Source organism: Mesoplodon bidens (assembly GCF_964165515.1).
Source record: "Mesoplodon bidens genome assembly, chromosome: 18".
NCBI lineage: Eukaryota > Metazoa > Chordata > Mammalia > Artiodactyla > Ziphiidae > Mesoplodon > Mesoplodon bidens.
The window spans coordinates 52737849-52878071 of NC_138175.1; the positions used below are offsets into that span (position 1 = coordinate 52737849).

The 140223-nt window shown below is 52.5% G+C and overlaps 4 protein-coding genes across 16 annotated transcripts in view; all 4 read left to right on the forward strand.

The window, feature by feature from the left end:
• The first annotated feature begins 8081 nt into the window (after nt 1–8081).
• BICRA (BRD4 interacting chromatin remodeling complex associated protein) lies at nt 8082–85348 on the forward strand. Of its 13 annotated transcripts, XM_081215414.1 has the most exons (17): nt 8082–8524; nt 9341–9393; nt 12299–12428; nt 60992–61092; nt 63157–63202; nt 63304–63346; nt 65335–65400; nt 67992–69956; nt 70517–70693; nt 78625–79242; nt 79412–79592; nt 79906–80015; nt 80985–81046; nt 82004–82152; nt 82368–82462; nt 82651–82753; nt 83321–85348. In XM_081215414.1, the coding sequence occupies exons 5-17, from the start codon at nt 63162–63164 to the stop codon at nt 84427–84429; spliced, it is 4719 nt and encodes a 1572-aa protein (XP_081071540.1). In that variant the 5' UTR covers nt 8082–8524; nt 9341–9393; nt 12299–12428; nt 60992–61092; nt 63157–63161; the 3' UTR covers nt 84430–85348. The 13 variants fall into 13 exon arrangements, with proteins under 13 accessions (XP_081071540.1, XP_081071537.1, XP_081071541.1 ...); XM_081215415.1 differs by lacking the exon at nt 9341–9393 and having other exon boundaries at nt 8447–8524; XM_081215411.1 differs by lacking the exons at nt 12299–12428; nt 60992–61092 and having other exon boundaries at nt 8347–8524.
• Nucleotides 85349–90061: 4713 nt separating this feature from the next.
• EHD2 (EH domain containing 2) lies at nt 90062–109130 on the forward strand. The gene is made up of 6 exons (XM_081217904.1): nt 90062–90182; nt 92170–92630; nt 93161–93258; nt 97515–97927; nt 104714–104878; nt 107324–109130. The coding sequence occupies exons 2-6, from the start codon at nt 92227–92229 to the stop codon at nt 107873–107875; spliced, it is 1632 nt and encodes a 543-aa protein (XP_081074030.1). The 5' UTR covers nt 90062–90182; nt 92170–92226; the 3' UTR covers nt 107876–109130.
• Nucleotides 109131–110617: 1487 nt separating this feature from the next.
• NOP53 (NOP53 ribosome biogenesis factor) lies at nt 110618–119712 on the forward strand (the record flags this gene model as incomplete). The annotated part of the gene is given in 13 exon segments (XM_081217905.1): nt 110618–110651; nt 110654–110960; nt 111411–111475; nt 113301–113409; nt 114005–114204; nt 114555–114625; nt 115777–115872; nt 117140–117244; nt 117318–117521; nt 118228–118403; nt 118641–118707; nt 119468–119544; nt 119652–119712. Coding segments are annotated over 13 exon segments (1557 nt in total). The 5' UTR covers nt 110618–110632.
• Nucleotides 119713–137517: 17805 nt separating this feature from the next.
• The window catches only part of SELENOW (selenoprotein W), a 3733-nt gene continuing 1027 nt past the window's right edge, over nt 137518–140223 (forward strand). The window contains exons 1-5 of the mRNA XM_081216528.1: nt 137518–137646; nt 139099–139123; nt 139227–139280; nt 139481–139555; nt 139662–139760. Coding sequence (XP_081072654.1) covers nt 137600–137646; nt 139099–139123; nt 139227–139280; nt 139481–139555; nt 139662–139742 — 282 coding nt within the window. The 5' untranslated portion in view covers nt 137518–137599 and the 3' untranslated portion in view covers nt 139743–139760. The remainder of the gene's footprint in view (nt 137647–139098; nt 139124–139226; nt 139281–139480; nt 139556–139661; nt 139761–140223) is intronic.

A 140223-nucleotide genomic window follows, 5' to 3' on the forward strand; every position in this document is an offset into this window, starting at 1 on the left:
GACCTCCCATAGCAGCCGTCAGGCTAATATCTGTCACACTGCAAAATGATTTGTTTTATGTCTGTCTCTCGCACTGGGGTGTGAGTCCCATGAAGGCAGGGCTGGGCCTGACTCTTCCCCGCTGTTTCCCTAGCACTGCCCGCGCAGGGCGGGGCACGGAGCAGGTGCTCAGAGAGGGTGTGCTGAATAAACTGAGGCCAAGCTATTCCGGACTGTGGACTACCCCCAAGGGCACTAGGGAGCCTTAGGAGGGTTTCAATCAGGAGAGTGTCAAGGTGTGCTTTAGAAATTCCAGGCCCCCTTTCTACTTTGGATCCGGAAAATCCACATTCCTCCCCCTCTGACCTTTCCTATCAGACTCCTCTTTACCCTTCTCCTCCTCCAGGAAGACTTCCTGAACTGCAGGCTGGGTCAGGTGCCTGCTCTGGGCTTCCACAATACCCCACCTTCCCCCATCCCAGCCCTGTCTACCCTGGGGGTGGGTCTGTAACCTCCAGAGACTTGTGAGATCTCCACAAGTTCTGCCCTAGGCTCTCAGGAACCACTCCAGAGCAGGTGCATTGACTGGACCCCTCTCCACTGCCATGTCCCCAGATCTCCCTCCATTATTTTCCTCCACCAGCCCCTCCCTAGCTGTTTTTGGATCCTCTCCTCATATACACTGCCATGTGTATTATTTTTAAAATCATGTGCTTAACACCACTGCTTTCTCACCATTTAAAATTTAAAAACAATTTTTGTGTCAAGAAATTGACTGTTGTCACCATTTAAAATGTACAATTCAGTGGCATTAAGCACATTCACAGTGTTGTACCACCATTACCACTATCTAATTCTCGAAATTTCCCATCACCCCCAAAGGAAACCCTATGCCCATGTAGCAGTTAATAGCCACTCCCCCCTCCCACCAGGCCCTGGCCACCTCTGCTTTCTGTCTCTATGGATTAGCCTCTTCTGGACAGTTCATATAATGGACTCACCCAATATGTGGCCTTTTGGATCTAACTTCTTACACTTAGCATCATGTTTTCAAGGTTCCATGTCATAGCATGGATCCGTTCCTTTTTGTGGCTGAATAATATTCCATTGTGTGGATAGACCACACTTTATTGATTCATTCATCTGCTGGTGAACATCTGGGTTGTTTCCACCTTCTGGCTATTGTGCATAATGCTGCTGGGAACATTCATGTACAAGTTATTGTTTGAACACCTGTTTTCAACTATTCTGGGTATACACATAGGTGTGGCCATGTAGTAATTCCAGGTGCAACTTATGGAGGAAACAGCAAACTGTTGTCCATATTGGTGGCCCCTTTACCCACCAGCAGTGTGTGAGGATTCTGATTTCCCCACATCCTTCCTAACACTTGGTATTGTCCCTTTTTTGGATTATGGCCATTCTAGCAAGGGCGAAGTGGCCTCTCATGGTTTTGACTTGGCGTTTCCCTAACGACTAATAATCTTGAACATCTTTTTATGTGCTTTTTGATCATTTTCTCACTACCTTTTGCAAACTGACCTCAGCTCCCACCACCTTGCTAAAGCCATTTTCTCCATATTCACCAGCCCACTGGCTTCCCTTTAAAAAATTTTTTTTAAATTTATTTTATTGAAGAATAGTTGATTTACAATGTTGTATTAATTTCTGCTGTACAGCAAAGTGATAAAGTGATATATATATATATATATATATATATATATATATATATACTCTTTTTCATATTTGTTTCCATTATGGTTTATTACAGAATATTGAATATAGTTCCTTCGGCTATACAGTAGGACCTTGTTGTTTATCCACTGGCTTATCTTAATTCCCATTTTTTCCTGTCTCTCAGCAACTCTGGATGCCTTCCTCTCTCTCCCACCATGACCTACCCATTCTTGGTCTTCCTCTTCTTTTTCTGGAGAAAGATGTGGGACCTTGGGCCAGTTATTTAACTTCTCTGTGCCTCGGTTTTTTCATCTGTGAAATGAGACCGCTAACTATTTCGACTTCTTGGTTGTTGTAACAATTCAATGAGCTTAGAAGTGTGCCTGATGATTACATAGTAATGATCAGGGAATTATTTAATGGTGAGAGGAGTAGGAGGGCTGAGGGCAGAACATTTCCTCGTGAAAGGTACTTAAAAAAATTAAAAAGCTGGAGGGTGAAAAAAATAAAATAAAATTTAAAAGCTTGCCCTGATACAGAATTTTAGGAAAAACCATCAGAAATTCTTTTATTAAAAAAAGCCCACAAGAACATTACTCAGCTATAAAAAAGAATGAAATAATGCCATTTGCAGCAACATGGATGGACCTGGAGATTATCATACTAAGTGAAGTAAGTCAGACAAAGACAAATATCATATGATATCGCTTATATGTGGAATCTAAAAAGAAAAAAAGAAATACAAATGAACTTATTTACAAAACAGAAAGAGATTCACGGACATAGAAAACAAACTTATGGTTACCAAAGGAGAAAGGGGAGGTGGGTAGGGATAAATTAGTAGTCTGGGATTAACATATACACACTACTATATATAAAATAGATAACCAACAAGGACCTACTGTATAGCACAGGGAACTATACTCAATATTTTGTAATAACCTACAAGGGAAAAAAATCTGAAAAAGAATATATATATATATATATATATATATATATATATATATATATATATATGGATTGAATCACTTTGCTGTACACCTGAAACTAACATGACATTGCAAATCAACTATACTTCAATTTAAAAAAGTAAAAAAAAAGAAAAACCCACAAAACTCCTCTACGACAGAAAGCATACAAAATAGTTCACCTTCATTAAGAATCTGCGTTAAGAAATAGAGACACAGATGTAGAGCACAAACGTATGGACACCAAGGGGGGAAAGAGGCACGGGGCGGGGGCGGTGATGAATTGGGAGACTGGGATTGACATATATACACTAATATGTATAAAATAGATAACTAATAAGAACCTGCTGTATAAAAAAATAAATAAGATTCAAAAAAATTTGCATTAAGCTTCTTATAGCTTTTAAAACAATGCATCAAAAGACAAAAAAGTTTTTAGGGGCAAGTGTAATATGGTGGTTAAAAGTATGAACTTTGGGGCTTCCCTGGTGGCGCAGTGGTTGAGAGTCCGCCTGCCGATGCAGGGGATGCGGGTTCGTGCCCCGGTCTGGGAGGATCCCACATGCCGCGGAGCGGCTGGGCCCGTGAGCCATGGCCGCTGAGCCTGCGCGTCCGGAGCCTGTGCTCCGCGGCGGGAGAGGCCACAACAGTGAGAGGCCCGCGTACCGAAAAAAAAAAAAAAAAGTATGAACTTTGGAGAAGGGCTGCCTGGGTCCGAATCCCTGTGACGCCTGATGTGGGCAATTCTATAACTCTCTGTGCCTCAGTTTCCACGGGCGTAAAACGGGATGCTGTTAGAACCTGCTAGGATCTTTCTGGGCATTCACCGAGTTTATCTATGTACCTGGGCCGGCAGCGCCAGCTCTGGTAGGCGTTAACTTAGAACATCTCGTAGCCGGTCAAGTTTTCACTCCAGGCCTGGGTGACTTTCCCAGCCATCTAAAAACAACGTTTCACAAACCCTGTAGCGAACTTATACAGAGGAAGTCTTGACAAGTAAGATCCATAACAGGTCAAATCTCAGCTGCAGGAAGTCGGTCTCATTCTCTGCTCCAGATCTCCTGGAACAGAGAGTAATAATAAAAGTCAAAACCCGGACAACTCTCCCTTCTGCAGGTCAATTCCGCCAGCGTCGTTTTCCGGAGGAGGCAGGCTTCCCTTCTTAAAGGGGCCTCTCCTAGTTTTGACTTTCTCTTCTCCTAAGAGGGCCTGGCTGGTTTCTCCTCCTCATCCCCCACTTAGCATCTCTCAGGAAGCGGCCCCTCCCTCTCCGTTGGGATGTTAAATCCTGCAGTGATTACTAAATAAAGCCACTCTTCATTGAATCTGGATTTCTGTTGGTCCTGAGTACGTGAAGCAGCTCAATTCCCCAAATACCATTGTGGGTTGTAGGGGGCGCAGGCCGGGGTCCATGGCCTCTATAGCCAAGTCAAGAATTTTCCTAGGGGCTGTTGCTTCGAGATATGTGGATGAAAAGGGAGAGTTCTCAGAACTTAATATTTGTTTACAAGTTTCTAACTTTACAGAGGTCCAAATAGATCTACCCTCCACGCACCCCGGTCTCCCTCCCCACAGACGCTGCAGTTACCAGTTTGTTTCTGCTTTCGAAGATATTCTGTGCATTTAACAAGCAGAAGCTTATATTTTCTCACCTCCCCCTTAAATTATTATACACTCTTCTTCCTTCATTGCCTTTTCCCCTTAACTGAATTCATAGCTTATTCCGCGTCGGTTCATGTATTACTTCCTCATTTTACGGTTATTTCATGTCCCCCTGTGGGCCAGACCACAGCTTATTTAATGAGTCCCCTATCCATGGACAGCTAGGTTGTTTTCGGGTTTGTTTATCCTTACTACTTTTTTATGAAAACAAAAACAATGTCCCCTACCCCCTTGGTTAGCATTTATCAAGAAACCTGCGGAAGCCTCAACCTGCCCGCCCCCGCTGCCAGCCTCCACTTAGGGTATACCCATCTCCAGGGTTCCAGTGCTTTGGCGGCGCGTTTTATGTGGTTTGCCTAGCTGAAGCTGTCAGGCGCAGGCCGGGGCCCTCTGGCGCCCCGCCCCGCGGCCGGCCTGCAGTCGGGCCGATTCAAATCCAGCCAATGGTAGCGTGTAAACAAACCCAGGCCCCGCCCCACGATGAATAATTCCCCGGGCCGGCGCGAAGCCTATTTAACTAGGCGGGGGAATGGGGGCGGGACGGAGATGTGGCCCCGCCCCCCAGCGTGGGCCAATGGGCGGCTAGACCCCGCCCCCCGCACTTGCCGCTCTGAGGACCCAAGGTCGGGGTGGGCTTGTAGCTGCCTGATTTGCCGCCGCTCGCGGTCTTGGCGCTTCAGGCGAGCCAGCGTAGCTGCGTGCTGGAGTAGCAGTGGCCCGCTGTACGAGCCATATTTAAAGGGCGCGGTCAGAGGGCGCAGGTCGCTCCGGAGTCAGTGCTCTCCCAGTTCTCCTATTTTTCCCCTCCTGGCGGCTAGAATTCGGATCCTGGAGAGGTCTTTGATGAAAACTTTCCCCTGAAGTCGGATTGAACGAGAAGTGGAGGGATCGCAGGGGTGTTTTGGGCAAGGTTTTTTCTTGCTTTGTTCCTTCTTGTTATTGAAGTGTTACATGCCTCCAGAAAAGTGCACGGATCCTAAGCGTGCTGCTCAACTGAAAACGAAAAACACCCGTGGAAACATCTTGCCAGATCAAGAAACAGAACTTGGGTTGGCCAAGTTTTAGACTTTGCAGTTGCGGGTGCGAGGGAGGAGCCGCGATGGCCGTTCTTTTGACTTTCAGAGGCACAAACAACTTGTTAAAAAAAAAAGAAAGAAAGAAAGAAAAAGGAAAACCACGCCTCTGTAGAGAAACGGGAATCAGGCCAGGCTCTGGTCAGGCTCCCTCAGGGTAGGAACTGGGCTGTTGGACGGGTAGGAGGTGTAGGAGTCAGAGATAAAGGGTATCAGGATCTGGTTGGGAGAGCTGAGGGTGGGGTGGGGAAGGACTAGAAATTTGAGGGGACTAGACATTTGAGGGGTTAGAAAATGCGCTGGTACTGGGGGTGGGAGAGGGGAGGTTTCTGGGCTGGAGTATTGGGAGGACCAGGGGCACTTGGAGCCGGTGGGCTAAAAGTGAAACAAGGCATCACAGCCCCTGGGAGAGGGCAGGTTAATTCTTCAGTGTCCTGGACTTTCCACAGCAAATGGGTTTCCTACTGTTCCTTTTCAGCTGCACGGTTATGATTAAAACAGTCCATTAAACGTTGAGATGAGGGGCCCAGAAATCCAAGCTCATTCAGCAAATATTTGTGAGGTGTCTGTCTCCTGCCCAGACCTATGTTAGGAGAGAGAAAATATCATGACCTATATGGGATTAAGTTCCATATTGGCAGGCAAGGACCCTGTGTCCAGAGCCCAGCTGAGCACAGAGGTGAGGCGTATTTGGTAGATGGGAAAAGGTGGGTGCATCTTCTCCCGTCCTAATTTCTCACATCTGGATGCTGCTCTGTCCCTGTCCCATAAGAGCTTCTATGTGCCTCGTCCCATTTCATCCTTTCCATAGCCTTCATAACGTCTGGACTCGGGACAAACAGAGCTGGGTTTGACTCCCCGGCTGTGTGACATTGATCCGGTTTCTTACCCTCTCTGTACTGGTTTCTCCACACAAAAAAGTTAGAATTGAGGTTTAAGTGAGAGTCAGCGGCTGGCCCAGGGGGTTGGTATTAACAGTTGTCAGAGTGTTTATCAAAGCGAAGAGTAGTTAGGATTACCAGCTTAATGATGTGTTCGGGGGAGATAAACAGATGTCTGCAATGCATCAAAAACTGAGATGGATTTGATGGATGGATAGATGCACAGATGTGTGATTAAGCTAGTAGAGTAGGATGCTGATGGTTGAATCTAGGTGGTGGGTATTTATCGTATTTCTTCCACTTTTCCATATTTGAAAATGTTCAGAATAAAATGTTGGGGGGCGATGGATTTTGGTGTCTGATTATACGGTCCCATTTTACAGATGAGAAAATGGAGGAGCTGGAGAAGTGACTTGCCCCAGGTTCACCTGGTGACTCGTAACAGAACATCTGGGATTAGTCCCTCCCCTGGCTGGGTATCCCTGGGGCAAGTTGCTGAACCTATCTGGGTCTCACTGCCAACCCGATTCTGAACCTGGAACTTACAACTTACATCCGATTTTCAAAGGCAGGGGTGTGTCACCCCCTAAAGAATAGCAGGTCTCTTCCCATTTGGGCCCATATAGACCCCTCCTCTGGCCTTGGACATTTGACCTCCCAGGGCTTTGCCAGCCATGGCTAGATTGGGGGCTTCTTTCACACCCATGCCCATTCCAGGCCGCCTGGCCTTAAGACCATCTCCTAAGAGGTCAGGTATGCCTGTGGAAGGGTGGGTATTGTCTCATTGCTCAGCAGATCTTTCTTGAGCCCTTATTAAGTGCCAAGCACTGTTCTGGGGTGTGTGTTGGGGGGGTTGATACCATAATGCACCTAAGAAGCCTGGAACCTGCTACAGAGGGCAGGGGAAACTGATTTGCTTACTTGCTCATTGTCTGTGTCCCCTAATAGACTGTGAGCTGCGGAATGGGGGGTGGGGGGTAGCGATGGGGCAGGAACCAGGGTGTTCTTGGTCACTGCTATATTCCTGGCACACACTAGATACCCATAAACAATACTTCCTGTATGAATGAATAAACTTGGACAGTTACCCCCCGCAATGCCTCAGGTCTGCTACCTTTGAACCCCAGTCAGTTCCCTAGTTCCGAGTCCCCCAGGGTTGGCAGCTATAACAAAGGGACATCAGTGCCACCCAGCTCAGATCAGGTCCCACTTCCCGGTTGTGTGACCTTGGGCAAAACGCTTCTCCTCTCTGAGCCAATTTAGTTTTCTACACTGCAAGGTGGGAATAACTAAAGGTCTCTAGATGGGAGTTCCTGGAGGTCTCTTCTTGGTGAAGACTGGAAAAATGGCGTCCAGGTAAATGAATACCCAAGGTGTAGCCCAGTGGCTCAATCTTAGCAAATGGAAGGACAAGCTGCACAGAAATAATGTCCTTGTATGTTGCTGTTCCTGGAAGGGTCACATACCTCAGTGGGCCATGGATGACTACTATATGAGTTATAGATTGACCACTGTCTTATGTTTGGGGCAACACGTGTTCACTTCTGGAATTGATAGTTTCCTTTTTCTATAATAGTTAATAATAACAGCACTTATCTGGCACTTCCTGTAGATGCTGCTCTCCATGAGAACATTTTCTCCTAATGACCTTATGAAATGAGGCCTATTAATTATTTCCTCTTGGAAATGGAGGCACGGAGAGGTGAAGTAATTTGTCCAAGGTCACACAGCAAAGAAAGTGGCAGGATGTGAAGCACAGGCTCACTGGTTTGAGTCAGCACGCTTAACCTCCGTGGTCTCTTAAATAACATGCGTAGTGCCACCAAGATGCCAGGATCAATTCTAAAGCTTAAAACACATAGATCTCAATCACTCATTTATTCAACACACATTTATTGAGCTGCTTCGGTATACACATGGCTTTTCCAGAGCACCGGGGAAACAGAAGGTAAGAAAAGACCAGAATGTAAGTCCCCTTGGCCTGTGCGCCCCGGCAGGGTAGCTCCGAGCTGTCTGGGTGCTCGATGGGCCCCGAGCAAGGCGCAGGGCACACAGCAGGCGCTTAGCAAGCGTTCCCTGAACGAACGCGCTAATCGAAGTGTCACGCCCGCAAGGCGTACACGGCCCCGCGGGGCGGAAACAGACCCAACACCACCGAGGCGTCCCGGGGCTTCTGGGAGTCCCATCTGCGCGGCCCGAGAGGCCTCGAGGAGGCTCTAAGACAGGTCGGACCCACGTCCCCGGCGCCCTCCCCGGGGCGTAGCAGCTCAAAAGACCGATTGAGGTGAGTGAGCGAGCCGCGTTCGGAGTCCCGGCCAGTAGCCCCAAAGCACCCCCCGCCCCCGTGCCTTCCACCCTTTTGGCTCCGACTCCCGGCTCCTTCGCGATTCCACCTGCGGGGCCTCCCCTCTCCTCCAGCCGTGACTCTCGCTACCTTTTCGAACCTTCGGCGCTCCCCCTGGTCGCGTCCTCCCGCCCGGCGACCATCCCCCGCGTCGGGGCGCGCCCAGGGCGCACCGCGCCCGCTCCCCAGACGGGCTGGGCGCCCGGGGTACGGGAGGGCGAATCCCTTTAGCCTTTCCCCCTAATCCGGAGCATCGCTCGAAGCAGTCGGCAGACTCCACCGTAGCCTGGGAAGGCGCGCCCCTGAACCCCCGGGACTAGGGCTGGGGAGGGGGCGGCGCCGGTGCGGAGGTCACCCTCCCGGGGCGTTCGCAGCCTCCCATTCGTTCGAAGGCCCGCAGCTCGGCGCCCAGAGCCGAAGCTGGTTTGCTGAGTCGCGGGGCGGGGCCTCCCCCAAGCCCGTCCCTCGGCGAGGGCGGAGGGAGGAGGAGGAGGAGGAGGAGGAGGAGGAAAGGGGGGGGCGGAACACAAAACCTGCAAGGTTTTTTTTTTCTTTTGCATGTAATTAAAAAATAATTTTTTTTTTTTTTGCAAACCCGAGGGGTCCCGCCCGGAGCGGGCGCGGGTCCGGGGCGCCCGGGCCGCGGCGCGGGGCGGCGGCAGGGGCCTGGCGGAGGCTGCCGGGCGGCCGCCATGCGATCAGGCAGTGCGCTGACCGGCCCGGCCGGTCGGCCCCTTCTGGGTCCTCCCTTTGCAGCCCGTGCGGGGCCGTCTCGGAGACCCCGCGCCGACGGCTGCTCAAACATCAGGGTGAGTTTCTCACAATGTAGCAATTTCTCTTTAAATCTCTTAACTCTCTCTACCTGCGAGTCGGGGCTGTGACAGGGCGCAAAAGCGAGGGGGGAGTGGGGGTTGGCGGCGAGGGTGTGTGTGGGGGGAGCCGGAGCCGGGGCCGAACCCACCCCCCCGACACTCACACACTTAGCCCCCCAACCGGGGCGCATCGCCCGCTGCCTCTTTTTCTGTTCGGCGCCCACCACCCCCGGCAGCCCCCCCTCACCCCCCGCGTCTCTCCATCACCACCGCCCCGATTCTGCGAGGACCCCCCCCCACCCACCCACCTCGGGCTCCCCTGCCCAAACCCGGCGCCCGGTGCCTCCCCGGCCCTCCCGCCGGCTGCCGGTGATACAATGGAGCGGCGGAAAAACGAGACCTAACGTTCCACGGGGGGAGGGGTGGGGAGACCCCGTCCCCCGGCCCGGGGGGCCCCCCTCCCCTCGCCCTGCTCCCTGCCTTTTGGGGAAGAAGAGGGCAATGGGGCATCGGATGGTGGTTTCCCGGCCGGAGCTGGCGAGCCTTCATCTCCCCCTCTCGCCCGTCCCCTGCGCTCCCTTCTCAGATCCCTCCGGGGGTGCTGGAGAGAAACGGGGCCTCCGGCATGCTGGGGAGGGATGGATGCGGAAGGAAGCCACTGGGTCTCCTCCTCCCCACCGCCCCGAAACAATGAAAGGAGTTGACTTGGTCCCCCACCCCCCAGCAATGAAAGGAGTTGACCCCCGCCCCCGCTAGCTGGTTGTTCCCGGAGGGGGCCGCTACGGGGGATGGGGGGAGGAGGGAGGTGAGCCTTACCCCTGTCACCTCCGAGATTTGGGGCGGCCCCCCATCTCCACCCCCTCGGCCTAGCGATGGGAGGCACCAGGCCCAGCCCGGGCACCGCGCTCGGGTGGTGACCTTTAGACAAAGGCAGCCCTTTCCCTGTGGTGAGCCCGGACGAGCCGGGCCCGAGGCCTCCCCGGGCCCCTGCGGAGGGCGGCCGGGCCGCGGGCACCCGGAGGGAGGGATGGAGCAGGAGGGCGGAGGGATGGAGCCATCTGGTTTTCCCATCCCTCGCTGCCCCTCGGCTGCTTCTCTGGCTCCTGTCACGGGCGGCCGCGGGGAGACCAGGGACCGCGGGCTGCCCAGGCCTTGGTCCGCGGCCAGCGGCGAGCGGGGCGAGCAGCCGCGGGCGGGCTCGGGAGGCAGCGGTGATTGGAAGGCACGGCGGCTCCCTCCTTCCTCTCCGCACCCCTTTGTTTTGCTTTGTGGTTCTGAGCAGCTGAACTTCCCGGGAGGTGGGGTCAGAGGCCGCTGTGTCAGCTGTCCCCGGAGGCCGGGGTGACAGGTCCCAGCCCTCTGGTGTACCCGGACCGGGGCTCCTGCCCGTGCTCGGCCTTCTGCCCGGACAGGCAGCCCCTTTTGTCACACAGCCCTCCGATAGTCTAGATCTGGGGATGTATTGAGGGTTTGCTTTTCCCTCACACCTCCTTTCCCAGGGCGCTTGTCAGGGAAACAGTTTTTAGAAACACCCCAGACTTCACGGCCTGAGATTTCTGAGAAGTGCTCTGTGCTTTCACACCTCTCCCCTCGCCTGGGGTGGGGGTGGGGGCCTCAGTCAACGCCGACCTGCTAGGGTGGTGGGAGAAGAGGGGAGGAGGACAGCTGAGGAGTCACCCCCTTCCCATGTGCCAGCGTCCAGTGAGACTTAAGGGGTGTGCTTAGCTACACCCCCCTCCCCCAGAGCTCCCCCACTCCTGGAAGGTGGAAATAACATCTCCTACCCAGAGAGCATTAGGGATTGGCTACTGTTAGGTGCGCTACCCACTGGCCACCACCCGAGGAGGAAGTTGGGTCAGTTATGTGATTCCCATTTTGCAGACAAGCTAATGGAGGCTCAGAGAAGCTAAGTGACTTGCCCGGGGTCACACAGCCCCAATCTGTAACCGTCTCAAGTTTTTCCAACTCAGCTCAAAACTCTTAGGTTCTCCTGTACCCCTCTTTGGCAATTTGTCCCTTTGACTTCAGTTGAGTCTCAAATGTAGATAATACCAGGAAGGAACCGCCGAATCCCCCCCCCCCACCCCGAGTGATCGTTTGGGGAAGGAGTAAGGAGCATCTGGAAGCTGGGCTGAGGGCAGGATGCTTTCACCTGTGGCTGGAACAGAGCGTTTGCATGCAGGAGCTGAGGATTGGAGGTGTGGAGTCAGGAGAAGGGGGTCCCCAGGCCTCGCTGGCTGGGGTTTGGGGGGCACTTGGTCGGTGGCCCCTCTGTCATCCTCTTCCTCTTCCATCTGAGCTGGGACTCAGCCCCGCTGGGAGGGAATCTGAGCTGCCGGGGACCTTCGTCGTCGCTCTGCCCTGTGACCCTCCGTGGCGCCGTGATGTAGCTGGCAGAGAACTCCCCTGTCCGTTCTCCCCTCGGCCTGGGTGGCAGACTCCCTGTCCCACTCTGTAACCTCAGGCACTAGATTCAACTCACTAGTCCTCAGTTTCCTCATCTGCAGGTGGGGATCAGTAGAGCTTCCTTAACTGACCTTGCGGTGACTGAAAGTTTTATCCAAACGTGTTATTTTTATTTCTCCTTCAGCAGGCCTGTAGGGGTGGGGAGGAAAGTTGGGTGCTGGGTATTTTACGGTGAATGGCAAAAGGCATCTACCTTGGAGGAATTCCCTGTGGTGGTGGGTGAGGGCAGGCAGTAAGGAGTTCCACTTTGGTGACCCTCCGTCTCCAGCTCTCTGGGACCCCACCCCTTCAGCAGCCTCCAGCTCTCTGGGACCCCACCCCTTCAGCACTTACTGGTGCCGAACACACATTTGGTGGGGGGGGGAGGGGGAAGGGCTGGGGAGGGCCCAGCTTACCCACTGAGGGGGGCAATATGGGCGATCTTGCCATTTTACAGATGAGGAAACTGAGTCCAGCGGAAACCTGTTCGATGGCTGAGAGGGGACTCCAGCCCAGACTTCAGGGACGGGGGTGTGATTGGAGAGGGGCTAACACTTTGAGGGACACCCTGCAAATACCTTCCTGAGGTGACAGGCATCATAAGTAATCATAATTCCTGTGGGGTGGGGGCAGGAGGGGAGGGGCTGTAGGTCTCTCTAGGGTGAGTGCTTCCTGAAAGTTGGAACTGATTTTTGGGGGGCAGGGTGGCAGTGGAAAAGGGGGGAAGTGTGAGGCCCAAGAGTGACAGGCCTGTGCCCCGCCCCCCTTTTTTGCCCGCTTCCTTCCCAGAGGCCTCAGGGGCCTTCCCCAACCTTCCCTGGGGATGTGGGGTCTTCCCCCTCTCCCCTCTGAGAGGCTGTGAAAGGGTCCAGGGGTCAGCACCAAGCCCAGGGGGCCTGGCAGGAGGGTTCTGGGGTGTGGTGTGGGTACTCTGGGGTCCTGGGGGGTCACCTTTGAGCCCCAGGCCCAGCCACCATCAGAGTTCCTGCCCGCTCTCCCAGCTCTCCCCCCGTGGCTGTCTTGACTCCTGGTCTCAAGAATGCGGAGGGCTGCTGGTGGGGGGAAGTTAATTGGAAACAGGAAAACATGGCATTCCTTTCTAGCTGGCCTGGGCCTGGAAAGCAGTGAGGGGCTGCCTTTCTCCCTCTCCCGCCCTGCAGGGGAGAGGTCGGGGGGAGCATGGTTCTCTCACCTCTGTCTCTTCGGGGTCTTTCCCCCACCAGGCTCCCTGACTCTTAGTGGAAACAGCAAGTTGCCTGTTTTACGTCCATGATGTAAAATGCTCTCCCCCCAATCAGAATGACTTGCCCCCCTTTTTCACCGGGTCATATCCAAGTTTGTCCCTGCTCTCTGAGGGCGGAGGGCCTGTCTCAGTTGGCTCCCCAACGTAGGATGTGTCACACTAGAGACACATGGGAAATGTTTGGTTGACTGGTCCCCAAGGATTCCCTCCTCCTTCCTTCCCTAGACTTCTCCCCTGCCTGGGGTACCACCAATAGAGTTTTATCCCCATTGACTGAAGCCTTTGTGTCTCAGTGGCATGCAAGATCCCCCAACGGGAAAAGAGAAGGTTTTCTAAGACATTTCTCGTTTGGCGACAGTTTTGTGTCCTGAGTTTGCAGGTATCATGGTGGCGGGGGATCTGTTGGCAGGAGAAGCTGGAGAGAGGGCCTGTCTGTCTTAAATTGTTCCCGATTAAACTTCCTGGGGGCCTATTGTGTGCCACGGACCTGGGGCCCAGTTATGATACTGGGACCCGATCCGGGAGAAAGCTAGAGAGAAGTGTTGTCTTCAAGGCTGCTGGGGGACTTTGATGCCTTCTGTCTGGGTGGTTTGCAAAGGCTCCAAGGGGGAAGCAGCTTCTTTCTCTCTTTCTCTTTTTTTCTAAGTGATACATCCACATGGGACAAATTCAAAATCTCAAACATAGTAAGTCTCCCCCTTTACCCTCTGGGGCACCCCTGGGCCCCCAACTCGCCTCCCCAGAGCACCGCCTCAATCCTGATGTTCTGTGCGCACACGTTTATATACCTGTGTATGTCTTAAAAAATATTTATTTTGCACAGATGGTAGCCCCCTCTTCCCGTCGTTCTGCACGTTGCTTTTTTCACTTCATCTCCCTGGGAGATGTGCACAATACGTGGAGAGGTTTCTTTGGCTTTTTCTCAGCTGCATTGTATTCCTCAGTGTGGGCAAATCCTCCTTGACTCAACACGAATATGGAGGTGTTTGCTAAAGTTTCAGCGTGCAGAGCCAGAGGGCATGCATCCATTTGTCTTACTGGGAAGTGGGTATGCCAGTGGGGTAAACTCCTGGAGGCGGGATTGCTGGGTCAAGAGCCTGCGGTTTGTCATTTGGTCACTCTTGGGAGGCACCTGTGGAGCTGTATCTTGAAGGAAATCGTTTCCCCTCCTGTTCAAGTCATCCCACCCGTCCATCCATTGTCTTTGCCTCTTGTGACCTCCTTGCCCCTTCCTTCCTGCCTGTGGCCTGCACCCTGTGCTTGCCACTTGGTGTAGAGGTCAAGGGTGGGGGCGCTGTTGATTCGAATCCCGGCTCTGCCGCTTGCTGGCTGAATGGATGCAGGCAGGGGGCTTGCTGGCTCTGGGCCTCAGTTGTCCCCTCTGTTAAATGGGTTCACCTCAGTACCTACTTTTGGAAAGCTTGTCGTGAGGATTAAATAATACCCATCAAGGTGCATGGGTAGCCTAGCTGAGTCATTCAGTGGAGGTGTCATCTGTCATTCTATGGCAGTTCTGTCTCCTGGGGTCAGGAACCCCTTAATTCTGGGCTGTGAGCCCCCTTACTGGCAGGCAGGGGAGGGAATGCTGGCTTTTCCACTTACCTGCAGCGTGACCTTGGGCAAGCAATCCTTTTCTGGGTCTCAATTTCCTTGTCTGTAAAATGGGCCCATGATGGCTCCCTGGCAGGTGGGCTGTGAGGGCCGAAGGAGGCACTGCCCTCCCCAGCCGGGCGTGCAGTAGCCGTTCGGGAAGGAGCATCTGATGTTGCTGTTATTTTCACTATGATTACTGTTCTCCTGTGGGCCCCACGCTGACTTTGCCACTCTGAAAGCTCTCCATTGTCTTCCTGAAAGGCACATAGGGAACATTGTTGGCATTCTAAACCGCACAGCAGCGGAGGGCACAGGGCAGGCTGCGGTGGCGGCATGGCCCTGGGGACAGCCAGGGCTGTCCTGCTCTGGGTCTCGCTTTCCTCATCTGGAAGAACGGCTGTGATGGGAGACCTACCTGTGTGCTCACGGATGTTCAGTGCTTAACACAGTGCCTGACATATCACAAGTGCTCAGAAAATGTCAGTGGCTGTGATGGTGGTGGTGGTGGTGGTGATGGTGGTGGTGGTGATGATGGTCATGATGATGGTGATGATGATGATGATGATGGAGAGAAATCTCCCATGGAATTAGATACCTGCGTCCTTGCCTCCTTCCCCTAAAACCCCGGGCAGTCAATGTTGGCATTTTAATCAGAGGGAAGGTTCCAAGGCAATCAAATACCCTTTGGGCCTCAGATTCCTTATCTGTAACAGAACTCATGGGGTCTTTGTGAAGCTTAAATGAGTGAAGATGTAGAAAGCTTTTAAGACAGGCCCTGGCTTGCAGGAGTGTGGTGAAAATTCACTTGTTATTATTTTAATTTTTTATCATGGAAATTTTAAAGTACCCACCAAGAGTTGAGAGAATAAAATAATCAACCCCTGTGTACCCATCGCCAGCTTCACCAATTTTCCGCTGATCCCTCCTCCCGCCCCCCCCCACCACCCCCCATGCCACCCTGCACTTTCTTTTCCCTTTTCTGCTGGAGTACATTTAAGCAAATTCCAGATATCATATCAGTTCAATTGTATCATTATCGTTACTAATGGTGTTATTATTTTTGGTATCCAGAATCTGTTTCATCACCTCCGGATTCTATCCTGTTCTGTGCTGGAAGAGACGTTAGGCCCATTTCATAGATTGGGGAAATCGAGGCTGCAGGCAGTAAACTTTGGTCAGGTTGTCCTTGATCTGTGTTCCCATCCTGTCTTGGCCAGCCCAGGCTTTGCACCTTGGTGGCTGTTTCTGATCACACGGGCTTGGGGATTTATGCCTGGATGTGGGTTCCAATATTCTGTGCAGAAATCACAGTCAGAGAAGGTGGGCCAGTGGCGGGGGATGGACAGATGACCCCGGCAGTGAGGGGTTACTGGGTCAGCCGCCCGGGTTCGAGTCCTCTTTCTGCCCCTTCTAACCTTGTGATATGGGGGCAAGTTACTTCCTTTCTCTAATTCCAGATTAGAGAACCAGAAGTACAGGAATAATAAATCGATGCTTCTTTCAAGAGCTTTTGCATCAGTTAAATCAGGTCCTGAGTGGAAAAAATGTTTTGCAAGTGCCTGGCTCAGAGTAAGCGCTCTGCAGAAGGTAGCAGTCACCATTGTCACTGTAGTTAGTTATCACTTCCGTGGAGGCTGTAACCAAATGCTCCTTCCAGGGGTAAGAGGGTCAGAGGAAGGGTTATATCCCTGGAGCCCCTGACCAGGCCTGGCTGCCTTAATCCCCTCCTTTTGCTCACTCCATCCTCTATAATTCTCCTTCAAAGTGTTTCTTGTCCTTCGAGCGGCTGGAGGGGGCTGTTGACTTCTAGGTAACCACCCCCCCCAGCCTCCTGTGTCCCCTATGTCCCATCCTGGCAGCCTTGGGTGCGGAGTGAGGGAGGAACATCTCTATGGCTGTGGGACCCTCATTAATGACCCCTGGGGCCCTGGAGGGAGCCCCGGTGGCCTCCGCAGCTTGGAGGTAAAGGGCAGTCCATTCCTCCAGGACACCTGCAGATCGAAGGTGCCTGGAGCCCCCTTTCCAGAGGATGGATGCCGCCCTGCCTCTCGTCCACTATCTGGTACTGGGCAGGCTGTTGCTCACAGATGCTCACGGGATGATTGTGGCAGTTGGCTAGACTGTAACCTCCCTCCTGTCCTTCAAGGCACCTCACCCATCTTCGAACACCAAGCCTTCCAGGCTAGGTGACGGGGGGCTCCCGGAAGAGTTCTCAGCTCTTTACCCTCTCAGGCCAGGCTCCCCTCGGCCTAGCAGGCTCTGGCCACGGTGGCCTCACTTCTCTCCCCAGAACATGCCCAGTGCCCTCCTGCTTTTGTGGACATGCATCCCCCCCTTTTTTTTTGGCTGTACATGGGCCTCTCACTGCTGCGGCCTCTCCCGTTGCGGAGCACAGGCTCCGGCCGCGCAGGCTCAGCGGCCATGGCTCACAGGCCCAGCCGCTCCGTGGCACATGGGGTCCTCCCGGACCGGGGCACGAACCCTCATCCCCTGCATCGGCAGGCAGACTCTCAACCACTGCGCCACCAGGGATGCCCCCATGCATCCCCTTTCACAGAAAGTTTTGTGTGTGTGTGTATATGTATGTATGTATTTCTCCCCCATCCTCTCATTGAGTGTAATTGGCATACAATGAAATACACAGATTAAGGGTGCTTCTCCATGAGTCTTGCCAAACCATAGCAGCCTGTGTAATCCACACCCCATCGAGATCCAGAGCGTTCGCATCGCAGCCAAAAAGTTCCTTTGTGCCCCTTCACCGTCAACACCCCCTCCCAGAGCAGCGGGTCACTGGCCTGCTGCTCGTTTATCCTGTTGTGGATCTGCCTTGCCTCTTCTTGAATCTCGCAGACGTGTGCGGTCCTTTGGGTTGAGCACCTCAGCTCAGCATCACTGTTTTGAGATTTAGCCTTTTTATCACTGAGCAGGAGTCCTTGGGAAGGCTTTACCTCCTTTCTCTCGGGAGAGAGAAATCTGTCCCCCCGGCCCCCCCTTGAAGCCTCATCATCCCATTTGCCCCTCCCCTGGGTGCCCTTCCCAGCCTCAGCCTCCGGCTTAGGGACGCTCTCCCATTTCACTGCTCCACCCCTCGTAGCCCCATTGGGATGTAGGTATCCCGTGAGCTTTTCTTCAGGCCTGGGTTTCTCACTAGATTCTATAAACTACAGAAGGAGGGAAATGATGTGCCCCACGTTCTCAGCTCCTGGTGTGCAGTAGGAATCCTGTAATGTTTGTTGCCTGACGCACTGACTGACTGAAGGATGGACATGTCACAGGCATGGAGAAAGGGAGCAGAGAGCCTGTGCTTGCGGTCGCTATTCTGTTTCTTAAAAAGTGTGACCCACCTGCTTCCAAAGCACCAAAAATGCCAATCTCGGGGTGCCACGCATCTCCTGGGAGTCCTGGTGGGTAGGGCCCGAGAGGCCCCTAGCCAGGCTCAGCTGCCTTCATTGCCCGCCCCACCCCGGCCCATCCCCCCACCACTTTTATCAAGCCCGACCCCTGAGTGGTTCCTTGGCTCAGGAAGCCCAGCCCTCAAAGCTGCAGGGCTCTGCCTGCAGTGGCAAAGCTCCACCGGCAGGCCCCTCACCCAGGACAGGCAGCCATGGGTCTCCCAACTGCACTTGACACTTGGTCCATGGACATTGCCCATCTTGCCCTAGCCACCTCCCCACTGCCCAGTACTTGCTCCCTAAGTGTCTTCAGAGACGGAGTGAATCAGGGCCCATGGGACAGGTCAGGACTGCCCACTGCTCAGCAGGGAGACTGAGGCTGGAGGGGGGCGCTCAGGTGCTGCCCTCCTCAGCTCAGCCAGGACTGGAAGCCACACATGCTGTGTTCACACAAGCCATTTGCTGTAAGTTACGCCTCCTTTTACAGAGATGTTAAAATGGGGAAAGACTCAGGTCTCGAAGTTGACAAAAATGTCCGGGAAACTTCTGCTCCGTCTTTGCCTTCTGGTTTCTGCGGCCCTTCCGGGCTGCCTGTGCTTTGCCACCTAAAGTCTCAAAGCTGTTCCGTGAGGAGCTGTTTTCCTTTGTCAGATTTCTGTCTCCTTAGCTGGACCAGCAGAATTCCCTGACGTCTGCGCAGCCCTTGCCCCTCCCTGAGCCCGTCCCCGAGCCCGTCCCCCTTCCACAGTCCTATTTTTTCTTTGCGACCTTTAAGGGGCAGGGAGTCGTGTCTGCATTGGTCACAGGGGACACTGAGCCAACTTCTGGGCCTGAAGAGCCCCCGGCCAGACTCTGTAGCAGAATAGGGAGATTTATTTAAGGGAGTTCCTAACAGAAGTCTGCTTTAAGCAAATGAACAGTAAAATATATATACCCGCACACATACATTAATATACGTTACATATTATTATACTTTATGTAATAATTTAGTGGTATATTTAAACTTAGCAGTATAATAGGCATATAGTAAATGTATATATTATATACACATATATGCAAGTGCATATATATATATGTATATATGTATATATGTATATATATATATATATATATTTGTATAAGATTTCCTTGTGTTCCCATTCATTCCCTCCCCTGGCCCAGTGCCCTGGCAAATTGTTCTGTGCCCTGGCAAATTGTTTGCTTTGTGTGGTGGATTTTTGCTTTCTACAGAGGATCCTGCTGTATTTCTCCTTCTGAGTCTTTTTCGCCCAACACCCGCTTTCAGGCCTCCTGTGTTGCTACTTGTGCATCTTGTCTGTTGCTTCTCCTGGCTGTGGGACTCCGTGCGGTGCAGTTTTCATGGTTTGCTTAGAATTTTCCCCAGGGCCAGACCCCCGGGTTTCCTTCCTTTCCCAGTTACAGTGAGAGGTGAAGTGCCTTGTCCAAGGTTACACAGCTAGCTACTGGCAGAGCAGGGATTTGAATCCAGGCGCATCGTACTGGTTAATTCAGACCCACATAGCAGGCCTCCCTTGTGCGGGGCCTCAGAGCTCTGCACTCGGGACAGGGGTGGGGGGTAAACCCAAAACACACCCATCCTCCCTGCAAGGTGAGATCAGTGTCTCAGGAGTGTCAGCTGGGCTGGTGGAGGCCAGGAGGAGGCATTGCTTCTGGGGTATGTTGGTGCATCAGGGCAGGCTTCCTGGAGGAGAGGGCTTCTGGGGGCAGGCTTTGGGCTCCATGCCATTTCTAGCAGAGAGAAACCTGGGATGCTTTGCACAAAGGCCAGTTGAAGCTTCACGGGGAAAGAGGACCCAGGACACTGGGGCTGAGATCTGGGTTGCTTTGGTTTCGTTGATGGGAGGTAAGGGAAGGAGGGAGTCCAGGATGATCCAAAGTCACTGGCCTGAGCAACTGAGTGGATGCAGGTGCCCTTTCTTGAGATGCTGTAGTGGTGTCTATAGTTTGGGGAACACAAACCCCAGAGAGTAAAGCTCCAGCACCCTCTCGGCTGGTGGTGAGGTGCAGACGGAATGAATGAATGAACTGGAGGCACCATGAGTGAGAGGCGGTGACATGAGTGACCCCTGAAGTCCCAGGGATGGGGATGATTCCCCAGGGAGAGGACAGGAGGGGGTGGAGAATCAACTTAGGCGGCCACCCACGTGTAGGGAGGGGTGGGAGCTTCTTTGGCCAAAACAGAGAAAGGGAGGAGGAGCAGGATAAGGCACAATCAGCCTCTCAGGAACAAAGGCGGAGAGTTTTTAGAAAGGTTTAACTTCCATGGACCTGAGGACAGGCTTCCTGGTTTGGATGAGGCTGTTCTGGAAGCAAAGGTTTCCTGGGTTTGATGGGTATGTAGGGGTGAAAGCCAGACTGGAATATGGTGAGGAGTCAGGAGAGAAAGATGGCTTCGTGGATGGATGGATGGATGGATGGACGGACGGAAGGCAGGCAGATGGAGCTCTTGGCAGCCAGAGATTGAAAAAAAAATCTCGCTACCCTTTATGGCTCCCTAGTGCCCTCAGGTGAAAGTCTAACCTCACCTCCCCCCACAGAGCCCCATTAGTCTGGCCTGGGCTTATCTCCCTGACCTCATCTCCTGCCCTTTCACCTTGCTTTCTTCCCACACCCAGCTTGTTCCTGCCTCCCCACATTTGCCCTTGCCTCTACTTGCCGTGATCTTCTCCCATTCCTTCCTGTCTCTGGGCTCCTCGTCCTGTCCTGCAGGCCTCTGCTTAAATACCGCCTCCTCTGGGAAGCCTTCCTTGATGACCCTGTCCAACTTTCTCCATGTCACGCGGTTTGTTTCTGTGTGAGGATTCATCCCCCGGACCTGACTGGGAATGCGTCCAGACTCAGTATTCACTGCATGAGTGAGGGACCAGGCTTAGAGAGTTTTAGGATCTGAGCAGGCTTAGAGGAAAGGAAAGGAGCGAAGGAAGATTCTAGAAGAAGAGGGAGGAGGGGGGGTGCTGGGTTGGGCTCAAGAGTGAAGCTTCCTTACAGGTCAGGAGGTGAGGAAGAGAGGGGTGTGAAGCCAGAAGAAAGATGTTTGTGCAGTTGGGAAGGAGTTCAGGAGGCCGGTGCAAACCTGCTTGGAGACAGGAGGGGGTGGCAGGAGGTGGGGGCCAGGAGAGCGGAAGGCCGGTGGTATTGCCAGCTGTTGGGAGGGCGAGAGGCAGCCGCCTTTTATCTTTTCCAGGGCAAGGTCTTAAGAGCACGAGGTGGTCCTTAGTGTGGGGGAAGGAGGGCTCAGGTCCTTTGGGGAACCTGCTCGGAGGCCTCCGACCTTTCCCCCAGAGAAACGCACGCTTGACTCTACATCGCAACCTTTGGCGGAGGATTTCAGGGGTGTTGTGGATCCAGTTAGGAGTTTTCCACAGCTCATGACCGTAGCAACAATAATAATAACAGCCCACACGGCCATGGGCACCAGTCTAGGGCCCTCACAAGTCCTGACTCAGTTACTCACGTTAGGACCTTAGGAGGTAGTAGGTGCAATGAGCATCCCCATTTTACAGATGAGGAAACTGAGGTACTGGGCAGTTAAGTGACTTGCCCAGAGTCATACATCTGCTAAAGGGTAGACTGGGGATCCCCCACCCCACCCCGGGGGGCACAGTCTGGCCCCAAAGCCCAGGCTTTTAGCCATAAAGCCTCACTGTTTGCTTGTTACAGGGACCAGGACTAAAAGCCCACAGTCAGGAAGTTGCCTTTGCCCCGCCCCCCTCCACTCCCCTTTTTGCCCTGGGATCCAGCTTGGGTCTCAGCTTAGCCAGTGGAGGCCCCGGCTCAGCAGGGTGCCATCCCACCCTCCTCTTTCCCTTTTTACCCTCCGTGGTGTCTTCATTAACATAACTGTGGCGCCCCCAGCTTCCTCGGATGTGTTTGTGAGTTTGTGAGCGAGCGGGTGGGTGACTGACAGCGAGACCTGCAAGGAAGGGGTCAGGACCCCGGAGGCAGATCTGGTCTGGAGGCAGCTGCGGGACTTGGAGCAGGGGCCCCCCACCTCTCACAGCCTCAGTTTCCCCGTCAGTGAGGGGGGGGCCTGATGCCTTCCTCTCGGAGGTTTCATAGATGACGTCACATGTCAACAGACGTGCTGCAAATTTATGGCAGTAACCAGCTTCCGAGGTGTGTCAACATTCAGAATATTTCAGACCACAGCGCAGGCTGGAATGAGGTGGAACAGCCCTTAGCCAGGCAGGGCAGCTCCCCTTCCCCAAATAGGCTAAAGATTTCTGCAGCAAATACTATTCCTGCTGCTAATATATCTGTGGCTGTTCTACACTAAGAAGGATACATAAGGATAGTCATTGCAGGTTAGCTTTTGCCCCACAGTGAGTAAAGGGGAAAACAAAGGGATGGTTTTTAGAGATTTTTGGAGGTTGGAATTGCAGATATGGGGTTGTAGATCGAGATGATCTGGGACATGGTGGGATGTCTGTGGCGTTTCATTGAGATAAGGTACCGCCTGGCACTTAATAAGCCCGTTGTAAGTGCTGGCTGCTATTATTATCACTGACCAGCCTTTAGTCTGTACCTACTAAGTCTGTGCAGACAGATTGGGCTGTGTTGCAGATCAACAGTTTCTCAAACTTGAACGTGCACACGAATCCCTTGGGGAGCCTGTTCAAATGCGGGGTCTGATTCAGCGGATCTGTGGCAGGCCTGAGACTCTGCATTGCTAGCAGGCTCCCAGGGGACACTGAGGCCGCTCCTTTGAGTAGCAAGGGGTAGAGTGGTTTCCGGACGATTTCCGAGTTGCTTCAAGGGCCCTGCACTGGATGCCAAGGCTAAGATCAGATTCCTTAACTCTTTGGGGTTTGCCAATTTGAGGGCAGATCTGTATGACTTAATTAGACACGGAAAAAAGTCATATATAACACTATAAAAGTCTTTTCACTGTCCCCTTGTCCTGCCCTCTCCAGAGGAGCCCTCTGTGAGGAGTTTGGGTGCATTCTTTCTACCCCTCTATTCTGTGCATACGTTTTTTTCCTCTTGCTCACACGTACCATATGAATTATTCTACACCTTGCTTTTTAACTTGAACAAATGTCTTAGAATTATTTCCATGGCAGCAATCTAGAGCTCCACTCTTTTTTTCTTAATCGAAGTATAGTTGATTTACAATGTTGTGTTAATTTCTGCTGTACAGCAAAGTGATTCAGTTATACATATATATTTACATTCTTTTTCATAGTCTTTTCCATTGTGGTTTATTACAGAATATTGAATACAGTTCCCTGTGCTATACAGTAGGACCTTGTTTTTTTAAAATATTTATTTAATTAATTAATTTATTTATTTTTGGCTTTGTCGGGTCTTAGTTGTGGCACATGAGATCTTCACTGTGCTGCATGGGCTTCTCTATCCAGTTGTGGCATGCGGGCTCCAGAGCACGTGGGCTCAGTAGTTGCGGTGCACGCGGGCTTAGGTGTGGTGTGCGGGCTTAGTTGCCCCAAGGCATGTGGGATCCTAGCTCCCTGACCAGGGATCGAACCCACGTCCTCTGCACTGGACAGCAGATTCTTAACCACTGGACCACTAGGGAAGTCCCCAAGACCTTATTTTTGTTGTTGTTGTTGTTTTTGTTTGTTTGTTCATTTTTTTTTTAAGTTTTTTTTTTTTGGCTGCACTGTGCCGCACGTGGGATCTTAGTTCCCCAACCCGGGATCAAACCCACATCCCCTGCATTGGAAGCACAGAGCCTTAACCACTGGACCGCCGGGGAAGTCCCAGGACCTTGTTGTTTATCCATTCTGTATATAATAGTTTGCATCTGCTAATCCCAAACTCCCAATTCGTCCGTCCCCCACCCCTCCCCCCAGAACCCATTCTTTTAGCAAACTAAAGGAGGAGTAGTATTCCATAATTTATTTAACCTTTACTCTATGGATTTTTTTTTTTGGTTCCATTTTTTACTGTGAACCTATATATGTCTTTATATTTAAAGTGTGCTTACATTTAAAGTGTGCCTCTTGCAGACAGCAAATAGTCTATATCCTTTTGATGATCGGAATGTCGAGACCAGTGCTGTCCAGTAAGAAAATCCTAGCCACTTACACGTTACTTAAAATTTTCTAGTAGCCACAGGAGAAAGAAATAGGGAAAATTAATGTGAATATATTTTATGCAACCTGTTATATACAGAATACTATTATTTCAACACGTAATCAGTCTAGAAGTCACTAATGAGATATTTTACAGTCTTTTTTATTGTGGTAAAATGCACGTGACATAAAATTTCCCATTTTCACCATTCTTAAGTGCACAATTCAGTGGCATTAAGTATATTTGCAATGTTGTGTAACCATCACCGCTCTCCATTTCCAGAACTTGTTCATCCTTCCAGACAGAAACTCTGTGCCCCTTAAACAATAATTCCCCATCCCCCTCTCCCACCACCTACTGGTAACCTCCATTCTACTTTCTTTCTCTATGAATTTGACCACTTCTTCCTCATATAAGTGGAATCATACAGTATTTATCCTTCTGTGTCTGGCTTATTTCACTTACCGTAATGTCTTCAAGGATAGTCATCACAGCCGTAGCATCTATCAGAATTTCCTTCCTTTTTAAGGCCGAATACTATTCCATTGTCTGAATAGACCACACTGTGTTTATCCATCCAATAATAGTCAGACACTTGTGTTATTTCCACCTTTTGGATATTGCGAATAGTGCTGCTATAAACATTGGCATACAAGTATCTGAGTCTGCCTTCAATGCTTTTGGATATATACCTAGGAATGGAGTCACTTGGTCATCTGGTGATTCTCTTTTTAACTTTTTGAGGAATCACTGTTGTCCACGGTGGCTGCACCATTTCACATTCCCACCAGTAATGCACAAGGGTTCCGATTTCTCCACATCGTCGCCAACACGTGTTGTACAGTGTTTCCCGCCTTCCGCCCTGCACTGAGTTTTTGAAATCCAGTGTGTATTTTCCACTCAGAACATCTTGTTGGACTAGCTCCGTTCCCAGGGCTGGGCAGTCACATGAGGCCTCTCTGAGTGGACGGTGCAGGGTTAGACCGTTCGTATTTGCCCTCATTACTGATGTAGCTGCATTGAAATCTCCTATCTTACTGTTCATTTTTGGTTTATCTCTGGTGTTCTTTGTTCCTTATTCTCTCGTTTCCTGCCTCCTTTAGATTAATTGAGTAATTTGGCCTTCCATCTTATCTCCATTAGGAGCTGATTCATGCTACCTCTTTATTACCCTAGAGTTTCCATCCTGCGTCTTTGACCAGGACCTGGGCTCTGATCCTGAGTGAGATGGGAGCCATGGCAGGCTTTTGAGCAGGGGAGTGACCCGACCTGGCATTTTTGTATCCACACCTGCAGTTGCTTGTGCAGGAGCGTTTCTACTGGCCAGATTCCTGGAAGAGGACTTGCTAAGGCAAAGGGAAGCGTGTGCTGAGGTTTGAGGAGGCCCTGGCAAATGGCATTCCAGAAAGGCCTCACTGTTCTCATCCCTTGCAAACAGCAGCCAGAATTTACCGAGTGACTGCTTGGTGCCAGGCCCTAGAGATGCTGGCGAGAATCAGCCCAAGTCCTGCTACTTAAATAACTCTTGGTCCTGGAAATGCAGGGCAGTCTCTGGAGCGGCCTCTGAGCTCAAAGGAAGGTGAAGCTTTCAGAGGAACCAAAAAAGGAGAGGCCAGAGGCTATTCTAGCTGGCAGAAGGAGGCCTGGCACAGCCCTGGTGTAAGCTCTGGCTGGACCAACAAGTGGACTGTATTGGCCTGGAGACTGCATGTGTGGGCCCCCCATCCATGTGGGACATATCGAGGTACAGCTAAGGAGTAAAATAATAGCACCTCCCCCTTGGGGTTTGTTTGGGAGGGTTCAGCAGGAAGCAGACAGCACACGGTTGTTGTTTGGCTAACTTATCCCCACTGGGAGAGGATCAGCATCAGGGACGAGGCGGCCTGACCTAGGGACAGGCATGATCCATGCTTTGGACATGTTTAGGCCCTGTGGCAGATAGACTTGGACTTGGAGCCCCAGCTGTCTCCTTCTTCAGGCCAGCTGCGCCAGGCCTCTGTTTAAAGAGGATAAATAACAGTAGAAGCTGCTTCTCAGGAGAGTGATGAGGGTCAGGCAATGAGACGGTGGCCACATGGAGCGCAGGGCCCTCCTGGACCAGAGTAGGGTTCCATGAGGGTTAGCCACTATTATTATTATTGCTGCTGCTGCTGTTGTCATTGTTGTTGATTTAAGGCTTATAGGCAACAGCCAGATGCTTCCAGACCCGCCCCCCCAGGACTGAGACCCCTGGAGAAATGAGGTCGGTTGCTCAGGGTCAGGAAATTGCAGAGCAGGGATTTGAAGCCAGGTGTGTCTGACCTGAGCTCAGGGGCTCCCTGCTTCCAGGCCTTGGGGGAGCCTTGGGCTTAGCACAGAGACTCTTCCCTTCTTAGATCAACCAGCGAGCAAGGCGTGCTATCACGGTGACACCACCTCCATCAGTGATGATAAGGGCAGCTCGCCCGCTGTGACTCAACAGGCAGCAGGACCTGACCCGAAGCCAAGCTATTCGTAGTCTGTCTTTGCTCTCCATGTGAATATTCATACATTTGGCTGCAGGAATATTAGTGTTTGATTACTGGGTGGCGTCTCAGAGCTGGTTGTGGGTGTGCCGTCATAGACAGGTTGCGCATCCCAGCACCTGGCAAAGTCTGGAAAAGAATCTGCTTTTCGGAAAGCATTTCCCCTCAAAGGTTTCGAATAAAGGCTCTTGGACCCCTTAGAATATATATTCTGTCTTGCGCTTGCCCACCCCCCAGGGTGCATGTTGCCTGTGCTGTTTGGCGAGACGTTGGATGGTGTTTACTATTCAGATTCCGCGCTCCTTGCTAGACGATGCAGAACGAGCAGCCACATTGAGCCTTCATGGGCTCCAAAGGCGAGGAAGCCGGGTGGGTGGTAGGAGTGGGCAGGGAGGCTTCTGGAAGCCTGTTCCCTGAAAGCTGGGAGCCTGGAGGCTGTGTTGGGCTGTGACTGGTGATGAGGGAGGAAGGGGGAATGTGATGATGGGCCAGACTGGGGCCTGCCCTGTGACAGGATGCTCCTGCGCAGCTGGACACTGTGTCAAGGGAACCAAGAGAGAAACCAGGCCCTGGAAATGGGCAGGAGAGGAATTAAGGGCAGATTTTATTCACTTTTGTCTCCAGCCCGTCCCGCTCTGCCGAGCCCTCCACTAGGTTGTCTCAGAGGCACCTCAAACTTAACACGTCGGACCCCTCACCCCCACCCCCCAAGCAAACAAACAAAAGTAAAGCCTGCCCCCTCCAGTTTGTCACCATCTCCGTCCATCCTCCCGGTGGCCTGGGTCAGGTGCTTTGGCATCATCCTTGACTCTTTTTTTTCTCTCTCTTTTTAAATTTTATTTATTTATGGCTGCTGCTCAGCTTGCGGGATCTTAGTTCCCCAACCTGGGATCAGACCCAGGCTGCAGCAGTGAAAACGCCGAGTCCTAACCACTGGACCACCAGGGAACTCCTGATTTTAATTTTTCTTATTGTGATAAACAACGCATGACATAAAACTTACCATCTTAAGCCCTTTTTAGTCACATTGCTGTGTGGATGCCCCTTATCCTTCTGTCTTCTGCACCCCGTCAGTCCAGCAGTGTAGCCTGTGAGCTCTGCCTGTGGAAGATCTCCACCGTCTGGCCTGTCTCCCCACCCCCGCTGCACCCACCCCGGTCCAGCCACCATCACCTCCCGCCTGGACCATCTCAGTCTCCTCCTCCTGGGGCTCCCTCCATCCCCTGCCCCTCACCGGCTATTTCCCTCACTCAGCCAACCGGACCCTGTTGTAACCTGAGTCAGCTCACGGCCTTTCTCTGCTCAGAGCCCTCCCATGCTCACCCAAGAACTCCGCTCACCAATGCACTAACCACTGGGTGAGTGTGAATGTTAAAAAAAAAAAAAAAAAAAAAAAACCACACTGGATTTCAAAGGCTTCGAAGGAAGGGGGAAAAGGTCAGTTCCCCATTAATACTATTTTTATATTGATGACACGTTGAAATGATCGTGTTTGTATATATCATATTACATAAAATGTATTCTTGAAATTAACATACGTTAAATTCACCTCTTCTTTCCACTAGAAAATTTAGAATGACATATGTGGCTTGCATTGCCTTTCTGGGGGGCAGCACTGGTTTAGAAGGCACCTCCCCTATTGGGTTGTCGGAGCGGTGAATGAATGAACATATGTAAAGCTTTGAGGACAGTGCCTGATACATCTAATGCAACATGTTAGCTGTTACTGCTTTTTTTTTTTAATAGATATTTAACTGCTAGGATATTTTTTATTATTCTTTTTTATTTTATTCATTTAATTTTGGCTGTGTTGGATCTTTGTTGCTGCGTGTGGGCTTTCTCTAGTTGCAGCGAGTGGGGGCCACTCTTTGTTGCGGTGCACAGGCTTCTCATTGCAGTGGCTTCTGTTGTGGAGCACGGGCTCTAGGCGCACGGGCTTCAGTAGTTGCAGCATGCGGGCTCAGTAGTGGTGGCTTACGGGCTCTAGAGCACAGGCTCAGTAGTTGTGGCACACGGGCTTAGTTGCTCCATGGCATGTGGGATCTTCCTGGACCAGGGCTCAAACCTGTGTCCCCTGCATTGGCAGGCAGATTCTTAACCACTGCGCCACCAGGGAAGTCCTGTTATTGCTTTTTAATTGTGGGAAAATGTGCATACCATAACATCTACCATTTTCACCATTTTTAAGTGTCCAATTCAGTGGCACTAAGTACGTTTATGGTGTTGTGCAGCCATCAGCTGTATCCATTTCCAGAACTTTTTCGTCATTGCAAACAGAAACTCAGTACCCATGAAACAATAACTCCCTGTTCTCCCCTCCCACTAGCCCCTCATAACCTCTCATCTACTTTCTGTTTCCATGAATTTGCCTATTTTATGCACCTCATTAAAAAATTTTTTAATTTAATTTAATTTTTTTTAATCTTTTGGCTGCACCCCGCGGCATGTGGGATCTTAGCTCCCCGACCAGGGATGGAACCCGTGCCCCCTGCAGTGGAAGCACAGAGTCTTATCCACTGGACCTCCAGGGAGGTCCCGTATGGTCTCATTTAAATGGAATCATACCATATTCGTCCTTTTGAGTCTGAGTTATTTCACTTAGCATAATGTTGCCAAGGTCCATCGATAATGTAGCATGTATCAGAATTTCATTCCTTTCCAAGACTGAATAATACATCCAGTGTGTGGCTGTACCACATTTTGTTTCTACACCCCTCAGGTGATGGGCACGTGGGTCGTTTCTGCCTTTTAACTGATATTATTTTTAGCTCATGATCTGACCCCTGGCTTTCTATCTATCTATCTAACCTCATCTCCCACTAACTACTCTCCCCCTTACTCACTCCGCTTCAGCCTCACTGGCCTCCTTGCTTGACTCAGACACGTATCCACCTCAGGGCCTTTGCGCTTGCTATTCCTCTGCTCCGTGATTCCCTCCCTCCCCTCCTCAATCAAGCCTGCCTTTATTACTCTAGTTAAAATTACAAATACCTTGTCCTTCTTTTTCATTGCTTTTCCTCCACAGCACTTAGCAACTTCTGACATAATATTTATTTTACATTTATATTGATTTTACATGTCATAATCTTTTATAACATTTGTATTTTAAATATGATAAATAATTCTATACATGACATATATTCTAATATCTATTAAATATTTATTTAATAAATAAAAGCTAAATACATGTAAATTAAATATTTGTAAATACTTAGTATAATCTGTCATATTGTTCTTTCTTTGTTTCCCTCCTTACTCTCCTCAAAAATGTAAGCTCCACGTGAACAGGGATCTTTGTTTTGTTCACAGCCATCCCTCCAGCTTCTAGAACAGAGCCTGGCACGCAGCACATATCCCAAGTCTTAATTGCTGAATGGCTGGATATTTCGTGAATGAGGAACCCGGGAGGATGTGAATGAGCCAAAAGAAAGTGTGTTAATCGGGGAGAGGAGGGGAAGTTGGGAAGAGCAGAAAAAGGGCCCCAAGGCTTAAAAGCTGGTGTGAGCAGCCCCTGGGTGAGTGTGAGGGACACTAGGGAACAGGCTGGCAGAAGGGACACAGTGCGTGCTTTGGGGGTGGTGGAGGTCTGAGCTTTGCCTAAAATGTGGTTCCCTCATTTGCTGGGTAACCTTGAGTCAGTGACTTGTCCTCTCTGGGCCTCATTGCCTCGTCTGTAAAAGGGGAGAAGAGCAGCTGTTCGTTCATGAAGGCGACATGAACATACATATTTCCTGCATTCCTGCCACGTGCCGGGCACTGTGGTAGATGAGGCAGGCAGCGTCCTCACCCTCATTGATCTACTCCAGGCCCCCACCTCCAGGGTCATGTAGAATTAAGCACTGTGGTGGCCTGTGGTGAACCGCAGTTCCCGTCGTCAGGTTAGCTGTAGGCTTCAGCTTTCCTCTTCGGTAAGGTAGGGATAGAGGTACCCACCGTGCGTGGTTGTCATGGAAGCCCGGTACCCCATGTACGGTAATGGCGATTTCTAAATGGGGGCTTTGTTATTGGTGTGGTCTTGGGCTCGAGATGCAACTTGGACCCTTCATCATTAAGCTTATGTTTCTTTTCTTTTCTTTCTTTTTTTTTTTTTTGACCACGCCACGCAGCTTGCGGGATCTTAGTTCCCTGACCAGGGATTGAACCTGGGCCCCCCAGGCAGTGAAAGCGCTGAGTCCTAACCACTGGACTGCCAGGGAATTCCCATAGAGCTTATCTTTCTTTTCAAAATATGAACTTGGTGTGGCTTAGAACGCATTTTGTGGATGCTAAATCTCTGGCCTTGGACATGGCCCTGATGCTTCACTAGGCTTTTCTGAGTTGGGCACACCTGTTGTACTGTGAGGCATCCAGAGACTCAGTTTCCTCTCCTCTCCTCTCTGGAACTTCAGCAAAAGATTCTTCGTTCAGCAGGCTGCTGAGTTAACCAACCTTCATTTGGGGGGTGTGTAAGTTAGTACAGGTCATGCTGGCTGCTGTAACAAATAAGCCCTCTATTCTCAGTGGCTTCAGTGTACTAAATGGCTTCAAAGCATTTTTCTCACACATGTTATAGACCAATGAGGGTGCTTCTGGTGGAGCAGCCTCATGTGAACTCATTGAGAGAACCAGACTCCTTCCCTAGAGTGGCTTTGCCCTCCCCTAAGTCTGTGGAGTCCACTTTAGATGAAGAAGTGTGGAGGGATGTCTTTTGTGCCAGGCCTGGAAAAGTACGAATGTGAATGTCACTTCCAACTATGTTCTGTTGGCCAGAATTCAGTCATGTGACCACACCCAGCTACAAGGGATGCTGGGAAATGTAGTCCAGGAAAAGAAAATGGTTGGGAGAAACATACAGCCGTCTTCACCATAGTGGGTGTGTATTTGTAGATGCCTGGGTGGCCAGTGGAATGACTGGGAAGGTCTCAGATCTATGGGAGGAGGCATCTGGATTAGCTGTTTTCCTGACCTTTGGACCTGCAGTCTCTGATAAGACATATATATTTCACACCCTGATACAGGAGGCATACACACACACACACACACACACACACACACACACACGAAACAAAGTTTTGTGGAATACTTAGCTAAACCACCTTTGAGTCATTCAATATGTTTTTTCAATTTTACTCTGTTCTTTTTCCTTCATTTGTTTCAGTGATGGTTGAGACTCACTATACTGATTTCATCACTGCTCAAAGTTTCCAACTCACAATTTGAAAAGCGCTGAAAATGAAAGTAGAAATGTGAGGAACCGTATGGGCAACTTCTACACTCCTGAGAGAGTACCACCTCAGTTCCCCATGTGTCCCAAGCCCAGTTCCAGAAGCGCATTGGAGGCATTGGGGCAATTCTGGAAGGTTAGAACACTTAGAACAAAATCTACTCGCTTCCTGTGCTTCCTGCCCCCTCCCCACCCCCCACCCCCCAGCTACTTCTCCGACATCCTTTCCAGTGCCCTCCACCCACCTCACAATGATCTACTTGTTCTTGGTGCCTGTCAGGCACATTCCTGCCTTAGGGCCTTTGCACTCACTGTTCCCTCAGCCTGGGATGCTTTTCCCCCATCTATTTGCACGGCTCCCTTCATTTCAGTCTCTGCTTCAGTGTCACATGTATTGACCACCCTGTTTTAAAACTAAAGCCTCCCCTTCCCCATCATTCCCTTATCCTGCTTTTTGAGCTCCTCCTGGCCACTTGCCACTAGCCAATATCGTCGTCGTAGATAACTTTGTTTACCAATTTATGGTTTGCTTCTTCCAGGAGAATTTAGCTCTATGAGGGGTCTCCCAGGGCCTGGGGCATAGTGGGTGTTCACTGAATATTGGTTGAGTGAATGAATGCAAATGTTTTGGTTTTGTGGTTTTTTTCTCCCTGCCCAGTGGGAAAGCAGCTTCCGCTCATCAGCATTTTGGGAAGGTGAATTGTCCACCGGTGTTGTAAGAGAGGGTCTGGGTGGGGGGGAAAGCTGTTCCCAGGAATTCTGTGGAATCAATAGCTTGGTTGCTTGACGTGAGAACATATGTCTATAGATTATTATTTCATAAAAGAATCGCTTAGGAACTGTGTGGGTTTTTCTGTCCCCGCTGCTGAAATAACAGTCCTAAATCTCACCTCCTAACCAGCTTAATCTCCCAAGGCACCGCAGAGCATGGCGGGGCAGAGGGGGGGTTCCCTCAGGTCCCTCTGGCCTGATTTGCTATGTGTGTGTGTGTTTTCACTTTTTGTTGAAGTCTAAAGGTTTCTATGTTTGCTTGGTTTTGTGTTTTGAAGTATAAAGGTATTTCTGCCTCCAAAATCAGCACTTTACACACTTAGAAAATTCTACAAACCCAGCACATTTCACATGCCTCTGTGGTTTCTGTGTTTTCTTGCCCATTTTTGGCTTTGGTGGGGTTGGGGGGCGGGGTGTGGTGAATAGAATGAGAGGCTAAAGCTTCATACACACCTCTCACACGTGGCGCCCCCATCCCAGGGCCAGTAGTGGGTACAGAGGGAAGTGACCCAGGGACGTGCTGGGGGTGTCCCACCTGGGTCATGGAGGGCACCCAGGAAATTCAGCCAGGGCTGGAGGCGGGGGTCCCGGCGCTGCCCCGTGCATTTGAGGGGCGGGGGCCATGCTGAGGGAACATGTTCTGGGAGGATGTGCAGTCTGGTAAGTGCAGGTTGGGAGTCATGGTCTGGGTGGGGGTGGGGGTGGGGATGGGCCATGTGACCAGTTCCTTCCTCCCTCCCTCCCTCCCTCCCTCCCTTCCTTCCGTTTTTCCTTGCTTAAAATTTTGAGCAGCTTTATTGAGATATAATTCACATACCATAAAATTCCCCCATTTAAAGCATACAGTTCAGTGGTTTTCTGGTACATTCGCAGAGTTGTGCAGCCATCCCCACAATCTAGTTCCAGAACATTTTCATCCCCCCCAAATGGAAACCCCGTATCCTTAACAGTTGCTCCCCATTCCCCCTTCCATCCAGCCCCTGGCAACCCCTAACCTGCTTTCTGTCTCATGAATTTGCCTGTTCTGGGCATTTTCTATAAATAGAGCCCTACACTATGTGGCCTTTTGGGTCTGGCTTTCATGCAGTGTGTTTTCAAGGTTCATCCATGTTGTAGCATGTGTCAGAGCTTCATTCCTTTTTTTTTTCTTTTTAAACATTGAGATATTTGCATACCATTAATTTCTCCCCTTTAAGCGTACAATTCAGTGGGTTTTAGTACATTTACAGAGTTGTGCAACCATCCTCACAATCTAGTTCTAGAACAATTTCACTCAAAAGGAAACCCTGTATATTTCCCCCTAATCCCTGGCAACCATTAATTTACTTTGTCTTTGGGGATTTGCCTTTTCTGAACATTCGTACAAATGGAATCGTGCAAGATGTGGTCTTTTGCGTCTGGCTGCTTTCATTTCATGTATTGTTTCCAAGGTTCATCCCTGTTGTAGCATGGATCACTGCTTCATTCCTTTTTATGGCTGAATAATATTCTGTTGTACAAATGTACCGCATCTGGTTTATCTGCTTGTCAATTGGTGGACATTTGGGTTGTTTCCACTTTTTGTCAGCTATGAATAAAGCTACTTGGTGGCTGTTTCTTCAGTTGAGGTGGAAGATGGCATTTCCAGCCACCCCCTGCCCAGGCCTGTTCTTCCCTTGTGTGCTTACAGGTACACAGGCTTCCCCTTCCCTCTCTCCCTCCCCCCCCCCCCCCCCCCCCCCGTCCCCTTCCTCTTTTCTTTTCTCTTCCTAGTCTTCCTGTTCTTCCTGTGTTGTATCTCCTCCTCCCCCAGCCTCAGCCAAGGGCTTAGGAGTCTGGAAATCATTTCCAGGGAGCCCTGGGCAGTCCTACAGGGCGGTTCTGCTTTCCCAGCAGGGAAGCCTCAGCCCTGCCTGGCCTCCCACCCCTGGGAGGGAACAGAGGGGACAACCTGATCCTTCTAATCCAGCCCCAGGGGAGATGTGTGGGGACAGGGCCACATGTAGGAAACAGCTTTTCTCTGGGGCTTAAAAAAATTTTTTTTTCTTTTTTTTAAATAGGAACAACGCACCCAAGTAGAAAACTTGAATAATATCAGAGATTTCTAGTCAAAAGTCTCCTTCCCTCTCCCACCTCCCAGCTATCTGTACCCACATCCTCTTCCCAGAGGTAAATGGTTAGAGTTTGGGGGCCTCTTTTCAAACAGACATTCTGTGCATGTGTAAGCATCTCTCCCTCTCTCTCTCTCTCTCTCTCTCCTTCCCCCTCCTTCCCTCCCTCCCTCTCTCTCCATGCCCCATCTCCCCCCATTTTTTAAGGCACTAATGACAAGTTATTCTAACACTGTTCTGCCCTTTGCCTTTAGCTTTTAATGATATATCCTGGAGGTTCTAACTTGTCAAGTTCTGTGTCTTTCTCAGCTGCATGGTATTTATTCCATTGGAGGGCCCTAGCTTGCTGAACCAGCCCCCATCTGCTGGACACTTAGGTTAGTTCTAGGCTATCACAAACAAGGCTACAGTGAGGTACCGTGTGTACCACTGTTGATTTGCATGAATGCGAGTAATGTGAGTACCGTGTAAGTTAAAAGCCCAGAGGTGGAATTGCTGGGGCAAAGGGTGTGCAGAAGAAAATAAAATTTATTAATGAAAAATTCCAACTGTATACAAAATTAGAGAGGACTGCATAATGAACCCTCCTTACTTATCCCCAGGTTCCATAGATCGAGATCTGGCCACACTTGCTTGTATCGATATCTTTTTTGTTGCTGTTGAAGTATCAATATTTTAAAGCAAATCCCAGATCTCCTGTCTTTTTTTTTTTTTTTTTTTTTGCTGTATGCGGGCCTCTCACTGTTGTGGCCTCTCCCGTTGCGGAGCACAGGCTCCGGACGCGCAGGCCCAACGGCCATGGCTCACGGGCCCAACCGCTCCGCGGCATGTGGGATCTTCCCAGACCGGGGCACGAACCCGTGTCCCCTGCATTGGCAGGCGGACTCTCAACCACTGCGCCACCAGGGAAGCCCTCTCCTGTCATTTTAATTCTACAAACTCAAGTGTGTATTTAAAAAGCAAAACTAAGCATTTTCTTACATAGCCACAATGACATTGTCAAACCTAGTAAAAATTACGGTCATTTGGTATCATCAAGGGATGTGCTTTTTTTAATTACTTTTTTTTATGGAGATGTAATTCACATACCATAAAATTCACTGTTTAAAAGTATACAGTTCAGTGGTTTTTAGTATATTTACAGGGTTGTACAACCATCATCGTTATCTGATTCCAGAATATTTTCATCACCCTCAAAAGAAATCCCATTTCCATGAGAAGACTCCTCATTTCCCCCAGCCCTCCTTCCCCACTACAAGCCCGTGATCACCATTAATCTACTTTCTGTTTCTATAGATTTGCCTGTCTGGACATTTCACATGAATGGAATCATCCAGTATGTGTGTGGTCTTTTGTACTTGGCATCTTTCACTGAGTATAATGTTTTCAAGGTTCGTCCATGTCGTAGCATGGATCGGTGCTTCATTCTTTTTTCTGGCTGATTAATGTTCTATTATGTGAATATACCAGGTTTTATTTATCCATTGATAGACATTTGGGTTGTTGCCACTTTTTTGTCTCTTGTGAATATGCTGGTATGGGCATTTGTGCACAAGTCTTTGTGTGGATGTATGTTAATTCTCTTGGGTCTATACCTAGGAGTGGAATTCCTGGGTTAAATGATAACTCTGTGTTCAGTTATTGAGGTACTGCCAGACTTTTTCCCCCAGCGGCTGCACCAGTTTACTTTCCCACCAGTAATGCATGAGGATTCCAATTTCTCTTTTCTAACATAACCATCCTACTGGGTGTGAGGTGGTATCCCATTATGTTTTGGTTTTTTTAAATTTTTTAATTTATTTTTGGCTGCATTGGGTCTTTGTCGCTGCGCATGGGCTTTCTCTAGTTGCGGTGAGCGGGGGCTACTCTTCGTCGCGGTGCACAGGCTTCTCATTGCGGTGGCTTCTCTTGTTGCGGAGCACGGGCTCTAGGTGCGTGGGCTTCAGTAGTTGTGGCACGTGGGCTCTAGAGCGTAAACTCAGTAGTTGTGGCGCACGGGCTCAGTAGCTCCGCGGTATGTGGGATCTTCCTGGACCAGGGCTCGAACCCGTGTCGCCTGCATTGGCAGGTGGATTCTTAACCACTGCGCCACCAGGGAAACCCCCCATTATGGTTTTGACTTGCCTTTCTCTAATGACTAATGATGTTGAACATCTTTAAATGGGGTGGGGTGTGCATCTAAATTCTCATCTCTGTTTCCACTTGGCGGATGGGACCACTGGTTTTCACTGCCTTGTCTTTAATTTTCCCTGAAACACTCTCCTTCCCTCTTCCCTGCCTGTTTTCTCTGCCCCTGCTTTCTCTGTCTTGACTGAGAAGTCTTTGTGTACAGAGACCGCCAATCCTCCTTGCTGCCTGTCATTCAGGGGATGAAATCTGGGCTTCATGGTGGTCTGGGCTCATGCCCTTCTCTGGGGCAGCATGCAGTGTGCAGTGTAGGTAGTTGGTGGTGTCAGCCTGCCCAAGCTCCACCCCTTACTTGCTGTGTGACTTGGGGCCAGTGCCTTCGCCTCTCTGAGCTTCAGATCCTTGAGGTTAGTGGTGAAGCCCATTTCTTTCCATCTTCCCTTGTGCTTTCTCCTTCTTTCCTTGACTAGATACTTACTGAGCATTTTGCAATTCACATCCCCAAATGGGAGTAACATGTATCCCTTAGCTCACTTATTCAGCAGTTATTTACTAAGTGCCTATTGTGTGCCAGGCACTATTCTAGGAGGGGGGCTATAGCATGAACAAGACAAAAATCCCCGCTGTCTGGGGACTGACTGGCTGGTGGGGGAGACCCATGATAGGACTCATCAGAAGGTACTGAATGCAGTGGAGAAAAAGGGAAAGTGGGTGGAGAGGGCTGGTGGTGCGAGTGGTCATTTTAACCTGCCCTCGCTGAAAATGTGACATTTGAGCAAAGACCTGAAGAAGGTGAGCTGGAAGCCCCGTAGCTATCTGCAGGAAGGGTGTTCCTGACAGAGAACAGCAACCTGAAGAAGGTGAGCTGGAAGCCCCGTAGCTATCTGCAGGAAGGGTGTTCCTGACAGAGAACAGCAAGTGCAAAGGTCCTGAGGCAGGGAAGTGAAGATACTTGCCCCAATTCACAGCTGGTAACTTGTGGAGCCACAGTTTGAACCAGGCAGCCTGGAGTTAGAGTCTATTTTTGTTTTTGTTTTGTAATGAACTTCATTAAGGTATAATTTATATTTAATGTGATACAACCATTTTAAAATGTTTTTAATTTAATTTTTTTAATTGACATGTAGTTGATTTACCATGTTTCAGGTGTACAGCAAAGTGATTCAGTTATATGTATATATATATTCTTTTATTTATTTATTCATTTATTACTTATTTATTTATTTATTTTTGGCTGCATTGGGTCTTCGTTGCTGCGTGCGGGCTTCTCATTGTGGTGACTTCTCTTGTTGTGGAGCACAGGCTCTAGGCGCGTGGGCTTCAGTAGTTGTGGCTCACTGGCTTCAGTAGTTGTGCCTCGCGGGCTCTAGACCACAGGCTCAGAGGTTGTGCCACACAGGCTTAGTTGCTTCGTGGCATGTGGGATCTTCCCATACCAGGGCTCGACCTGTGCCCCCTGCATTGGCAGGCGGATTCTTAACCACTGTGCCACCAGGGAAACCCCATATATATATTCTTTTTCAGATTCTTTTCCATTATAGATTATTACAAGGTATTGAGTGTAGTTCCCTGTGCTATACGGTAGGTCCTTCTTGTGTATCTATTTTATATATAGTAGTGTGTATCTGTTAATCCCAAATTCCTAATTTATCCCTCCCCCCAAGTGATACATCCATTTTAAGGGTACTTATTGGATGCATTTTGACAAATCAGTACTATTGTGTAACTGCTTTCCCAGTCAAGGCACAGAACATTTTCTAGCGTTTGATGTAAGTAGAATCACACAGCCTGTATTCTTTGGTGTCTGGCTCCTGCCACCCGGCACAGTGATTTTGAGGTTCATCTATGTTGCACATCTTAGTGGTTCATTCCTTTTTGTTGCTGTGCAGTAATTCCATTGTGCAGATATAATACATTGCGATCTGTTTATCCCTTCGGCTGTGGGTGCACCTTTGGGCTGTTGCCAGTGTTTGGCCATTACACATGAAGCTGCTGTGAACATTTGGGTACTAATCATTGTGTGACATATGCCATCCTTTCTCTTGGGTAAATACCTAGGCGTGGAATGGCTGGGTTGGATGAGGATATGTTTAACTTTATTAGAAACTGTCAAGCCATTTTCCAAAGTAGCCGGAACATTTAACATCACCCCCAGCCATGCATAAGAGTTCCAGTTGCTCCACATCCTCACCACCACTTGCTGTTATCTGTCTTATAAATTTTCAAATGCGTATGTAGTGGTGTCATTATGGTCTTAATTGAAATTTCCCTCATGACTAAAGATGTCAAATATCTCATTGGCTTATGCGCCATTTGTAGGTCTCCTTTCGCTCGTTTTTAAATTGGGTTGTTGGTCTTCTTATTGTGTTGTAGTATTTCTTTATATATTCTGAATATATGTCCTGGTCTGATATATGTGTTGTGAACATTTTCTCGCAACATGTGAGTCCATTCTTGTTATTTGCAGTAGGTGTGTTCTGTAAAGTTGACAAAGTCACCACATTGGGGTCTTTTCAGAGATCCTGCTGGCTTTCCAAGTGGCGGGCAGCTAACTGAGGCCCCCCCAGCTGATGTGCCGCTGTGGTGATTCCCCCCACCAGCCTACATCCCAATCCAGATACCTCTCAAGACCACCCTGTCTCTTCTGCAAGCACCCTAGCATCCGTGTTCCCACCTTATGCCTCCTCTAGTGCTTCTCTTTAAATGGCTTTATGGGATGTAATTTGCATACCCTCCAATTCACCAGTGGCTCTTCATATATTCACAGAGTTGTACAACCATCACCACAATCAATTTTTGAACATTTTCATTCCCCCCCAAAAGAAACTGGGAACAGTCCCCTGACAGGTGGCCCTGGACAGACAGGCAAGGGAGAAGAAGGTTGAGGAGGCCCATGTCGCTGGAGCTGAATGGAAAAAGGAGGGAGGGCAGGGAATGGGGGCAGTGGGAGCAGGGCCAGTTCCTATGTGGCCTGGTGGGCCTCAGTGAGGACTTTGCTTTGACTCCGAGTGAAACAAGAACTCTGCTGGGATTCAGGGCAGAGGAGGGACAGGAGGTGACTCAGGGTCAAACCAGATCCCTAGACTGGGAGTGGGGGTGGGGAGACTGTTGATGAGGCCGCTGAAGAAATTCAGGCATAATGTGGGTTCGGGAAATATTTATTGATTTTTGAATCGAATGAAGGAATGGTTTCAGCAAAGCAGTAGGAGGCATTTGATGAAGCAAATGTGCAGGGGAGAGGGCTGGAAGGTCTGTCCCAGCCACACCCCAAAACCAGTCTCTCATGCTTCTGCCCCCTAGAACAAGCAGGGTATCGGGAGGACCCAGCCACTTAACAACCAAAAGCCCGGCTTCCAGGCAGACCTACTCTGTGACCTGGGGCATGCTCAGGGGGGTGTTGCCTCAATTTTCATTCTGTAAAATGGGAATAATCAAGTGCCTGGGTGTGGTCAGTACATGTTTGCTAGTTTTCTTTTTTTTTTTAATTTTGAAATAGAGTGTTCATACAGAAGAGTAGAAAACGTGTCTTCCGCCTAGCAATGATCAACTAACACTCTCACAGTTACTTTTTTTTAAAACAGCTTTATTGAGTTCAATTCACGTATCATACAATTCAACCATTTAAAATGTACGACTCTGGTTTATGGTACATTCGCAGAGATGTGTAACCATCACCATTTCATTTTAAAACATTTTCATCACCCCCAAAATAAACACTGTGCCCCTGAGCCGTCACCCTCCCCCGCCACTCCCATCCATCCCAGGCCTGGCAACCACTGATCTACTTTCTGTCTCTATGGATTTGTCTATTCTGGACATTTCATATAAACGGAATCATATAATATGTGGTCTTTTGTGCCTGGCTTCTTTCACTTGGCATGATGGTTTCTCTGTTCATCCATGCTGTAGCATGTGTCAGTGCTTCATTCCTTTTCGTGGCTGAGTAATATTCCATTGTATGGATGGACCACATTTTGTTTCTCCATCCATCAGTTAATGGGCATTTGGATTGCTTTTACCTTTTGGCCATTATGAATAATGCTGCTGTGAACATTTGTGTACATGTTTTTCAGTGCATACGTATTTTCATGTTTCCTGGGTAATGTACCCAGGAGTGGAATTGCTGGGTCATAGGGTAACTCTGTTTAACCCTTCGAGGAGCTGCCAGACTGTTTCCCACGCGATCACACCATGTTACATTCTACCAGTAGTAGATGAGGGAGACAGTTATTCTTTTGTATTCTTCTGTCTTCTCCCCCTTTGGGGGAACTTTTTGTTGAATTACAACATGGAGAAAAGAGCACACATCATAAATGTCCAGTTGGATGAATTTTTTGCACATTGGACACACCCATGTAACTGGCTCCCAGATTTAAAAACAAAACACACAAAAAACCCCCAGAACGTGACCTCCTCCCAAAAGATGCCCCAACCCTTTCTGGCCCCTCCATGTGCCCCCCACCCCTCCAACCCCCAGGGAACCACCATCCTGATTCTAACTCCATAGTTAAAAGTGGGTGTGTACTTTACACGTGAAACTGTACAGTGGTGCTTTCTTTCACTCAACATGATGTTGGTGAGATGATTCCATGTTGTACATACCAGTAGTTTGTTCCTTTTTCGTTGCTGTGTAGTATTCCATTATGTGATGGACTGCAGCGTATTCATGCATTCTTCCGTTGATGGGCATCTGGGTTGTTTCCAGTTCAAGGGTGCTGTGAACATTCTAGAATGTTCTACATCTGCCCCATTATTCATAAGGGTGGAATTAGAGTAGCCCCAGGCTCTGTGTGATGCCAGGTAGAAATTATCTGTAGGCTCCCCTCCCTTCTTTTTTTTTTTTTTTTTTTTTTTGGCGGCACGCGGGCCTCTCACTGTTGTGGCCTCTCCCATTGCGGAGCACAGGCTCTGGACGCGCAGGCTCAGCGGCCATGGCTCACGGGCCCAGCCGCTCTGCGGCGTGTAGGATCCTCCCCGACCCGGGCACGAACCCCTGTCCCCGGCATCAGCAGGCGGACTCTCAACCACTGTGCCACCAGGGAAGCCCTCCCCTCCCTTCTTGACGGAGGTGTGCCCCCCATCGCATGTTCTAGAACCCTCCTTTCTGAGTGAGGGTTGAAAGCCATCATGGCAGTCCCTGCTGCTGGTGTTGGTTCTTTAACTCTTGCTCTGTGAACTTGAGAGATGTTCTCTTCCACAGCGCCTGTGAACGAGCCGTCCACGATGTCGGTGGGGATGTGGGCGTTGTCTGGGGGTCCTGTCCCTGTGGAGGGTTCCTAACCAGCTTGACAGGGTTCGTCGGGGGTGGTGTCTGTACACATTCTGCACACTTGCCTGGAGTTTTTATTGTCTTCCATATTGGGGTGGCTTCTGGCATTTGGGGCAGGAGCCACTGGTGTAGACTGATTGGATTAATTTGCCTCCTGGGTTGGTGTGCAGGGTGGGGGGGGTGGGTAAGACCTGTGGAGCATCCCCCCACTGTCCTGGGAAGATGCGCCCACCTCCTCTCTCTCTCCGTGTCTGACTGTCTCTGAGACGTTCTCTATGGCATCGGCCCTATCAGCACCTCTGCTCAGTTCTCCCTTCTCTGAGCAGCTCTCTGTGGTGAGGCCCAATTTCACCCCTCCCCCACCTGTGACCTTTCACCTACGCTCCAATCTGCCCCTGACAGGTTCCCTCTGGGCCCCTGGGCCTTGCTCTCATCCCAGTGGCCGGTCCCCCATTGTGAGCCCTTCCCGATGGGTCCCTGGTCAGCCTGTGATGTGTCCCCCCTGCCCACCACGCCCTCCCCCAAACCTGGTCACACACCTACTCTGTTCAGAATCGTAAGTGACCACTGAGAACGGTCCTCCTCTGCCATTCAGTCCATGTTTACACAGAGGGAACAAAACATACCGAAACCTGGGCTCACTCCCTCCTCGCAGAGTCAGGCAATAGATAAGATAAATCAGAGTCACACGTGATATAGTAATCGGAGCTTTGAAGTAAAGCAAAGCAGGAGAGGGAGGTGGAAGTGCTGGGTGAGGGGGTGGGGATCACGACTGCCAACAGAATCAGGTTGAGCCTCACCATCTGGTGCAAAGGTCCTGAGGCAGGTGTGTACCTGGTGCATTGGAGGAATATGGAGCAGGCTGGTGTGGGTGGAGGGGAGTGAAGGAGGGAGAGAGGGTGAGAGGTGAGGACAGAGGTGGGATGGGGGCCGATGGTCACAGTAAGAACTTGGACTTTGATTCAGAGTGAGGCAGGAGCCATGGGAGAGCTCCAAGCAGAGGAGGGACGTGCATTCTAACATGGTCCCTTTGGTCACCATGTGGGGATGAAATTGTAGGAGAACCAGGGCAGAATCAGGGGCACAGAGGGGACAGAACCTGGTTGATGTTTGTCACAGCGAAAACCCAACATCACTATGAACCCAACTCCAGAATTGCTTCAGATTTCCTTAGTTTCCCCCTAATGTCCTTTTCCTGTTCCAGGACTCCACCCAGCACAGCACATTCCACTGCGTCGTCATGTCTCCTTAGACCTCTCTTGGTTGTGACAGTTTCTCAGACTTTCCTCACTGCTGATGACCTCGACATTTTGGGGCACTGCTGGCCAGGGATTTTGGAGAATGTGCCTCTCTCGGGATTACTCTGATGTCTTTCTCGTGATTAGATAAGGGGTTAGATAAAGTGCCCTTCCCATCTTATCACATCAAAGGTACATACTATGCACTTGACTTATCATGGCTGATGTTGACCTTGATCGCCTGGCGGAGGCCACAAGTAGTAAAAATGGAAAGCATGTGCCTAATGCATATCTATTTACATGCATCCATTCATTTTAATCCTCACAACCCTCTGAGGTGGGCACTACTTTTAATCCCATTTTATAGAGAAAGAAACTATAGGGAAAGGGAGACTGAAGTGACTCGCCTGAGGTCACACATCAGTTAAGTGGCATTTGAACCCAGAAGGTCTGGCTCCAAAGTCCAGGCCTTAACCGTCACCTGTTTTTTATAAACTGTATACGTACATGACTCCACTTTGGTACATTATAAAAATACATAAAAATGTACATTAAAAACAGGTGAGGAAGATTTTAAAAAATCAAACATTTTACATAGCATTATATTTATCAATAGTCATTACTAATGGTAAAACCTAAAGTCTCTATTTAGAATGATGTTCTTGATAATTAAAGTTTCAGTCAGCTTTTTGCCAGTTCTGCTGAAAACATCACTGATTTTACTTTTTTTTGTTTCTTTTTTTCTTTATTTTTGGCTGCGTTGGGTCTTCGTTGCTGCGCAGGCTTTCTCTAGTTGCGGCGAGCGGGGGCTACTCTTCCTTGCGGTGCGCGGGCTTCTCATTGCAGTGGCTTCTCTTGCTGCGGAGCACGGGCTCTAGGCACACGGGCTTCAGTGGTTGTGGCACGTGGACTCAGTAGTTGCGGCTTGCAGGCTCTAGAGCACAGGCTCAGTAGTTGTGGCACACAGGCTTAGTTGCTCCGTGGCATGTGGGATCTTCCCAGACCAGGGCTCAAACCCGAGTCCCCTGCACTGGCAGGCGGATTCTTAACCACTGCGCCACCAGGGAAGTCCCTGACTTTACTTTTTAACGTGGCTTAAAAAGAGCTTACAATAGGAACAGCTTACAATAAGAATGGGACCATCGTCTTTATTTTCTGCTTACATTAACTGTGTTTTCTTTTTTTGAGATAACATTCACATAGCATACAAATTAACCATTTTGAGGGGGAAGGGATAAATTAGGAGTTTGGGATTAACAGATACACACTACTATATATAAAAGAGATAAACAACAAGGACCTACTTTGTAGCACAGGGAACTATACTCAATATTTTGTAATAACCTATAAGGGAAAAAGCAACTGAAAAATTATATATATATATCTGAATCACTTTGCTGTACACCTGAAACTAACGCAACATTGTAAATCAACTATACTTCAATTAGAAAAAGTTATCCGTTCTAAAGTGCACAGTTCAGTGGCTTTTAGTACGCTAATAATGTTATGGAGCCATCACCTCTATCTAGTTTCCTGCCAACCCACCTATCTAGGATAATTTCGTTTGCCCAAAAGGAAACCCTATACCCATTAAGCAGTTTGTCTTCGTTTCTCCTCCCCCCAGCCCCTGGCAACCACTAATTTGCTTTCTGTCTCTATGGATTTACCTTTTCTGGACATTTCTTAGAAATGGCATCATACGATATGTGACCTTTTGTGTCTGTAGATTATGATTTGTAACCTTTTGGTTTCTTTGTGAGTACTTTCTTATGCCTTCTGTCTCTTCTTGTGAGGATAGTTTCATTAAAAGTTGATAACGTGATGTATAAGTCAAGTTACTCGAGAATGTATTGTCAAGCAAAGGGACATCACGGTCTCTGCTTTGGGGACCTTGTACCCTTCTGAGGCACCTTGGTGCCTGGACTATCCATCACCTTCTGCATCAATCCATGTATTGATTACCTGTCCAGCTGAATATGTTTTATCTCCGAGATGAGGGAATAAATAGAAATTGACATTTTACCAATGGAAAAGAACAGAGAGCCCAGGATGAGAGCCAGGCAAGGTATGGACATCTGGTCTGAGGCCAAAGTGGCCAGTGGTCACATTGATGGGGAAGGGAGAGACTTAATAAACCAAGCTGGGGACCAAAAGCTAGTCATTCATTTGGAAAGAGATGAAATGGGATCCCTACCTTACGCCATATACCCCCAGATGGTTTAAGGATTCAAAGTCAGATGTAAACTGCCAATCTCAGTCTAGACTTTGGGGAAAGGCCAGATTATGAAACAAGACACACAAAGAGCTGCTGGGTGAGGAAGATTTGAAGGCCTTGCATATCTCAGCTATTTTTCTCTGTCTCTGAGGCTCTGAGCAGCAGCCCTCCCTGCTTTGTCCTGGGTGGGAGGCCAACCCCTCTCCTAATAACATAATTAGTAGCTTTGGGACCATCAGAATACCTTAGTGAGAAATGGCCTTAGCTGGAGCAGCTGCTTGATCAACCAGGAGAGCTGGTGTAAGGGTGCGTGTGCACTTCACGTCCTGCCTGGCTGCCCACTTTTAGCTGCTCTGCCCTGCTGTCTGGCTCAAATTCCAGCAGGCCCTTGACTCTGCTCTTTCCCCTACACCTCCTGGTCAATCCGTCTGCAGACCCTATTGCTTTGCCATCAAATCCAGACTCCAACCACTTTTCGCCTCTTCCCCTGCCACCATTGCCACCTCTCTGGGCTCCCCGCTCCCATCCTCGCCTCCTGCAATTCTTTCTCCACTCAGCAGCCGGAGGGACCCTGTGAAAACCCAAGTCAGGTCACGTCCCTGACTCACCCAGAATAAAAGCCCGAGTCCTCACCACGGCCCACCAGGCCCTCTGTGGCTGACCCTGATCGTCTCCTCAACCCGCTTCACCTCCTTGCTGTTGCTCAAGCATCCCCAGCATGTTTCTGCCACAGGACCTTTGCATCTGCTGTTCCTTCTTCCTGGACCACCCTTCCCTGGGTGTCTGAATCACTCCTTCCCTTACCTCCTGCACATCAACTCAGAGTCCCCTTTCTCTATGAGGCCGCCCCAACCACTTTCACTAAAAATGCACCCGCGGCCCTCCCCGCCCCCTCTCCACAGCACCTTTCTCCCGCCTTCTTGCTTTCCTCCTCTTGGCACCATGTCTTTGTTCTTTGTTCGTCGTCTGACTCCTGCCCTAGAACGTCACCAGGAAGAGTAGGGACGTCTGTTGTCCTTGCCGCTGTCTCCCCAGCACTGTTTTGTTGAGTGGGGCAGTGGAGAGTCCTGGGAAGGGGAAACCACGTGACCTCACATCAAATGGACCTCTTTGGCCCGAGTGGGGAGCTGAGTTTAGAAGGGACCCAAGAGGAAGCTGGAGGCCCGTTAGCGACTTCCCTGCAGCCCTCCAGACGGTGAGCACAGACAGGGTTAGACGGACGTTGCTGCTTGTAAGTAAGCCCTGGAGGAGGGTGGGGGGCATTTGTTAAGAAACAGGATGAAGTGTGACATCTTGAAACCAGGACCACAAACCCATGGCTGGCTCAGGACCTGCCCACCCAGCTCCCTGGCCCTCGTGGGGTAGACCTCAGGCTCCCACTTCTCAGGACTCCCCAGTGGTTCTGCCTCAAGCATCATGTGAGAGAAATCGGGCCATGATTAGAGTTTCGCAGCATTTTCATGGACACTGGAGTTGAGGCAGTGGGGTGTCCTGGAAGGCAGTCCAAGGATTTGGTGTCCCGAAGTCTGGGTTCAAATCCCAGTGCTTCCTTTTACCACTGAATAGCTTTTTAGTTTGTGTGCTTTCGGCTGCAAGTAATAGTTTACGCTGATGAGTGATGGTGGAAACTGTCCTCTTATTTTTTTTAACACATTTTTTAAAAGGTACTTTTTGGGGAATTCCCTGGTGGTCCAGTGGTTAGGACTTGGAGCCTTCACTGCTATGGCCCATGTTCAATCCCTGGTCAGGGAACAAAGATCCCACAAGCCTCGGGGCATGGCCAAAAAACCCCCCAAAAAACAAAAAACAAATTATAAAAAAACCAAAAGCTATTTTTGAAAAATTTGCAGCGGAGTGTCTCCATCCCATCTTTGTCCCATCTGCTGGGTCCCCCTCCTAGTTCATAAGTGGGCTTAGTGCTGTAGAGATCCTTCTGGAAGTTCTTTAGACCTAGAAAGGCATTTAGGATATATAGTCTTTTTTTTTTAAGTAGATGTATAGTTGATTTACTAGAATATATATTCTTGTATCTCCTCCCCACTGTCTTTAAGCAGATGGTAACGTTTTATACACTGTTCTGCATTTTACTTTCACACAGAACAATAGTCTTGGAGAACTTTCTCTGTCAGTACATGGAGAACATCCTTGTTCCTTTTTAAAAAATAACATCTTTATTAACATAATTCACATACCATGAAATTCACCCATCTAAAGTGTACAATTCAGCACTTTCTAGTATATTCACAGGTTATATATTCAAGATTATATAATGTGCAACCATCACCACTACCTAGTTTCAGAACATTTTTATCACCCCCCCCAAAAAAATTTTGTGCCCAAGAACAGCCACTTCAAATTCCTCCCTCTCCACAGCCTCTGGCAACCACTAATCTTTCTGTCTCTGTGGATTTGTCTATTCTGGACAGTTCATAAAATGGGATCATACAATATATGGTCCTTTGTGTCTGGCTTCTTTCACTCAGCATGATGCTTTCAAGGATCATCCATGTTGTACTGTGGTATATCAGTACCTCATTCCTTTTGATGTCTGAGTAATATCCCACCAAATTGAGAGACCACGTTTTGTGGATCCGTGCATCCGTTGGTGGACATTTGGGTTATTTCAACCTTTTGGCTATTACGAATAATGCTGCTATGGACATTTGTATACAGGTTTTTGTGTGAATGCATGTATTCATTTCTCTTGGGTATATATGTAGGAGTGAAATTGCTGGGTCACATGGTAACAGTGTTTAACTGTTTGGGGAGTTTCCCAGACTACTTTCTACTGAGGCCCTGCCATTTTCCATTCCCACCAGCAGTGTACGAGTGTTCTGATTTCTACACATCCTCACCAGCACTCATTATTGTCTGTCTTTTTGATTGTAGCCATCCTAGTGGGTGAAGCAGTCTCCACTTGTGGGGTTTTTTTGGGGGTTTTTTTGATTTTTTTTTTTGCGGTACACGGGCCTCTCACTGTTGTGGCCTCTCCCGTTGCGGAGCACAGGCTCTGGACGCACAGGTGCGGCGGCCATGGCTCACAGGCCCAGCCGCTCCGCGGCATGTGGGGTCTTCCCGGACCGGGGCACAAACCCGTGTCCCATGCATCAGCAGGCAGACTCTCAACCACTGCGCCACCAAGGAAGCCCATCCACTTACGGTTTTGATTTGCATTTCCCTGGTGGCTAATGATGTTGAGCATCTCTTCATGGGCTTGTTGGCCATTTGTATTCTTTAAAAAAAAATTTTTTTTAAATTTTACGTTGGAGTATAGTTGATTTGCAATGTTGTGTTAATTTCAGGTATACAGCAAAGTGATTCAGTTATATATGTACATATATGTATTGTTTTTCAGATTCTTTTCCCATATAGGTGGCCATTTGTATTCTTCATTCTTTTTTACAGCTGCATGGTATTCCCATTTAGATGGACCCAGTTTATTTAACCTGTTTTCCACTGATGGCCAGTGGATTACTTCCGATATCTCGCTGGTAGACACACACCTTGCCCTAAAAACCTCCTAAATGTATAATTTTGGATATATCAGGTTGTACCTGTAGGATCAGGCCATGAGTGAAATCTCCGGGTAAAGGATAAATAAATGTGCTATAATCTTGACCAATATTTCCCTGTACAGTTGATTCTCATTCCCACATGCCATATTTGTGAATTCATCTACCTGCTAAAATTTCTTTGTAACCCCTAGATCAGCACACTGGGTGCTTTCCCAGTTATTTACAGACATGTGCAGAGCAAGTGAAAAATTTGAGTTGTCCTGTGTGCCTGTTCCCAGCTGAGATCAACCAGGGCGACCCTCTGTCTTCTTGTTTCAGCTCTTACTGTAGCCAAGTGGCTTTTTCTTGGTCTGTTTAGTGCCACGTTTTTCACATTTTGGGGCTTTTTGTTGCTGGTTTAGCTGTTTAAAATGCCCCGCAAACATTGTGCTGAAGTGTTGGCTAGTGTTCCTAAGTTCCAGAAGGCTGTGATGTGTCTCAGATGAGCTTTGTTCAGGTGTGAGTTACAGCGCCGTTGGTTATGGGTTTACTGCAAATGAATCAGCCGTATATATTAAATCAGGCGTCTTTAAACAGAAACACACGTAAAAACAAGGTTATGTATTGATCAATTGATGAAAATGTTGGGACCAGAGGCTCATAAGAACGTGTATTTCCCCCAGGAGCAGTGGTTCCTTATTCTCTAATTCAGTGTTTGTGGCAACTTTGTAGAACATAACTACCACGAATAACAAGAATTGATTGTGTAGGGGTTTTTTTGTTTTTTGTTTTTTTAAGCTGTGCTTTACTGGGATACAAATTAAGTATAATAAAAGGCACAAACCTTAAGTGCACTGCTTGATGAATTTTGGCAAATATTACCTATGTAACCATCACCCAGATCTAGCTACAGACCATTTCCATCATCCCAGAAGATTTCCTCGTGGACCTTCCTAGTCAGTACTTAGCCCTCTCCCCCTCCTGCTGCTCACTTAAGGCAATCACACCTCCGATTTTTTTCCCCATCAGTTTCACTAGAACTTTACTTCAAGGGGATCGCACAGTGAATGGTCTTTTGTGTCTGGCTTCCTTTCCTCAGCATGGTGGATTTGAGATTCATCCATGACCTTGCCTGTATCAGTAGTTTATTCCCTTTCATTATTAAGCTGTATTCAAGTGCGTGGATATAACATAGTTTGTTTCTCCATCTACCAGTCGATGGACACTCTGCTGTTTCCAATTTGGGGCTTTTGTGAATAATGCTGCTATGAAAATTTCTGTACAAATGTTTTTGTAGACATACTTTTCACATCCGTTAAGTCAATACCTTGGAGTGGAATTTCTGGGTCATAGAGTAGGTGTATGTTTAACCTTAGTTAATTCAGGCTTTTAGTTCTCTTCTGGAACAAAACATCTAGTTGAAGGCCATTCCAGGGATATTTGGCAGCTCAGTATTGCCAGGATGCTGGGTCTGTCTCTGATTCACTGGGCCTTCCCCCTCAGGAGTGCAAAATGGCTGCTGTAGCACTGGCCATTGTCACCATGCTTCACATCATTCTCTCAAGCAGGAAAGAGTAGGGGCAAATAATCTTCCCAATGTAAGGCTCTGTCTTTTTTATCCAAATGTAAAAATCTTCCCATGTCCACACTTGGCTGCAAAGGAGGCTGAGAAAGGAAGTTTCTGGCGAAGGGGCAAAAGGCCTATACTCACTGTGAGTTGTCCTCTTAGGAGGGTACATTGCTGAATGGAACCAAATCCAAGTTCTGTTTAAAAGGATATCAGACTGAGACTGGCTGTTGGACCCTCCTGAGCCTCGGAGAGGACCCTGTGAGACCACATTGTCAGGGGCCTGGACACTGGCTAGGAACTGGTGGCTTATGTTCTATACAAGAGCAAGAGCCCCAGAAGGAAAACTAAAGAGACAAAAGCTTCTAGAGCAGTGGTCCTTGGGCCAGCAGCATCAGCATCACCTGGGAACTTGTTAGAAATGCAAATTTTCAGCATCCCCCCCGCCCCTGCCCCCAACCTGCTGATTCTGAAATCCATTCTTTCATTCTTTATTTTAAAAGCCTTCCAGGTGATTCTGGTGCCTGCCCACGTTTAGGAACAAGTGGTCTAAAGCATGTGTGGAACGTTGTAGGGGCTTTTCTTTCCCCTTTGCTTCTCTTAACTCCATTTTTTCCTGAACTTGAAGTGTTCTCTTTTGCTTGATGCCCTGGCAGCCCTGTGTCTGGTCAGTGTAATTGCTGCTTTTGTTCCCTTCACCCCACCCCGTTCGTTACCTGTTTCACTCCTCGGAGTTTCCCCCCTGTTTTTTATACACTAGTATTAAGAAAAGATTCAAAAACCTTTGCAGATGCCTGATTTTCTTGGCAAGTCTGTGGCTTTATAGCTTCATTTAGAACAGCGGTGAATGGCAAAAAGGGAAAAGAGAGAACATACCAAACATTTCTAGTGTGTGACTACCTGTGTAAACAAGGCTTTTAGGAGCTAGACACCAGTTGCTTTATGAGCAATCCAAGTTTTATAGGGCACGCTTTTATGTTGTTAAACTAATTCAGTGATTTTAGAACTCTAAAGGTCACTGAACATAAAGGTGGTGTCGATTTTAATTGCTCTCCAAATAGCTCTTTCTTTTTCTCTCCCCAAAAGTCTGGGTGGATGGATAGATGAAGAGAGATGGTGAGGCCTGGATCTGGGCAGGAATAGTAGTCATGGAGAGGAGGAGATAAAGTGGAGAGATTTGGGAGGTGGAATGGGTAAGACTTGGGTGAGGGACTTCCCTGGTGGCACAGTGGTTAAGAATCCACCTGCCAATGCAGGGAACATGGGTTCAATCCCCGGTCCGGGAAGATCCCACATGCTGCGGAGCAGCTAAACCCGTACGCCACAACTAATGAGCCTGTGCTCTAGAGCCCGTGAGCCACAACTACTGAGCCTGCATGCCACAACTACTGAAGCCCATGCACCTAGAGCCCGTGCCCCGCAACAAGAGAAGCCACCGCAGTGAGAAGCATGTGCACCACAACAAAGAATAGCCCCCGTCGCCGCAACTAGAGAATGCCTGCATGCAGCAATGAAGACCCAATGCAGCCAAAAATAAATGAATTAATTTAAAAAAAAAAGAGTTGGGTGAGTCAGAGGTGTGAGGTCAAAGTTGGTACTTAATCTCTAGAGAGGGCTGTATCAGCTACCTGCTGCCACATAACAAATAACCCCCAACTTTAGAGGCTGTTCTGGTTACTGTTGCTGTTTAACAAATTACCCCAAAATGTAGCAGCTTAATGGAACAACTGTATTATGCTCACAGGTTTTATGGGCCAAGAATTTGCCATGGAATTTGACATAGTGGGTCTCTGCTCCATGATGTCTGCGGTCTTGGCTGGGAAGACTCGCAGGCTGGGGGCTGAGGGCTTGTTCATATGCCATGCATGGCACCTGGGCTGGGATGACTTGAAGATAAGACCATCAACCAGAGCATCTACTCATGGTCTCTCCATGTGTCTAGCTGAGGCTTCCCCATAGCATGGTGGCCTCAGAGTGGTAAGAATTCTATTAACGTGGCTTAGGGCTTCCAGGGTAAATGTCCTGGTGGACATGGCAGAAACTGAATTGACTTTTATGACCTAGCTTCAGAAGTCACATAGTGGCACTTCTGTTGCACTGTCCTGGTTGAAGTAGTCACAAAGTTTCCTCAATTCAAGGGGACTGGCAAGATCACACTTCATGGGAGGTTGTAGACATTATTTCAGCCATCTTTGGAAAACACAATGCGCCACAGTGGGTTAAAACAAAACTGTGGTTCTAATGGTTAGAATTTGGCCTTGGGTACCTCTGGTTACTTCTGTCTTACCTGGTGTGTGGTCAGCTGTAGGTCAGCTAGGCAGCTCTGCTTCTAGGGCTTGGCTGGCTGTGAGCTGGGATGATAGAGGTGATGGGCATGTGTCTCTTGTCCTCCAAAAGGCTAGCCTGGACTTTGTCCCATGGCAGCTGGGCAAAGAATAGGCTCAGAAACGCACACCATCACTTCCACCACATTCTGTTGGCCAAGGCAAGTCAAAAGGCCAGCCCAAGTTCAAGGGTTGGATAATAAATAGGAGGAGCTGTAAACAGTGGGACTAGGGAGAAGAAGAGTTTTTGGCCCCAGTGGTCTTTTTTCCAGATCCCCTTACCATCAGCCCTCTCCCATTTTGCTGGGCCTCTCTTCTCAATCAGCGGATTCACAGAGTACAGTCCTTGACCCACGGAAGGCTTTGAGAGTCCTTGTGATGGGCTGCAAAGATGTCTAGAAATGCCAACTCGTTTGTGTCAGGTTGTGTTTGACTGCAAATAACGGAAAACCTAACAGTGGCTTAAACTGTAAGGATTAAGAAGTCTGGAGGCAGGCAACCCATGAGGAGTTGTTAAGAACCTAGTCTTTTTCTCTCCTCATCAGTTATCCTCTCTTAGGTAGGCTTATCAGCCTCAGATTTATTGCCTCATGATTGCAAAATAGCTGCCACAGCTCCAGTCTTCTCAACTGTATTCAAAGCTGGAAGCAGGAAGCAAAAGACTTTCTCCCTAGAGAAGCTCTGTCTTTATATTCTGGAAGAAAAACTTTCCCAAATTCTGTCTTCCCCAAAAGATTCATTGAGCAGAACCCAACTCTGTACACTTTGGCTTTTACTTATTTGCGAAACTATGGCTAGCCTAGCTGCTAGGAAGCCTGGGAAAGTGAATGGCTGATAAAGGGGAGAGCAGTGCCACTGGCCTCATCCAATTATTTTAAAGCTATTTTGGCCACAACCCACAGTAGGAAATACGTACACACAGAGACACACAAAATTGAAACCAGTATCACAAACTGATCCTTTTGCTTACCCTGTGTGATGCCTTTTAATATTTCCTATTCTATCCCATTCCATTTGACCCTATACTGTTTAACTTAAAAAAAAATTCCTTGTCGCAACCTGCTAATTTGATTTCACAACCCTCAAAGGCATGACCCATAGTTTGAAAAAGACTGACTGACTCAGAACAGCGTTTGTTCACATCTTGGAATTGGCAGGGGTTACCCCGAGCAGAGTCAGGCTTCTGTGAGCAAGGCGAGGAGGGGTGGGGAAATGGTGTTTGGAAAAGCAACAGCTAGACTTTGCCACATCCTCTTCTCCACCTATCACTTCCCATCAGCAAATGGTAGTGTTCCGTGGACTTTCATTTTTATGACTTGCAAATAACCTGAGGGTTACTAGCATTAAATTAAATCTAAATTAAAATTAGCCTGTTTCTGGAGCTTCGCGGGGACTTTTAATTCTGTATCCTGCTCAGCAGCCTGGCTTCTGCACAACTCCTGATGACAACGCAAAACTCCGATGGCATTCCAAGTGCCGGAGGAATTCACACGATTTTCTGGAAGGACACTTTGTCATTGTTGCATCATGGCTGTTCTCTTGAGCTGGTTGTGGTTTCGCAAGCCCATCTTTTCGTGCTTTTTATAGCCCAGTGGTGGAGAATGAGGTTCTTCAGAATCACAGGGTCTGAGTTCAAATTCTGGCCTCACAGTGTGGTTTGGGGCAAGTGTCCTGACCCCTGGGAGCCTCAGTTTCCTGCGCTGTGGGAAATGTTCCTCCTGCGTCCCCGGGGACTGGGAGGAATCAATAGGTGTGGGGTTAGCACAGGGCCTGATACCAAGGAAGCACTGGGGCAGGGTAGGCTCTTCCTAGATGTATCAGTCAGCTTCGGCTGAGTGATTTGCAGCGATGAGTGAGCCCTAGATCTCAGCGGCTGACAGCAGCAAAGGCTCCTCTCTCGCTCGTGTGTCTGAGCTTCGTGCATTGGCTGTGGCTCCATCCGTGTATCCATTGTCATGCCAGGACTTGGGCAGAACCATGCGATGGCTTTTAAAGCTTCTGCTCTGAAGGAGCACAAGACGTCCACTCCCCTGTGCGTAATTTGGGGTTGCAGCTTTGCATGCTAATTGTGTGTCCCCCACCTCCCCTGGTCACTTTTTCAAAAGCTTTTTGAGTATGTGTGTGTCGAGCAAGGAGAGGGGCGTCTAATGTCACCCCGGTTGAGAACCACTAGTCCTGATCTTGCCCAAAGTCAAGGACTGGGTCTGCTTTTGTTCGTTATGGTATCCTCAGCTCTCCCCCATGCTGTACACAGAGCGGGCAATTAGTAATTTTCTCACCAGGCTGCTCTTTGAACGAATGATTGGGTTTGTTTAACCCCCTGTGCAAATTCATTTGTTCACCCCACAAATATTTAGTGACCCCCTACCATGTGCCATGCTCTGTGCAGGCTCTGGGTGTCCCACAGGGAACAAAACAGACAAAAATCCCTGTCCTTGCGGGGGGTTGACATTTTGGTGGGGGAGACAGACAATAAAAAATCAGAGAGACGTATGATTTTTTGATGTTCAAGTATTTTCAAAATAAAAAATTTTCATTTTGGAAAACTGCAAATGTGCACAAAGTAGAATAGTAAAACATGGACCCCATCAACCAACTCTTTGCCAATTTTCAGTTTTCCACCACTCTGACAGACCAGCGCTGTCCAAGAGAGCTTTCTGCCACCATGGGAATATTCTAGATCTGCGGTGTCCTGTGTGGTAGCCACCAGCCACGTGTGGCTGTCAAGCCCACGAAATGTCGCCACCGTGACCGCGAACTAAATGTTTAATTTCCTTTACACTTTTAAGGTAAATCTTTTTTATTTAAAACTTTCACATTCCTCCTTGTCCCCTTTCTTTCCCATTTGTTTATTGCGGTAAAATATACATAACACAACCTACCATCTCAGCCATTTCGAAGTGTACGATTCAGCGACAGTAAGTGCGTTTGCATAGTTGTGCAACCTTCACCCCCATCCTTCTCCAGAACTTGTAGCATCTTGCAGAACTGAAACTCTGCACCCACTAAACAATAACTCCTGGTTTCTCCTCCCCTGCCCCCAGTCCCTGGCAACTGCCATTCTACTTCCTGTCTCTCCGTCATAAGTGGCATCAGATGGTATCTTTGTCTTTTTGTCACTGGCTCACTTCACCTAGCTTAAGGTCATCCATGCCTTTGCCTGTATCAGAATTTCCTCCCTGAATGCTATTCCATTGTAAATAGACACCACATTTGGCTTATCCATTCATCTGTTGATGGACACTTGGGTTGTTTCTACCTTTTGGCTCTTGTGAATAGTGTTGCTGTGATCGTGGGCGTATAAATCTGTCTTCAAGACCTTGCTTTCAGTTCTTTTGTGTATATATCCAGAAGTGGACTTGCTGGGTCATATGCTAATTCTATTTTTAATTTTTTGAGGAACCGCCAAAGTGTTTTTCACAGCAGCTGCAACATTTTACATTTCCACTAACTAACAGAGCACCAGGGTTCCAGTTTCTCCAGGTCCTCGGCGAGACTTGTTAATTTTGGGGTTTTTGATAGTAGCCCTTCTGGTGGGGGTGAGGCGGCACCTGTGGTTTTGATTGCATTTCCCTAATGATTGGTGGTGTGGATCATCTTTTCCTGTGCTTATGGCCATTTGTATATCTTCTTTGGACAAATAACTACTCAGGTCATTTGCCCTAATTTCATTTCATTAGCTTGAACTTAAATGCGCGTAGTCACACATGGCTAGTGGCTTCTGTATTGGACAGCGCAGGTCAGTATGCCCCTGACCTCCCAGAACTGGATTATTTTGCAGTAAATCACAGACATTTGATCATTTCACCCCTATGTATTTTAGGATGTATTTCTAAAAGGTAAGAACTCTAAAGGAAAAAAAGCAGAAAAACAAAAACACTATGCCATTGTTATACCTAGAATCTTAATCACAATTTCTTAGTATCATCAGATATCCAGACAGCATTCAAATTCTGTCTTTCCACTCTTAGTGGGTTCATTTGTGTCTTTCAAGGCTCCCTCTGTCTGCCGGGTTGAGAGCTGCAGGATCCTGGGTAGCCCTGTGCATGAGTGGGTAGGGGGCACGTATCACTGGTTGTGTGTGGCCCATGGTTTCCCATTCACCACTCTATTTAGCCTCGTTTATCTCACCTGACAAATGGGGTAACAACAGGGGTTTGGAAGGACCCAAGGAGACCTGGTACCTGGCAGTTTAAGTCGGACCACATGCATAATCAAATGATATGTAAACCCTTCCATATGGTAACTCCATTTTTAGTTTTTTAAGGAGCCTCCATGCTGTTCTCCATATTGGCTGCACCAACTTCCATTCCCACCAACAGTGTAGGAAGGTTCCCTTTTCTCCACACTGTCTCCAGCATTTATTATTTGTAGACTTTTTGATGATGGCATTCTGACTGGTGTGAGGTGATACCTCATTGTAGTTTTGATTTGCATTTCTCTGATAATTAGCAATGTTGAGCATCTTTTCATGTGCCTGTTGGCCATTTGTATGTCTCCTTTGGAGAAATGACTATTTAGGTGTTCTGCCCACTTTTTAATTGGGTTGTTTGTTTTGTTGTTATTGAGTTGTATGAGCTGTTTGTATATTTTGGAAATTAAGCCCTTGTCAGTCACATCATTTGCAAGTATCTTCTCCCAGGCTATAGGTTGTCTTTTCCTTTTGTTTATGGTTTCCTTTACTGTGCAAAAGCATATAAGTTTGACTAGGTCCCATTGGTTTATTTTTGCTTTCATTTCTATTGCCTTGGGTGTAAACCCTTCAAAATGTGCTCAAGGGCCAAATGTGACAAAAGGCACCAGGTGGAAAAGCTGGGGCCTGGGGACTTTTGTCCAACCTGACTGTGCTGTGGCCAGAAAGCTTTGGGAGTTGCCACACTAGGTAAGATTCACAATGGCAGCTAAAATGATTGTGTAACAGTATCTATCGCTTACAAAATACTTTACTACACCTGAGGATTAAAGGCCTAAGAGCCTCTCCACTGCCATACGTGAAAATAAGGACTATGATTGTGCCCATTTTACAGATGAGGGCACTGAAGCCTAGAGCGGTGAAGTCACTTGCCCGACTTCAGCGCATGTGTGGGGAAGTGGAGATTTGAACTGCTGACTCCAACCCCAAACTGTAACCCCATGCTGGGCCTCTTGGCATCAACCTGATTGGCGACATAGATGCCAACCCTGGCACCTGAACGGGGGACCCATCTCAGAGGAACCCCGGACCTGCTGATCACTGACAAATGGTTTTCTTTTTATTATGGAAACTTTCGAGAAGATGTAAATTAACTAGAATGGGGTACTGAAGCCCCCAGGTAGCCATCATCCAGCTCTAACAGTTACCAAGATTTGCCATGTCTGTTAGCTCTCCTCCCCCACTACAACTCTATGCTGATTATTTATTTTGTACAGTTTTGTTTTTTTGTTTTTTGGGGGTTTTTTTTTGCGGTACGCGGGCCTCTCACTGTTGTGGCCTCTCCGGTTGCGGAGCACAGGCTCCGGACGCGCAGGCTCAGCGGCCATGGCTCACAGGCCTAGCCGCTCCGCGGTATGTGGGATCTTCCCGGACCGGGGCACGAACCCGCGTCCCCTGCATCGACAGGCGGACTCTCAACCACTGCGCCACCGGGGAAGCCCTGTTTTGTACAGTTTTTTAAAGGTAAAATTAACATGCGTTGAATTGACATGTGTTGACATACACAAATCTGAGCTGTGAATTTTTTTTTTTTTTTTTTTTTTTTTTTTTTGCGTTATGCGGGCCTCTCACTGTTGTGGCCTCTCCCCTTGCGGGGCGCAGGCTCCGGACGCACAGGCTCAGCGGCCATGGCTCACGGGCCTAGCCGCTCTGCAGCATGTGGGATCTTCCCGGACCGGGGCACGAACCCGTGTCCCCTGCATCGGCAGGCGGACTCTCAACCACTGCGCCACCAGGGAAGCCCTGAGCTGTGAATTTTTAAACCCCCATGTAACGGACACCCCATCACCATGCAGAACCTTGCCCTCTCCCCGGAAAGTCCCCCTCGTCCATTGCTCTGCTGTTACCATCTGAATGAGAACACGTGGATAACAGATCCTCACAGGCTGGAGCCTCCCACTGGACATTCACCCGCAGATCCCATTTGGAGAGCCCTGTTCAGGAGACACCCACCTCCTGGCTCTACTTCTGGTCCGACATTTACAGAACTTGGGCCACACCCAAAGCTTGGGGCATGGAGGAGGGGAGAACCCACATGGAGCTGGCGGCGCTCACAAAGCCACCTTGGACGCTTGTGATCACCCTGGTCCAGGGCAGTGCACCTGGAATCTAGATGGGCCAGGATCCCGTGTTCCAGGGTCTTGTGACAGATGCTTTCTAGATCTTTCCAGGGCCTGGGGCTCTCCATAAAAAGGAGAAGCAGCTCCCGTTCCTGCTCTCTCTTCCATCTGCTCGCGCTTTATCGCTTTTTTGGATCTGAGCTATCCCAGGCATTCACAAAATGCTAACAAAGGCTGTCACCCAGCTTCGTCTTATCTTGACGCTGTGGCGTGTTGGCTTCACATTTAAAAGAGAAACAATATGACGAGAGGACCGTCTGTGGGATAGTGGTTAAGGGCAGGGACTCTGGAGTCAGCCGACCTTGGCTCAGACCCCAGCCTGACCACTGACCACTGGAGGGATATAGGGCGTATGGCTCACCCGTTCTGAGCCTCGCCTTCCTCGTCTGTGGAATGGGGCTGCGAAAAGCACCTGCTTCATAGGGATTCAAAGACGGTGAACAGGCTGATACGTGCAGAGTACTTCAAACCAGCAGCCATCATCATCGTCATCACAGCCACCATCATTACTGTCATCAGGTCAATCCTTGTTATTCGTGGATTCCATATTTGTGAATCCGCCTATTTGCTAACATTGTTAACCCCCAAATCAGTACTCACGGCGCTTTCCTGGTCACTTGCAGACGTGTGCAGAGCCGTGAGTCTCTCTCGAGTCTCCCGATGCACGTGCTACCAGCTGAGGTTGAACGCGGCGACCCTCTGCCTCTCTGTTCAGCTCGAGAGCTATAAAGAAGCATCCTCTTTAGTGCCCTGTTGTTTTGCACTTTTGTGCTTTTTGTGGGTGGTTTTGCTGTTAAACCCGGCCCCTCCCGTGTAGGGCTGAAGGGCCACCCAGTGTCCATAAGCACAGGAAGGCTGCGATGTGCTCTGGAGAGATCACGCGTGTGAGATGACCTGCCCTCAGGCATGAGTTACAGCACTGTGGGCCTTGAGCTCAGTGTGAGCGAATCAACCATTTATATTAAACAGGGTGTCTTTATTTTTTTTAATTATTTTTAAAATAAATTTATTTATTATTTATGGCTGAGTTGGGTCTTCGTTGCTGTGCGCGGGATTTCTCTAGTTGTGACGAGCAGGGGCTACTCTCGTGGTGCGCGGGCTTCTCATTGCGGTGGCTTCTCCTGTTGCAGAGCACGGGCTCTAGGCGCGCAGGCTCAGTAGTTGTAGCGCACGGGCTCTGTTGCTCCACGGCATGTGGGATCTTCCCGGACCAGGGCTCAAACCCGTGTCCCCTGCATTGGCAGGCGGACTCTCAATCACTGCGCCACCAGGGAAGTCCCAAACAAGGTGTCTTTAAACAGAAACACACATAAACCAAGGGGATATATTGATGGGTTGATGAGAATGGGACCAGAGGCTGGCAGGAAGCTAACCCTGTCTTTCCCCAGGGGCTGCGGCTCAGTGGCCATAATCGCAAATTCACGGTGACCTTATAGGACATAAGCACCTCAGATGATGAGACCTGACTGTATTTTGCTAGATTGAAGTGCTGATGGATTATATCATATAATGTTATATACTATTGCATGATGCATGTGTGTGTGTGCATATATATATATATATATATATATATATGTACACACACTGTATGTAGATATAGTGCAGTGTGTCTGCATATATATATGTGATAATGTACAGTGTTGTTTCCTGTGGTTTTAAACTTGTATTTGACCTCTCGTCTCTCTGGCTACATCTTTCTCCTTTTCACTGACTGTCTCACTCACAGCCTCTCTCTCATTCTCTCTCCACAGCTGGCCCCCGAAAGGACGCTCCCCACATCCCCAGCTGGGGGCCCTGCGTAGACCTGGAGTGGACGCCCCCTCCTTCCCTTCATGATTCGTTTGTAGCGCAGGTAACCAGCCAAGCATCCCGCTCATTCCTGGAGGGGCCGTGGTCTCGCGTCCACCTCCCCGGAAGGGACGTTCCTTCTTGGAAGAGCCTGGCTCAGGCAAATCCTTCAGCCCCACCCTCTCCAGCCTGGGCCCCCTGGGTCATTCGGGCCATTCCCCCCCAACCTCCATGCCATCTGCAGGCAGGATCTCCCTCCCCGCTTTCCGTCTTCTCCAGATTCTCCGCAGATCCTGCCTTGTCATTCCCTGGCCAGGCCTTGCCCACCTTAGGCTGGTTGGGAAGGCAGGGGCTTGTAGGCCACAGAGCTGGTGACATGGGAAGACAGTGGGTGTGGGCGGAGATATGAAGCCAGAGAGAGTGTGTTATCTTGCCGCACGGATGCAGCAAGAGCCTTGGAAGGGCCTCTCTGGGGACAGTCCCCAGGGCCAGCTCTAGAGGCAAGGGTGATGGGTGTGTGAGGCTCCGGGGCCATGTGTTTCTGTTCTAGACTAGGCTTGTTAACCCAGGGCCCGTGAAGTGTGTACGTGTGTGCATACGTGTGTGTGTGTGTGTCCCATGACACACTTCCCCCTGGGAAAGAACGTGTAACATTTCTGGCCCACATGCATGTTTCTGGCAAGAGGGTCTTTTGTTTTCATCAGACTCTCCAGGGTGCTGTTCAGAGAAGCCCCTGAACTAACCATGTGGGGTCCCTCCCTGAGATTCTTTATGTCACAGAGCCGTCGAGGGTAATAGGGGCAGTAGCGGTGATCAGGAAGTTCAGAGAATGCTATTGGGGGTTAGGGGTGGTGACCCAGCTGAGGGGGGGCACGACAGTCACCATGTCCTCAGTGAGTTCAGGACCATCCCCCTCCCCCTACCAAGAAGAAAAAGAGAGGGTAATAACTCCATGGCCCTGGACTGGGATTGTGTGTGATTTCTCATCGTGTTCTGTCTGCGTGGTTGGGAGGGAAGGATGCGTGGGCTGATGGAAGGATAGGTGGATGGGGACTTCCCTGGCGGTCCAGTGGTTAGGACTCAGTGCTTTCCCTGCCCGGGCCCGGGTTCAGTCCCTGATCGGAGAACTGAGATCCCGCAAGACTCTCAGTGCGGCCCAAAAAAGTAAAAAGGAGGAGCGGATGGAAGGACGGGTCAGTTTGTGTGTTTGGAAGACAAGAAAGATGGGTGGTTGGGTAGAAGTTTGTAAAGATGGGTGCATGGAAGCTTGGTAGGATGTCTGGAGCAGTGGTGGTTGGCGCGGGGGTGGATGGGCAAACAGAGAACTTGTTTTCTCACTTGTAAAATGGGGCACACGGCATCCCTTTCCCATGGGGGCTGAACAAGCTAACATTTGTGAAACGCTTGGGACAGTGCCTGGCACATGGTAAGCAGGAGACAAATGTTAGCCGTCCTCATCCTCATCATTCTGACAGGCTCGGCCCGGCTGTGGCGGTTCCTCTGACTCAGAGCGCCCGCCCTCCGGGTCCCTCTCCCTCTCTGTTCCCTTCCTTGAGAACCACGCTGCATGTGTCTTCCAGGGGGACCCAGAGCCTGGGCCCCTTCACGCCGCCTCCCCTCGGCCTCCCTCCCTCCACCCAGTCACGTGTAGGACAGGAGCACAGGCTTGGGGCCGGACTTCCGGGTTCAGGGCTGGCTCTGCCACCTGCTAGCTGGGAGACAGAGAACCATGGTCTCAGCTCTTCCTTTTACTCATCTGCAAAGCGGGGGTGGCAGGACCCACCTCGAGGGATACTGTGGGGATTAAATGAGTTACATGTGTGTGAAGCACTTAGCACGGGGCCTGCATGTGATCAGGACTCAGTCTGGGTTGATGTCATCACCATCGTCATCAGATGCTGGGGAGAGAGAGGGAGGAGGAAAAGGCAGCTGTCTGTCTCTGATCAGGAGGCTCTGGTACGGAGGGCACCTGCCCCACCCCTACCCATGCCCCTAGACTTAAGGGGTCAGAAACCCTGACCCCTCCAGGGGTCTTGGCCCCAGGGAATGGTCCTTGCAGGGAGGGTCCTGGCACGCTGCCGACATCTAACTTGTCTCCCTTGCCCTCTTCCCGCCCCGCCCCGTCCAGTGGCGATGGATGATGAGGATGGGAGATGCTTACTAGACGTGATTTGGTGAGTAATGGGCTCCCCACCCCACCCCACCCTCCCCCACCCTCTCCCTCCCCTCCCCTGTCCCTCATCTCCTCAAATGTCTCTCCCCTTCTCTCTTTCAGTGACCCTCAGGCCCTCAATGACTTCTTACATGGATCTGAGAAGGTGAGTGCTGGGGCAGGGAGAAGCATCCCCAGGGCAGGGGCCTGTGGAATTGGGAGCTGAGAGACACTCCCCCCTGATTCAGTAGACATCTGCCTGTTGCCTTCCATGAGCCAGGCCCCAGGGTTATGGCAGAGAGTGAAAGAGATGGCAAATCCCTGCCCTCACTCCATACACATTTCCTTGGTAAACAAAGCAACCGAGAGCTAATAAAGGTGATGGTGGAAAGCACCACGCAGAGCAGCATAAGAAATAATAATGTCACTTGCACAACAAAAGAGGTTTAAAAGAAAATGAATGGGAGGCGGAAGCAGGGGCTTCTCTAGCTGGTGTGAACCTGAAGGATCAAAGGGAGGTGCCCATGGCGCTCTGGGCAGGGGAAGGACAGGTAGGAAGGTTGGAAAGTTTGAGAAAGAAGGCCAGTGGGGCCGGAATGAAGGGGAAACTTGAAAGGTGGTAAGACTGGAGTGGACAAAAATCACCAGGTCGTGAAGGGCTTGGAGGACCTTGATCGAGGAGTTCAGACTTTATTCTGAACGTGACAGGCAGTTCTGACGGGTTATTAAGCAGGAGAATGCCACATTCCGTTTGCACTCCAGAGAATGGAACAAAGTGGGGGAGAGTGGATGTCTGTTGAGCCATGAGGAGCTGTATCAGTCACCTACAGCTGCATAACAGGTTATCCCATCACTTAGTGACTTAAAACAACATTTGTTAGAGCTCTCAGTTTCTGAGGGTCAGGAACTGGGGAGTGCTTAGCTGGGTGTCTAGCTCAGTGTCTCCCCTGAGTAGCAATCAGGATGTTGCCTGGAGCCACTGTCATCTGAGGGCTTGTCTGGGGCTGGAGGATGTGCCTCCACAGTGACTCACTGCTGTGGCAGTTGGCTGGAGGCCTCAGCTCCTCACCATGTGGGCCTCCCCCTAGGATTGCTTGAGTGTCCTCACAGCATGGCAGCTGGTTCCCCCAGAGCAGGTGACCCAAGGGAGAGAGCCAGGAGGAAGCTCAGTGCCTTTTATGACCTAGTCTCCAAAGTCGCACACTGTCACTTGCGTCACACTGCATTTACTAGAAGCGCGTCACTAAGCCCACCCACACTCACAGGGAGGGGACGGAGCTCAGCTCCTTGAGAGGGGATGTATCAAATAATCTGTGGAGCGGAGGCGAGTGCGGAGCAGAAGTTGGTGGCCTGGGCCCCAGGGCAGGCACGGGAGGAGGTACCAGGCGCTGGCTCTGGGATCTGTCTGGGAGGCAGGATCACTAGACTTGCTGGTGGCTTAGATGGTGAGGAAGAAAGAGCATCCAGAATGCCTCCTGGACTTGACCTGAGCAGCCGAGTGGGTGGTGGTACCGTTCTCTGAGACTGGGAGTTAGAGGTGGATTCCAGAAGTCCAAGGGCGGCTATTGGATATACCAGTCTGGGGTTCTGGAAAAAGATCAGCTGGACAGAGACACTGGGGAGGCTTGGCTGTGGACAGCCATTCATTGGGCGCTTGGGCCTGTTCTAGACATTGCCTATGTCTGCGGGAACGAGACAGGTCCCTGTGCTCCCAGACACGGGAGCACACGCACGTTAGGCGCCCGGGTGGCAGGGCGTGCCGGGTGCTTGGGCTGGGCAGTGGAAGGAGCGACTTAGTAGGAAGGGACGGACAGTTGTCGGGAGACAAATGTGACAGGCCCTGCCAGATGTGTTACCAAAGATGCTTGAGCAAGCCACGGAGGCAGGATTCTAGAGTTCAAGGCAGGCATGTCAGGAGAGGCTCGGACTCTGCTGGGGTTGCCTCGCGTTTTAATCTTGCAGCCAAGCCCCTTTCTTTGGGGCGACTTTTCTGGAGGCGGAGTTCCTGTACCCCTCGAATCTCCCATCCCAACCCCCCCACCTCGTCTTTGTCTTTTTGTCCCATGTAACCCTAAATTGGTTTTTGTTCTAGAGGTGGGCCGGCCCACTGCCCAGCTGACCTTTGACCTTGGGTGGGGGCGGGTCTTGTTGCAGCTTGACAGTGATGACCTCCTGGATAACCCCGGGGAGGCCCAAAGTGCCTTCTATGAAGGTCCTGGGGTAAGTGGCCCGGGGGCTCGGGGAAGGCCGTGAGCTCCAGGCATCACCCAAGTCGCCTGTGGTGGCAGCCAGTGGGGGAGGGGAGAAGGGGTCACACTCATCCCCTGAGGCACTTTGCCGGGAGGGGGGCAGGGGGCAGTCACTGAGGAGCAGTGTGGGGTGGAGGTGAGGCCGGAGCTGCTGGACCCCCAGCTGTGCCCTCCGGCCCCTCAGAGAAGGAGGTGCGGTCCTGAGTCCCTGGCCTCGGAGGGCAGCTGCTGCAGAGCTGGTACAGAGGCAGAGGCTGGCTCTGGAGTTCACAGTGGGCAGGGCGGAGGGGCTGGGGGGTCCTGTCCCGGCCCAGCCATGGGTGGGGTGACCTGGGGGAAGGGGATGGACTGTTGTGGACCTCAGTGTCCACCTGGAAGATGAAGGCAGGGGTGATGAGCAAAGCCCAGAGCGGGGAACATAGTGGACTTTTATTGAGCACCTACTGTGTGCCGGGCCCATTACTCAATGCCAGTCGTCCCTCCCTCTTCTTCCTCTTCTGTGGCCTCTCCCCTCCCCGCTTCGCTCCCCATCCCTCCCCCTCCTTTTTCTTCCTCCCCCCTCTTCTCTCTCCCTCCCACTCCCCCCTCCTCCCTCTTCATTAACATAACTATCAGTTACCAAATACCTATCATATGCCAGGCCCTTTACAGTAATTTTCATTTAGTCCTCACAACAACCACAGTAACATTCCAAATAATTTATCTGGCATAATATAAATGACTAAATCCAGAACCCAACAAATACACGTTATGTTCGTGTTATTACATTTACAGACCAGTAACAATGTGCATTATTCTTACCCATGCCATCCCCTTAATGCCCATCACGTCCCTGGTCAGGTTCTCAGCACCTCCTGTACGTGACGTCAGTGAACGTCACGACTGTCCTAGGAGGCGGGTTTGGTTATGGCCATTTAGCGGTTAGGAACTCAGGACTGCCTGGTCCTTGGTTGGGGGCTGAGCTGGAGCCCCATCCTGCCAGGCACTGCCCTCTACTCAGCAGCAGGGTGACCCCTTTCCCCGGTCTGGGAGGCAAGGAGGGAGCAGTGCCCACTTCACTGAGCTGTTATTAACGACAACATGGACAGTAATAATGACGGTAACAACGATAGATGATGTTTCTCGCATGCCAGCCAAGAGCCACGTACTGCTCTGAGCCCTCCACTAGGATTAACTCAGAATCTTTCAAACTACAGGTGTTGTTTTTTTTTTAATTTTATTTATTTTATTTATTTATTTTTGGCTGCGTTGGGTCTTCATTGCTGTGCGTGGGCTTTCTCTAGTTGCGGTGAGTGGGGGCTACTCTTCATTGCAGTGCACGGGCTTCTCGTTGCAGTGGCTTCTCTTGTTGCAGAGCATGGGCTCTAGGCATGCGGGCTTCAGTAGTTGTGGCTTGCGGGCTCTAGAGCGCAGGCTCACTAGTGGCGCATGGGCTTAGTTGCTCCGTGGCATGTGGGATCTTCCCGGACCAGGGCTCGAACCCGTGTCCCCTGCATTGGCAGGCGGATTCTTAACCACTGTGCCACCAGGGAAGCCACCGAACTACAGGTTTTGATCCATTACCTGGTCAAGTATCAGTGGGTTTTCCATGCCCTTGGCATAATTATTACTTGTGGAATATTTGCTCCAAAATGCATGTATTGATTACACACTCGTGTCCTGGATTGCCATCCCGGAAAGCATTTAAGAAACATCAGGTTCGGGACTTCCTTGGTGGTGCAGTGGTTGGGAGTCTGCCTGCCGATGCAGGGCCCTGGTCTGGGAAGATCCCACATGTCGCGGAGCGGCTGGGCCCGTGCGCCACAGCTGCTGAGCCTGTGTGCCACAGCTGCTGGAGCCTGCCCATCTAGAGCCTGCGCTCTGCAACAGGAGAAGCCACTGCAATGAGAAGCCCCGTGCACCGCAACGAAAACCCAACGCAGCAAGCAAGCAAGCAAACAATCAATCAATCAGGCTCACATTGCGCTGGGCACCAAGTAAGGCTCCCATCCGGTAGCTCCTGCCGCTGCTGCCTTTAACAGAACCACGATCTTTTATCTGAAACCTTTGGGGCCAGGCTTGTTTTGGAATTCAGGGTTTTTCAGATACTGGAAAGGTGATGCAGAATATGTGTGTGCTGCATGTAACAACACACTCACTTTTCTGTGGTCAAACTTAAGGTGAGTCACGTTACATGGATGAATTATGCCTTTCCCTCAGAGCATCACCTGAGTTCTGTTCAGGATTTACAGCCTAAAGTTAGCAAAACATTTGTGGTTTTCAGAGCCTTTCGGGTTTTGGAATTGCAGATAAGTATTACGGGCCTGTATGGCTGTTTAGAAAATGGTTTTTATTACATTCTGCTGATGTGTACAGATGGGGAAACAGGCTGGATTAAGCAAGCACCAGGTTGCCCAGCCTAACCCTTGCAAAGCTGGCATTTGAACCCAGGTCCAGCCACTTCTAGGTGGAAGGTTCTTCCTACCCCTGCCGCCATGACTCCGAGTGCCCTTTGCTTCCGCGGTGCCGAGCCTGGCCCCTTGCTAACCTCGGCTCTCTCCTTCACACCTTACCTGCCTCCAGCTCCACGTGCAAGAAGCTTCTGGCAACCACTTGAACCCAGAGCCCAGTCAGCCAGCCCCCAGCGTGGACCTCGACTTCCTGGAAGATGATATCCTGGGCTCACCGGCGGCAGGGGGCGGGGGCGGCGGGGGCGCCGACCAGCCCTGTGACATCCTCCAGCAGAGCCTCCAGGAGGCCAACATCACCGAGCAGACACTTGAAGCCGAGGCCGAGCTCGACCTGGGCCCCTTCCAGCTGCCCACCCTGCAGCCTGCGGATGGCGGGGCCGGCCCAGCGGGGACCGGAGGGGCTGCCGCCGTGGCCACGGGGCCCCAGGCCCTCTTCCCGGGTGGGGCTGACCTGCTGGGGCTGCAGGCCCCACCCACCGTGCTGACCCACCAGGCCCTGGTGCCGCCCCAGGACGTGGTCAGCAAAGCCCTCAGTGTCCAGCCCTTCCTGCAGCCCGTGGGCCTGGGTAACGTGACCCTGCAGCCCATCCCAGGCCTTCAGGGCCTGCCCAACGGCAGCCCCGGGGGCGCCGCGGCGGCTACTCTCGGCCTGGCTCCCATCCAGGTGGTGGGCCAGCCCGTCATGGCACTCAACCCGCCCACCTCCCAGCTCCTGGCCAAGCAGGTGCCCGTCAGCGGTTATCTGGCCTCGGCAGCTGGCCCTTCAGAGCCAGTGACCCTGGCATCGGCCGGCGTCTCGCCGCAGGGGGCTGGCTTGGTCATCCAGAAGAACCTCCCTGCCGCTGTGGCCACCACACTCAATGGGAACTCGGTGTTCGGAGGGGCGGGAGCCGCCACGGCCGCGGCCAGCGGGGCGCCCTCGGGACAGCCGCTGGCGGTGGCCCCGGGCCTCAGCACGTCGCCTCTGGTTCCGGCGCCCAACGTGATCCTGCACCGCACGCCCACGCCCATCCAGCCCAAGCCTGCCGGCGTGCTGCCCCCCAAGCTCTACCAGCTGACACCCAAGCCGTTCGCCCCCGCGGGCGCCACGCTCACCATCCAGGGCGAGGCAGGGGGCCTCCCACAGCAGCCCAAGGCCCCCCAGAACCTGACTTTCATGGCGGCGGGCAAGGCCGGCCAGAACGTGGTGCTGTCGGGCTTCCCGGCGCCCGCCCTGCAGGCGAACGTCTTCAAGCAGCCTCCCGCCACCACCACGGGCGCGGCCCCGCCACAGCCCCCCGGGGCCTTGAGCAAGCCCATGAGCGTGCACCTCCTGAATCAAGGCAGCAGCATCGTCATCCCTGCCCAGCACATGCTGCCAGGCCAGAACCAGTTCTTGCTGCCCGGCACGTCGGCAGTCCAGCTCCCCCAGCCGCTCTCGGCCCTGCCGGCCAACGTGGGCGGGCAGATCCTGGCGGCCGCAGCCCCCCACGCAGGCGGACAGCTCATCGCCAACCCCATCCTCACCAACCAGAACCTGGCGGGCCCGCTGAGCCTGGGCCCTGTGCTGGCCCCCCACTCCGGGGCCCACAGCGCAGCCCACATCCTCTCGGCGGCCCCCATCCAGGTGGGCCAGCCAGCGCTCTTCCAGATGCCCGTGTCGCTGGCTGCGGGCAGCTTGCCCACACAGAGCCAGCCGGCACCCACCGGCCCCGCCGCCACTACCGTCCTCCAGGGGGTCACTCTGCCCCCCAGCGCCGTGGCTATGCTCAACGCCCCCGATGGTCTGGTGCAGCCCGCCACCCCTGCCACCGCCGCTGCCGGGGAGGCCGCGCCTGTCCTCGCAGTGCAGACGGCGCCCCAGGCGTCCCCCGTGGTCAGCACGCCGCTGCCTTTGGGCCTCCAGCAGCCGCAGGCACAGCAACAGCAGCAGCCTACACAGGGCCCCGCCCCGCAGGCCGCCCCAGCTCAGGCCTCCACCCCGCAGCCCAGCCCAGGCCTGGCGTCCAGCCCGGAGAAGATTGTCCTGGGGCAGCCGCCCTCTGCCGCCACCACGGCCATCCTCACTCAGGACTCCCTACAGATGTTCCTGCCCCAGGTAACCAGGGCTGCCGGGCAGGGGAGGGGACGGCAAGGGCAAAGGCAGGGGCAGGGGGTCTGCATGGAGAGGGGCCAAGAGCTGGAACCGGGTGTGGTTGAAGCAGCGGGTGGGAGGGTCCTGTGGGTTAGGGAGAGCGTCTCAGACACGGCCCCCCTGCTCCAGGTCCCCGAGGAGGAGGCCTGAGGGTGACAGGGCCAACTGACTGACACAGAGACAGACAGACAAGGAGAGTGACTGGCTGACAGACTGCCCACTTGCTGGAGGGTTGGAGAGGGGTCACACAGAGAGAGTGGCTGAGACATGGACGGACAGACGGGGCAGGAGAGATGCACATTGGGGTGGAGCTGGAAGACGACTCACGGGACTGAGGGTTCGGAGCTGCCCCGGGTTGTGGCCTCCTGGACCCTGGGGCTCCCTCCCAGCCCCCGGCCTTGGTGCCCCCCAGCCGGTTCCCACCACCCGCTTCCCTGGTGCATCAGTGGGGGTGGGGTGTCAGGGTGGGGAGGCCGCGGGTCTGTGGGGATGGCCTCTGACCCTGTGCGGGCTGCCTGTTTCAGGAGAGGAGCCAGCAGCCCCTCTCCACAGAGGGCCCCCACCTCTCCGTGCCCGCCTCGGTCATAGTCAGCGCCCCGCCTCCCGCCCAAGACCCAGCCCTGACCACCCCCGTCACCAAAGGAGCTGGCCTTGGCCCTCAGGCCCCCGACAGCCAGGCCTCCCCGGCGCCGGCCCCCCAGGTAGACGAACCCCAGCAGCCTCTGTCCCAGCGCAGACCAGCCCTGCCCCTCGCCCCCCTTCCCCGTTCCCTCCGCTCGCTCCCTGGCTGCCCTGCCTGCCTCTGTCTCGCTGGCTTGGGAAACGGTGCTCTCCTTGGCTCCCCAGATGTTTCCTGAGGGTCTCCGGACAGTCATGGATGCTTGAGACGACACTCTAGTCAGGGACACAAGATCCACACAGCAGGAAATGGATTAGGTCCTAGAATGATCATTTTCCTATCTGGATAACTAATATTCAGGTAGCTCACATTTTAAGGAAGATACCAAGAGGTCTAGATCAAAGCCCCCTCTCCTGCTTTCCCTCCCAAGGCAGTTTCTTGCACTCCTTTCCCACGCATAGACAAGCAAAATGACAACTGGATTCCTTCCCTTCCATTTTTACCAAAGTGATAGCGTACTCTGCATGCATTCTGCACCTTTTATTATTTAAAAGTTCATCTTGGAGACTGTACTTCATTCTTGCATAGTATTCCATTGTGTGGAGATACTATCATTTATTTAACCAGTTGTTGTTGGGAATTTAGGTCACTTTTGGTCTTTAGCTGTGGATGAGCAAGGTTGCAAAGAAGAACTGTACATATGTCTCTTTGTAGGATAAGTTATTTAAAAGGAAATTGCTAGGTCTAAGAGCAAATGTATTTGTAGTTTTGACAGATATTGCCAAATTACTCTGGAGTATAAATTGGTTTAACAGATTATCAGCAATATATGATCTGTGCCTTTTTGCCCCCACCCTCAGCAATATTGAACTTGGCTGATCAGATAGGTGAAAATAGTATCTTGTTTTGTTTTAATATGCATTTTGTTTTACGGTAAATGAGGCGGGGCAGGTTTTTATAGATTTAGAGCTACTTGTGTTTTCCTTTCTACAGAATTGTCTGTTCATATCCTTGGCCATTTTCAAATTTGGGGTAATGGTCATTTTCTTGTTGATTTGTAGAAACTCTTTACATATTAGAGAAATTAGCCGTTGTCTCATATGAGTCATTAGCACGTCAGCATTTGAGAGGTTAGGGTGGGCCACCTTTTATTCTGGAGGGATGGATGTTGTACTCCTTCGAAAAGGACCAGTGGGGAGGTGGATTAGGGTAGGCAGGAAGAGGAGGGAATAACATGAGCGAGGTCCAGGAAGGCAGAAATCAGCTGGGCCTTGGCCTTAAACAGCCATGATTTCATTCTCAGGCTCTGCTACTCACCATGTGACTTGAAGCAACTAGTTTCTTCATTCCATCAGCAGTTGTTTAGGGAAAGGGGTGCACTACGTATGTGTCAGGCCTTGTGCTAACCCTGGGTGAGTCCCTGTAACTGCCGAGACTTAATTTCCTCATCTGGAAAATGGGAATAATAGTTTCTTTATAGGTCTGTTAGGACAAGTAAACCAGTTAACATGTGCTTTGCACAGGGTAAGCACTCCATAAATATTTGCTATTATTATTATTATTTTAGCTATTGTGTTTATGGGTCAGTCCAGAGGGACATGGGGCCAGGATGTCCTCAGGTCATCTCTACCCAGAGAGGAAAACCAGGCAGGAGTAGGGGAGGGGCGAGGGGCTGCCTGGCCCATGAGAGACTCAGGTTGGAAGCACTGTTTCTAGAGTGGTTGGACTAGGCCTGGGTCCCTGGGGCCAAGGGCAGTCCCCTCTCTGAGCCTCGCGAGCTCCCGTCCTCAGCTGGAACGTGTGGCTGGTAGGAGCCCTTTTCTCGAGTGCTGCGGTTGAGAGCCAGGCCAGGGCACATGTGTACTCTGCCACTTTAATGTTGCACACCCTGCAGGTACTTGTCTAGACTCGCTCCTTGGGTGACCAACCAGCCCAGTTTACCCAGTACCAAGGAGGATCTCGGGAGACAGGACTTTCAGTTTTAAAACTGAGACGGTCCCAGACAGACCGGGACATGTTGGTCACCTTCCTGACTCCTCCCGGCCCTCCCTTGCCACCTTCCCTGCTTTGCATTTCTCCATAGCACTGACCACCCTCTGACCAGGCTGCCTGTTTTCCCCGTTTCCTGTCTTCACTGTAACTGTCAATGCCTCTCTGTAATGTGTACTCTTCACTATAACGTAAAGTCCACGAGGCCGAGAGTTGTGTGCGTTCAGGTCCTGCTCTCTCCCCAGCGCCCAGAACAGTGCCTGGCCTGCAGCAGATACTCGGTGAGCATTTGTAAAATAAATGAATGGAGGAAGGGACCCAGCCACACACAGGAACACCCGCCCAGTGCTGAGCAGCCCACGGCAAGAGCAAAGGGAGAGCCATTACCGATGGGCACTAGGTGTGCCTTGAAAACCACTGTCCCGGAGAATTGTTGTCAGGGGAGGTTAGGAACAGGGACTCTGCTCCCGACCCTGCCACTTACAGGCTCTGTGACCTCCGCCAAGTCCCTTACCGCTCTGTGCCTCAAGTTCCTGACCTGTCAGATGAGGAGGAGGATAACGGCATCTACTTCATAGGCTGTCGTGGGGGATAAATAAGTTAATGTATGTAAAGTGCTTGAACAGGGCTGGGAACGTTGAAAATCCTGCAAGCGTGAAAGAAGCCGGGTGAGTTTTCCATGAAGGGCCAGTAGGAAACATTTTAGGCTTTGCAGGTCTCTGTCATTATAGCCTAGCAGCAGTTCTAGACCTAGTTTCTAGATAAATGAATGAGCATGGGCGTGTTCTAATAAAACCTTATTTATGGACGCTGAAATTTGAATCTCCTGTCAGTGTCCCAAGTCAGAAAATATTCTTCTTTTGACTTCTTTTCAACCATTTAAAAACGTAAAAACTATTCTTAGCTTGCGGGCCATACAGAATGGTCGGCTAAGCGGGTGGCAGGCCAGATTTGGCCTCTGGGCCATAGTTTGCCAACCCTTTTGATGTCTTTATTTCGTTACGTAGACACGCAAGGCTTCATTTATTCAGTCCCCTATTCATGAATACTTAAGGTGGTTTCCCGTGGAATTGGTAACAAACCACACTCCCCTACATATTCTTCTATCAGGCTTTGCACATGCATGAGAATACCCGTAGGGGTAAATTTCTAGAAATAGAATTGCTGGACCAGAGGGTATACAGACGGCCCTCCATATCCACAGGTTCTGCATCCCCGGATTCAGCCAACTGCGGATCAGAAATACGCGGGGAAAAATATTCCAGAAAAAGCAAAATTGAATTTGCTGCGCTCAGACAACTATTTACATAGCATTTACATTGTATTAGATATCATAAGCAATCTAGAGATGATTTAAAATATACGAGAGGATGTGCATAGGTTATATGCAAGCACTGTGCCATTTATATAAGGGACTTGAGCATCCTTGGATTTTGGTATCCGAGGGAGTCCTGGAATCAATCCCCCTGGATACAGAGGGTTGACTGTAAATGCTTCCCAAGCATGTTATGGACCAAACCGGTTGCTCCTCTGTGAGGTCTGTGCCAGCGAAGGCCTTCTCCCACAGCTTCCTCAACCCCAGATAAGCAGCCGACTCACTGCTGGCCAGGCGGAAAAATGCACTCCTCCTCCTGCACTTCTCTCTCATTCTCTGCGTCAATCGAGCATCTTCCCATCTCCTCACGGGCAGTTGGAATCTCTCAGTAAACAGTCCACTCTCATGTGGGAGCTTAAAAAAAAAAGTGATTATAAAAATAATTTCATGCTTCTTTAGAGAATTTAGAAAATACAGAAAAGAACCAAGAAGAAAAACAAATCACCCATAATACCAGCATGCAGAAGCCACTGGTAGCATGTTTGGTATGACGTTTCCTTTTGGCCTTGCTTGTTTTTCTTCCCATCCATTTAAAACATTTGTCCTTTTGACATTAGGTATTATAGTCACATGGTTCAATCATGAAAAAGCATTTTTAAAGTACGGGGCAAAGCAGCCCACCCCATGCCTGCATTCCCAGCCCCCGGCCCTTCCCCATAGCCTCAGCACTTACTTTTTGTATCTCCTTCCAGCTCTGTGTATATACAGCCTCGTGCAAATACGGGTTTACATTTCTCTCTCTCCAGCAGGTAGCACGTTATCCACTTACTTGAGCAGCACACGGGGAGTTTCCTTGGTCCTTTGTTACAGTGGAGAAGTATTCCTCTGTACAGATAGGGATGGATGAGCATTCATCCCCGGAAGTGCTGTCCTGATGCACGATAGACCACGTCCAGGCTTTGGTCCTTCACACAGAGATGCAGTAAACAACTCATCCGCCTGTCATTTCCCACATGTGCAGGCATATCTCTCTGGTCACTTCCCGGAAGCCTGTTTGCTGGTTCAAAGCACAGGTGCACTTAGAATTTGCACAGATGCTGCTGGAATTGCATTCCTCTGAGGCTGTAGCAAATGGTGCCAGTTTAGACCCCCAAAGGCAATGCACGAGTGTCTTTATGAGACATACGGCTTATTCCTAATGCGATGCCTGAACATGGTTCCATAGGGTGTTTTGATTTGCGTCTCTCTCATTACAAGTGAGGTTGAGCATCCCTTGAAATATTTCAGCCTTTTGTGTTTCTTTTTCTGCGCACTGTCTGATCATCTCCTTTGCCCCTTTTTTCTCACTGCTTGTTATTCTTTGTGATTTCTAGAGACTCTTTGTATGTGAGAGAGATGAGCTTTGTCTAGGCTATGAGTTGCAACTATTTCCCCCAGTATGTCATTTGGTTTTTGACTTGGTTTGGGAGGAGTGTGTGAGTATTTATCTCTGTATTTTTAATGAGGATGAGATTCTTTTTTTAATTTTTAAACTTTTTTGGTTACTTTTAAACTTTTCTTTCTTTTTTTCTTTTTTTTTGTTTTGGCTGCACCATGCGGCTTGTGGGATCTTAGTTCGCCGACCAAGGATTGAGCCCGTGCCCTTGGCAGTGAAAGCACGGAGTCTTAACCACTGGACCGCCAGGGAATTCCCTAAACTTTTCATTTTAAAATCATTTCAAACATACAGCAAATTTATAAGACTAGTACATGGGAATAATACTCGTGAGAGTTCTTTACTCTCTGACCAGATGTATTCGTTGTCTATTGCTGTGTAACAAATTACCACCCACCCCCCCAAATGTAGCAGCTTGACACAACAGACATTAACTTACCTCACATGGTTTCTAAGGATCAGGAATTGGAAGCAGATTAACTGGAAGGTTCTGGCTCGTGATCTCTTAGGAGATTATAGTCAAGGTATCAACCAGGACTGCAGTGATATGAAGGCTTGACCCGGCTGGAGAATCTGCTTCCAAGATGGTGCACTTGTGCAACTGCTGGCAGGAGGGAGGGCCTATGTAGAGACAGACTGAGGCTGAGGCCTCTCCGAAGGGCAACTCATAACATGCTCTACAGTTGGCTTCCCCCAAGTGCCTGATCCAACAGAAAGAGAGCAAGAGAGAACCCAGGATAGAAGCCACAGTCTTTTTTATAGTATAACCTAATCTTGGAAGTGACGTGTGGTCACTACTCCTGAGTTCTTTTGGCCACTTTTGACCAGAGACCAACCCTGATACGGGGATCGCTGGGGGCCGTCTCAGAAGCTGGCTGCCCCGCCACATTTACCCACTGTAAATATCTGGCTGCGTTCGCTTTAGCTGTAGCCCTCCCAGCATGTATACTTTTTTTTTTTTTTTTTGCGGTACGCGGGCCTCTCACTGTTGTGGCCTCTCCCGTTGCGGAGCACAGGCTCCAGACGCGCAGGCTCAGCGGCCATGGCTCACGGGCCCAGCCGCTCCGCAGCATGTGGGATCTTCCCGGACCGGGGCATGAACCCGTGTCCCCTGCATCGGCAGGCGGACTCTCAACCACTGCGCCACCAGGGAAGCCCCCTACATTTTTTTTTTCCTGACTCATTTGAGAGTAAATTGCAGACATCATGCTTCTTTACCCCTTAATATTTTATCATGGTATTTCAGCCCTTGAGAATAAGAGCATTCTCTTATTCGATCACAGCAGAGTTATCAAATTCCGCAAATCTAGCCGTGAGACAATACTGTCGTCAAATCCACTGTCCATAATGCAGTCTAGCCAGTTGTCCAGTGATCGTGTCATGGAGCATTCTCCTTATCTCACTTAGCATCTGGCACGTCTGTGTTGCCACTTCACCACGCCCTCGGAAGCCTGTGCTTGGGGCGGTGGGGGGAAGTGTCAAGCAGGCTGGCTCCCTTCACCCTGACTCACTTTAGCTACTCACCTGCTGCTGCCGTTGGGTTTCTTCTCCTATTTCCTCTATTGTAAATAGTCCCATGGTGGCCAGCGCTGTGAGCATGCGCCTGAATGCTCCTTATCACAGATTCCTGGAGGGGGCATTACCAGGTCAACTCAACGGTCTTTCAAAACCACCAGATCAAACTGCCTTCCAGAGGGTTGTCCAGGTGACCATCTCACCAGCCCCTTGAGAGCCAAGGTCCAAGCTCCTCATACCTCCTTAGAGGTGGCAAGCCTTTGGGGACATATAGAGTGGTTGATAGGTTAGTTGGTTTTTTAACTTTGAATTGCCAGAAGTTATTCAGGGCCAAGCGTGGAGGCTTAAAGCAAGCCATAACTCCGGAATTGTCAGTTGGCCCACTTTGGCGGCTTGAAGCAAAGAGTCTGAGCTTTGGAGCGTGGCAGCCATGGGTGGCCTTGGGCAAGTCCCCTGAGCCCTCTGAGCATGAGTCCTCCTTGCTCAGCTTGGAAGTTACTCACTGGGCGGTGTAGATAAGCCAGGGAGCACCTGTCCAAGACTTGTCCAGTAATTTTGGCTCCCTGGCCTCAATTTCTTATCTGGGAAATGGGTCCAATATCATCACAGCTCTCGGGACCGTGGAGAGACCACACGAGTGGGTACAAGTCCCCAGCCGTACGTGCTGGATCAGTGTGCACTGTTACTGGGGTACAGTGAGCAGAAAGGCACCACCAGCTCAGTGTCAGGTACCCGGCTGGTGCTCGCTGGTTCAACAGTAGCTGCCGAGGTTATGGTTCTTGGGGAGGTGACCTGTGAGGGGAGAGAGTGCAGAGGGCTAAGGCACTCTGGCTGAGGTGTGTTGTAGGCGAGGTCACTAGACTTGTTACAGAACGAGTGCCCGGGTTGCGTGTGCAAGTCTGACACATGCATGTGCACACGCGCGCACACACACACGCACGCCCATACCTGCAGGCTCACATGGCTCCCAGGTAGGCGTGCAGCCACGGCCACACAGGCACACGGAGGCAGCGGCCACGGACACTCAGAAGGGGACCCGTAACTCATGGGCTGGTGTCCAGAGGGGCCTGACCCTGACCCTCAGTTTCAGTCCTTACCCCTGCCTCCCTGGTTCCCCTAGTCCCCAGCCGTGCCCTCCTCGGCCATCAGCCCCCCGCCCCAGTGTGCAGCCACAGTGTCTGTGCTGGTATCTGTTTTCCTGGGTTAGCTGGACGGTCAGGCCAGGGTCGGCGGCTGGAACGCTGCCCCTGCCTGGCCACCTCCCTCCCCCTTGCTGCTGTGCTCATGCTCCCCGGCCCCCTGGCCCCCCGCCTACCCGCTGGGCAGCTGGTGTAGTGCCCCCGCCGCCGCCACTGCTTCCTACGCTGCTACCCCCAAAGCCTGCAGAGCTCGCCTTCATCTGGGGGGACTGGGGGGGGCACATGGGGAGGGGGGTGAGATCGGAGGGCAGAGGTTTCGGGGGATGGGGGGATGGATGGAAGGGGGAGGTGGGGACAGACGGTGTGGGGGAAGGTCGGGGGCGGGTTGAGGGAATGAGGTAGGTGGACGTGTGCGGGGCTTGAGGGGGACGGGTAGAGCCGTGAGGTGGGGAGTTCAGAAGTGAGAGGCGGGAAGGGTGGTGGGGTCCTTTCGGGACAAGGGGTGGCTAAGAAGGGGGCGTTTCTGGTGGGAGCGGCCGGGGTCCCCAGTGTCTTGGGGCAAGGGAGCCAAGGCTGGTTCTGACCCCGCCCCCTCCGCTCTCCCTCCCTCCCCTGCCCAGATCCCAGCGGCGGCTCCGCTGAAGGGCCCAGGCCCCTCGTCATCCCCATCACTACCTCACCAGGCCCCGCTGGGGGACAGCCCTCACCTGCCCTCCCCACACCCTCCGCGGCCCCCTTCCCGCCCGCCCTCCCGACCCCACTCCCGCCCACCTTCGCAGCCCCAGAGCTTGTCCCGGCCACCCTCAGAGCCCGCCCTGCACCCTTGCCCTCCGCCCCAGGCCCCCCCAACTCTGCCTAGCATCTTTGTCATCCAGAACCAGCTGGGTGTCCCCCCACCTGCGAGCACGCCGGCCCCCAGTGCCCCAGGCCCACCGCAGCCCCCTCTGCGACCCCCGTCCCAGCCCTTGGAGGGGCCGCTGGCCCCAGCCTCCACCTCCTCTGTCGTGGCCTCCTCCTCCGAGACGTCCTCCAGGCTGCCAGCCCCCACGCCGCCCGACTTCCAGCTCCAGTTCCCCCCTGGCCAGGGGCCCCACAAGTCCCCCACGCCCCCTCCGACCCTCCACCTGGTCCCCGAGCCCGCAGCGCCCCCACCCCCACCTCCTCGGACCTTCCAGATGGTGGCCACCCCCTTCCCGGCGCTGCCCCAGCCGAAGGCTCTTCTCGAGAGATTTCACCAGGTAATCGGAGGCAGGGACCGGCCCCCCGCCCGCCCCGCCCCGCCCCGCCCTGCCCTTCAGTCCCATCGGAGCCCCTGGCACTTCATGGCTTTGTCTTCGCCCCCAGCCCTGGTTCCTGGCTGCCCCCACTCCTAGCGTGTGCCCCCCAGCCACCTGTTGCCCTCCTCAGGTGCCGTCCGGAATCATTCTCCAGAGCAAGGCTGTGGGCGCCCCCGCCGCCCCGCAGACCTCCGCCAGCCTGGGGCCCCTTGGCAGCCCCACCACCTCCGGGCTGGTCAGTGGGCAGGCCCCATCTGGGACCTCCACCGCCCCCAGCCATGCCCCGGCCCCGGCACCCGTGGCCACTGCAGGTAGGGGAGAGGTGGCCCACGCACGAGGGCTGGGGGGCCCGGAAGTGGGTGGACGGAGGGCTGAGGGCCGGGGAGGACGGGCTAGGGCAGAGCCTGGGGGCGTGAGCCCAAGGGGTCGCCCAGACCTGCCGGGACAGGGAAGGTGGAGGAGGAAGGGCCATCTCTCCAGATGTCCCTCCAGGGGGCACTCCCTCCAGGGCTGACACAGCCACTGAGGCCAAGAAGCAGAGAAGTGAGGGGTGCAGGGTCGTGTCTTTGGAGACGCCTTCGCGCCAGTGACCCCTGACCCCTGTCTGCCCCACCTCGCCCCTAGGCCTCCCTCCTCTGCTTCCCGCCGAGAGCAAAGCCTTTGCCAGCAACCTCCCGACCCTGACTGTGGCCAAGGCCGCTGCATCTGGGCCAGGGAAGTCCTCTGGGCTGCAGGTAAGGGGCTGCCAGAGTGGAGGGCTAGGGCCCGCGCGACATCGCCGGGAAACCGGGACGGGGACCGGAGGGGCAGGGGGTGCAGACAGGCAGACAGAGACAAGCAGATGAGACACAGCCTGACGATGGGTGAGACACCAGGACGGTCTGGGCGGGGGGGAGGGGGGGACACACGGGAGACTGAGATAGTTGGACAGAGACCCCTCCCGGACACCAAAATGACAGGGTGATGATAGGAGAGATGGCTTGAGTGAGAACCCAGACTGTCACTGGGGACTGGAGCAGGTGAGGTGGACTGTAGGAGGAGGGGCTGCATGGGCTCGGGACGGGTGGGGTGAGACCCTAGACGGAGGGGCAGGGCGGGGTGGGCAGTGAGACACTGAGTCAAACAGAGACGGCGGAGATGCGGGGGGAGGTTGGGGGGAGAACTAGGATAGTGGTACCCAGACTGGAGGGGCGAGACGGAGTGTGCTGGGTCTGGGGGAGACCGAGGCGGAGACCAAGATTCGAAAGAGCTTGAGAGGGAAGACCAGGCATGAGCAGGGGAAGTCAAGAGAGAGATTTAGGCAAAATGAGAAGAGCCTGTGCAAATCAGATGCCAGACAAGGACGAGGGATTCAAAGGCCATTTGGTGGGCAGGGAGGGAGACACCAGGCGGAGGCTGAGAGACCCAGGCCGGATAAGGGGCTGGAGGGGACCCAGGCGGAGGGCGCCGAGGGCTCGAGCCTGCCTGTCACCCTCTCCTCACCGTGTCCCGCCCCTGGATCCAGCCCGGGTCTTCCCCGCAGGTTGAATGTGATGGGCAGAGCGTCCCGCAGCTGGGACCAGGACCCCATCTTGGGCGACGTCGGCCCCCTGCCATCTTTGTCCCGGGCTGGGGGGTAGAGAGGGTCAGGCTGCCAAGGGAAGCCTCCTCCGTCGCAGTACGTCTCATTGGCCTCTTCCCACCCCCGCCCCCCCACCCCGCAGTATGAGAGCAAGTTGAGCAGCCTGAAGAAACCACCTACCCTTCAGCCCAGCAAAGAAGCCTGGTGAGTTCAGTGCCCGGTCCTTGTGCCTTCCCACCCCGTGCTGTCCCTCCACCTCTCATTAGCCCTGTGGTTTGGGCAGTGCCATTTCCCTGAAGACCCTCAGCTTCCCCCTCTAGAAAGTGGGGTGGGAATAGTAGTGATAACAGGGTGATGGGTGATGAGCGTTTGGGCGGGTGGAAGGCTGAATGGGGGCCTGGGTGAATAGATGGATGGACGGTAATCAGACTGGTGCGTGGCTGATCCGATGTTTGGGTGGATGGGCGGCTTGCCTGCGTCCTGTCCCTCTCTTCCGCCCTCCTTCCACCAAGAGTGTTGGTCGTGTCCTCATACAGTGCCCAGTCCTGTGCTCGATTCTGGAAACACCAGCCAGACCAGGTCCTGCCCCCGTGGTGTGCGGGGGCTGCTGGTCTAGAGCACAGGGTACAGCCAAGCATGTCTGGTGGGACATTATGTCTGGTGTATGATGTACATTCGTACATAATGTTTACGTGCTGGGCTAGAAAACAGCCCATTGAGAGAACAGGATCTTATCCTGGGTCAGAGGCAGAGCGGGGACATGCTGACCCCAGGTGGCAGGAGACGGTATTGCATGGAGGCTGAGTGTCAAGCTCGGCCTCTGACTCCCAGCACTGCCTCTTCCTCGCTGTAGGTGCTTTGGGTCAGGGACTTCACCTTTGTGGACCCCAGTTTCCTCATCTGTAAAATGGGCACAATGATAGCACCTACTGCCTTTGGTTGTCCCCAGACATGCACTGAGGCAGAACAGGCACATTCAGCACCCGTTAACACATACTCCCCCAGGGTTCCTTTCCCTGTCCCGTCGTTTTCTGTCTTGTGGCCTGGGGCTCAGGGTCCAGGATCTATCTGCTGTCTCCTGGCCTCACCACCAGCTCTGTGTGTGTGTGTGTGTGTGTGTGTGTGTGTGTGTGTGTGTGTGGTGTCCTCCCCAACCACCAGCTTCCTGGAGCATTTGCACAAACATCAGGGCTCCGTCCTGCACCCTGACTACAAGACGGCCTTCCCCTCCTTTGAGGACGCCCTGCATCGCCTCCTGCCCTACCACGTCTACCAGGGTGCCCTCCCCTCCCCCAACGACTACCACAAAGGTGAGGCCTCCCCTGGGACTCTCCCCACCCTGTCCCCGCCCCCCCGGCGTGTGGAGGCGGGTGGCGAGGACTGAAGAGGGTGCCGAGGAGCAGATGCTACTGCAACTCTGCACGCGCCCTTGACTGTGGGTCAGGATGCGCCCAGCTCCGTGTGCATCTGCGGGTCCCTAGGTCCCCAACATCTGGGCCTCTGGACCCCTTCTCTTCCTCCACAGTGGACGAGGAGTTTGAGACGGTCTCCACGCAGCTGCTGAAACGCACCCAGGCCATGCTCAATAAATACCGCCTCCTGCTCTTGGAGGAGTCCCGGGTAGGGTGGCCGTCACCTTCCCCGGGGGACCCTGCCCTTTCTCCTCACCCCCTCTGGGCAAGAAGGAGGGAGGGGGGCTGGGTGGGATCACAAGGACAGTTTGGAATGTGTTCCCAACCATGCCGGTCGCTCGCGTCCCCTCCCCCACCTCACCTCTTCACTTGCCCATCTCTTCTCTCCCCCCTCAGAGGGTGAGCCCCTCAGCGGAGATGGTAATGATCGACCGAATGTTCATTCAGGAGGAAAAGACCACGCTGGCCTTGGACAAGCAGCTGGCCAAGGAGAAGCCTGGTGAGAGGGGAGAGAGGCGGAGTCCCCCACTCCTACCCCCGTAGTGCCCGGTGCCAGAGCCGCCGAATTAGACTTGGGGCGGGAGCAGGGTGCGTGGCCTTACCTCACCCCACCACTGGGTGGCGCCCGAGCCCCACCTTCCTGCCGAGTGCTCCCGGCTCTGAAACCACAGAAAGCTGAGCTCATCTCCCTCCTCCTCCATCACCGTGTGTCCATTTCACCTCCTCGATCCTGGCCTGGATGGAGGGAACATTCTGCCACCCCCCGGGGGATAGAAAAGCAGGGGAGCAGAGCCAGGACTGGGGTGAAGCAAGCAAGGTGCCTGGGTTGCAGAAGTTAAGGGGGCGTCCCCTCTCCGGTGCTGACCTGTGCTTGCACATTGGGGGAACTTTGGAACTGGGGAAAGGGTCCTACCTAGCAGTATGTCCTCAGGACTTGATGAGTCAAGGGCTTAGCCCCGGGCCTGGCAGGTAGTAGGCGCTCAGTGTACGCCGGCTCCTCTCAGCTCTGCAGGCGCCTCGTGCTTTCCCTAACCCCCTGGGTTTTCTTGGCCCCCTTCTCCTGCAGATGAATATGTGTCTTCCTCGCGCTCTCTCGGCCTCCCCCTCGCCGCCTCTTCCGAGGGACACCGGCTCCCCAGCCACGGCCCATCACCGTCCTCAGCGTCTGGGGCCCCGACCCAACCCCCTCTGCACCTGCCCACCAAGCTGGTGATCCGGCACGGTGGGGCGGGCGGCTCCCCTTCCGTGAGCTGGGCCCGGGCGTCCTCCTCCTCCCTGTCCTCGTCCTCCTTGTCCTCCGCTGCCTCCTCCCTGGACGCCGACGAGGACGGCCCAATGCCCTCCCGTAACCGCCCGCCCATCAAGACCTATGAGGCCCGGAGCCGCATCGGCCTCAAGCTCAAGATCAAACAGGAAGCCGGACTCAGCAAGGTCGTCCACAACACAGCCCTGGACCCGGTGCACCAGACCCCGCCGCCACCCCCCGCCGCCCTCAAGGCGGCCGAGCCCCCGCCCCGGCCCCCGCCGCCGCCCCCCGCCACTGGCCAGATGAACGGCACAGTGGACCACCCGCCGCCGCCGGCCACCGCCGACCGCAAGCCGCCGGCGCCGGCCCCCCATTGTCCCCGCCTGCCCCTCCGCAAGACCTACCGCGAGAACGTGGAGGCCCCGGGCGGCGGGGCGGTCGAGGGGGCGGCGGCGGGCAGAGCCCGGGGTGGCAGCCCAGCCCCGCTGCCCACCAAAGTGGACGAGGCCACCAGCGGGCTCATCCGCGAGCTGGCGGCGGTGGAGGACGAGCTGTACCAGCGCATGCTGAAGGGCGCCCCGGCCGAACCCGCGGCCGGCGCCGGGCAGGGCAGCGGCAGCCAGGAGCCCGGCTGGGAGGCGCCCCCTCTGCCCCCGGCCAAGCGGCGCAAGTCCGAGTCGCCCGACGTGGACCAGGCCAGCTTCTCCAGCGACAGCCCGCAGGACGACACGCTCACGGAACACCTCCAGAGCGCCATCGACAGCATCCTGAACCTCCAACAGGCCCCCGGCCGGACGCCCGCTCCCCCGTACCCACACGCCGCCCCGGCGGTGGTCACGCCTGCCTCCCCGACGCCCCTGCACAGGCCGGAGGCCTACCCGCCCTCCAGTCACAACGGTGGCCTCGGCGCCAGGACGTTGAACAGATAACACCGGGCTGGTCTTCCCTTCCCTGTCCCCTCGCTCCGCAGGGACGCCGCGGGGAGGGGGGAGGGGGGCAGCCGGGCGTCCGACCTCAGCCTCCTGGGGGACACGAGCCGGGGACCCCTTGAGTTTTTCTTGCCTAAGTTATTTGAGTCACAAAGGCCTCGTCCCCCACCTCCTGCTTCAGCCGGGCTGTTGGGTGGGGGTCGTGGATTTCGGGGAGGGGCTGTAATGTAAACTGTCCCCCTGCCAAAGGAGGGGGTAATCCTGGTGTGTCGTTTCCCATTTCTTCCCATTTCCTGCACACTCCGCCCCCCCACCGGGGGACACGTGCGCTTTTGCCAGGGATGAGGGCTTCCTGGCTGTCCCCACTGCTCACGCGTCTCCGGGTACCGGGCCTGTCCATGTGGCTTCACGGATCCCTGCGTGGAGGGCGCTCAGAGCCGGCAGGGTCCTTGCGAGCTGCGCTCAGCCTCTCCCCACCGCCCCCCACAGGCCGAGAAAGGAAACGCACGGGAGGGGCGGCGTGAGCCTGCATGCCGGGACCCCCAGCTGGGAGCGCTGTGCCCGCGGGCTGCTGTGTCCCATCCATGTGTGTGCGTCCCGCTCCGTGTCCTATGTCCCTCTGTGTGCGCTCGAATGAGAACGAGAGATTGTGAAGCCTCCAGTCCCTCGACTGAAATCCGAGCACCTCCAAAACAGGAAACCGGGGTCTTCCTCCCACCCCCTCCCCAGCCAGTCTTCCCTCTGTTCTTCCTGCCGCCAGCCACCCACGCCAGATTTCGAAATCTTGGAGACAAAACTAGTACTGTAAGATAAATTTTTTTGTACTGTATTTATTGTGTATAACGATTTTTTAAAAGGAGAATTCTGTACATTTAGAACTCTTGTAAATTAAAAATCGATCCTTTTTTTTAAAACTGTACTGACGCCCCCCCCCCGGCCCCCTTTGCTTTCGGGTCTCCGGGGACTTGTTTGGAATCCGGGGGTAGGGACGACAGGTGGGTGGAGAGGGGGATTGCGAGGACTTAGTCCACATACATATGTGAGCCCCTACTGGGTGCCAGGCCCTGTTCCAGGCACAGGGGTGCAGCTGAACAAGACAAGTGCCTGTCCTGGGAGGGCCAACTTGGTGGTGGAGAAGGCAGACAGTGAAAAAGTTCAACCAAACGCAGGCGATTCGTATCATTCCTGGTAAGGTTCTGTGGTTTCCGGGAACGCAGAATTAGCAAATACTGAACCATCGCTCCTGGGGGGAAATATAGGGTTAGCTTCCCGCCAACCTCTGGTCACGTTTTTGTCAAGCCGTCAAGACATCGCCTTGTTTTGTGTGTGTTTCTGTTTAAAGACACCTCACTTAAGGTATAGTGCTGATTCATTAACATTGAACTCACGGCCAACGGCACTATAACTCGTGCCTGAGTGAAACTTCTCTAACCCGTGTTTTCTCCGTGAGGCACATCCCAGCCTTCTGGTGCTTAAGCGCTTGAGACTGCACAAAGTACTACACCTGGGGGCCATTTAAAACAGAGAAATCAGGACTTACCTGGTGGCGGTTAAGAATCCACCTGCCAATGCAGGGCACACGGGTTCGGTAAGATCCCACATGCCGCGCAGCGACTAAGCCCGTGCGCCACAACTACTGAGCCTGCGCTCTAGAGCCCGTGCTCTGCAACAAGAGAAGCCATGGCAATAAGCCCGTGCACTGCAAGGAAGAGTAGCCCCGGCTCGCCACAGCTAGAGAAAGCCCGCACGCAGCAAGGAAGACCCAACACAGCCAAAAATTTAAAAAAAAAGAAAAAGAAAACAGTGAAATCAACAAAAGCACAAAAATGTGAGACACATGGCACTAAATAGACCCCCAAAAGGATACTTCATTTCCAGTACAAGGGCGCCGCCTTAGCGACTCAACATTTTTGCCGCTCTGCTCATGTCCGTGGAAGTGCTGCGAGTTTGTGGCATCACAGATACATTTTAACAAGTGGACTCATTCACAAATAGGGCACCTGCTCACAGTGAGGATTGACTGTAAACGTGTACAGTGTCAGAGATGTGGGGAAAATCAAGCAGGGTGTGTTAGTTTCCCATGGCTGGCATAACCAAGTACCACCAACTGGGTGGGTGGCTTAAAAGAAAAATTTATTCTCTCAGTTCCGGAGGCTAGAAGTCTCAAAGTGTGAGCAGGGCCACAGTCCCTCTAGAGACTCTAGGGGAGGATTGCTCCTTCCTTACCTTTTCCAGTCTCTGGACCTCCCAGGTGTTCCTTGGTTTGTGTCCGCATCACTCCAGTCTCTCCTTCCAGGCCATCTTCCCTGTACATCAGTGTGTCTTATAAGGACACCAGCCATATTGGATTCGAGCCTATCCTACTCCAGGATGAGCTCATCTTAACTTGATTCCATCTGTTTCATTCCATCCCTATTTCCAAGTAAGATCACATTCACACCGGATTCACTAGGGGTTAGGACACTGACATATCTTTTGGGGAGCCACAACTCAATCCATGACAGAGTGAAGGAGTGGACAAAGCAGCTGCTAGTCCCTAGAACCCCTTTGTGTGAACTAGAAAACAGCACCCCTTTCTCCTAGAGTTTGGAGAGCAGCATGTGACCTGGAGTCCAGCCCCCTTCATACAAGTGAGTGCTTTGTGCAGTGAACAACCTGCCCAACTGCACATGACGGCCCTCAGAATCAGGTGGGAGCGGAAGACTTCCTTGAGGAGGTGACATTTGAGCAGAGAGCTGCATGAAATAAGGGAGGGAACCACGGGGAGATCTAGAGATAGAGCACCCAAGGCAGTGAGAACAGGCAGTGCAAAGGCCCTGAGGCAGGAGCGTGGGTGGAAATGTTAAACAGCGAGGAGAGGCCCTGTGACTGGAACCTAGGGAAGAAGGGGGTGCAGACAAGAGGTAAGGTCAGAGAGAACAAACGGGGCCTATCCTGAAGGATCTTGAGCCCCACGGTTATGACTGCTTTGACCGTGAGGCGGGAGCCCCAGGAGGGTTCCGAGCAGAGAGCTGAGCTGTTTTAGGTTTCCCAGGCGCCCTCTGGCGGCCGTGTGGGGAACCGACATGGCGAGGAGGCGACTGCCATAGCCATTGGGAGTGACGGCGGCTGAACTAGGGTGATGCTCCCGGTTCCTCTTCAGGCCCCTGGGGGTGTTTGAGGGGGAGGAGCATATACATGGGATCTCCAGGAGAGGGACCGCCCCCCTTCCTAGCTCTAGACCTACTTCCCCGCGTACGTAATAAAGCACTGAAGGAGAATGGCAGTTCTTAACATCCTCTAATCCCCTGCAAGCTCCCGGAAGACCTCACGTGGCCTGGCCGCGTAAAGAAGTTTGCCAGTGATTTCCACCTGCTCACGGCCTCAGTTCTGGAAGGCTGGCTGCATGCAGCCCAAGCAGCGGAACACGATGACTAACGTTTTCAGAACACTTACCAAGGCACTGCTGCGAGCCCTTCACCTGACGTATCTATCTTACTTGATGCTCACAGAAGCCCCCGTGTGGGAATTGATAGTCCCACCTCGCAGGTGAGGAAACCGAGGCCCCGAGGGATGCAGGAAGTGTCAGACTGGGCTGCAAGCCCGGCGGTCTGGCTGGGAACCTGCCACCTTCCCCTATGCACATCCAGCTTGTGGGGAGGGGTGTATATAACAGCAAGGCCTTGGCCGGCTGTGCAGGAGCCAGAGACGCTCCCCCTCCCGGGCCCCTGGGCAGGAGATCAAAACTGATCTCAACTCCTACGGTTAGTCCTTGGGACCAAACTTCTTTTTAATTTTTTTCCCACGTGGACCATTTTTAAAGTCTTTATTGAATTTGTTACAATATTGCTTCTGTTTTATGTTTTGGTTTTTTGGCCGCAAAGCAGTGTGGGACTTAGCTCCCCCATCAGGGATCCAGCCCACACCCTTTACACTGGAAGGTGAAGTCTTAACCACTGGACCGCCAGGGAAGTCCTGGGACCAAACTTCTTAGATACTTGTTCTTAGACACTAGAAGCAGCAGAGTGGGCATCTGGGGGGTCCCTTTTCTACAGCTGAGCCATCTGGAAAAAGAGGCCAGGAATGGCTACCTCAGGGCCCAGATCACCTGGACACAGAGCAGGATTGGAACCCAAGATTGACAGTGTGTCCAAACTACAAGCTCACTGGCTGCCTTCTCCATCTTCTTTTTTTTTTTTTTTTTTAGTTTATTTATATTTATTTATTTATTTATTTATTTATTTATTTGGGGCTGCGTTGGGTCTTCATTGCTGCTCGTGGGCTTTCTCTAGTTGCAGTGAGCAGGGGACTACTCTTTGTTGAGGAGCACAGGCTCTAGGTGCACGGGCTTCAGTAGTTGTGGCACGCGGGCTTCAGTAGTTGTGGCGTGCGGGCTTCAGTAGTTGTGGCTCACGGGCGCTAGAGTGCAGGCTCAGCAGTTGTGGCGCACGGGCTGAGTTGCTCTGCGGCATGTGGGATCTTCCCAGACCAGGGCTCGAACCCGTGTCCCCTGCATTGGCAGGTGGATTCTTAACTATCGCTCCACCAGGGAAGTCCCTGAAGGCATATTCCTAACCACTGCGCCACCAGGGAAGTCCCATCAGTATATATTTTTAAATCCACAAGTCTGGTACTTTCCTGGTGGTCCAGTGGTTAAGACTCCACGCTTCCACTGCAGGGGGCCCCGGTTCGATCCCTGGTTGGGGGACTAAGATCCTGCATGCCGCACGGCCAAATAAAAAAAAAAAAATTTTTTTTTTTAATCCACAAGTTTGTGACGTGGTAATAGGGGCTGGTGTATCAGCGCACGATTGGCTGTGGGTCTAATCAGCGATGAGTAAACAATCCCTAGAAATTCCAAAACAACCGAAGTGTGAGAACATTAGCGATTTCTCTTGGTGACAGTCTAAAATTCCTGCTCTCATGGAGCTCATGTTCTCGTGAGGGAGACCGTCGCTGAAGCAGAGAAATGTAAAATATGCAGAGTGGTGATAAAGACGGCAGAGAAGAATAAAGCAGCGATAATGGATAAATCGTGGGAGATCAGGGAGGGCTTCTCAGAGGAGGTGACATTTGGGTGGAGACCTGAAGGAGGGGAGAGAGGAAGCCACTTGGATCCCTGGGGGAGACAGCATTCCAGATGGAGGAACAAGAAGTGCAAAGGCCCTGAAGTTGGAAGGTTGTATGAGGAACAGCGAAGAGGCCAGTGTGGCTGAAGCTGAGTGAGTGAGGCGGAGAGAGAAGGAGCTGAGGGCAAAGGGAGCTCGCAGATCGTTCAGGGTCTTGTGGGCCACTCTGAGGGCTTTGGCTTCTACGTGGAGTGAGAGAAGAACCAAGGAGTGTTGTGAGCAGAGGAGCTTCATGAACTCGTTTAAGTTTTAAAATTATTATAACTGATAATAAATTATTATTATTATTGGTGTTCTTGTTTTATTACTACTATTCCCATCTTAGGAAGGGAGACAGGGATGGAGTTTGAACCCGGGACCGGGAGCCCGCGCACTCACCCATCTCGCAAAGGCGCCCTGCTACTCCCCACCGGGGGGCGCCAGAGGCCCGGCGCCCGGTTTCAGGGGGGGCGGGGGGGGGGCGAGGGCGCCTTGTCCCGCCCCCACCCCCCGCCCCTCCCGTCCCTCCTCCCCGCTTTCGGCCCCACCCGGCTCAGACGGCTCCGGACTGGACCGCGAGCACACGCCGATCCGCGGGCGCCTTGAATCCCCGCGGGACCCCCGCCCAGCTCGCCCGCCCGGTCCAGCCGCCTGCACGCCCCATCGGTGAGTGGCCCCCGACCGCAGCTATCGCCTCCCAGCCTCCGCCCGCGGAGCCCCCGAGTCTGCCTGGGCTCTGAGTTATTCCCCTGCTCGCCAAAGACCCTCAGTCCCCACCCCAGTCACCGTGTAACGGTCTCCCGGGTCTCCCCACTCCCTTCCGAAACCTCCCTGTCTCCCCCACTCCCTCCAGCCCCTTCCAGTCTGTAACTGTGTCCCCCACTCTCCTCCTCCCTTCCAGTGTTTCCCACTCCCCCATCCTCTCAGCCAGAGGGGATCCCCTCCTTGGGGTCTCCCTCCACCGCCTTCATCCATCTCTGTCCTATCTGGTCCCTCCTCCCACCCACAAGCTCCTCTCCTACCTCACCAACCCTATCGCCTGTCCAGTCACCCCCAAAGCGTCCTTCCCAAGATGTCCCCCAGGTCCCTCCCTGCATAGGACACCACCCAGGGCTCCCTCCCTCTGCCAACATCCCAGGTCCTGGCTCCAGCCTCTCCTTTACCTCTCTGGCATACCTTCCCCGAATTCTTTTCCTTTTTTCTTTTTTAAGTATCATTATGATTTTATGTATTTTAACATATTTGATTTCCAGTTATTTTTGATGTTCAAATTGTCCCATCTTTGGCCAGTGGGAGTCCTGTCAAGCTGAATCTGTCCCTGTGACATGCCCCATCTATGTCTGAGCAGGCTCACTTGTTCTTTCCCCACCTCAGCCCCAGAATCAGCCATTTCTCCAAGAAGCCTCAGTTTCTCTTTTAGTGGAATATGGTATTTAGAGACTCCAATCTGATGAAAAGTTGGTTCTGTGAAAAGATCAGTGCAATTATAAACATCCACTTAGACTGATCAAGGGGGAAAAAAAAGAAAAAGCAGACACAAATGACTGATATCAGGAATGAAAGAGGGGACATCACTACAGATCCTACAGAGCATGAAAGGATAGTAAGGAAATGTAGAGAACATGGTCTGGGTGCTGGAAGTGCTCACTGCTGTTGGGTTGGTAATTATTTCTCTCCCTAACTCCTTAGACCTATGATAGGAGTGCAGGCTCTGAGGTCAGGTTGCCTGGAGTCCCAGCTTGAGCACTTTCTAGCAAAGTGATCTTGGGCAAGTTATTGTTATCTTCTTGAACTTACATTTCCTTGTCAGAAAAGTGGGGATAATAATAGCCCTACCTGACAAGGTTTTTGTGAAGATTAAATGAGTTAGAGCAGTGTCTGGCATGCAGTGATCATAAATGTTACTATTCTTGTGAATGCCCAAGCCCCATCATGATCTGGGGGACCCAGGCTGTAGTTCAGACTCGTTTCTCATCCTTGTGCCCATGTGTCCAGCCACTCTGTCCATCCATTCCACAGCTCCAGGTCATGATACCCACCCCCATCCTCTCTGCCTAAATGCCCTTGTCATCCCCACTCTTTAGGGAGCAGCTCAAAAGTCAGCCCAGCCAGAGCTTTCCCAATCCTGTGGTTGGCTCACCACATCCCCCTCTGGTGCCTACAAGTCCACTTGCCCGGCATTTCCCAAGCATCATTGACTGCTTGGTGCCCAGGTTCTCTCCTCACTGGAGGCTCTGACTGTGGGGGCGGCTGGTCTCTGGAGTATTTCTGCATCCATAGCTCTTGACACATGGTGTGATTTCAGTGAAAATGTGCAAAATAATGGGAGGGGTGGAGGAGAAAGAAAAAGATGAAGGAATACACTTTTTCCAATCAGCTTCTGCATCGTTCCCTTTGTTTATCTCTTGGTCTTCCACCATCAGTCCCCCTTCTTCAATCATGCCATTGTTACTCTCTTTCTCTTCCTCCAGCTGGAATAATCACCTTCTTCCTCCTTCAGCCATCAACTCCTGCCATCCACCAACAGTGCTCTAAGAAGCTCCTCTTCCCTACCCATTCCACCATCTTTCTCCATCTATTCGACCTCCTGGCTCCCTTTCTTCTCCACCTCTTCCTCCAGGCAGTCCCCCATCAACATCCTCTCCTCCCACAGGTAGCTCTCCCCCTGTGCATCTCCATCAGCAAGCTCAGCAGGCAGTGTGCAGCCACCATGTTCAGCTGGCTGAAGCGGGGCGGGGCTCGGGGCCAGCAGCCCGAAGCCATCCGCACAGTGACCTCAGCCCTCAAGGAGCTGTACCGTGAAAAGCTGCTACCTCTCGAGGAGCACTACCGCTTCGGGGCCTTCCATTCACCAGCCCTGGAGGATGCTGACTTTGACGGCAAGCCCATGGTGCTGGTGGCCGGCCAGTACAGCACGGGCAAGACCAGCTTCATCCAGTACCTGCTGGAGCAGGAGGTGCCCGGCTCCCGGGTGGGGCCCGAGCCCACCACCGACTGCTTCGTGGCCGTCATGCATGGTGACACCGAGGGCACCGTGCCTGGCAACGCCCTCGTCGTTGACCCAGACAAGCCCTTCCGCAAACTCAACCCCTTTGGGAACACCTTCCTCAACAGGTGTGCAGCCAAGAGCCAGGAGTGCATCTTCCTGTCCCTGGCCCCCAACCCTGCCCCATCCCTGCCTCTGTTTCTCTCCTTTTCAGCCCCAATTCCCTTCTCTCTACTAGATCCTTCCTCTTCCTGCCTTCTCTAGGGGAGCAGTTAAGCCAGGGATGCATGGGTTCAACCGCTGTCTAGCTGGGTGGCCTTGGGCAAGTGACTTAACCTCTCTGTTTCTCTCCTATCCTCATCTGGAAAATGGGGATAACCATAGTCCTTACTCCATAGGGTTGTTGTGAGGACTAGATGAATTAACACCTACAAAGTGCTTAGAACAGCACCCGGCACAAAGTAAGTGCTCAATAAACATCAGCTCTGATTTTTTTTTTTTTATAGTTATTATTCTCTGTCCTGATCTTCCTTTTCTCTTTCAAGATTCTTCCCTTCCCTGAACCTGATTCTCCTCGGTGCAGTCCTGGGTTCCCTTCTTATGTGTCCTCTCCTCCCGCCCCTCCCTGCACTGACCCCTGACCTTCCCTCTACCCCAGGTTCATGTGCGCCCAGCTCCCCAATCAGGTCCTGGAGAGCATTAGTATCATCGACACCCCAGGCATCCTGTCGGGGGCCAAACAGAGAGTGAGCCGCGGTGAGTGAGGCCCGGATCTCTGGGTCTGAGGGGGGAGGGGCTGGGGGCCTGGACTCTTAGGTCTGAGCGGGGAGGGTCCCAGGGTCTCTGCTAGGACTTGGGCCTGTGTCCGCCGGCCCTGCGCTGGTGGGGTAGCAGAAGGGAGCTGGTGGAAGGCTGTGATTCCTCCATGTTGGCACACGTTGAAGGGTGGGGGAGGCGTGTGGGTGAACACGTGCGAACGGGCTGCAGCTGCATATCTGAGTGGGTCTGAAAGATGGAGGGGGAGAGATCAAGGGAGACAGAGAGAGATACACAAAGTCAAAGATGGACAGAGATTCAGAGGGCGAGGCAGCGACACAGAGAGACAGGAGACCCAGCGAGGAGGCTGAGCCGGGCAGGCAGGCCCTGGGCCCGTGTGAGCTCTTGGCTCTGTGTCTGGGCCACAGATGGGGCCGAGGAGGACCTGGGAAGGGGAATCTGGGCGGGGGCCAAGGGCGGCCTGGAATTTATAAACAGCTGTGCAGGGGGAGCGCGGAGGGGAGGGGGTGAATTCCAGCGGGGCCTCGAGGGAGCCCGGCCCCCACCCTCATTCCACCCAGCACTTCTGTCCCCTTCCACCCCTGTCCCGCCCGCAAGGCCTCGGAGGCCAGAAACTGGGGCAAAGGAGGCTGCAGTGTGGGGCAGAGGGGAGTGGGAGGCCACTGCAGGGAGGCAAGGAGGCTGGGCCTCGGGGGGAGGGCGCGGACAGTTACGGGAGTCCCTGGCCCCTGGCCGCTGCCCAGGAGGCGCCTGTTCCCCGGAAGAGAGGCAGGAGGCAGCTGCAGAAGCAGTGGGGTGGGGGAGCTTGGGGCGTGGGCCTGGGAGAGTCGGAAGGGAGGGAGGCCTCCAAGCCAGGGCAGGGGTGCAGGGTGGGAGCCCAAAGGAAGTGGGGAAGAGCAGAGAACAGGGTCTCCTTCCCTTTCAGCAGAGGTAGGGGAAGAGGAGAGTCCATCCATCTGTCTGTAAGGATGTGTGTGTGTGCGTATGTGTGAGTGTCTGGGAGTTTGTGCCCGCGATTGTGGCAGGGTGTGACTTTGTGTGCGGCTCTGAGGGACTCCGGGGGGCTTTGTGGGACTGTGTGTGACAGTGACTGGTGGTGTCTCCATTTGTGGTTGTGAAACGTGTGTGTGAGCGTGTCGGGCAAGGGAACTTTGCTGTGACTGCGTGGATCGTGTAGTGTGTGTCTGGGAAAGTGTGTCATTGTGGGTGTGACTCTGAGGTGTCAGGGCTCTGCTTGGGATTGTACCTGTGTGTGACCGTGTAGGAAGGACTGAGGGGATTTTGTTGGATTGGGTGTGGTGTGACCGCATTGGATTGCATCTCTGTATACAGTTGTGCCCTTGTGTGTACAGTGAGGGGGGGGTGTATGTGTATGTGCATGAGTGTATCTTTTGTGTAACTATATATGATTGTGTCTCTAGTTTGGTGCGTGTGCGAGTGTGCACGGGCTTGTGTGTGCCTGCTGCTGTTACTTTGTGTGGGTCTCACAACGTCTTTGTAATTGCGTGACCACGGATATCTGTGTAGGTTCCAGATTGTGAGCGGGGGTGTGTTTGGGAGTCTGCATCTTGTAGTGTGCGGCTCTGATGGTGTCCAGGTGTACGCTCCTGAGTGCACGAGTGTGTGTGTGCACGTGTGTGTGCATGTGTGTGTGCACTGGTGGAGCATGTGGCCTCTGCCTGGAATATCTGTGAAGGCCACACGTGTGTGATTGTAGCATAGTGGAGCCTTCTGGCGGGGTTCAGATCTGGCCTCTGCTCCTAAACTGTGGGACCTTGGCTGAGCCACTTAACCTCTCCATGCCTCAGTTTTCTCATCTGTAAAACGGGAACGTGATAGTATCAGCCTCATAGGTTGCCCTGAGGGTTCAATTTAAACGTCAAAATGTGTGAAGCACTTAGAGCAGTATGTGGCACACACTAGGTGCTGTGGAAGTGCCCATGATGACTGCTTTTCCTCTGCGAGGCTGTCGTGGTGCGCCCCCGGGTGCCTCTCTGCCACGTCTCCCGTTCCCGCGCTGACTCAACCTCCCTCCCTCCGTCCCTCCCTGCATGAGACACACTTTCCAAAGCCGGGCCACTGTGTGTGTTTCTGTAGACATTGGGGAGGGAGGAGGGGCCCCAGCTGCTGTCCCTCTGGTGACCTGGCCCTTTCTCCCCGAAAACAGTGTCACCCACGCCCACCCCATCCCATCCAGTCCCCAGTGGCTGCAGGAGCCTGCTTCCTCCCATGCAGGATTGGCCTGGCACCAGCTCCCCAGCAGAGCGTGGAGGCCCACGGGGCTGCTGCTCTGTTGCTTCCTACCTGCGTATCTGGAGTAAATCCCTTAACCTCTCTGTTCCTCAGTTTCCCCTTTTGGAAAATGGGGGTCATAAGAGTGCCTGTCTCCTGGGGTCGTTTTGAAGATTCAATAAGTTGAATCGGGAAGGGCATGAGGTGACTTCGGGTGCATCAGCGATGGCTCCCTGTTCTGCCAGTTAACTCCTCATCCCCCAGGTTGCCACTCTGTTCCCTCCTCCTGGAAGCCCTCCCTGACCACCCAGCCTGGGTCAGGCGCTCCCCTCTGGGCTGCTGCATCCCAGCCTGACCACTCTGGACTGTGAGCCCAGTAAGGACAGACCTGGGGCTGCCTGAGCCACACTGTGTCCCCAGCACAGAGCAGGCGGCCCTGGGGGTGGCTCCTGGAAGACCCCCCAACGGCGCCTTGCAGGCATCATGAGGAATGTTTGTTGAGTGCTTGCCATGCGCCTAGCACCGTTTTTTTTTTATAAGAGTTTTATTGTGGTATAATTTACATGCCTAAAGCTCACTCATTTTAAGTGTATAGTTCAGTGTCAGGCACTGTTTAAGCTCTTTATATATCTTAGCTTATGTGTATTACTTTATTATTATTTTTTTATTTTTTTTTTATGTGTATTACTTTAAAAAATTTTTTTTAAATTTTATTTATTTATTTGGCCATGCGGCATGTGGGATCTTAGTTCCCCCACCAGGGATCGAACCCGCGCCCCCTGCATTGGAAGCAAGGAGTCTTAACCACTGGGCCACCAGGGAAGTCCCCTCATGTGTATTCTTTTAATCTTCACACAGTTCTAGGAGGTAGGTCCTATGATGATTTCCATTTTACTGAGGAGGAAACGGGTTCAGAGAGGTTACCTGCTTGCTTGAGGTCACCTAGCTGATGGGGGCGGAGCCAGGATTCAAACGCGGGTCTTCCCAACTGCCAAGTCGGGGGGGGGGGGTCTCAACTGCTCCTCTCTTCTCTCCCAAGCGTCACTTGTTGCTGAATGAATGAGCGAACCAGCAAAAAAAGCAAACAGCGTGAATGAATGAGTGAGTGAGGAAGTGAAAGGTGAAAGGAATGAATGAATGGACCCAGGAGCCAGCTGTTGGGATGGGTGCCCCACAAAGGCGAGGACCTTGTCTGAGTGTTCTCTGTGGGACCCCCAGTGCCCAGGACAGGGCCTGGCACACAGAAGACTCAGTAAATGTTGTTAATAAATTGAAGATATTTAACATCTGCTGTGGCCAGAGCATAACCAGGGCCCGAGTGAAATCTTTCGTTGCTGGATGGTGGGGATATCTGACAGATCCTGGGGCGGGGCTGGGGTGATGGAGGCACTCGGGGGCCTTGCGGGGGGTGGGGTGGGTTGTCCATAGAAGCACAGCGAGTCTGTTAGGAACACTTCAGTGTTTCAATAACTGGACCAATGCCCGCTGCGAATATCTGCCTAAAGAACGAGTAAAAAAGGGGAGGGGGCGGGGCTTCCCTCGTGGCGCAGTGGTTGAGAGTCCGCCTGCCGATGCAGGGGACACGGGTTCGTGCCCCGGTCCAGGAAGATCCCACATGCTGCAGAGCTGCTGTACCTGTGAGCCATGGCCACTGAGCCTGCGCGTCCGGAGCCTGTGCTCCGCAATGGGAGAGGCCACAACAGTGAGAGGCCCGCGTACTGCAAAAAAAAAAAAAAAGGGGAGGGGGTGGTTGTCCCCTGTAGTCAGATGGCCTGAGAGACGGGGGCCAGGGTGATGGGGGAAATTCTGAGGGCTGTGGAGACAGAGCTGTGGGGCGCTCTTGGGGCCTCAGCTGTTTCTCATAGACAAAAATTTCGAAGGTTAACAACCTGAACATCCGGTACAGTCTAACTTGAGTCCAGAGGAATGGCTGCATCCCAGTGGCTGGAGGCTCGGGTGCTGACCTCTGCCCCCGGCGCCCCTGTACCACCCCCTCCCCCTAGGCTACGACTTCCCGGCAGTGCTGCGCTGGTTCGCCGAGCGCGTGGACCTCATCATCCTGCTCTTCGATGCTCACAAGCTGGAGATCTCAGACGAGTTCTCGGAGGCCATCGGCGCCCTGCGAGGCCACGAGGACAAGATCCGCGTGGTGCTCAACAAGGCCGACATGGTGGAGACGCAGCAGCTGATGCGCGTCTACGGGGCGCTCATGTGGGCGCTGGGCAAGGTGGTGGGCACACCCGAGGTGCTGCGCGTCTACATCGGTTCCTTCTGGTCCCAGCCCCTCCTGGTACCTGACAACCGGCGCCTCTTCGAGCTGGAGGAGCAGGACCTCTTCCGCGACATCCAGGGCCTGCCGCGCCACGCCGCACTGCGCAAGCTCAATGATTTGGTGAAGAGGGCCCGGCTGGTGCGGGTGAGCAGTAATGGGGGGCTGGCTGAGCAGTAACCGGGGCTGGGGAGGTAGCGGCAGCTCTTTGCCTTTCCTCTGATCCTCCTCTACTTGACTGCTGGTCCCTGGCATCAACTCTCTGATTAGTTAAGTTCTCTAATCTGAGAAAGTTCTCCTGCTGTGCCTGGCCCTGTGCTGGGTGGTGCTGGGAACACAGCAGTGACCAAGGCAGTCCAGGGGAGAAGACCACCCCATCCCCAGACAGTGACCATCCAACATGGTCAGGGCTGAGACTGGGGAGCCCAGTGGAAATCCAGGAGGGCTTCTTGGAGGAGAGGGCATCTGAGCTGCAAACCGGAGGATGAGGAGGACAAAGAGGGGAAGAGATTCTAGAAAGCAGGACCAGCAAGTGTGGGGACTGGAGATGAGAACATGGCCAGTTCAAGGAAGAGGAAAAAATGTCAGTGTTGAAGCCAATGTAGACAGTGGGAGTAACTGAATCTGAGGCTAGGGTCAGGGGTGGGGTGGGGTGGGTGAGAGATCACCCAGGGCTGTGGCCTGGAGCTTGTGCTTTGTCCTGAGGGCACTGGGGAGCCATGGAAGGATTCAGAACAGGGGAGGGACCGGGTCAGACTCTAGCTGCCTTCTGGAGGGTGGATTCAAGGGCAGTGAGACTCGGCTCCCAGACCAGGGAGGAGGCTGGGGATTGAGGAACAGGAGGAGCCTGGATCAAGAGAGGGCCTCCGGGACTGGGAGGGCAGAACACTGGTTTAAGAGCGTTTTGGAGGACGACTGGAACATTCACAGGGGAGGCTGCCTGCCAGGGTGGAGGTGGGGCAGGAAGCTGGGCAGGCAGGGAGGCCTGGAAGGTTATGGGGGATGGAGGAGCCTGAGGTGTTGGTTTAAGGAGCTGCACAGAGGGGGTGAGTCAGAGCCCCACCCCCACCCCAGGAATCCTCCTTGGGAGGGAGCCGCCCAGTGTGGTCGGCTCCTGAGGGCTCCAGAATCCACCTTTCTCTCGTCCTCTGCCCAGGCCCTGGACTGTCTCCGTCCGTCTTTCTGTCTCTGTGTGTGTGTGTGTCTCTCTCTCTACATCTCATTTCTACCTCTTTCTCAGTTTCTCTCTCTCCCCCTTATTGTCTCTCTTCTTTTCCTCTTCTCTTCCCTCATTCATTCTCTTTTCTGTCTTTCTCCATTCTCCCTCTCTCAGTCCCCCCTCCCTCCCTCAGTCTCCCCCTGGGTCACCCTCTTCCCCTACGACCCCGGTCCCCTAGGTCCCTCGGGGAAGCAGACAGCAGCGGGAGGGGGAGCCCAGGGTCCGTGGGACCCAGGGGTGGGGTGGGGCCGGACACCTGGTGCCCCCACCACGCAGGAGGTGGCTCCGGAAACCCAGACAAACCCCGGAGTCCGGGACCCGCGCCCCGGCCCACCCCGCCCACCCACGTTATCTCTTCCTGGCACCTTCCACGGCTTCCTCTCTGGAAAAGCCATTAGTGCCTGGCCTCCTCCTGTCTTCTGGGTTCCCGAGGAGCCGCCCTTAGGCCCCGCCCCCTCTCCCCATTGGCCCGCTCTCGCAGGCCCCACCCACCGGCCTGGCCACACCCCTGCCCTGATTGGCCTTCTCAGACCTGCAGACCACTCCTTCCCCTTCCTCCTGCAAATCCATCTATGGCTCCCCAGTACCAATCAAGACACAGGGTCTACAATGACCAAGCCTTGTTGCTTCCCCCCTGCCCCGTGTCACCCGCTCATCCCCCACGTGTGATTCTGCCACACTTGGTCCAGCCACCAAACAGCAGCACACACCGTTTACCTCCCCATATGCTCTCCCCAACAGTACAAGGCCTTTCCGCACTCTTGGTAACTACCCCTCTGTGCCTCAGTTTCCCTGTCTGTCCCAGTGTCTGATGTGGATGTGGATGAGTCCTCTGGCTCTGCCCTTTGGTTGAAGTGGTAGCTGCTGCTAGAAGGGGCGATTTCACTGTGATGTGACACTTGAGGCCAAGGTCTTGGGAGGTTCTGATTCTAAAGGTGCCGTGAACCTTCATACCGAGCTCGCTGAGGTGACTCGATGGCATTAATTCAACAACCCATTATTGAGCGCCTACAGTGTGCTCCTGCACTGTTCTAGGTCCTGGGGACAGAACAGGGCACAAAACCAGATAAAGTTTCTTTTCTTGTAGAACTGCTTTTTAATTGGGAAGTGGATGTTAAACAAATTAATTTCTAATATTATATTGTATGTAATAAGGATTATGAAGAAAAATGAAGCAGAGAGACTGGTGAGAGGCTATTTTAGGGTCATTGGGGAAGGTCTCCTAGAGGAGGCGATGTTTGAGCAGAGGCCTGAAGGAGGGGAAGCGGTGAGCAGAGTGGAGATCTGGGGGAGACCATACCCAGGCAGAGGGAACAGCAAGCGCAAAGGCCCTGAGGCCGGGACATGCTTGAACAAGGAGCCCAGGGTGGTGGAGATGGGAGATGAGGATTCAGAGCCAGCCAAGGTGCCACCAAAATGTTTAGCATTCTAAACCTATGACTCATTAAAAGGACTTTTTTTTTAACATCTTCATTGGAGTATAATTGCTTTACAATGGTGTGTTAGTTTGTGCTTTATAACAAAGTGAATCAACTATACATATACATATACATATATCCCCATATCTCATCCTTCTTTCGTCTCCCTCCTACCCTCCCTATCCCACCCCTCTAGGTGGTCACAAAGCACTGAGCTGATCTCCCTGTGCTATGCGGCTGCTTCCCACTCGCTCTCTGTTTTACAGTTGGTAGTGTATATATGTCCATGCCACTCTCTCACTTCGTCCCAGCTTACCCTTTCCCCCTCCCTGTGTCCTCAAGTCCTACATCTTTACATTTGCGTCTTTATTCCTGTCCTGCCTCTAGGTTCTTCATTAAAAGGACTTTTTAATGAGTGCTTTTTTTTATTAATTTAATTTTATTCAATACCTATTATTTGAGAGATAGCATAGTATCTTTTTTTTTTTAAGACACCAATTGTACTTGAACATTTGTTACTTTTTTAAAAAAAATTATTTAATTACTTTTGGCTGTGTTGGGTCTTCGTTTCTGTGCGAGGGCTTTCTCTAGTTGCAGCAAGCGGGGGCCACTCTTCATCGCGGTGTGCGGGCCTCTCACTATCGCGGCCTCTCTTGTTGTGGAGCACAGGCTCCAGACGCACAAGCTCAGTAGTTGTAGCTCACGGGCCTAGTTGCTCCGCGGCATGTGGGATCTTCCCAGGCCAGGGCTCGAACCCATGTCCCCTGCATTAGCAGGCAGATTCTCAACCACTGCACCACCAGGGAAGCCCTAAAAGGGCTTTTTAACAAGTGCTTTTAATTGAACATTTAAGACCATCTCATGGGAAGGCACTCATGTTCTGTCAAACGTGCCCCCTCCCGCTTCTGACCCCAATGGCTCTCAGGTTCTCTTCCCTGCAGGCAACCCCCGTGGGTAGTTTCTTGTGTCTTTTTCGAGATATATTCTTTTTTTTTTTTTTTTTTTGTGGTACGCAGGCCTCTCACTGTTGTGGCCTCTCCCGTTGCGGAGCACAGGCTCCGGACGCGCAGGCTCAGTGGCCATGGCTCATGGGCCTAGACACTCCGCGGCACGTGGGATCTTCCTGGACCAGGGCACGAACCCGTGTCCCCTGCATCGGCAGGCGGACTCTCAACCACTGCGCCACCAGGGAAGCCCTCTATTTTTATTTAAGCCTATCCATTTAATTATTGAGCTTCCTATTAAAAATAGGACATATGAATGCTCATCTTTTTTCCTCTCCTTGTTTGCTTTTTTTATAAAAATATTTATTTATTTGGCTGCGGCGGGTCTTAGTTGCAGCGTGAGGGATCTTCGTTGCAGCGTGCAGGATCTTCAGTTGCGGCACATGGGATCTTTTAGTTGCAGCATGTAGGATCTAGTTCGCTGACCAGGGATTGAACCCGGGCACCCTGCATTGGGAGTGCAGAGTCTCAGCCCCTGGACTACCAGGGAAGCCCCTCCTTGTTTGCTTTTTGATAACTTATGAGATCGTGGCTCAAAGGTTCTCAAGTTCATTGGTTTATTCCACAAATATTTCTTGAGTCTTTTCTCTGCACACTGTGCCGGCGCTGTGGACAGAGGGAACAGACAAGGTCCCAGCCCTCCTGAAGCTCACATTCTGATGGAAGGAGACAGAATAAGTAAACTAACAGATAAATGAAATAATGATGAATTGTGATAAGTGCTGTGAATGAAACAATAAAAGTAAAGGTAGAAAGGAATTGGATGATGGTGCTTGCGGCACCTGCTTCCCATAGGATGGCCTCTGTGAGGAGGTGACATCAAAAGGAAGCTGAAGGGGCTTCCCTGGTGGCGCAGTGGTTGAGAGTCTGCCTGCCGATGCAGGGGACACGGGTTCGTGCCCCAGTCCGGGAGGATCCCACATGCCGCGGAGCGGCTGGGCCCGTGAGCCATGGCTACTGAGCCTGCGCGTCCAGGGACTGTGCTCCGCAACGGGAGAGGCCACAACAGTGAGAGGCCCATGTACCATAAAAAAAAAAAGAAGCTGAAGGAGCCAGTTGTTGGGAGACTAGGGCAGAGTTCCAGGCGGGGAGTAGCTCGTGCAAAGGCCCTGAGGTAGGAAAGTGGTTGGCATGCTGATAAAAAAAGGATGGCAGGTGAGGAAGCTGGAGCAGATGGAGGGAGATAAACTTGCATGAAGCGGCCAAGTCGTGTAGAGCAGTCTCAGCCTCTCATTACACTCTTAAAAATTATTGAGGCCCCCAAAGAGTTTGTATGTACACGGATTAAATCTTTCTGTATTAACCATATTAGAAGTTAAAACTGAGGGTATTCCCTGGCGGTCCAGTGACTAGGGCTCAGCACTTTCACTGCCATGGCCTGGGTTCAGTCCCTTATCGGGGAACTAAGATCCCACAAGCCTCGCGTTACATCCAAAAAAAAAATTAAAAGTAAGTTAATACTGAGAAAACGTTTCATATTTATTTCTCTCATAATATTAATTAACCAACAATACTTATATAATTATTTTTTTCACCTGTGCCGCGTGGCTTGTGAGATCTTAGTTCCCCGACCAGGGATCAAACCTTTGCCCTCAGCAGTGAGAGCACAGAGTCCTAACCACTGGACCGCCAGGGAATTCCCAAACAATACTTATATCCTTATTAATAAGTAACATTTATTATAAATGTTACCTATACATTTTGATCATGTGGATGTATACTAATGAACAGATAATGATAATAATTAACATTGTAAGATCATTTAAAATAGCAAGAAAAAATCTACTACCTGTTAACCTAAGTAACAGATGTTGTATGAAGATTAACTGTTTTCCAAACCCCCAAAAAAACCCAACTTAGGGAGGACAGTGGCCCTGTTTTACATGTTTGCAAATCTCCTTAATGTCTGGCTTCAGAGGAGACATCTGGATTTGCGCATCTGTTTCTGCAGTCAATTGCAATATCTTTTAGCCTTTAAAAACTCGACTGTCTGCTGGGGAGGAAATGAGAGTTAAAAAGACACACAGCACCTTAATATTCTTATGAAAATAGTTTTGAGTCTGCAAATCCCTGAAAGGGTCTCGGGGACCCCTGGGCCACGCTTTGAGAATTGCTGAAGTAGGGCCTTGTCAGCTGTGGGAGGAATTTTGCACTTTGATAAGAAGCAAATTGATACATAGTAGCAGTGTCTCATGGTGCCGGCACTTGTTCCTTAAAAAAGCAAAACAGGGCTTCCCTGGTGGTGCAGCGGTTGAGAATCTGCCTGCCAGTGCAGGGGACACAGGTTTGAGCCCTGGTCTGGGAGGATCCCACGTGCCGCGGAGCAACTAGGCCCCTGAGCCAAAACTACTGAGCCTGCGCGTCTGGAGCCTGTGCCCTGCAACAAGAGAGGCCACGATAGTGAGAGGCCCGCGCACCGCGATGAAAAGTAGTGGCCCCCGCTCGCCGCAACTAGAGAAAGCCCTCACACAGAAACAAAGACCCGACACAGCAAAAATAAATAAATTAATATCCTTCTTAAAAAAAAAAGTCAGATTGACTGAATTAATTTTTTTTAATTAAAAAAAAAAGCAAAACAAAACAAAACAAAAACGACCCTCCAGCTGCTACTTCATGGGGAAAGGATTGGAGGGGCTGGAGGGGCCAGAGGGAAAGCCAGGAGTCCAGTGGGGTGACTGGTGTGTCCCCCCAGGCAAATGATGGGACTGCTGGGATTGGGGGTACAGCAACTGAGGTGCAGAGAAATGGAAAAGTAGAAGAGAGATCTAGGAGTTAAAGGGGCTCGCTGATGAAATAGATGTGGCCAGTGAGGAGAGAGAATCAAATCAGGAATGATTTCCAGATTTCTGGGCTCCACTGGGTAGGGAGAAGTGGAGGTGCCGTTTGTCTCCCGAGATGGGCACAGCTGAGAGTGGCACAGCTCTGGGGGCTGGACCTGAATTCCATTGCGGGCGTCCTAAGACAGAGCTGTCCAGGAATGTTGACAAGGCAATCAGCTCTGAGTCTTGAGCTCCAGGGAGAGGCCAGGGCTGGTATGTAGATTTGGCAGTGGACATGGAGGGAGGTTTATGCCATGGGAGGGGCTGAGAGTACCTAGAAGAGATGGGAAGCCCTTGTAACCACGGCAGCAGCAGCTCACCTGTAATTGTTAGAAATGCACATTCTCAGGCCCCACCCCAGACCTAGTGAATCAGAAACTCCGGGCAACCCATGTTTTAACGAGCCCCACGGGTGACTGTGAGGCAGCGGGTGACTGTGAGGCAGGCTCAGGTGAGAACTCTCCTCCCCACAGGTTCACACCTACATCATCAGCTACCTGAAGAAGGAGATGCCCTCCGTGTTTGGGAAGGAGAACAAGAAGAAGCAGCTGATCCTCAAGTTGCCTGTCATCTTTGCCAAGATTCAACTGGAGCATCACATATCTCCTGGTGACTTCCCGGACTGCCAGAAGATGCAGGTGGGAGGCCACCCAGGAGCAAGGCAGCAGGGGTGATGTGATGGGAAGGTTGGCTTCCATGGGCTCCGGGATGGGACCTTGAAAACTAGAGGGATGGATGGCAGATTCCTGAAAGCACTTCCCGCAAATGATTCTGTGGGAGCGTGGTTTTGTGAATTAAGGGAGTGAACAGCAAACCCAAAGCAACTGTGGCTTAGTTAGGATAGAAGTTTATTTCTCTCCTTCATAAATGTCCTGGAATATGGTCCAGGGCTGGTTTGGTGCTTTACAGAGCCAGGGACCCAGTCTCCTTCTGTCTTAATTCTCCTCCAAGTCTGGCCTCCAGTCCCAAGAACCCCCTCATGGTACAAAATGGCTGTGGAAACTCCAGCCATTGTGTCTGCATTCCAGCCAGCAAGAAGAGGGGGAGGAGCGGGGTGGGAGGGGAAGCTAATGGTACAGTCTCTCTCTTTAAGAACACTTACTAGAACAGTGCTGTCCAATAGTACTTTCTATGGTGACTTTCTATGCCGTGCTGTCCAATGTGGTAGCCACTAGCCACATTAAAACTGAAATTTTTGTTTTTAATTTTAACTAATTTAAATTTAAATAACCACATGTGGCTACTGTATTGAACAGGGCAATTCTAGAGTTGCATGTGCAACTTGTACTGACATCCAGTTGGCTAGAACTTAGTCACATGGCCACAGCTGCTGCAAGGGAAGCTGGGAAATGTAGTCTTTTCTCTAGGTGGCCAGATGCCCAGGTAACATTCAGGGATTCCATACTGAGGAAGAAAGGAAGATGGATATTGGGGGATAACCGGAGGCTCCTCACATGTCCAGGCCTAGGATTAACCAGTGTCGGGGAAAGCACTGAGTCTGGGTGTGGCAGCCTGGGGTAAATGAAGAGCCGCAGGAGGTGGGCAGGGCAGGAGTGACCAATGGATGTGGGGACAGAGGTCCAGGCTCAGGCATGGAGGCGAGGACTAGTGCCCCTAGCCCAGGCTCTGTTTTGAGGTTGTGTTAGGCTGATACTGGAAGCCTGTGACCTTTAGGTCTTAGATATTTCTAGTCCAATACCGAAGAATAATAATAGAATGAATTTCGCCTTGGTCACTGACTAGCTCTGTGAACCTGGTCAAGTCACTTAACTTTTCTGAGCCTCAGTTTCTTCAACTGGAAAATTGGCATTCTGATAGTATCTACCTTGGATGCTTAACTGGCTAGTGTTCGCGACTTCCTTAGACAGTGTCTGGCACAGAGTTTGGGCCGAATCAAGGTTTCTCAGCCTCCACACTCCTGACATTTGGGGCCAGATAATTCTTCCTTGTAGGGGGTGTCCTGTGCATTGCAGGCTGTTTAGCAGCATCCCTGGCCTCTATTCACTAGATGCCAGTAGCACCCCCGAGTTGTGACAATCAAAAATGTCTCCAGATATTGCCCACTGCCCCCTGGGGGACACCATCATCCCTGGTTGAGAGCCGCTGGGCTAGATAAAGAGCAGCTGTGAATATTACGCTGACATTTATTGAGCACTTCATCCAGATGAATTCATTGAGCCTTTCCCACCTCCCAGTGAGGGGAGTGCTAGTTCTCAACCTGTTTTACAAATCTGGGAACTGACAGGGAAACCAGAGAGGTCAAGTCACTTGACTGAGGACACACAGCTCCCAAGTGGCAGAGCTGGGCTGGAACCTGAGCAGCCTGGCCCTGGAGTCCTCCCTACTCATCACCATTAATCACACCCCCGTCTTTTATGGTCATCATCAGTGGAGCTCTCTGCCTTGACTCTGGAAATTAATGTGGTGCTGCGATATGGATCGGTCTTTGCTGCAACCCTTCTGGTGCAATCGCTTTAACAGCTGCACGTGTGAGAAGCAGCGTGACCACAAACCCAGCCCTGCAGTGGCTCTAGCACCAGATGACTTCTTGCCCCGGGGGTGGGGAGTAGTCCCAGGATCTCCTGATGACCTGTCCATCCCAAACCTAACCTCCAAATATGGAGCAAGCCACTTAGCCCTTTCTGTGTGGTGGGGTAACAGAGCCAGCAGGCTGGCAGGAATTGCATTTTCTCAACTTGCATAATGGTGGGGATGCTGACTGGGCAGCTGGGGTGCCGTAGAGGGTGTGCAGGACTGAGGGCTGACGGGTGCACTCTGGTAAAGCCGTGGCTGATGTCAAAATGTTGAAATCCTTCTCTACCAGCTGGTGAAAGGCCCCTGCTCTCCCTACTGTCCAGGGATTCTGGGGTCATGCCTGGCACTGGGTGGGGTGAGGGACACTGTGGGACCTTGCTGCCCAAGTCTCTTCTGAGTGGTGGGTACCCAAGCGGATTGCGGTGTTCAGATAATCAAATACTTCTGCACCTCTCTGTCAAGAGCTGCCCAAGTGTCCCGGAGCCAGCACGGGGCTGGGGGGCTTCGGGATGGTGCCCCCTGACTTCTCTGTGTTCCCCTCCCCACAGGAGCTGCTGATGGCCCACGACTTCACCAAGTTCCACTCGTTGAAGCCAAAGCTGCTGGAGGCGCTGGATGAGATGCTGACCCACGACATTGCCAAGCTCATGCCCCTGCTCCGGCAGGAGGAGCTGGAAAGCACAGATGTGGGTGTGCAGGGGGGCGCTTTCGAGGGCACCCACATGGGCCCCTTCGTGGAGCGGGGGCCTGACGAGGCCCTGGAGGACGGCGAGGAGGGCTCGGATGATGAGAGTGAGTGGGTGGTGACCAAGGACAAGTCCAAATATGACGAGATCTTCTACAACCTGGCGCCGTCTGATGGCAAGCTGAGCGGCACCAAGGCCAAGACCTGGATGGTGGGTACCAAGCTCCCCAACTCTGTGCTGGGCCGCATCTGGAAGCTGAGCGATGTTGACCGAGATGGCATGCTGGACGACGAGGAGTTCGCCCTGGCCAGCCACCTCATCGAGGCCAAGCTCGAGGGCCACGGGCTGCCCACCAACCTGCCCCGCCGCCTGGTGCCACCTTCCAAGCGGCGCCACAAGGGCTCCGCTGAGTGAGCCAGCCACTGCCTGCCGGCCCTTCCTCCCTCTTGCCCTGCTGTGGCTCCCCAGCTCCGGATGGCTGCACGCACACCCCCACCCCAGCCCACGTGCACCCTGCCTGCCCACTCTCCCAGCTGTAAGGATGGGGGTCCCTCTGCCCCCCACTACCAAACAGTGGGGACCAGGGGAGGGGCAAGGCTTCTCTGCCCACCCTTCACACCTCTACCCTCACGTACACTTAGCACATCATTCCAACACTAATACACACACACACACACACACACACACACACAGAAGCATCCATCCGTGCATCATTCATTCAAATATTTGTCTGAGCACCTACTATGTTCAGGGCTCCTTCTAGGCACTGGGGATTACAGCAGAGAGCAAAACAGACACCTCTATATGCCCTCATGGAGCTGACATTCTCAGGAGAGAGCCCCTACAGAATCACTCAAACACACAGAGACACACACCCAGGCCTAACCCGTCTGATCCCTGATTCTGAGCAGGACCCCTCATAAGTGAGCGGCCACTTGGTTGAAATGACTAACAGGGGTCCCCTTGCCCTGCTTCCTCTTGCCCAGCCAGGCGGGGACCCTCCACCCCGTGGTGTCCTCAGGTCTTGGCACCAGTGGGGGCTCAGGGGGGAGACAAACCTCCTACTTCCTCAGCTGGCCCCCCAGCCCCTCCCCCCAGTCCCTGCCCCACCCCTTTCTTTAAGAAGGCTCCTCTGCAGACCAAACCCCGCCTTCCATCCCTGCTCCTCCCAGAAGGCGTCCACTCTGAGGCCTTTCTGTCCTCCACTCACCTGCCCTGGATTGAAAGCCCAGCCTGCTCCCCCCGCCTCAGGCTCCCACAGCTGGTGGTCCGAAGTTTAGACTCTGCTGGGGCACAGCCTCTCGGCCCACCATCAGTCCATATTTAAGTGGAGCCCCTGCCAGATAGGCCTCAGGATGTTATTTTAGTCCCCTTTCCAGGGACGGCGTGGGGGGAGGGGCTCTTGGTGCTACAACCCTCCCTCCCCTCCCCTAAAGGGAACTCTCACCCCCCTACACACACACCTTTTCCTGCCTTCACTACGTATTAGTGCTTGACCCTGGTGGGGGACCACACGGAAAAGATGGGGAAGCGCGAAACAGATGGGGACGATGCCCCCTCCAGGGTGCTCGCGGGGATTCCCACGCCCATCACCCCTCACCCCGTGCCTGGGAGGGGACTGTGAACGTGATAGCGTTCCCACAGTGCAAATAAAGCCATGGCTTCTTTCCCTGTGGGAGTCAGGCTGTCTTGGGATGGGTTAGAGGTGGGGGTCGCTCTCCCCCCCAAACCCCCTGGGCAAGGAGAGCCCTGGGCAGAACTTCAGGGGGGTACCCTCCAAGCTCTCAGGGGCAGAGGTGGAGGCCGTGACTCAATGCTGCGGGAGCCTGATGACTCAGGCCTGGGCTGGGGACCAGACCGACATATTTTCCGAAGAAAAGTTACTCTGAGGCCCTCCCTCTGGGACATCCCTCCCTCAAACCTCCTGCCGCGGGGGCCTGGGAACCAAGCCCTGGGCCGTGGGGTTGTGTGTATGTGTGTGTGTGCCAACTTGGTTACAAGGTGCCCCCGTCCTCCTCCCTGCCCGCCGACGTCCACCCACACAACCTGGGTACACAGCTCCTGACACGTTAACACCGAGGACAAGCGGGCTCCCGGAGGGGGAGGAGGTGATGCTGCCCATCAGGACCACCAAAGTGTGCGCACGCGCTCCCTCACGCCCAGGGGGAACCCCGCTCGTGGTCCCGCCGACTCACAGCCAAGGCCACACCCACGGCCCCCGGGACACGCTGGCCTCGCGCCCTCCCCGCCCACGCGCGCCCGGTGGCGCGGCTCCCGGCGCCCCCTCGTGGACACACGACAGCTAGGCTGGCCGGTCGCTGAAACCCCTGCCCCAGTTGGTGGGTGATCAGTTCTTCAGGGCCAAATCCCGGGCCTGTCACCTTCCCCAGGCCGAGTTCCGCTGTGTGAACCCCCGCGTGGCGCCTTCCTTCTCTGTGCCTTTTTCCTTTTCGAGTGGAGAACGGCCTTATGAGGCTCTGGATCCCTACGGATGGTTGCCAGGGCCCAAGGGCATCTGAGCTCCCTTCCTTACTTGTAAACAGCATAGATTAATTGATTCTAAGATAAAGTCTCAGGGGACGAGGTAATAACAATAGTTAACATTTAGATCCCGGCACAATCTTAAGGGTTTTGTATATATTACCTTGTTTAATCTCCAGAATAACCTATGAGGCAGATGAACCATTATCGCCCCCATTTTACGGATGCAGCAACTGAGGCACAACTATGTAACTTACCCAAGATTAATGATTCTGAGCCTGTGCTTCTAGGGTTCTAATAATGTATGTTTCTAACATTTCTCGCACGTAAATGTTCTGTGCTCCCAACCTCGACATTCCGAAAACTCTCTGATTTCCAAGATTCTAGGTTTGGAACATTGACAGGTCAAACGTTCTGAGATTGGAAAGTCTCGTGTGCCGAATCTGACACTGACGGGTATAACTTTTCTTTTTTAAGAAAGTTAGATTTTTAAAAAATTCAACAACTTAAAAATGATACTCAGATTTAAAAAGTATTCCTAGGCGGTCGGGAAAGGTATTTCGCCTAGGGCTAGAGCTCCAAACCTACAACCTGGGGCGGACCGGAATCTGCAGAAGGGGGAGGAGCCATTTATCCTTTACCAAGATAGTAGCTTCCCCGCCCCTTTGCGGCTCCAGCCGCCCTACCAAGATGGCGGCCGCCGGAAGTAGGTCAGGGAGGGGGCGGGATTTCGGCGTGCGCATGCGCCAAACCTCATTTCCGGACGCCAGAGACCAAGTTCTTCCTTTAACAAGATGGCGGTGGGAAGCGGTGGTGGTGGGGCCCGGCGGTGCTCGAAAAGCCAGGCCGATTCCGGCTTCCTGGGGCTGCGGCCCACTTCGGTGGACCCGGCCCTGAGGCGGCGGCGGCGAGGCCCAAGAAATAAGAAGCGGGGTTGGCGGCGGCTCGCTCAGGAGCCGCTGGGATTGGAGGTCGATCAGTTCCTGGAGGACGTGCGGCTGCAGGAGCGCACAAGCGGGTGAGTGGGGCGGGACTGCGGACAGGTGGGCCACGTTCTGTGTGGCGGGGTGCGAGGCCGAGCTGCCTGGGGGGACTCTCGGGGGCCTGGGAGCTCCTGTCCGGCACCGCTGGGGAAGCCGAGGGATGGACTGGGAACTCCGGGTGACAGCCTGGGGGGCTTGATAGGGTCACCGGGTACAAGACGCCCAGTTAAATTAGAATCCAGGTAAACCACACTTTTCTGGTATCAGTACTTACCCTGCACCCAGCCTAGTTTAGTGCGTTTTAAGTAGTAAATTTTGCAAACTGGAGGGAGGGGCTCTGGCCTGGAGGGTCCCAGGCGGGAAGATCGTACGTGAATGAGCATAACAGGAAAGCTGGGCCCGGAGAGGTTAAACCTGCACCTTCCGCAGCTTCGTGCCCCTCTCCCCAGCATGTATGGCTGACATCCTGAATTTCTGTTTTTCAGTGGCTTGATATCAGAGGCCCCCGATGAAAAACTCTTCTTCGTGGACACTGGCTCCAAGAATGAAGGTGAGAAAGGGTTTTTATGGCGGGTGTATGGTGATGATTAGTCCTTATTGAGGCTCCCTGAGCCTCTAAAAGGATCTGTGTTAATGACGTGGCTTGGGTGGAAAACACCTGCAAAAAAGAAGTTATTTACTATATAAACAGGAGGACCTGGAATGAACAGAAAGCAAGTTAGGGACTAACCTAAAGAACTCATTTTTTTTTTCTGAGGTTTCAGAGAGGTCTCAGTGGCCAGAGAATCCAGTCGGGATCTGCCTTGTTGAGTAGATAATCATAAATCAGGAGGTCTCTGTTAATTTGCAGAAAACCAAGTCAGGGACTTGCTGTAAGGAATCACACCTGTTTTACTCAATAAGATGTTTGTTCTTTAATGAGAACAAAAGGACCGAGTTGAATAAGAGACTCCTCTTGACCCGCTTGCTTTAATTTGCCAAAATGCAGGGTCGGGACCTTCTAAAACAAGTGGAGGAGAAGCAAGTTAGGGTTTGCTTCAGTGAGTAATAAGGTTTACTGTCAATACCTGGAAAAACAAGTGAACAATAAGCGACTTGTTTTAAGGAGGGGTAGAAAAGCTAAGGGGCCCGTTTTAACGGGAAAGCCGATAGTTTTAATGAGCAAAACGTCAGGCTGCTGTAACAGCAGGATGGCCTTTATGAGCACGTATGAGATCAGGCAAGGGATCTGGTCTAAGGGAAATGAAAGGACCTCTTGGGGGAGAGCGGTCTTTGAGTGAGCAGGTAAGGAAGGGGTATTAAAGAGGTCGACTTTCACAGGAGTGAGGAGATCTGCTCTGTGAACAGAAGGGTAAGGCAGGGAGCTGTCCTGGTGAACAGGAGAGGAAGTAGTTACAGATTCTGCTTTAGATTAAAAAAAAAAAAGTGGAAGGATAACAGCGATTGCAGGCTTTCACGGATGATCGCTGTGGAATCGAGATACAATGGACCCTTGAACAGTGCAGGGCTCAGGGGCACTGACGTTCCATGGAGTCGAAAATCCACGTGTAATTTGTAGTCGGCCCTCTGTACTTTGGTTCCACATCTGTGGATTCAACTAACTGCAGATCGTGTGTTCCTGTAGTATTTGCTATTGAAACAAATCCTGGTATAAGTGGACTCTAGCAGTTCAAACCCATGTTGTTCAGTGGTCAGCTGCAATTATTGGGTTGGCCAAAAAGTTGGTTTAGGTTTTTCCATAAGATGTTATGGCCAACGCCGAACGACGTTTTTGGTCAACCCAATACACCTCCGCCTGATCCTGTGAGGTAGGCATTAAACCTCATTTTGGCAACACAGAGGAGGAAAGTCACTTTCATGAGGTCCCTTAGCGAATGGAAGGATGTGGATTCCATCCTAGTATGTTTTGTTCTAGAGTCCTTTTTACTATTAGGCTTTAGAAGTAAAAGCAGAAAATTCTGTTGTGCTAAGAATCGGCCGTATTGGGTCCTGAGTCCAGCTCCCTGGGCCTCATGTCACCTGACCACCTGCTTTCTTCCTTGTTAGTGTTAATGGTTCTGTGGCCTCTTCCCTGTTGCCTCTGGAAGCCCCTTGTCTGCAGGGCTGTGGGTCTGACTCCTCTGTGTCCCCAGCACAGGGCTGCCTCCAGCTGGCCTAGGAAATGGGTGTGGTGTGGGGAGTCACAGCTTGGGCACCCTGGGCCCTGCCCTTGCAGGGGCCTCTTTCCTCAGGTGAGAGCCTGGGGTCAGCCTGGGCCCTCCAGGTCTGTACTGGGATGCAGGTCTCCAGGGGAGCCGGAATGAGGGGAGTGGGAAGTTGGTCTTGGGTAGTGAGGACGCCTGAGGCCTTAATTCTTTCCTTTCTCCCACCCCCAGAGCCGAACAAGAAGAGGACCAAAGGTCAGAAGAGGTCGCTGCTTCTCAAGAAACCCCTTCGGATCGACCTCATCCTAGAGAACACATCCAAGGTCCCTGCACCCAAAGAGTAAGTGTCCCACCCCCACAAGACCCTCCTTCTCCTCTGGTTCTGGCCTCACGCCGTTCTAAAGGATTTTGGGGAGGGAGGGTGATGGGTGAAGGGCACTGGAGGGGAGGATGGGGTCGGATTTGCGCTTTGGGGAGCGGATTGGAGGCGGTGAGGCTGGGGCCAGAGTGCTGTGGCTGGGCAGGCGAGGATGGGCCTGTACGTGGCCGAGGGCTCTGGGGATGGAAGGGAGGGCTGGGTGGGCAGCCACGGCCAGGGGATGGGTCAGGCAGGGCTTGGTGACTGACCCCTGAAGTGGGGGTGGGGCGTGGATGGCGGACGGGACGGACAGTGGAGCGACGCTGAGGTTGGTTGTGAAATGGTGTGTGAGGTCCCTGGGAGAGCTCCAGGGCAAGGGCCCCAGGGGCTGATGTGTTGTCAGGTCTGGGGCTCAGGAGAGAGGCCTGGGCTGGGGGCAGACATGGGGAGATGGTCTCTGAAGCTGCTGGTTTGAGTGAGGAGGCCCCCTGTGGAGGGAGGAGGTGCTGGGATGCGTGGCGGGGGCAGGGGGAGCCCGCCTCACCTGCTGCGCCTGTGCTGCTTCTCCCCGGCCCAGCGTCCGAGCCCACCAGGTCCCCAACGCCAGGAAGCTCAAGCGCAAGGAGCAGCTGTGGGAGAGGCTGGCAGAGCGGGGCGAATGGCCCCGGGAGGTGCGCAGGGCTCAGGCCCGGCTCCTCCACCCTCCCGCGGCCAGAGCCAAGCCCGGGCCGCAGGACACGGCTGAGCGGCCCTTTTACGACCTTTGGGTCAAAGACAGTGAGTGTCCCTGCTGCTGCGCGCCGTGTCTAAGGGGGGTGCCCTGCGGGGGTCGCTTTGAGGGTCTTCGACAGAGTCAGGTGTCTTGAAGTGGCACCGTTTTCCTGCTCGCGCTCCCCTTTTCCACGTGGGCCGCCTCCTGCCCCTCCGCCTGGGGTCTCCTCTGCTTTCTGGACCCCGTCCACATGCTCTCTTGCCTGGCATTCGAAGCCCTTTGGGGTCTGAGAGTCAGTCCTTCCCGGGCCGTCTTCCAGTGAGTGCTTCGGTGCCATCTTAAGAGAGGAGGGCTGGGAGGGAGCCCCTCAGGGCCCCGACGTTCCCCCAGCAGCTGCCCCTCGCTGCCTCCGCAGACCCTCTGGACCGGCCCTTGGAGCACCAGGACCCTTTTTTCCTGGAGCAGACCAAGAAGAAAGGTGTGAAGGTGAGAATTCATCAGAAGGGCGTCCTGGGTGATAAGGGTCAGAGCGCGGGGCTGGGGAGCGGTGAGGCCGTAGAGCCTCAGCGTCAGAGCCCGACCGTCCTGTGACCGGGAGCCCCCTTGCTGGAGCCAGGCAGGCAGTGCCGCCTCCAGGGCACAGAGCAGAGTGGTGGCAGGTCGGTGGGACGTGCTTCAGGGAGATGAGGGAAACCTTCACTGGACAGTAAGATGGTACTAAGGGGCCGGAGACCTGGTGTAGCGAGCGAGCCTGCAGAGACGGGAGGGCAGAGCCTCCAGCGAGGGCGGGGCTGTAGGGTGCGGAGGCCCGCTGGTCCGGGTGGGAGAAGGCTGCGGGATCCCACTTTGGGCTGTGGGCTTTTATCCTAAGTGCTTTTGCACACGGGAGCGGTGGGGTTGTGCGATGCTCTGAGGAGGTGGGACAGGTGGGGGCGGGCGCCCCAGCACGGGGGTGAAGGGGGTGACCCGAGGCAAGTCCTCGGGCAGAAGCACCCAGCCTGGCGGGCAGTTGGCTGTGGGGCGGAGCAGGGGGCGTCAGGGGCGACCCCCAGCCTTCTGCTGTAGACGGGGGGCCTTTGCTGCGGTGGAGGCCAGCGGGGCAGGGACGCGGCAAGTCCAGATGGGGAGATGCCGCTCAGAGCTGAGCGTGCACTCGGGTCCCCTGGGGGTTTGTTAAAGTGCAGGTTCTGGTTAGCGGGTTTCAGGTGAGCACGTGGCCCTGCGTTTCTGCCAAGTTCCCGGGGGCGCAGGGCTACACTCTGAGTGTGCGTTAGCCCTTGTCTGCGGTGTCCTGCGCTGGGAGACACAGAACCTCATGCCCTCTGCCGAGCACAGCTGCCCATCTCAGTGATGGCCTGATGACCGTACCTTACGGTTTTGCAAGTCTCACCCCTCCCCACCGCTCTGGCGACAGGGACCCTACTCAGGAAAGACAAGCGGAGTCCCTGCGTGCTTGTCCTGGGGTTGCTGCGCCCGCGGTACCAGCTGTCCATCGTTACAGATGCCACAGGCACCTCCTAGCTTGAAGGCCGTGCGCAGGCCTCTGCCGCCTCCCGGGCCCAGGGTCCCAGCACTTGTAGGAGCTTGAGTCATGGCACTCCCGGGCCTTACCCTGCCTTGGTCTTGTCCTCCTCCAGCGGCCGCAGCATCTCCACACCAAGCCCTCCAAGGCGCCTGCCGTGGAGGTGACGCCCGCGGGAGCTTCCTACAACCCATCCTTTGAGGACCACCAGGTACGCCGCCCCGCCAGGCCTCTCACTCGGTGCTTGGCCACTTGGTTGGCATGCCCTCCCAGGGCTCGTGGTCCAGTCAGGGAGACAGACCTGTTCCCGGACAGTGATGACCCAGAGTGGGCAGGGCTGGGATGGAAGGGCATGCGGGGGAGGGGGGGGCATCAGACCCAGCCTTGGGAGTCAGGGAGGGCTTGGCTGGAGAATGGGGCATCAGAGCTGAGACTGGGGGCAGTTTGTTACGGTAAGAGAGGAAGGAAGGGGGGTGTTGCAGTCGGAGGGAGCAGCATGTGCAAAGGGCCCGGAGGTGGGCGAGACCGCGGCACCTTTCAGGAACTGTGGGACATAAATGCAAAAGGCTTTCAACTGGTGGCAACAAAACGTGTGACCGAGTAAGCTTTGTGCAAGGGTGAAGGTAGTTTAGCAACAGCAAAAGCTGGTGGCGAGAGTCAGTGCTTATCTCACAGACATCTGTCGGGTACAGATGTCACGAACAGAGAGGGGACAAACCCCCGCCCTCTGGGAGCTCAGGTTCCTGGAGAGAAATCAAGGTCGCTGAGTAGACGCAGGTGCTCCTGTGAATGCTGTTTAGCGTTGTTCCCCGTGAGACAGACTCTTAGCTGACCCAGGGCGGGGCCATGTCCCTCCCCCGGGAACAGCGTCCTCGGGAGCAAACAGCGCCGCGCCGGCCACAGGCAGAGGAGGCTGCTCGCAGAGGCTGCCGCTCATGGGGAGATGTTGTTTTTTCTTTTTCTTTCTTTTTTACCATAATCGCTTTATCAGGATATAATTTCCATGCATGTGATTCACCTACCTACAGGACACAGTTCAGTGGTGTTTAGCATATGCAGAGCTGTGCAGCCATCGCTACAGTCAATTTTAGAACATTTTCATCACCCCAGAAAGAAGGCTAATGCCCATCAGCCGTCACCCGCCAGTTCCCCATTTTCCCTGGTCTCGGGCAGCCACCGCTTCTTCCTGTCTGTGTGCATGTGCCTGTTCAGGGCACTTCCTAGAAGTGGAACCTCCAGTGTGTAGAGACCAGACTGTCCTTTAAGAGGACGGTTAGAGCAGACGTGAGGTTAGGGATTAGAAGCCCCCTTTGGCCGGTGCAGGGAGGCCAGGGAGAGGAGGGGCGCCTGGGCTGTCGAGGGGGGTGGGCTGAGTCCTGGGGTGGAGGTGCAGGTGGGAGGTAAGAGGGCCGGGTCTGTGACTCCCAGGACAGGCCTCCCGGGCCTGGGTCCTCACCTGCACCCCCGCCCCCTCCCAGACCCTGCTCCGGGCGGCCCACGAGGTGGAGCTGCAGCGGCAGAAGGCAGCAGAGAAGCTGGAGCGGCAGCTGGCCCCACCGGCCTCGGAGCAGGCCGCCACCCAGGTGAGCCCGGGCCCACTCGCCCGCCCTCCCCACGCGCTCCCTGCCTTGCGCCTGACCCGCCCCCTCTCCCCAGGAGTCTGCGTTCCAGGAGATGTGCCAGGGACTGCTGGAGGAGTCGGATGGGGAAGGGGAGCCGGGCGAGGGCCAGGACGAGGGGCCGGAGGCTGGAGGAGACCAGGCCACGGGAGCAGAAGCCTCGCCCACAGCCGTCCGCCCGGCCTCCGCGGAGAAGAAGACGGAGCAGCGGCGGCGGCGGGAGAAGGCCGCCCGGATGCTGGTGAGCACCGTGGGCTCCAGTCTGCTCTGCCCAATCCCGCAACCTGGTTTCTCCTGCCTGCAGCCTGCTTTTTTGGGGCTGTTTGGGATCCTTGAAGCTCCTTTGTCCGCTGAGACCTAGTTCCTGGCATCCTCCAGGTGCCTCTCTGGGCTCAGAGGAGGCAGCGGGGAACACGCCAGGTCATGCCCTGCTGCCCTGGTGAAGGTGTTCGGGGGTGGGGGGTGGGGAGGGTTTATGAACCCCAGACAGAGAAAAACGGATAAGGAAGGTCGGTTCACAAAACAAGCACTGGGCTTCCCTGGTGGCGCAGTGGTTAAGAATCCGCCTGCCAGTGCAGGGGACACAGGTTCGAGCCCTGGTCCGGGAAGATCCCACATGCCACGGAGCAACTAAGCCCGTGAGCCACAACTACTGAGCCTGCATGCCACAACTAATGAAGCCCACGTGCCTTGAGCCCGTGCTCTGCAGCAAGAGAAGCCACTGCAACGAGAAGCCCGCACACTGCAGTGAAGAGTAGCCCTCACTCGCCGCAACTAGAGAAAGCCCACCATAGCAATGAAGACCCAGTGCAGCCAAAAAGCAAATTTTTTTAAAAAAGAAAAGCACTGTGGAGAAACAGCTGCTGTAACCTGGGAGCAGGTGGAGGAAAAGCCCCCCGGGGCCGGGTGGTGCTCGGCCTGGCCCCTGACCTCGCCCGTCCCCGCAGAGGGTGCAGCAGGCTGCCGTGCGGGCCGCCCGGCTTCGGCGCCAGGAGGTCTTCAGGCTGCGCGGGATCAAGGCGCAGGTGGCACAGCGGCTGGCGGAGCTGGCTCGACGGCGGGAACGGCGGCGGGCTCAGCGGCTGGCAGAGGCGGACAGACCCCGCCGGTTGGGGCGGCTCAAGTGAGGCCCGGGCTGGGGGCTCCCTGGGAGGCTGGGAGGGGTCCAAATCCCCCATCTGGCGCCTTCCTATCTTTGCTCAGCCTGGGCCTCTCCTGGGAGACCATTTCTTTCCCCCCAGAATTCCATGTTCTCAACCCCACTGCCCGGCTCTTGTTCCCAAGAGGGGTCTTTGGCCCTGTGTCCTGGGCCAGGCTGACCTCCCCCCCACCCCCGCGCCGGACGCCCCGCATTCCCCAGGTATCAGGACCCCGACATTGACGTGCAGCTCAGCTCGGAGCTGTCGGACTCACTCAGGACCCTGAAGGTACTTGTCTGGGCTGGGGGGCTGTAGGGGAGACGCTCGTGCCTGGTGATGATACCCATCCTTGCTCCCCGTGTCCACCAGGGACTATGGGTGACATCATGGCTGCCCCCAGGCTGGGCTGGTTGGGCTGATGCCTGGGGGCTGAGGGCACGGGGTCCCCTGGGGGTGAGGGGCCGAGTGATGGATAGTTGGAGCCTGGGGCCCTCAGAACACCGTTCCTCCTGGCTAGGTCCCATTGTAGCCCCTGGTCTCCGGGCCCCACTCTCAGCGTCTTCAGTCCCAGAGGGGTCTTCCTAAAGCTCAAAATAGACCCTGTTCCTCCCCGACTCAGAGCCTGCGGTGGCTCCCCAGTGCCCCCAGGAGGAAGCCCAACTCCTCACACAGCCACGGACCCTGTGTGGTCTGGCACGCCTTGGGGCTCCAGCCAGCTGTACTTGTAGTGGGCCGACCGTGCACCCTTCTTCTGACCCCACCTTTGCCCCTGCGCTCCCCTGCCGGCCATGCCCATTCCCCCTTCTCCAGCCTCCTTCGTGTTGCTTCTTCCAAGCCCAGCTCAGGGCCAGCCCATGGGCCCGTACCTATCACCCCACGAGCTCAGGGCCAGGCTGAGCTCCTGGTGTACGTGAGGCCAGACTCGGGACCTTGGCTAAGGGGGGGACTGCAGGGCTGACTCCCCCCCTCCACTGGACCCTGTGGAATGGTCAGGGCCCTGGGGTTTCTGCCTGGCACCCGCTGAGGCCTCCCTGTCCGTGTCTCGCAGCCTGAGGGCAACATCCTCCGTGACCGGTTCAAGAGCTTCCAGAGGAGAAACATGATCGAGCCTCGGGAGCGAGCCAAGTGAGGGCCGGGGCCTGCCATGCAGGGCGGGCATCGGGAACCTTCCCGCACTGGATGGGCGCCGGATGGGCTTGAGGTCGCCGACTGCTCTCTTCTCCCTCCCCCAGGTTCAAGCGCAAGTACAAAGTGAAGCTGGTGGAGAAGCGGGCGTTCCGCGAGATCCAGTGAGTGGCGCTCCCCTTCTCCCCAGTGGTTTCCAGCGGTCCCGGGGCCCCTCCCAGACCCAGTCGCCGTGGCCAGTGATGGAGCGATGCTCCCTTGGCCAGGCCCGGGACAGGGTCAGCCTGCCAGAGCCACCTGACCCCAGAGTCAGGCCAGGGAGGGTCCCTGAGGGGAAATGGAAGGGCCCAAACCGGAAGAGGGGGTGTCACGTGGATGAGGATGTGGGCCCCCCCACCGCCGTCCACCCTCAGCCTCCCCTCTGTCCCCAGGTTGTAGCTGCCGCAAGATGTTGGAGCCCCCGCCCTTCAATAAAGCACCTTCTGACCAACACCTCAGGCCTCGCGTGTGACTTGTCTCCCTCCTGGGGGCAGCTCTGCCTGTCCCCCTGTAGCACACAGGGATGTGGGTACCAGGGCCTTCGTCTCCACCAAAGGCTGGTGGGAAGCCAGGGCGTGGCAGAGGGCCTGTCCAGCAGAGGCAGGGGCAGCCATCCCGGGAGTGAGCAGCGTCTTACAGAAGTAGGCAGAGGAGACAGGCGTGTGCTGTTGGGTGTGGGAGAGGGGAGGGCTGCACTTGGGTTTCTGGTGGGGAGAGGTGGCTCATTGCACTGCAGTGACTGGGGAGGCGGACCTTGACCGCAGGCACCTTGACGGCAGGCGCGTCACATTGTTCAGAGCAGCAGCTGATGTTTGCTGCCCGCCTATCCTTTCTCATCAAGCCCTCGACAGCCAGTTTAAGAGGGCAGGAATTACCTATCCCCGCCCCGCCCCCTTTTTCTTTGGCATGTGGCATCTGTTAACCTGACCGGGGATTGAACTTGGGCCCTCTGCAGTGGAAGGGCAGAGTCTTAACCACTGGGCCGCCAGGGAAATCCCTGTCCCTGTCCCCTTTTTAAAGGTGAGGAAACTGAAGTCCATGAAAAGAGGTTGATCCTCCCCCACACACACTATAAAGGACTTTTAAAAACACTTATTCTACAGGTAATAAAGGACTGTGGTCTCACTGTAAGTCATTGATACGGTTCATACACATACCAAAGAAACGTGACCATCACCCTTGACCTTTGCCGTCCTTTTTTTCCCCACCCCCTCTTTTTATAGAGGGGGAAACTGAGGCTCCTGAAGAAGTAATTCCCTCAGTGTTACAGGAGGAAGGAGAGACCCAGGGCAGAGAGGGGAGAGGTGTGTTTGGGTTTTTGTTTTGTTTTCTAATACGTATGTATTTATTTTTGGCTGCGTTGGGTCTTCATTGATGCGCGTGGGCTTTCTCTAGTTGCGTTGAGCAGGGGCTGCTCTTTGTTGCAGAGCATGAGCTCTAGGCGCGTGAGCTTCAGTAGTTGTGGCTCGCAGGCTCTAGAGCGCAGGCTCAGTAGTTGTGGCGCATGGGCTTAGTAGCTCCGCGGCATGTGGGATCTTCCCGGACCAGGGCTCGAACCCGTGTCCCCTGCATTGGCAGGCGGATTCTTAACCACTGCGCCACCAGGGAAGCCCTGCCCTCCATTCTAATCCTCTGCAGAGGTAGCCGGCCCTGCAGTTTGCTCTGAAGTGTTCCGTCATGTTCCACGTGTGAGTCTGTTAAATTACATACGTATACGGTGGAAAATAGAAGTGTTTTCATTTTTCTGTGTCTCGGATAGGATCATACCATATGTGGTTCTGTAACTTGCCATTTAGTGCATGCTGGGAAATTTATGTCTGTGTAGGGTGCGTCCTCATTCTTTTTCACAGCTGCAGAGAATTCCGCTGTACGACCGTGCTGTGATTCCACTCACCCAGGCCCATATTGCTCCAGGTGAAGCTGGAGGGGATACCTGTGTACCTGTGCCATTTCACATGTGTCTGTAGGACAAGTACCTGCAAGTGAATCTCTGGGCTACAGGGAAAGTGTATCTAAAAGGTCATTTGGATCCAGCCAAAATGCTGTCTGCTTATAGGAGCCCCCACCTTGTTTGCTCATAGCTTTACTACGGTATGGTCTCACTATTTTTATTTAATCGTGCATGGTTACCAGTAAGGTTGAGCACCTTTTCATATGATCACTGGTGGTTTCTTCCATGCTGGTTCAAACCTTTGGACCATTTTCCTCCTGGGCTGTTTTCTTGTTTGTTTATAGTAGCTCTTTATTTATTATGGATCTGAAGACTGTCATACATGTCACAGACATTTCTCCCAGGCTCTTCCTTTGACTTTGTGCATGGTATCTTGTCAGGAGTGTCCATTGCTTTTAGTTTTCTGTTAGTCTTCCTCTATTTTTTATCATGGCCTTTAGGCAGGTTGCTCCAGGACAAGATGTTTATAAAAATAGAGCAGGCAATTTATAAAACAAATGGCTGAAGGGAGAGACTAACGTCAGAGCCTCCTCCTTCCCCCCACATCACAATTTAAGGAACTGTTCCTGCTGTTCCTCCCCCTCTCCCATCTTAAAAAGGACTGTTGTACAGACAAGAAAACTGCAGTGTGCGTGTGTGTATAGGGGAGGGGGCAGAGGTTGGTAAGTTGAGGTGCAAATGGAAGCCACTTAGTGTCTGCTAAAGCCTTAAGCCCCAGCCTTTGACCCAGTAACTTCATCCTGGGAAGGGAGTCTGAAGGAAGCTGCTGGAAAAAGGGAGGAAACTCTTAATGTCCAGAGATGGCCAGCAGAGCATCTGTCAAATGCTGGGATACCCGGGGGATGGAGTGGTCCCAGCTACCCGAGGGCAGATTCTGCCAGCCGGGGCATTAGGCAGAGTCCTCAGGAAGTTCTCACTGTTTAAGGTCCTGGGGAAATGCGTCTGTTCCCCTGTGTGCAAAAAACACGGGGTAGCAGCAAAGACAGGTTTGTGGGTTTCCCTGCATGTCAATTACATTTCCCTTCTGATTTTTACATTAAAAGAAAAAAATTCAAAATGCTGAACTCTAGTTAAAGATTTGCAAGCTGCAGTGGTGCCCTGATGTCTGCAACTTCTTTTTGAAATGCATAAAATAAAAAGGATGAACGGACAAGTTCAGGGAAATGTTAACGGTAGAGTCTGGGTGCTGGTGCATATGGGTGCTCCCAGAAAAACTCGCTTGCCTTTACTGTTTGAAAATCTTGCTTATAATTATTGGGAAAAAGCACATTGGGATTTAGCGTGATGCTGATGGAGCCTTAAGCTTCAAAGTCAATTACTTGCACTGGTCCTTTCCAAGGTCCTACACCTCCTTTCGAACTTGTAACTTACTATTTTTCCTGTAGCAGGTCCCCCAAATTGTAAAAGCTTCAGACACCACAAAACCTGAATCTGCCCAATTGTGGTATTAAAAAAAGTGAATTACCCACCAGTGTTGAGTGATGCCTGAACAAATGATAGTGCATCTATACTGCAGAGGGAGCTAGAGTTGGTTATTTAAAGGATGGAGGCCATCTGTAGGCAGCAGCCTTAAGTTGTGGTTAAGAGCATGGACTTGGGAGCTAGAGTCTTGATTTCAAATCCCAGCTCTGTTACATACTAGCTGTGTGACCTCATGAAGGTTTACTTCACCTCTCTGTGCCCCAGAGTCCCCATCTGCAAAATGGACATAATGATAGTGCCTACTTCATTGGGTTATTCCAAGGGTGGATTCTGCACACAGAAGTTCTTAGGTCAGGGGCCTGGCACAGAGTAGGCCCTAGATGAGTGTATTATAATGTTAGAGAAAAACAAAAATGGGGGAAAAAAAAGTGTGGAAACTTGCAATCTGTGCCAAAGACTCCTCACACATGCTCTTACCTTTTGACCCACTGATTGCACTCTTGGGAATATGCCTGAAGGAAATGGCCGGAAATTTGGGGAAAAGCATAATACAGAAGCAGGTCAGTCAGAGCGCTGTGTAGAATGGAAGGAAGCGTGGTAATGGCCGTGGGGTGGGCCTGGCCACTCAGGGGAGGGAGGCCTCTGCGGCCACTAACCCAGGGGTCGGAAGCATGTGTAATAACCGGAATGTGTTTATGTTCTGCTCTTTTGTGGAATAAAGCAAACAGGATCTGGCCCCATCCATGCTGGGGTTCATTGAACTAACTCTGTGCCCAGAATCTCTTGGGTGGGGGATTCCAGGGGATGCTTTTTCCATCTTTCCCAAACTTTTTTAAAAACAGGAATTCAAAATATGGACATAGATGCCTTGATGTGCTGTTTGGAAGATTAGGAACAGAAACAGTCCAAATATAGACAATGGGAAATGGGTTTTTATAAGTGAGATGTCTACACAATGGGATATTTCATCACCATTTAAGGAAAAAAACAGCTTTGGGGAGAATATTTTTTGGGGGGAAGGGGAGGAATTTTTAATGATTGGGGAAATACTTATGGTCTGTCTCAGAGAACTGTTAAATGGGGAAAGGATCATGACTCTGACTAGTTTAAAAATGTAAATAAACACATAGGCAGAGAAAGGCATTTGGGAAGATGTACACCAGGGTTACCAGGGACTAAGCTCGGATGGTGAATGATGCTAGATTTGTATCTTCCTCCTTAAATCTGCTTTTATGTATCTTCTCCACTTCACTGGGGCAAACCCTGGGTGGGCTTTGCCAACCTCCACCCACCCTCCTTACAGCAGGGGCTGGAGGCAGCAACTACATTTCCCAGATGCTCTCACAGCTGGATTCTAGGTGTAGAACAGGTCCCAGCGGTTAGAGTCCCTCCAGAGACATGGACGGCAGAAGTGACCCCAGGGTCACAGCCAGTACTGGGCGTTCTTGAGCCCAGAGGTTCCCTGGAAGCAGGTGGGTTCTGTGCAGCCATCCTGGAGCCCAGCCTAGAGCCTGCTGCCCCAGACTCCCTTGGTTTTGTAAGCACCTGATTCCCTGTATTAAATCCCTTCCTGTTTAAAACACCTGGAGGGGTTTGTAGTTAGACTCTGATCCCTGCCCAAGATGCATTGTTTTTACGCTCAGGAAAGTAATTTTTAAAATTCTAAGGGCTTTCCAAGGTCTGCAAGAAACTCAACCATTTCTGTGACGTTTTTGCTGTGTTCATTTGCCATGAACGAGATGTTGGCCCAGAGAGGGCAAGGGGCTTACCCAAGACCACACAGTTGCTAAGAGTCAGGGGCCAGGCAGAACTTTGTCCGTTCCACTTAGAGAGCCCAGCCTTCCATGAATGAGGCAGGATAGATGGCTGAGGACACCTCCAACCCTTTGTGCTCACCTGCCCCACAAGTTCATGGTGGGGGGAGGGGGAATTGAGCTATGGTCTAAAATCCTCCTGTGACCCAAACTCTGGAGTGACACATTAAGTCCCCCAGGCCAAAAACCTGGCAACATCATGGATTCCTCCCTTTCCTTTAATGATAATGTCATTTAAACAATTAATACTTATTCCATAATTAGAAGGCTGTCTCTGTCCCATGTCCTTGTTCTGGTCCCAGTGTGACAGGCGTTATTGTGCTCTCCCAACCTCTTTTTTTCTTTACCATTGAGGAATCTGAAGCACAGACAAGGGAAGTGACTTTTCCCAGATTTGAGATTCTACCCGGGTCATGTCCATTCTCCCTTCGAAAGAGCTCTTGCATTTGTCCCCACCCCCACTTACCCACAGGTACTAACTCCAGAATACCGAGTCCTCTCCTAGTAATTGACATTTGAGCAGAGACTGGAATAAAACAAGGGAGGCAGCCATGAAGATATGACAGGAAAAATTGTTTCCAGGTGGAGAGAACAGCCAGTGCAAAGGCCCTGGGGTTGGGAGCCTCAGGAAGGGCAAAGAGACCTGGGCACCTGCAGCCAAGTGAACCAAAGAGAGAATGTGGGAGGTGAGGCCCATGATACAACCTGAGGTGACATCATGCAGTGCCATTCAGACCATGTGAGGAGAGAGAGTCCCTCTGGCTGTGGTTGGGGAACAGACTGTTGGGGGCAAGAGATGAAGCGAGAAAGCAGCTGCAGTAGTCCAGGTGGGAGATGACGGTGCTGGACTGGGGTGGAATCAGTGGAGGGGAGAAGCAGTCAGGTTCTGGATCCATTTTGAAGGTGGAACACGCAGATTGGCTGAGAGGTTGCTCGTGGGCGTGAGAGGGTGGAGAGAGACCAAGGATGACACCGAGGATATTCTGGGTGGAACATTTGGATGGAGGGGGATGCTTGATGAAGAGATGGGACATAGATGGTTTGGAGAACACAGGTTCCAGGAAGTAAAGCACTAACCCGTTCCTGGCTGGTGAGGAGAGGCAGAGGGAGAGAGAGAATGAGAGAGAACTGAACGGATGGAGGGGGAATAGTAAAAAGCTGGTTAACTGAGATGGGGACAACTCAAGTAAAAGGGGGTTTGGGGCAGAGAAATTCGTATTGAATTTTGACCAGATCAAGCCTGAGTTGCCTATTAGGCTTGTAAAAGGCAAAGTGGCGGAAGTGGCCGGACGCAGGAGTTCAGAGGTCCGGTCAGGGAGAGACTGGGGCGGTCAGCAAGTGGGTATTGGTGGCATTTGAGGCAGTGGAAGCTAAGTAAAAGCAGGAGGAGAGGAGAAGGGGGACGGGAGAGGGAGGGAAGGAGGAGTGGAAGCGGGCGGGGATCAGCAAAAGGGACCCAGGAAAGCGGCCAGAGAGGTGGGAGGGAATCTGGGCTGCAGAGGAACCCCTCCCACGAGGCTGGACGTGCCCCAGCAGGGAGGAGGGCTGGCCAGGAGGTCGGGTCCGGGATGCATCGCTGAGAACTGTCCTGGGGATCCAGGGCGGGGACGCCCCTGGTGCCCATACCTGGAGCGGTCTCGTGGCGCCGCCCGTGGTCCTACGTGAACATTAACGTCCCCCTCTCCCAGAGTGTCAGGTGCGGACCGTCAGATGCAGGATCTCGGAAGTTCTAGGCCCTAGTGAGTAGAGATGCTGGAGAGACGGTGGCCGCCAGGGGGGCGCCGAAAGCCCACACCCGGAACCAGCTGGCCTGGAGGTTCCCAGGTGACCCTAACTCCCCCTCACCCTTACTCAAGACCCCTCAAAGGACCACATGGCAACAGGCGGGATAAAAGCTAGACACCCCCCTAGGCGAGGGGCAACGCTTTCTGAATGGGTGGAGCAGATTGGAGGCGGGGGTCGGCAGGGGTCCTCGACATGGAGAGGTGATGGAAGGGCGAGGGCCAGAGGGACCACAGGAGAGACAGGGATCCTGCCATGAAGGGCGCGTGTAGATCCCGGTGGGGGCGAGGGCAGGAGGGGCGGAGGCAGGTAGTCAAAGGTTTTTGTCACTTTGCTGTAGGCAAGGCGTGTCAGGCCTCACCTCTGACTACTCCCCTGTCCCACCTGCCCTGTACCTTCCCCCATTTGCCAGGCAGAGACCTTACCCAGAACCCCTAGGGGCTGGCAGGCATCATTTCAGCCCATCCATCCATCACTGGATCCATCTATCCATCTATCAATCCATCCATTTCCATCCACTTGTCTGTCCCTTGGTCCATCCATTTATCCATGCAACCAAGCATAAAGAGTGCATGCTGTATGGTTTCGTTTATACGAAGTTCTAGAACAGGCCAAACTCACGTATGTATGGTGAGAGAGGATTGTGGTGACCCTTGTTGGGTAACTGACAGGGAAGATGCGTGAGAAAACTTCCTGGGGAACCGGAAATGACCTGTATCTTGACATGGGAGGTGGTTAAATGGTGTTATACATGTGAAAATTACACTGAGCTGTAACTTTAATATTTGTGCACTATACTGTGTTTAAAAGGTAATTTTTTTAAAAAGGGGGATGGTCAGGGAAGGCCTCGCCTAGGAGGTGACGTTTGAATAAACACTCCTGTCACCAGCACCACTGAAAGTTCCAAGGCTTCTGCAGGTACCGTATTCCTCAGTGTAGCCCGCACCAAAATACTTGCCCTAGTTCCTTGGGTACCATATTCACTAGAATATGTCACACGAGATTCCCGCCTCTTACCTTTTGCACCTGTGTCGGTGGCTCAGTAGGCCCCATGTGAATGAAAGAGGCCTGATGGAAACTCGGTGGGACTTTGGACAAATCTGCCTCCAGTGGAAGAAGAGCCTATAAGCTCTACTTTACAACATTTAAAATTGGAAATATGCCCTTTCCCTTTAAGGATGTAAATTGGCTTCTTATCGGCCAAGGTCCAGTCTGCAAGGAAGTGAACCCCCTGCCCCCATTCTCCCCCCTCCAACTTGCCTGAATTCTAAGCGCCTGGTACTCGCCTAGAAAGAGATAAGAATTATCACAGGGAGAGGAAGATAAGAATTCTCCTGGTGTTAACAAATGACTTAGTTTGCATTCCTGTTTCACAGACATTAAAAAAAAATACATTTATTTATTATTTTTGGCTATGTTGGGTCTTTGTTGCTGTGCGCGGGCTTTCTCTAGTTGCAGCGAGAGGGGGCTACTCTTCGTTGCGGTGGGCGGGCTTCTCGTTGCTGTGGCTTCTCTTGTTGCAGAGCACGGGCTCTAGAGCACACGGGCTTCAGTAGATGCGGCGCGTGGGCTCAGTAGTTGTGGCTCGTGGGCTCTAGAGAGGCAGGCTCAGTAGTTGTGGCTCACGGGCTTAGTTGCCCCGCGTCATGTGGGATCTTCCCAGACTAGGGCTCGAACCCGTGTCCCCTTCATTGACAGGCAGATTCTTAACCACTGTGCCACCAGGGAAGCCCCACATACATTTTTTAGACTATTCAATTGTATCCATTAATATAAGAGACTCTCTAATAAGCTTACTAAATATTTTCTTAAAGATGCATTTATCTGACAAGTATTTACTGAGTGCTTGCCGTGTGCCACTCACCACTTTAGATGCTGGACACATACCAGGAGGGAAGAAAAAACAGAAAAACACAGAGTGCACATTCTAGGCGGGGGAGACGGCTAACAGCTTAAAAAAAAAAAACAAACAACAAAAAACTAAAGTAAGATACATAGAATGTCAAGGGCATAAGTGCCATGAGAAAAAGGGGGTACAGAGGGCTGGAGGAGGTGTTGCAATTTTAAATAGGGTGTCAGGGAAGAAATGACATTTGAGCAAAGATCTGAAGGAAGTAAGGAAAGAGCCCTGTGACTGTCTGAAGGAAAAGTGTTCTAGGCAGTGGGAACAGTAAATGCAAAATCTCTGAGGAGGGGACTTGCCTGGTGGGCCAGTTGTTAAGAATCCGCCTTCCAATGTTGGGGAACTAAGACCCCACATGCTGTGGGGCAACTAAGCCTGCCCGCGGCAACTACTGGTCCTGCGCACCCTGGATCCCATGCACCACAACTAGAGAGAGGCTCACGCGCTGCAACAAAGATCCCGCGTGCCGCCACTAAGACCCAACGCAGCTAAATAAATAAAAAGATAAAACAAACAAACGCCAAAATCTCTGAGGTGGATACATGCTAAAATGCAGACAAACCTTGAAAAAGTTATGCTAAGTCAGACACAGAAGATCATGTAGGGACTTCCCTGGAGGTCCAGTGGTTAAGACTTCGCCTTCCAGTGAAAGGATGCATGTTCATTCCCTGGTCAAGGAACTAAGATCCCACATGCCTGGTGGCCACACACACACACACACAAAAGCATAAAGCAGAAGCAATATTGTAACAAATTCAATAAAGGCTTTAAAAATGGTCCGCATCAAAAAAAAAAAAACTTTAAAAAAAATCACGTATTGTATGATTCCATTTACACGAAATGTCCAGAACAGGCAAATCCATAGAGACAGAAGGTAAATTAGTGGTTTCCAGTGGCTGGGGGGAGGGGGGAGTGGGGAGTGACTGCTTAATGGATACAGGCCTCCTTTTGGGGTGATGAAAATGTCTTGGAACTAGATAGAGGTGCCGGTTGCACAACATTGTGACTGTACCAAATGCTTCTAATGTTAAGTGTTAGATTAGGTGTATTTTACCACAGTTAAAACACACACAACTCCCATCTCCCATCGCCACCATTTCCTATAAGAAATGATGACAAGACCATTTTTTAAAAAAACAGGATGTACTCTGTGAATGTACCAAATGCCACTGAATCGTACATTCTAAGATGGTTAATTTTTTGTGATGTGAATTTAACCTCAATTTTTAAAAAAGGAAAAAAACTCCACAAAACCTCAAAAAACTCTGAGGAAGCGTGTCAGTTTTGTTCCGGGAAGAGCAAGGAGGCCAGAGTAGTTGGAGCGTAGTGAGGAGGGCATAAGATCAGAGAGGTAAAGAGGGGGTCAGAACATCTGGGCCTGTGGTCCACGGTGATGACTTTGGGTGATGAAGCCGGGAGTGAGCAGACGCTGGTGGGGACCGGCGCCCCCTGGCGGCCGCATAGGGAACAGACTGTGAGGGAAAGTAGGGCAGAGCAGGAGCTCCCCGAGTCCTTCCCGGAGGTTGTAGGGTCTCCAACAGCGCCCGCAGGTGGAGGTGCAGAGGGGTGGGTACATCCGGGATACACTGTGAAAGTAAATCCACCAACACTGACTGATCTACAAAGAAAGAAACCAATGGACTCCAAGTTTTGTTTTGTTTTTTGCCTGGTCTGGAGTTGCCATTTCGAGATGGGGAAGACCGGAGAAGGAGGGGCCCAGAGGTGGGGTGGGCGAATCAGGACCTCAGGTTGCTGGTGCCCGTTAGGCACCCAATTGTCGGTGGCAAGTAGACAGTTGGATGTAAAAACCTGGCAGTCAGGAGTGGAAGTATGCATTTGGAGTTTGCATTAATTATATCCCAAACCCGTGAAAAATGCCCATTCTCTCCGTACCTAGTGCAGTAGAGTAGAAATTTCATAAAGCGATTCCTGGCAGCCCCCTCAAGCCCACACACAATGGAACAGCGAACAGCGTGGCGTGGTTTGTGTTTCAGACTTTTTCTTTTGCGTACCCTCCTCCCTCTGGGTCTGACCAGGGTTACCAGTTATGTCAGGGTCCCCAAACCAGCCCCGTGTTCAGGGATTTGCTAGAAGGTCCTAGAGGAGTCCGTATAGAGTTGATGGATTGATTTCTTTTGGCCGTGCCATGCGGTTTGCGGGATCTCAGTTCCCCGACAGGGATTGAACCCGGGACACAGCAGAGAAAGCCGGGAATCCTAACTGCTAGGCCACCAGGGAACTCCCTAGAGTTGATTTATTATAGTGACATAGTAGGTCACGCAGCGGATCATAATGGGAGAGTCTGGAGAAATCCACGTGCAAGATTCCTTATGTTCACTCCCTCCCATGAGGGCTCACCCTGAGCACGTTTCCCCAGCAATGAAAATGCGGCAATGTGTATGCAATGTTTCTGCACAGAGAAGCCCATTAGAGGGACTTCCCTGGTGGCACAGTGGATAGGACTCTGCGCTCCCAATGCAGGGGGCCCAGGTTCCATCCTCTTTGGGGAACTAGATCCCACATGCATGCCGCAACTAAGAGTTCGCATGCCACAACTAAGGAGCCCATGTGCCGCAACTAAGACTCAGTGCAACTAAATAAATATTTTTTTAAAAAGTTATTGGTTTAAAAAAAAAAAAAGAAGAAGTCCATTAGAGACTCAAGACCCAAGTGTTTTGGAGAGGCTATTCACGTAGGTACCCTCTACCCAGCATATACTCAAATTCCAGACTTCCAGAAGACAAGCAGACATCAGCAGCATAAACCATATTGTTTTGTACAGTCTAGGCAGACTGAGCATTCTTATCTTTAGGAAAGTTTCATATCAGTGGAGGAAAATGTTTATCAGCCCATTTCCCCAATGCTAGGCGAGGGCCAACCTTGCATGCAGACTTTTCTAAGGCTAGCAGACCCAAGACTGCCATAGTAATTGCTTCTGGCACTCTAGCTCCCTCACCCACTTGAGGCCTGCCGGTTGAATCTTTATCTCTCCAAGAGGCCAAGTGGCAGTGATGGATTTGAACAAGATGAGAAGCCAGATAAGGAAAAAAAAAAAAAAAAAAGCATAAGCTCTAAAAGAAGATCTAAAACCGTTCAACTTCTCTAAGAAAATAGAGGAAGAAATTTTAGTGACCTTAGGTTTGATGTAGATACCTTATATATGACACCCAAAATCATGAAGTATAATTAAAGGAAAAAATACACTGGACTCATCAAAATGAAAGTCTTGCTCTTCAAAAGACACTGTTGCAGAAATGAAAAGGCAAGCCACAGACTGGGAAAATATTTGCAAAACAGATATCTGACAAAAGACATATCTAGAATATATAAAGAACTCTTACAATTTAATAAGAAGAAGACAACTCAATAAAAAATGGGCAAAAGATTTGAGGAAATAGACACTTCATCAGAGAAGACATAGGACTGGCAAATAAGGGCATGAAAAGACTTCATTAATATTTAGGGAAATGCAAATTTAAGTCACAATGAGATACTCCCCTAGGTCCACTGGAATGTTGAAATTAAAAAGACTGATTCTCCCAAGTGCTGGCGAGGATGAGGATGAGGATGGAAAACTGGAACTCTGGCACCCTGCTGGTGGGAATATGAAATGTTACAACCACTGTGGACAAGTTTGCAGTTTCTTAAAAAGTTAACCATACACCCACCCTCTGATCCAGGGCTTCTACACCTAGGTATCTACAAGACAGAGGAAAGCAGGTGGCCGTGCAAAGACGTATGTGCATGAAGATACAGAGCAGCTTTGTGAAAAACTGAGGGAGCCCCCCAGGCAGGACCAAGCCCTGAAGTTCACGGGGCTCCCGAGACAGGTCTCCCAGCAGGCGCTGCTCTAATTGCTAAAACCTTAGGCCTTGGGACGGGCTCGGGGCTTGGGGCAGCCAGCGCCTAGTGGGAGGGCGAGGCTCAGCAAGGGGTGGACTCGCCAAGGCCACCCAGCCAGGTCTGGCTCTTGGGACCTGCAGGTCCCACGTCAGCAGCCCCAGCGAAGCTGAATGTGGGGAGGAGCGAGGGGGTAACCCCAGACGGCAAGGGGCACCCTGAGGTCACGGTCCCGCCCCTCACGTCCCCGATGGAGGGCTTCCCCCAACCCCCGCCTGGGCTCAAGGTATCTCGGTTCGTCGCCGCCCTGGCCCCCTGGTCCTGTGTGTGCAGCACCTGGGGGCTGTTGGCGAAGATGCAGGTGGGGTGCAGCACGGCACCGTGCTTGGTCTCGGTGTGGGAGATCTGGAGAAGCCGAAGGCGGGCGCCGGTGACAGAGGCCTCGGACCTGCTCTTCCCGCTGCCAGGTTCCCTCCTCCTCGTCAACTCAAAGTCCCCTCCTCCAGGAAGCCCTCCCTGATCTCCTCCCAGGCTGGTCAGGTGCCCCCTTTGGATGCCTCCAAACTCAGCCCCGCCCACTCTGGGTCTTCTCCGACTGGGGACAACATATATCAGGGTCTCGGTGAATGTTTGTTGAATGAATGAATGAAAGAGTGAATAGTACTAAACAGTTTGGACCTGTCTAGAGGGCACTGGGGGGCCCATAGAGAGGAGTGACAGGGTCAGGTCAGTGCTTCAGGACACGCTCCAGGCTCCCTCTCAGGCGGGGGCCTCTGCACATGCTGGTCCCATGAATGGTGGAGTCAGGGTCCTCCCCAGACAGGCCCGGTCTGCGGAGGGCTCAGTGGTCGTCCCTGGGGTGGGAGTGGGGCACACACGGAGGAGCCACAGCCTCAGGGAGACCCTGGCCCCGTTCAGAACGACAGTCAGATGGGGTGCCCCGCCGCTAGCTTTACCTGCATCCAGGTGTTGAAGACATTGAAAGCGTGATGGGGTTCCGGGTCACTCTCCAGGGCCACCAGATTAGACACAGAGCCTCGGGCAGCATCTTCCCTGGGGCAGGGATGAGGCAGAGGCTGGACCTCCTGGCTTCTCAGAAGTCCAGGCCTCCTTCACCCCTTGGAGCTTTTGGGGGTCCCTGACAACTCCCCATCCCACCTGCCCCACCCCACCTGCCCCACCCCCTTTTCTCCGTCTTGCCGACAGGAAGGTGGTTCAGAACACGGGCTCCACAGCCAGACAGCGGGGTCATATCCATGCTCTGTGCCTGGTGTGACCTCATCCAAGTACCTCAGTTTTCCCATCTGTAAAATGGGATAACACATTTCCTGCCATTTAGGCCTGAAGGAGGCTTTCGTTTCATTGTGTATTTACTAACAGAGCTGCCTTCCCTGATCTATTTACAAAACTCCCCAGCCCAGCACTCCCTGCCATCCTTCCTGGATTTATTTTTCTTCCCAGCACTCACTATGCTCTAAATAAATAGGAATCCTTATTTATTTATGATTTCCCATGTCCGTCTCCCTGACCATAACATGAGCCCCAGGAGGCAGGGACCATGTCTGTTTACTGCGTGTGCCCGAGCCTGGGCGAGGGTCACTGTGAGGTTGTGAGTGGGAGCCTCCATGTGCTGTGTGATTGGGCTGCAGTGTCTCTGCCTGGGTGTGTCCCTGGGGTGGTGTGTGGTTGTGCAATGGTGTTCATGCCCAGATGCATCCAAGTGAGAGTCTGTCTGGGAGACTGGCTGGGTTATTGGTAGGTTAATGTTGTGTGTGTGTGTGTGCGTGTGTGTGTGTATGTCCGTGGGCATTACTGATCATGTCTCTGTGTGCAGCTGTGCGGTTGTGTATCAATGTCCGTGGCCAAATTCAGCAGTGTGTGCTCTGTATACAATTGTGTGTCCCAGTGAGCGGGATCTCTGTGTGAGCTGTTGTGTCTCTGTCCGGATACATGTGTGTTGTGTTATTGTCCAGGGTACAGTTGTGTGTTCTACCACGTGGCCGGGTAGAGGCGGCAGCCATCGTGCGTGAGTTGCGCATTTGGAGGTGTAGTTGCTGTGACCCTGGTTGGGTATGGGCTGGGCTGTTGGATAGGGAGAGCCTGGTGTGCTTTTGTGTCATTGTGTAGCAGAATAGAGGTTTGTGCTGTTGTGTTGTGTCTCTGGCTGGGCTGTGGTTTGTCTGGATGTGCAACTGTGTAGCCAGGTAAGGGGGAGAGCTGTGTGTTACTATTTGTGTGTGTGTGTGTTTGTGTGAGAGAGAGTGAGCAAGGGATGGATTCCCAACCCCAGAAGCATGACTACTGCTTCCAGCCTCCTCCGCTCCTGGGCAACAGAGACCTCTTTGTTCTCAGTGGCAGAAGGGGGGTGTCTCTCACTCTTCAGGCCCTTGGCAAGTTCTCAGCCCTAAGCCCAGTCAACAAAACAGCCTCTGAGCATCTGCCCTGTGCCCAGCCACTTGCTGGGTGTGCTGAGAAAATGTCAGACCTGGGACAAACAGAGTGGTTGGGGCAGTGATGGGGGAGCCCCACGGGGACCCTGGCCAGCCTGAGGGGTTTGGGTGACCTTCCTTGAGGACGGCATTGTTAGAAGATAATTTTGGGGAAGAAAGGGAAAATCATGACTCATACAGATCTAAAAGTGAACACATGTTAAAGATTTCACTTAACACTGTCAGGTGTTATAACTGGTTCAAAGGAAAATCAACAAACAGACGCATTTATAGATCAGGAATATTGAAACAAAAATGCAAATAGAGGCAAAACATTTGGGGGGGTCTTATGGTCTGAATGTTTGCGTTCCCCCGAAGATGATGGTATTAGGAGGTGGGGCCTTTGGGAGGTGCTTAGGTCATGTGGGTGGAGCTCTCGTGAATGAGATTAGTGCCCTTATAAAAGAGACCCCAGAGACATCCCCTGCCTCTTCCATCAGGTGAGGACACAGTGAGAAGGCGGCAGCTATGAACCAGGAGGAAGGCCCTCACTCAGCCATGCTGGCACCTTGATCTTGGACCTTGAAGCCTCCAGAGCTGGGAGCAATAAATTTCCGTTGTGTATAAGCTATAAACTGTAGTATTTTGTTATAGCAGCCCAAACAGACTAAGGGAGAGAGGGTTGTCCCTCCACCAGACAGAATTCATTTGCATGCCTGTACTGAAGAATTATTTTGTAATGCCGTCACTTATCTACAATTTATGGAGTTGTAAAACAGAACCCCATAGAATCAGATAACTCTGAATGGCTTGTTACAGGCTGAATTATGTCCCACCAGAATTCATATGTGAAGTTCTAACCCCCAGTACCTCATAATGTGACCTTATTTGGAAACAAGGTTGTTGCAGATGTAATTACTTAAGATGAGGTCATACTGGCATAGGGTGGGCCCTAATCTAAAATGACTGGGTCCTGGGAATTCCCTGGTGGTAAGACTCCGCACTTCCACTGCAGGGGGCATGGGTTCGATCACTGGTCAGGGAACTAAGATCCCACGTGCGACGTGGCATGGCCAATAAATAAAATAAAGATAAAATAAAATAAAGTAAATAGGGAAATTTCGACACAGACATGCACACAGGGAGAGTGCCACGTGAAGCTGAAGGCAGATGTTGGGTGGTGCTCTTAGAAGCCAAGGAACACCAAAGATTGCCAGCAAAACACCAGAAGCTAGGAGAGAATCATGTAACAAATTCTTTCTCACAGACTTTAGAGGGAACTAACCCCGCTGACACCTTGATCTCTGCCTTCTGGCCTCTAGAATCGTGAAATAAATTTCTGGGGTTTAAGCCACTCAGTTTGTGGTGCTTTGTGATGACAGCCCTAGCAAACTAATACAGATGTAATATGGAGAAGTTATAGTTTATCACAACACAAGATTTTCCCTACAATATGATGGAGCTGATTTCTGGAGGATAAACAGGATCAGACAGTAGGAGAGGGTAGAAACAGCATGTGCAAAGTCCCAGAGGCAGGTGAGTGGGTGAGGTCCCTGATTCCACGTGGCTAAGGCACTAAGAGAGGGGCAAGAAGGGAACAATGGAACCAGTCAGGGGCAGAGCATGCTAAGGCTTGGGGTTCTTTTGCTTGTTTTCTTGGCCAAGCCCGACAGCTTGCGAGATTTCAGTTCCCCCACCAGGGACTGAACCCCGGCCACAGTAGCGAAAGCCCGGAATCCTAACCACTAGGCCACCGGGGAACTCCCAAGGCTTGGGATTTTGTTCTGAGGACGCTGGAAGCCTGAAAAAGGCCTCTATTTATGGGACACTGACTAGCCCAGCCACATGTTACCTGCTCTACATCAGAGGCTCATTATATCTTTCCAAGACCACTGAGATCAGAGGACACACAGCCAGCAAAAGAGGTGGGGTGGAACTTGAACCATGTCTGCCAAGTGCCCCGAGATGTCAGGGTCACAGCAGGTGAGGACCATTGGATCAAAGACAGAAGCTGCGGTGGGAAGACCTCGGGCAGAGCTAAGGGCAGGGACTTTGTCTATTTTTTCACTGCTGAATCTTCGGAACCTATGACTGCAGGTAGGTACCCAGTACGTATTTGTTAGATGGGTAACTATTCTCTGAAGGCGATTGTGCCCATCTTCCGGAGGAGGAAACTGAGGCTCAGAGAAAGGCATCGCGCCCTAAGCCTTTAACTCAGCTGCCAGCTTCCAGCTTCCAGCGCTTTCCATGAACACCTTGCCACAGAGAGGACTGGAAGGCGCAAAAGGGGGGGTTGCCAAGCTGATCGGGCGGCGCCCGGGTGCGGATGCCAGGCTTTAGTAAGGCAGCGGGGGCCCTGGAGCCCTCACTCGAAACCCCAGCTTCAGGGGCTGCCCTGAGTACCCCAAATCCTATCGGACTCGGCCTTCTCGGCCTCTCCGCCGCACCCTGCCTCTCCGCCGCCCTCGCCCCCCAGATCCTCGCTGCAAAACAACCTTCTTCGCTTGTACTTCCGTTTCCTCCTAGTAGCTGTTGGCCCTGAACCCCCGCCCCGCGAGGCCATACCATTCCAGCCTGGAGGGGGAGATCCGGGAGGGGGCGCGCAAAGGCTTCTCCCGGGACTCCCTCTGCCGGCATGCTCCCTGACCTCACAGGGCGAGAGGAGGGAGATTTGCGTCGGGGCCCTCAGGGTGGTGGTGGGCCGTAGGGCCCCCCTCGTCCCCGCTGTAGGGCCTTTCTCCCCTCATCCCCCCCCCCGGCGTTGGTCCGCTCTGTGGAACGCCCAGTACCAGGCCTCTCTGCGCATGCTCCGCCTAGGGGCTCCCACCTCGCCTTTTCTCGGCGCGGTGCGGATCGGGTGTTCGGACTGTAGCGGATGCTCCGGTCCGGAATCATGGGTGTTCCCGTTCGAGTCGTTTATTGGTGAGCACGAGGCCCGGAGGTTCCCTCTTCGAACCCCGCCCGGGCCCCGCCCTGTCCTAGCGGAGCCGGGCGCTGGGGGCGTCGGGGGCAGGACCCATGGGGATCCTTCCACTGGGAAAAGGATTCCGTGGGGGTGGGAAACAGAGGGCGTTGATTTCTCTGCCCTACCCCCCCGTCCCCAGTTTGTAACATTCTAGACGTCTCAGGTCACAAAAGGTAGAACTGCGACACGTGTGTGTTGTTTTAACCCCCCCGATTCCGGGACTCAGTGTGGGGAGCAGGTGGGGGTCAGTGTGTAATGGGAGAGGAGGTTCCGTCAGCGCTTCGGTTTCCCCTCTCCCAGTACCTGGAACAGTCGTGGGGTGGGGCCGGCCAGAGTCCAGGAGGTTCGAGAAGCTTCCGGCGTGCGTTTGGCAAGGACTTGAATGCATACAGTGGATGCCTTTCGCTACTAACCCTAGTCTTTTTCTGACCTCGCTTTTCCCGTCTGTAGAGGGAGTTGTCTTAACGTTACCGCGGAGGGAATGCTGTGTGTTGGGTGTTAAACATTTGATCTGATTGTTCCGTTCCGAGTGAAAAAGTGCCAGGTCGGCAGAGAATGTTCTGTCCTGTAGACTGCTTGATCGCCCTGGCACCTAGGACTGTGCTGGCGTGCACAGGCATGCTGGCCTGTAGGCGCTGAATAAATACATGTTAAGTGAATTTCCTCTCCCGGAAACCCCTTGAGTGGGGGTGGGGGAGGGTGTGTGTCTAGCTCCATTTTACAGGTGAGGAAACTGAGGCTGGGAGTGGGGCAGTGGTAGCTCGAGGTTCAGGCTGCAGATCACAGATTACCCGAACCTGGGTCCACTGGCTGTCATGTCTATGGGATGTCCAGAGGGGGTTATGAAAGGCTCAGATCTGTCACAACATTAGCGGTGTCCCTGACCGCTCGGTCACGCAGGGGGTGAAGTGAAACTTCGAGGCCCGGGGGGCCTGTGCACCAGACTCCAGTTCCAAAAGAGTCTCCCGTGGGGGGTTGGGGAGGCGTTTAGATTTCATCCTCGGGCCTGGCAGGGCCTTGGGGATCCAGGAATAATGGTTTCCTTTGGACGGGCGGGGGTGGAGCTGTTATTTCAGCAGTTGTCCTAACCCAGTTCTCTCCACTGTCTCCGCCTCTGTTCTGCCTCATGCTGTGGCCCCTCCTTGTCTCTCCTTGTTTGAATTTCCTTGCGTGGGTGGCTCTCTCCTTCCTGTGCCTCTGCCCCCCCATCTGTGTGCTGCCCCCCAACACTCGGGCGTGTCTCTCCTCTCTCTTGAGGGTGTCTGTGCCTTGCTTGGTTTTGTCATCTGTGTCCCTCTTCATCTCTTCCTGCCCCCCCCATTTCCCTCCATCTCTGCTCCTGCCTCTTCCTGGATCCCCACCGTCTCCCTCTCTCTCCCGGGACCCACTCTCTTGGACACTCCCACCAGTGGCGCCTGAGGCTACAAGTCCAAGGTAAGCAGAGTGGTCCCAAGACGCACCCCTGGAAGATGGGGGAGGGGACTAGCTGGCGTGGCTCCTGTGGACCCCTTTTGTGACCTCCCACCCCCTTTTGCAGTATCTTCAGCTTAAGAAGAAGTTAGAAGATGAGTTCCCTGGACGCCTGGACATCGTGGGTCCTGGGGATGGGGAAGGAGTCAAACATGGGTCACGTCCGTCCCTCAGCCCTGGGTGTCCGTCCTTCAGCCCTGGATGGCAGCGGGGGTGGTGTGGGTCAGCCCCACCCTTCGCCCCCATTCTCCATTCCTTGGGCAACGGCGGGTGTCCCCAAAAGGGCATCTCAGCCCTGCCAACACCTCTCCCTCTTCCCAGTGCGGCGAGGGGACGCCCCAGGTCACCGGTTTCTTTGAAGTGTTGGTAGCGGGGAAGTTGGTTCACTCCAAGAAGGTATGTCTGTCTGTCCATTCTGCCCCATTTTGGGCTAGTGGGGTGTTGGGACTGGGGTTGGCGTCTTGGTCCCAGCTCATCCCTCGCCTCTTCCTCCCTTCTCCAGGGAGGCGATGGCTATGTGGACACGGAGAGCAAGTTTCTGAAGCTGGTGGCCGCCATCAAAGCCACTTTGGCTCAGGCCTGATGGGCCCTGAAGGCAGAGGTGAGGGGGACCCAGCTCCTAGACACAAAACTGACGACTCCGCGTTCCTAACGTGCTCCAGACCCGAGTACTAGTGTCCAGCCCAATACCAGAACAAGTAGCAGTTTCCATGTTGTTCTCTGGATCATAGAACACTTTTCAGCACTTTCTGAGCCTGCTTTTCAATTTTCAAGCCTGTACGTTCTAGATGAGCCCCAAACCCAACCTATCCTGGAACTGGGCCCTGGTTACTAACCTAGTCCATAACCAAGCTCTGGCTCCTGGCTTTTGAGGGCCTAGAAGCACTTTCTGCCCCCCTCTAAGCTTGAGTGCCAGTTCCCACCCCACGGTGGAAACGTGGTAGCACTGAGTGTCCTGTGCCAGGATACTGTGGACCCAGGTACCTGCCCCCAGCATGCTTTGCACCAGGAACCTGCTTCTCAAACGCTTTAAACTCAAGTTCCATTTCTTATCGTCCTCACTA

What these genes read in the sequence shown, in the direction of transcription:
- BICRA (XM_081215414.1), top strand. Translation starts at nt 63,162, where the DNA reads ATGGATGATGAGGATGGGAGATGCTTACTAGACGTGATTTG. An exon ending in TCTTACATGGATCTGAGAAG is followed by an intron (nt 63,347 to 65,334) that starts GTGAGTGCTGGG and finishes GTCTTGTTGCAG; the next exon opens with CTTGACAGTGATGACCTCCT. An exon ending in CCCCAACGACTACCACAAAG is followed by an intron (nt 82,153 to 82,367) that starts GTGAGGCCTCCC and finishes CTTCCTCCACAG; the next exon opens with TGGACGAGGAGTTTGAGACG.
- EHD2 (XM_081217904.1), top strand. Translation starts at nt 92,227, where the DNA reads ATGTTCAGCTGGCTGAAGCGGGGCGGGGCTCGGGGCCAGCAGCCCGAA. An exon ending in AGAGGGCCCGGCTGGTGCGG is followed by an intron (nt 97,928 to 104,713) that starts GTGAGCAGTAAT and finishes TCCTCCCCACAG; the next exon opens with GTTCACACCTACATCATCAG. An exon ending in CGGACTGCCAGAAGATGCAG is followed by an intron (nt 104,879 to 107,323) that starts GTGGGAGGCCAC and finishes CCCTCCCCACAG; the next exon opens with GAGCTGCTGATGGCCCACGA.